General features: G+C 39.9%; 5 protein-coding genes across 6 annotated transcripts; all 5 read right to left on the reverse strand.

Moving 5' to 3' along the window:
- Positions 1-855: 855 nt before the first annotated feature.
- LOC139936684 (GS homeobox 1-like) lies at positions 856-3,842 on the reverse strand. Its single transcript, XM_071931550.1, has 2 exons — positions 3,395-3,842; positions 856-1,226 (listed from the first exon to the last, which is right to left on the reverse strand). Exons 1-2 carry the CDS (start codon positions 3,840-3,842, stop codon positions 856-858), a joined length of 819 nt encoding a protein of 272 aa, XP_071787651.1.
- A 16,347-nt stretch (positions 3,843-20,189) lies between these two features.
- Positions 20,190-66,653, reverse strand: LOC139935773 (uncharacterized). The gene is made up of 23 exons (XM_071930351.1): positions 66,580-66,653; positions 64,015-64,250; positions 62,886-63,010; positions 61,927-62,062; positions 60,594-60,853; positions 59,540-59,692; positions 57,195-59,130; positions 50,028-55,016; positions 48,973-49,394; positions 47,898-48,014; positions 46,843-47,030; positions 42,144-42,272; positions 40,583-40,793; positions 39,635-39,811; positions 37,654-37,833; positions 36,551-36,704; positions 33,012-33,133; positions 31,464-31,580; positions 30,656-30,843; positions 30,014-30,241; positions 28,933-29,005; positions 27,256-27,441; positions 20,190-26,268 (listed from the first exon to the last, which is right to left on the reverse strand). Exons 2-23 carry the CDS (start codon positions 64,235-64,237, stop codon positions 24,475-24,477), a joined length of 12,108 nt encoding a protein of 4,035 aa, XP_071786452.1. The 5' UTR covers positions 64,238-64,250; positions 66,580-66,653; the 3' UTR covers positions 20,190-24,474.
- A 1,918-nt stretch (positions 66,654-68,571) lies between these two features.
- On the reverse strand, positions 68,572-78,192 carry LOC139936153 (FAD-dependent oxidoreductase domain-containing protein 1-like). 2 transcript variants are annotated; one of them, XM_071930898.1, is made up of 9 exons: positions 77,759-78,192; positions 74,346-74,456; positions 73,534-73,655; positions 73,221-73,315; positions 72,568-72,752; positions 71,497-71,559; positions 70,794-71,099; positions 69,934-70,032; positions 68,572-69,495 (listed from the first exon to the last, which is right to left on the reverse strand). In XM_071930898.1, exons 1-9 carry the CDS (start codon positions 78,092-78,094, stop codon positions 69,238-69,240), a joined length of 1,575 nt encoding a protein of 524 aa, XP_071786999.1. In that variant the 5' UTR covers positions 78,095-78,192; the 3' UTR covers positions 68,572-69,237. The 2 variants fall into 2 exon arrangements, with proteins under 2 accessions (XP_071786999.1, XP_071787000.1); XM_071930899.1 differs by lacking the exon at positions 71,497-71,559.
- Positions 78,193-81,811: 3,619 nt separating this feature from the next.
- LOC139936195 (eukaryotic translation initiation factor 5B-like) lies at positions 81,812-106,502 on the reverse strand. Its single transcript, XM_071930960.1, has 24 exons — positions 106,364-106,502; positions 103,769-103,873; positions 102,813-102,921; positions 102,174-102,205; positions 101,634-101,778; positions 100,729-100,981; positions 99,883-100,125; positions 98,557-98,688; positions 98,035-98,204; positions 97,264-97,462; positions 96,805-97,011; positions 95,953-96,188; positions 94,487-94,594; positions 94,127-94,237; positions 93,323-93,532; positions 92,526-92,657; positions 90,728-90,910; positions 89,579-89,740; positions 88,243-88,374; positions 87,330-87,461; positions 86,538-86,614; positions 85,168-85,471; positions 84,032-84,193; positions 81,812-83,581 (listed from the first exon to the last, which is right to left on the reverse strand). Exons 1-24 carry the CDS (start codon positions 106,411-106,413, stop codon positions 83,474-83,476), a joined length of 3,702 nt encoding a protein of 1,233 aa, XP_071787061.1. The 5' UTR covers positions 106,414-106,502; the 3' UTR covers positions 81,812-83,473.
- Positions 106,503-107,235: 733 nt separating this feature from the next.
- On the reverse strand, positions 107,236-121,530 carry LOC139936033 (transmembrane protein 144-like). The gene is made up of 10 exons (XM_071930743.1): positions 121,342-121,530; positions 119,828-120,031; positions 118,921-119,043; positions 118,125-118,224; positions 117,309-117,389; positions 116,117-116,222; positions 111,491-111,582; positions 110,690-110,787; positions 109,626-109,843; positions 107,236-108,653 (listed from the first exon to the last, which is right to left on the reverse strand). The coding sequence occupies exons 1-10, from the start codon at positions 121,439-121,441 to the stop codon at positions 108,519-108,521; spliced, it is 1,257 nt and encodes a 418-aa protein (XP_071786844.1). The 5' UTR covers positions 121,442-121,530; the 3' UTR covers positions 107,236-108,518.
- Between the last annotated feature and the right edge of the window lie 366 nt (positions 121,531-121,896).

The following is a 121,896-nucleotide window of genomic DNA, read 5'->3' on the forward strand; positions in this document are numbered from 1 at the left end:
TCGTCAAGAAAGGTCTTATGCCAATAACTATTTTGAGTAATTACCACTGCCTTTAACTCTTAAGGCAATAAAGAACTGCCTTGGGTAGACGTTCAGATGCTTTCACTCGTATGAGGGAAACAAATTATTTTCGAAGTAATATGGTTTTCTAAAAAGATAACAGTTTGTATGTCCTTAATTATTGAATCGGAGAAGCGTTACTACGTAACACGTCTCAGATTTTGTGTTTTTTTAAAGGGAATATTCTTCATATGTGTACTACTAATCGCTATGGAATTTCATTCTCAAATTAAGGTTTTTTTTTTCTAACTTCTAAAACAATCGAACGGTTAAAACAAAAACCAAGGAATACTTTGCCTTTAATCAGAATAATTTATAAACTTAAAAGTCACAGCAACAAAGGCTTTATATCCTTCACTTTATGGTGGATTGTATGATGATTGTGACGGGTGTTTCGGGTAAATTACTAGTGACAACTGTAAAAGCAGTTAATAACCATCATTAAATAAGTTTATAACCGTATAAATACATTCATATTAAATACACAGATTTCATCTGTAGTCCGCCCGTGGCGTACAACAACGTGTGTAAACTGTCATTGCTATTACGTCCAAATAGTATATTTCATATAACAAAAATATTATTAAGCTTATAAAATGAGTAGGCATCGCTAATTATCCCATGGGACAATCGGAGATACTTATTTATAAATAAGTTATCCAAATATTGTTCATGGAAGGTAGAAAATCGTCATTTGGGGCTATAACGTTCATGAGTTTCTTCAGAAGTCTCATTTATTTCAAACAGTTTGACATCAAAAAATTTGATTTCACAAAACCAACCCCCAAAACGCTTTCAGTCGCGGTCCTGTCTTTTGTCCTCGGGTTCACTCTGCGCATGCGTGGAACTTCCCGGCGACGAGGAGTGACTTCTACTGCTGGCGCTGCTCCCATTGGTCCGCGATGACGTCATCCTCTGGCACTTGCAGTCACGTGACTGGACCTTGGTCTCCTTCTTGTACTTGACTCGGCGGTTCTGGAACCAGATTTTCACCTGTTTCTCAGACAGGTTGAGATAGGTGGCGATCTCGATTCTGCGCAGGCGCGAGAGGTACATGTTGGAGGCGAACTCTCGTTCAAGCTCGAGAAGTTGCGTGCTCGTGAAGGCTGTTCGGATCCTCTTGCTGCTAGAGAGGTGATCTTGGTCTAATCCCGAATGCTCCAAAGCTGTGCAATGAAAAAAAGATATACACAAAGGGAGTCATAATTAGGGATGTTTTTATTGTTGAGGTTTTTTTTCTTATTTCACGCAATGGTGGGTGAGAATCGACCAACTGGGCCTCAAAGCATGTAAAATAATGTAATAGCAGGAAAAAAGGAGGGGAAAAAACCTAAACAAAAGAAAATTAAGACAAGACTATGGAAAAACCTTTTCCAGCTTGTTTTTGTGGGTTTTTTTTCACACAAACAAGGCCTATAAAGACATGTCAATTTTCTGTATTCGTAGAAATTTGATTATCTCCAATCGAGCTAACTCTGATTTGGCTTATACTTTACATTGTTTTAGAGAGCTATATCTGATCTGGGAAAAACTACGTCGTTATGACAAATCAAAATCGATTCAAAATGTACAAAGGTTTGAGCACCCCAAATCTTAGAAGCACAATGTGGGCCTACTACCTACAAACCACGCCCCTGAAATGCTACCCCCCCCCCCCCCGTTTTTGTCGTTGTCCATTTAATTAAGTGTTACGACGAAACAATTAACACAATTTTAAGCGATTCATTACGTTAAGAAGTAACAACATAGACTTGAGCAGCACACTATACAAAACCGAAAACTATTCCAAACATAAGCAGAAGTGGTGAACTTCCTTTGTCTAACCCCCCAAAACATATAGTAAACATAAAACTGTCTATCTGTGTGTGGACATGCATTTATGTATTCCAACATCAATTTTTAGTTAAACTCATTTCATTTATTTTAAATTAAAATGATGGGAATATTGGCTTTAATAGAAAAGAGAAACTTATTCTTTCTTAAAACGCAATTTTTGAATTTTTCTTTTGCAAATGGACGTGCGTAACCATGAAGCTAGCCGAACTGCTCCAGCGAAACGTGGGGGGCCTACCCTCATTTGTTTTAAGCGCCAAAAGCTAATTAAGAACTCACTTTAATATCGTCTAATTAGATATTTTGCAATGAGTATAGATTTGTTTCTTATCAGAATTCATAAAAATCACTACATTTTAATCTCATTGTGGAAAATTCGATTTGTTTGTGTTGTGGGTTTTTCTTGACTGGCGCGGTATCTGAAAGCTTTTCTACAAGTTGGGTTTCCTGTCAGTTTTCAAAAGGGTCGCTTAGAATTGTTTCCCTTTATTTTTATAAAGCCTCCCACAACACAAATAATAACCATCATAAAAGGCAATATATTTTTTCTTCATTATTTGTAAAGTTGATTGCTGTAATTATTTATTTACTAATACAATGTTGTACAAAACATCAGCATAATTTCAATGTGTCAGAGATTTTATGGTATTTAATGTTATATTATCATTATTTGTATTACTTTATAAAACTAACTGTAGACTAGAGGCGTGAATAAAAAATCACTGAAAAGGAACAAATACTCGTAAAACAAAATGTTTATTTTTTTGTTACGATTTGATGTTTTAAATTCTATTTTATTATCAGAAAACGATGATTATTTGAAGTTATGAACCAGTTTTTCAAACGAACACCAGTGCACCAACCATAACGGCACGTTCTGTGAAGAAGGGCAACTCTGATTAATTTTTTATCATTTTCAGAAAGTCACTTCCGGTAAAGGTCAGTGATTTGACCTCTCACAAAAGCTCTTCGTCAAGTTTAGAATTGATTCAGATTTGACTCAAAGAAACAAGATTACTAATGAACTAAGTTGAGATAATTCAGTCAAATTGTTCAAAAGTATTTATTGATTTTGTTCTAATGAAAATAAAAATTAAATTAAGTGAAGGAGATGAATCTTGGTGTTTTTTTAATAATAATGAGAGAGTGGTTTTTTGTTCAACAGTTAGTTAAAATGTTGCTAAATATTCTTTAGAGTCGCCATTTCAAATGAACTACAAATTTAAAAAACTTTGACAGTGACACTTTTTGTGCTTTGAGAAAGACTCTTAAGTCGTGAGTCTTTAGTTGATGTAACCTCCTAAAAGCATTGTTGCTGTCCTGGAGAGGGTGGGTTGCAAAATCCATTTGTGCTCTGTGCTCATGCTAGGGTCGAAACGTCAGTTTCATTAACTATGTTTTGCATTTATACCAAATAGGTTTGTTTTGGTTGGTGAGCAGTTTGTAACAACAGATTTTATTTTTTATTTTAAGTACATAAATGCAATGGTTTTGAACTTACCCATTGGAAGGTACTGAAGTCTCCTCGGGTCTATTGTAGGTCTGTACGAGGAGTGCGAAGTCGGCGGTGTGTGCTGGCTCAGACCATGGGGAGGGGGAAGCCCCAGCGAAGCCGGGTGAAGGTGATGGTCCCGGTACGAGTCTAGGTACGGTCTGGCGGGTAACACTCGGTGTCCACTGGTGGAGTGTGGCGGGAGGTTCAACGGGGACTTGAAGACCGTCACACCTGAAGTTGGAGGCATCCCCGGCAGTCTACCGCAGGTTGCCTGTGCTTGGTCCCGGACGCAGATAGGGCAGGTGGGGACGGTGTCGGTGTGGGTCTGGTAGCATCGGAGGGCTTTCGGTTCCCCGTTACGATGATGCATGGACGGAGGGGTACGGGGGTGGTCCCTCTCGCTCGAAGGTGGTTGATTTAAAATCAATGAATCGACATAGAAAGAGCGAGACATTGTCAAAGAAAAAAAGACTCCTTTTTCTTGTTTATAAAAAAGTTTTATAAATCAGTGTTACAGCACTCAAAAGTAGTTTTCTTGTTGTTATAGGCATATACGGTGACAGAGCCAGTTGTGCGCCTAAGCATGGAATGTTTGCTTGTAGGAGGGAAGAAACCCGTGCCGTGATGTGTAGTAAGAAGGCCGATAGATGTCGTGTCAGCCGACCTGCGGCGCCCTTTTATACAATCCCACCGCCCCTGTGTGGGTCCTGAGCTAGGCTACCCGGGCCTCGGTTCCACGGGTGTATCGGATAGGCTATTGGCGGTTCTGACATTGAACTGGCGACCGATCTGGTCCGATACAGCCAACAACTCGCATGCGATAATCGTTATTATGACTCTCGTCATTACTATGCAAACATCACGGGCGGTAAGGGTGGACTTCACTGTACAGTCCCCCCCCCCCCCTCTCTCTTCTTTGCCTTTGCACTGGGTCCCTGTTTTTTTTCATGGATACCCCAAACCGCATTGTTCGTAGTAGCCTCGCATGTAATGTCATGCTCTGGGCTTAGCCCCCATTGATCACGGCTTCTCGCGCGTGCACGGCACGCGAGCCGGCTTTCTGGAGCGGAAAACTACAAACACACACACGTAGTACCAACTTCTACAAGACTTGAAGGGTGCCCCTATGAGGACACGTTTGGGGGTAACCCTCTTGCCCTGGCCGGAGCGATGGCCACCACACACGGTCCAATCATTGGCTCCATTCGTGGAAAAACAAAAACACCCATAATACTGGTTTGAATAAGATTGTTGATTTTCTCAAATCACCTCTAGGGAGCTTATTGATTTGAATGTAATGAAACACACGGAAACCGAGTTTGATTACTTTTTGAAAGTATTTACGTATACGAGTATAAAATGAGCAGAGCGACTTGGTTTTTGTATCTTCAAAAAAAAAAACAATTTAAGTACAACTCTTTGGAACACTACAACTTAATGGTTATAAGTGTTTGACTTTAAGGGAGGGGTAAATGTCCGTCAACAATCAATAGTAATGCCGTGATTTCTTTATCTTAAAACTCATGTTACGTAATGTATTCTCTGAGTAAATTTTTAAATTTTTTGCTAAATTTACATCATAAAAAATAATGCACCAAAATATAGTTAATAACCGGATTTTTCGACCCAAACAGAGTCTTTCTTGAGAATGCCTAAAACAAAAAAGAACAAAGGTCTTTTTAAACCACCTTCTTATATGAGATGTACATCTCTTCATAACCAACAATTTTCCCAATTTGTAACAATAATGAGAACAATTCATTCTGATTTCAACTCAATAACACTAATTGATAAATCTGGTAATGAGACGACTAATATAGACCTCCAACCACCAGCGCGGGTCAATAATAATACCATACGTGTTTTCAATCCACACGAAACCCTCCCAGTTCCCGTTTGATGGGTGGACTCAACCGTGAACTGCCCACTACTGATACGCAAGCAAATACGGCCACTCGGAGGCCTCCGGGCAATAATAATTTCACTTGAGTGCGTGGTATAGACCCAAAGACCAGTTCTCCCCCCTTGTATACACAATCGACTCGGGAAAAGGGGGGGGGGGCTATCTGAAGAGTGAGTAAATACCGAACAAAGAGGACTGTATTTGGTCTCGTTCAGAAGCCACGGCTATGTGTGATAGGCCTAGGCCAACCCCTCGTGTATGAATCTTCTACTATAAGCCGGTTTTTGGAGAGACTTGCGAGTAGATACCGGACCGCGGTCCGATCAGGTCCGGGGGTGACACTCGGCTTTGGGCGCACCACCAGCGAGAGCCACCGGTGTACGGCAATCAGTGCACGGGGCGAGACGGACCCTATCCGGGTGCCGACAGCCAACGGCTCCAGGGCGAGCCAAAGTCTTGTATCCTCCGAGAGTCTTTGGATACGAAAACTTGGTTACTTTGGCTTGTTTAAATCTTTGCCAATCACAAACCACTTTCGGTGTAATTATAAGAAGTCACACCAGGCAGAAGAGTGCGTTCACCCAATAGTAAAGTCGTTTTTATATGGAGCCCAAGAGATGCCCAAGGCGGGAGAATGGAGGCTTTTGCCGGTGCACAAGGAATCTTTCATTGGGAGAGAACAGCACCACCAGTGGGGCCCGGTGTTATATAGGGATATACACGGCTGGACATGTCAGTTTGTATCTGGTTATCTCATGTCAGTAACGCTAATGAGCCATGGAATATGGAAACCAATAAAATGCCGACAATTATTGTTAAATGAAGCTTCAAAAAGCCCAAGCCAACCAACAAACCACTTGCTGGTCGTTTTATGATGAGACCATTTTCTCTAACCCATAGATTTGTGGGTCCTTTCTCTATGCTCTAACCAACTCATTTTTATTGGATCGAATTTCTATGAATTAAATAATTAAAAAAGTTAGTAGGCTTATTAAGTGTCATGGTCAAAATGCCCGAAGGACTTTAAAAAGCAAACGACTGAAAAAAAGTTCAATTGCCTGTTTTTACCATTTTCAATTTTAGTTTGGTTTTGAAATACCAACCGTATTGCAGAACTAACTATGCAGAACCACCTGACTCAATTAGAGATTATCATTACATGGTGTTACCGCAAACCAAACTATATCGTATTTCCACCATGCAAAGTTTCAAATCCTACTTAAGTTATAATAATAAATTTAACTAATTTAAAAAAAAATTAAAAACAGGAACACCACTAATTTTATACTTAAAAAGTGGAATAGTAAATATCTCATTATACCGTTCGACGTTTTCCCCACTCATATTTCTAGCGACGATTTCACCACGAGGCCTTACTCAATCTTTATGAATTCACACAATCCTATCAGAACCCCTCAACAATCGGCACCGAACACGACAAAACCGGCATGTTTGCCTTGTACGACTGTTGTGTGTACTGATTTACGGAGCCAGACGTCCTTGTCAAGTGATAAGCCACTCAACTCATTAAAGTCCACACAGTGTCAATCAATAGCCGTCAACTCAGGACAATGCAAACTACAAACGGCCGATAATGGTCAGAGACACGATAAGTGGTGTGGACAATTTGGCAATACTCATGACGTCATCAAAACCGGGAAGATCGTCTACTATTATACTCTCATATTTTCCATAACTCGTCCCCAAGTCAACTCGTCCCCAAGTCAACTCATCCCCTAATCAACTCGTACCAGGGTGAACTCGTACCCAAGTCAACTCGTCCCCAGTCAACTCGTACATAGGTGAATTCGTATCCCATTCGATAAAATTATCACAAAATGTAATTTGCTTTTGAAGTGGTGTGGACAAGGGAAATGCGAATTCACTATTATACCTTCATACTTCCATATTCTCATAATAAAGTTTCTTCAACACAATTATGACAAAGTTAATGTGGTAAGTTTCTCTTTCTGGTTTTTGGGGTGATTTTTTCTGCATGAAATGGATCAAAGCTTTTGAAGTGATGTGGACAATAATGGTAACGCCCATGGGCATGACGTCACCAAAACCCGGAAGAAGTCACCATTATACCTTCATATTTCAATATTTTCATAATAAAGTTTCTTCAACAAACTGATTACAAATGTAATTTGCCTTTTGATTTATTTTGATTTCTGGTGTTGGGGTGATTCATTCTGTATGAAATGGACCAAAGCTTTCGATGTATACAATGCCTAAAATACACAAAGCGCCTACGTATTAAGGCAATTATACACTACAAATGCGTGTACTACAAACAAGTGATTACTTTGTGAAAAATCAAACTAATTGTAAATGTTGACCAAACTTCATCCAATCAGTCACTCTTTCCCAATCCAAACAATCATGAGTTTGACAATTTCTTTTAGATGCTTACAAAGGTACCTCACTAATCAATCCTATTATTTATTATTTCAAAGCGAACATTTTGTCAACTTCCAGAGGTCTATGTTACTCTTTAAAGAGATAATTTCCCCAAATCCAAACTTTAAGTTAATGCATTATTCAGGAGTGTGAAATTAAATCTTTACTAATTTTGCAATTAGTTTCTACAATTGAATTTTAATTAAATTCAACTGATTTGTAAAACCCATTCTAGATGAATCTAATACCAAGGTCCGATCATGGTCATTGACGCCAACATGAAGACAATAACCTCGACTCAACTTTCCTGTTGAGTGCGCTCACAATCTCCACTCTCACAGAAAGAAAGAAAAATGGGTTTTGTTTGAAGATAAACAAAATAACAATAAGCAAATGCCCGAATCTTTTGATAATAATTCACTTGAATGACAATAACTGGTAAATGATACTCTTTCATTTTGTTATCTGTTCGTCATTCTCCACCACTCATTACACGGCGTATCTGCTCATGCATTAGGGACCTTTTAAGTTATGGTGCACACCCCCATTGTTTGGGTGCCCCGGTGTTTATGTTTCATGCTTTGTTGGCTGGACTTGAGACTGGTCAACCACGTCAACAAGTAAATAATGCTGTCAATAGAGGCAGAAAGGAGAACCTCTTATGCTTGGTTAGGCTGCTCGGTGCGTGGATGGTTTGGACTGGTTCGGGGGAGTTGAGATGAGATGCTTGGGTAACTGTGTGGAACTAAATACGCCACGTGTAAATGACCACAACAGGTGATGACGGAGTGGAACGATGCGCACTTTGATAGCGGCCGGCAAACAATCTGTCTGGTATCATAACCCGTAAGAGCGGTTCGTACGCTATAAACGCAACAAGGACCAGACTATATTTTTTTTTCAGTCCAGCCTCCAATAAAAAAAAAGAAAAAAGAAAGTAGGGACCTACAGCACAACTGACAACTCCTGAAGACGAGCAGAGTATACTGTTTGAAACGTCGAGACCAAACCGGCTCTTTTCAGAGCCAACACTCCATCAACAGATATTTTTTACATGGTTGTACCCGCAAGTTTACTATTTTTGTTTATTGTTTATTCTTAAACCTCCCAATATCGAAAGTTCTGTGGTATACATTTATGCAACAAGAGTGTTTTTTCTTTCATTTTTCTCTTGCAACAATGACCAATTGAGTCAATATTTTCCCAGATTTTGTTATTTTGTGCATATGTTGGGATACAACAAGTGAGAAGACTGGTCTTTGACAAATACCAAACGTGCTCAGTGCCCTTTGAACTCAAATGTTTCAATTAGTCCAATAGCAGTTTGAAAACGACGGTGATGGAAATTAGGGGGGATAAGAACAGTGGCTATTTAATAGGTATACTACGATGAACATCACATCACACCCACGTTACAGTATGCATGATTAGGCCTTAATTGCCATTTTCTCGAACATCATCACTCTTGATTAACTTTTAACAACAAATGAAATAAGGCAACCTTTTGTTCCACTCTTATATACAAACCTATTATTCCAACCAGGGCGTTGTTGAAACCACTATCAAAACAAAAACACTTTTTAATTACAAAAAACAAGTAGGTCCAATTAAGTCAGCGTGCCAAAAGTAGGTCATTAAAGATAGCAGTTCAACTTGCTCAAAACACAATACCGGTATATAATTACTAAAGATATTGTTAATGAAAGAGGCCGGTGATGGCTTTTTTTACCAGTCATATTCAGCACTTAAACAAAGTACTAAAAAATATTGATTTAGTTCAATGGGTTGCGCTCATATATTTTTTTGTTTTGTTTTATTCATTTGGAAAGGGGTCCGTTTGCACGGTTGATAGGAAACGTGACCGGGTCGCTGTCCATGGGACATACCGTGAAGAACCTCGATTTGCCCCCGCCTGACTGGTCCCGAATAGCGGGCATCACTTCGGGGGTTCTGTATATGGAGTTTTTGCTTTTGCAGTTATTATTGTACAAACTAAAAGAAATCAGCAGGGTGCGACGTGGGATGACGGGCAAGACAAAAATAGACGATCAACAAAACTAGTTGTATACTTTCCGGGAAAGTCACTTCGATTTGTTCAATGGTTATTTCTGTCCCTAAGAAATGGTTATTTCTGTCCCTATAAGAAATAACTGTTTAGGCCCTATTTGTGGAACAATAATGAATGTCTATAGTTTATTGTAAATATGGAGTGGTTATAGTCGAGTTTCAAGTGACAATAGTATTTTTAGTATGTCACCCTGTTAAATTGAATTTAAACCTCTGCCTATGCACACATTTCCCATAAAATCATAACCAAAACATAAGACAATTTTTTACTCTCCAAAAAGAAGATATTACATTGCTCGCACAAGTTTAAAACGCGTCACAAATATCAAAAAGTTACATTAATAATGCACAACGAACGCCAGGAGCCGACTTCGTATGGGCAATGCAAGTGTTTTTGTTTTAAGCCCAACTATCTTTTTATGAGGGGTGGACACATTAAACACACCTGGACAATACTATTTTACAAGGCTACACTAATGCAAACTGTTTTAACTTCAGTGGAGTCCACAGAAAGTTTTCCTTCAGAAGAAAAACCAAACAGGCCCTGCGCTGTGCTGGTAAATCCACCTTATCAGTTGACATAGACGGCATACGGCCACTCTCTTACTCTTTCTCTGTCTCAACTTGGGCCGTCTCCGACTTTGCGGCTAAGGCTAGATCACTAGGCTACAGCAGCACCCTTAGCAACGGCTGAAGCCGTAGCCATTATTTCGGACACGTCGCGATAGCCATTCATAGGCTACACGCGGCTTCAACTTTACTTTTTAGCCGGGGACAAAGGGATAACAAAAACGCTACCTTAAACGACTCAATTTGTCATTGGCATTCTGCCATTTATGATCTCGCCCCCACCCCCACCCCAACACCATAAACCCACTCCCACCCCACTCTTCCCATGAAAATAAGAAGCTTTCGGTGAGCATCTGTGACATTGAAGATGACAAGACAAGATACAGAGGAATGACGTATAACAACTTATGAAGCCAATAAATGATTCCTCAATAAATGAAACAAAAAACAACCACACAAACAAACCAACAAAACCAAACCTTTTTGTTTTGGTTCTCGAATCTCAGCTCTTACACCAGGTTTTGTGGTTATATTATGAATCACATTCGAGGCGCCTTGAGTGATGTACGTCGTATAATGTATTTTTAAGTATACACAGATTGGCCTAAAGAGTTCTTCGTTTCAATCATGGAAAGTAAAAATGAACTTGGATTCAATGGGGCTGCACCGAATGTAAAAGTCGATTTGAACCGCCCCATCACCAATATACTTGTTCCTTTTTCAACAAAACTATAAATCTGTGTGTTCGTTGATATACGCCTCTCTTAATATTTATGCATGAGGTACGTCACAATGCTTACTCAAAACGAGGCGATGGGCGCAGCCACGGCAAGTGATGGGGAATGTGCGCCCATAGCCTCATTTTGGGTAAAAACTATGACGTCATGCATAAGTATTGAGAGGCATATAGAAAGTGAATGTAACTTGGACACTAATTGTTTCTGGCGTTCTGTCCAGTTCGTCACTCAGCTGTTATATCCACTTTCGTACATAAACAGGTGCTATGGTATCATGGGCAATGCAAAACACCAACAGGTCAATTTAGAGAGATAAAATACACCATAAGAAGACACAAAACAAAACTGCTGTTTTGGACGACGAGTAAGGCAACTCAGTACAACCTGCTGCCGCCTATCCAACCATAAATCAGAAACTGCGAGAATACCAGCGGGGCTCAAGCCATTGAATGGTTGATGAAGTACCGGGTGCGCAAGGAGCGAATGACCCGGTGAGGTCACCCTCGCGTGCCCGCTGCAGTCGTTCACTGTAGCTCGGTAGTCAATGAGATGGACACGTTGCGGTCGGTGTTAAACACGTGGGGGACGGGCTCTCTTGTAGACATTGGCACGTACTTACGAGACTGGTCGTGTGAAGAGGATTTGGGTCTGTAGGAGATTTTTTTTTTTTTTTAGAGGTGGGCAAACTTTTTGAGGTGGGCAAACCTTTACTTGTATGAATGAATCTAATATTGCATGTGATAAGAATGCTCGCTGCAGCATATTACTGTATTACTGTACACAGTGTATTACTTATAAATTATTATTAATTATCAACATTTACCTATCTTAATTTACTATGTATTAGGGAGGAACGATCCTCCATGGTATTACTGAGTAATTTGAATGCAATGACAAACTTTGCTTTGAACTGTGAAATGTCAGGACATAAATGAAATAAACATTTGATGATGATGATAACATTAAACGTTCAAAGAGATTGTTTGTTTTGGGGGTGTTTTTTTGCAAAACATGACGTATAAAAATGCAGCTATCTATAGAGATGAGATTCCTCCCAGGCAAACATAAGATTCTTTCTCATGGTTTTACCCTAAATCAAAGTGCGTTTAAACGGAAGTGGATAAAGGGGGTAGAACATTTGATAGATGGAAATAATTTGCCGGGGATAAAGAGTATGTTAGCACTGTATACTTCCCCCGAGCTCTGTGGACAAAAAATCACATGGCATGTTACTCGGGTTGGATTTGAACCCACGACCTTTCTTGCAATTCTAGAGCAGTGTCTTACAAATGTTCTTTATTATTTCTATAAATATGAGTTATAAAAAAGGCAGCTACAGGGGAGTAAGAATCTTATTGTTGTCTTGGTAAATCAAAGTGCGTTTAAACGGAAGTGGATAAACGGGTCAAAAGTAATTAAAAACATTTTGATATTATCTAACCTGACAGTTAAAGTGCATTCGTGTACTTTTAACCGTAAATATATCATTATCTTTACGATCAAAGATGCAAAACAGTGCATTTGATTCGGCAAAAATGCATCAGGATATGCACAGGCGATGAGCTAATCATACTCATAACCGGTTATTCGTGTGTCATTCAAAATAATGAATTCTTAATGGTGGGGTGGTTGCAGTCGAAGACACACGGAGCGATCGGAGCGTAAACCCCGGCTAAGACAGCCAGCCAACGCCCGGTTAACAATCTCGTCTTCGGTGGTGGGTAAAAATGCTATTTTCAAAAAAATTGCAAAATAATAACTACACAATGTGGAGAAAGAGAAGAAAAAGAAGTTGACTGAATTATATAAGGGAGGTGGCAGTATATATAATTGTCTTTTGCTGGAACCATCCCTGGGGCAGTTTGCACTTTAGATGGATTAAGTGTTACCTTTTTGAGTAGACGGGTGATTTCTGATGAGCGGGCCCTGGGCCCGGGCGCGAGCGGCTCGCGAGCCCCCACTTGATTTACCGTATCATGTCCGCATGACCACCCGGCTTGTAGACGCGAGTGCCCCCCTTTGTTGCTTGGATTTGTACTCGCGTGTCCGGTAAATCAATGCCTGTCAATCCCCACTGTCGCCTTGGTCATAGGTTGTCATATTTTAGTCTTATTTTTATTTTATTTTTTTTATCTCAAGACATAGTTCATCCGTGTTTAAAACGTTAACTTTTACTAAAAGCACAAACTCCCCTCTGCACTTTGCAAAACTACTATTATTCTTTTTAATTTTTTTATGAGTTAGTTAAAATCTGTAGGGCCTAATGGGTTTTCTTCATGTAAAAAAGGAAAAGGGAAGTTATGAGTTCGTTCTTGAGCGGATACAAAAACATACACACAAAATTGCGATCGATTTAGATACGGTTGGTGTGGCCGTACAATACTGTCTGCGGCCCCGGCGTAAGCGCGCTTCAGCACTGACGTCACAAACTTCCAACCAATCACTTTAGCAGTTTCATGCAGTGGTCGCTATTGGACCGTTTCCATTTTAAACAATGCGGTTAACCCCCCAAAAAAGAGAGTCCATGTTTATTCAATACCGTGTGCCAGAAAACGGGGCTATAAAAAGGTTCATATACACGCAATTAATTTGGCGTATTGCTCATCGAAAATTGCCCAGTTTTGTCTTTAGGTTCATAGAAATCGTAAACAGTCGTGCTTAAAACAAAGCCGAGATGTGACATTTAATGTGTGGTTAAAACTCGCCAAAGCAAGGCGTTGAAATTTACGGCTCAACTCTTGACAGATAAATAGCAGACTTTATTATTCGCACTCGTTTAATCATTTTCACTGCTCTTGATTAACATCTTATAACAAGTTCTTAACAATAAAAAAAACCAAATCAATTTTTTTGCACAGGCTGTACAACGCTCTCGTTTAGGTAGCCCCTATAAATTTGCAGTTTACAACACGCGTAAAGTTGCAGATAATATTACACCAAGGCATGCCTTGTGCATAGACAGATGGCATTTAGATATTATTTGAAGGAATCAACGCAATCGTAACATGCCGATAACGAAATTGCCATGATTCTTGTTTATTTACTGAACACATTATTTTATGTTACGAACAAGTTGGGGCGATAAACGCTCCGTACTCGGGAGAAAACCAAAAATGAAATCTGGTAAAATAGTTGAGCCATCTGATGCATTAGTCGCCGGCATATTGTTTTTTTATTAATCTATTAATGGCTGCCGTTTTGTCGATCACAATCAGCGATCGCTACTTAAAACTGTTCTTCTTTGTTTAAGTTCTCGTTAAAGGCACTGGACACTATTGATAATTACTCAAAATTATTGTAATCATAAAAAGTTACTTGGTAACAAGCAATGGAGAGCTGTTGATAGTATAACACACTTTGGGAAACGGCTCCCTCTGGATATCGTAGTTTTAAAGAAAGAAGTAATTTCTCACTAAAATAGTTGAATTGAATTCGAAACCTCAGCTGAGGTCTCGAATTCAAGCATCTGAAAGCACACAACTTGTGCTACAAGGGTGTTTGTTCTTCCATTATTCTATCGCAACTTCGACGACCAATTGAGCTGAAATTTTCACAGATTTTGTTATTTTATGCATGGTTGAGAAACACAAAGTGTGAGAAGACTGGTCTTTGACAATTACCAAAGGTGTCCGGTGCCTTTAAACAAATACCCAGCAAAATCTTGTCCTTGGGTTTTACCAATGGAGACCATCCCCTTCTGACGTATTGCAGATTTCAGAAATATATTCTTCTAGACAGGAGACCTGACATGTCAGGGCAAGGAGGCTACGTTCACTACGAGCTCGTAGCCTTGCATCCACCGTGAATTACAAGACAGGCCCTACCGTGGACATTCCCGCGACACGTGCCGTGTGGAGTACCGCGCCCCGGTGCTCTGGTGTTGGGTTATTTTCGGCACGTAGGCTAAATCCGAAGAAACGAGATGACAACAGAAAAAAGACTGGTTGAGAAACAGTGAAGAATTTCGATATAACTCGATTTAGAGTTGACTTACAAAATTGGGATAAGGTTAGGGTTGTTTTTCTGTGATTATTTTCTTGCAACTTCGATGACCAATTGAGTCAAAATTTTCACAGATTTTTTATTCCGCGGAGTAGATTTTCTGATTTCGGGAGAACTCTCAGTCTCAGTTCTGCAAAGAAATGTCCTCCTTTTTTAACTATACTATAATTTATACCTGGGTGGGATATAGAAAATCGGTCTGGACTACTATACTTTAAGTGGATGTATTCAACTTCATATTGGTCTCTACGTTTCGACTAGCGTGCTCTAGTCATTGTCTATTTAATACCGGTATTGACTTTGCTGTTTGGCAGAGCATGGCAGAGTACACCACCACCAGGCCAACATGACTCTGATCGCTGGGTGATTGATCAAAACACACCCATCGCTTAGTCCAGCATTCTGCTAAACCCATCGTGTGAAAATTAACACTTTCCATGCCTTGATGATTTTAACTTGACCAAGTTTCCAAGGAACTTACACAGCATGTGTTTTCGCTTTAGAGTATAGGGGAGGGAAAAAAGTTCACATTAAAATAGGGTCAGGTTCTTTTTTGACCCAGAAGCCAAATCGAGACAGTTAATGTATCTCCCAGGCGTCGCGTGTGATCTTCGCACGCTTTGATGATTAGTAACCTCTCCTTTAGGAATTGGGTTATTTGTGTTTTACGGAAAGGGTAACAAACACAGTTGTGTTGAGTACCTTGAGTTTAACACTTGGAGTGTGGTAGGGTAGGGGTTTCCCCGGTGTTATTAATTTGCCCAATGTAACATTACATCACCAACTTGTTGACAAAAGAGCAACAGAGTGCAGACTTTATGTAGGCACAAAGTATGGCATACTCTCTTAATGTAAAAGAGTGAAAAACACCACTCTTTATTCGAGCTGTCCTCCATAAAGCTCTTCAAAAAGAGTGGTGGTTATTTCACTCTTTTAGAGAGGTTTCACTGCAGGACAGAGTGAAAAATCACGCAAAAAGATGCAAAGTTCAATCTACAAGAGTGGAAGACCACTCGAAATTAATTACATTAAGCGAGTAATACCAACACATAAAACACAGACATCATGTTCGGTCCTTGGAAAGACAAAATAGCAACATTTATCGTGTCTAAAAGGGCTAACTTATACTTGCGCAATAGGCTTTTAATGACTTTCCATGCCATATTAATTTTCACATCAACATTTTCCTGAGTTTTCCATTGGCAAAAACAAAACCGAAATCCTACAGCAGGGGGAAATCATCATTCCTGAAAATCAATTTGCCTTTAAATGTCCTTGTATTTTTGATCGTGGGTTCCCTACCATTTTGACAACGATCCCTATGATCAATGGAGAATTACAAACTTATAATTGATCATTGCCACACGTGAGAAATGTTCAATGCAGAAACGTTTCTCAGACTGATTGGTTTTTAGTTCCTCTTTTTAAAACCATATTCCTTTCAAGGACATTGTCTCAAAATGTTATACATTAAAGACCCTGGACACTATTGGTAATTGTCAAAGACCAGTCTTCTCACTTGGTGTATATTAACATATGCATAAAATAACAAACCTGTGAAAATTTGAGCTCAATTGGTCGTCAAAGTTGAGAGATAATAATGAAAGAGAAAACGAAGTTGTGTGCTTTCAGATTGTCTTGATTTCGAGACCTCAAAATCTAACTCTGAGGTCTCGAAATCGAATTCGTGGAAAATAACTTCTTTCTAGAAAACTGCGTGACTTCAGAGTGAGCAGTTTCTCACAAAGATAAGGTTTTATGTTAATAATTATTTTGAGTAAATATCAATAGTGTCCACTGCCTTTAACAACAGCTGCTAAGTACGTTTTTATGGTTAATAATTTGTTTAGTTACCAAAGGTATACCTTCCCTTTAAAGCCATAGGACACTTTCGGTAAACACTATTGTCCAAGGCCCACACTTCGTGTATCACAACTTCTATATCAAATAACAAACCTGTGAAAATTTGGGCTTAATCGGTCATCGGAGTCGGGAGAAAATAACGGGAAAACCCACCCTTGTATCCGCGCGTTTCGCCGTGTCATGACATGTGTTTAAAATAAATCCGTAATTCTCGTTAACGAGAATTGATATTGTTTTACTGTTTTCTCAAAAAGTAAAGCATTTCATGGAATAATATTTCAAGAGAAGTATTTCACCACTACCTTCTGTAAACCCTGTAAGTTATTTGTAAATCTGTGAATTTTTTTTTTTTTTCTGTACCGAAAGGGTCCAATGGCTTTAAAGGGTGTTGTACATCGTTTAGTATTGACTCTGGAAATGAATGGCAATAAAAACGTACGTGGTGGTAAGTACAATAGCTTTGGATAGTGTAATGAACTTTGAGAACCATTTCACTTACTATGGATCAAAATCACCTTTCCCTCCAACAAAACTCAATATAAGAAGCGTCATCGCGGCAACGCTTCTCAAATCTTTCTGCGTGGACAACAATATTGACCCTGGTTCCGTGTCCCGCGGGGGCTTGACCTAGGTTCAGGTCCAGGCTAACCCTGTGATTTTTGTTAATGGGATTTTAACAAAGTTTAAAGGTTATTCGAGTCATGTTTACCAATTTCAGGTAATAGTTAACCTACCAAGGTTTTAAAAAAGGGTGTTTTATACTGTTTAACTTTCGCATAATATCCATGGGCCTAATTAGGCCTACATAATTATAAAGAAGAAGCAGAAATTTGCTTGACAAATTTCTTTGCTAAGCAAAAACTGAGTGGGGCACCAGCCACAACAATCCAAACTAAAAGTAATTTGGGCTGACAACCTGTTTCTGCTAAGCGATACAATTTTCTGCTTAGCAAGGTTTTGTGCGTAAAGGCTTTATGAAATTTTGCCCAGATCGTTTCGAGTTGAGTCTCCACAGTTATATAGCCAATATAGCTGGGCTGACTATATAGCCTAACTGGGCGTTCGAGGTCATTAAGTTTGAACTGCTGTTGCAAAAATCAGCTTGCTTAGCAAGACACCGCCATGTTTTCGCTCCTTTCCCTCATGACATGTTATTGAGACCACATAAGTTCCCTTTTATCGCCTTTTTAGTGATTTTAGTTCAAAGGACGTGTAGTGCTTGATCAGAGCGAATAATCCCATAAGCGCATATACAAACCGTTTTCATGTTGGTGTGGCCATAAAAAATCTGTTCTGCTTTTTGGTTCGGTTACACAGAAGCTGTTCTCGCATGGCTGCACTTCTCTGTATAAATAACATATGTTAGAACTACGCTTATAAATACAGATCAAAGTGTGAACAAGTCAATGCTACTTTACTTTAGAAGCGGCTAAGCGTTCAGGCTTAGAAATATAAATGGTTTGTTTGCTCAGAGATCAGGATTATGGTGCAACTATGGTTCGTCGTAAAAAGATACCTCGAATTAGATTCAATTGTGTTTATTTATTTTCAGACGCATTTCAAAAAAGTGTTATTTGAAACACAACTGTTTGTTAAAGCAGTGGAGCAGTGTCCAGGCTAAGACAGGCTTAAAAGGGATTGCCTTTGAATAAACACTTAATAAACCCAATACAAAAACTGGATATGATAAAAATATAGGCACGTGAATATAGAACGATTGCGACAGATGTAATAAAACAGATGGACGAACAGACGGTTTAGAAACAAACGGTTAAGGAACGACTATAGGCCTACCCCCCCCCCCCCCCCCAAAAAAAAGGGGGTAAAACGGGGGGAAAACACAACTACAAACAAATTAGAGGAGATAACATAAAGAGGGGAAACTATGTTACGAAATAATCTTCTTTTTTTTTTTTTTTACATACATAAGGTTTAAAACTTGACCACTGGAAGTTATATGACCTAACATCTTGAAGATGTTACCGGTCGATTGAAATAAATGTGTTGTAATTTAAGCACAAGTACTAATGTACAATAGTTCGAGCACTACGAGTGTCGTCGTATGACGGGAGGGGACATGTGGTATGTGGCGGGAGGGGGCGGGCAGGTGTTTGTTTGATTATATTTTTTTTTTGGGGGGGGGTTTCGGCACTGAGTTTTAAGAAGACCATTACATAATTATCTGAACTTTGAAAAATTACACTTGTGAAGATATCAGAGAAAATATTTGATTGTGAAAGTGCACCTTATAACATAAAAAATATTTGCCCTCAAAATTCCCCCAATTGAACCACCACACTGTTCCTGACACCTGTTACTGTCATAATGACTGTGGATAACATTAAAATACTGAGTGCAGGGCCTAAATCGGTACCGACTTCTTGCTCCCGATCTGCTCTGACAAAAGCCACTTAATGCCCATGTCCTTGGTTCCTGTAAAACCGCAGTTGGTTAAAAAAAATCCTGAATGGACAGAAACAAGCCCAGATTTTGTTAGGGGTTTAAGATTTATTCAGGGTCGTCCCTTGTACTTTTTTATAATGTAGGAAACGACTGTATTGTTTCTTTCTATTCAGAATCAAACAGATTTAGTTTAACGTGATGGGCTGCAAACCCTTTTTTGTTCCTGGAGCAATGGTGATACATAGTCACTACAAAAAAACTATTTGTTTAAAGTACGGGATTTGTCATTTAACATTAATTGTTTCAATTTAAATGCTCACTAATTGTAAGATTCCTTTTATGTATGAAATGACTGCATTGTTTCTTTTCCAGACTCGAACAGATTTAGTTTAAACGCGATGGCTGCAAACCCTTCCGTTCGTGGAACAATGGTGATAAATATTCAACACAAAAACTATTTGTTTATATGGTTCAAAAGAACATGAGTTGTCATTAATTGTTTCAATTTAAAAGTTCACTAATTGTAAGATTCCTTTTATGTAGGAAACGAATGTATTGTTCCTTTCTACTCGGACTCAAACAGGTTTAGTTTAAAGGCGAGGGATGTAAACCCTTTCCTGTAACAATGGTGATACAATGTTTAAAGCAAAAATTATTTGTCATTAACGGTTCGAAAGTACTGGATTTGTCATTAGAAATAAATTGTTTTGATTTAAAAGCTCACTAATTGTAATATAAATTTTATGTAGGAAATGATTGTATTGTTATTTCTACTAGGACGCAAACAGATTAAGTTTAAAAACCCTTTCGTTCCTTGAACAATGATGATAAGTATTCAACATAAAAACTGGTTTATTCGGTGCAAAAGTACAGGATTTATCATTAAAAAAATATTTGTTTCAATTTCAAAGTTCACTGTTGTAAGATTCATTTTCTCTCAGACTCAAAAAGACTCAACGCGATGGCTGCTTTAATACCATTCGTTCCTGCAACAATGGTGATAAATACTCAACACCAAAAACTATTGATTGATATCGGTTCAAAAGTACAGGATTTGTCATTAAAAATTGTTTCAATTTAACTGTCCACTATTATTAGACTCTTATTAGTTCCAATTTATCAGACAAAGATATGACAGAAATACAGCAAGTCGAAGAAACATTTGAAGAACCAAGATATACGTATGCAATATTTCGATTGCTACAATATTTAAAGAGGGCTGCTATTAATTTGCACAAAATCCCCAACAAAACATTAACCACTTAAACAACCACATCATTTAATTTAACTTGTTATGGTTAATTTTTGAAGAAAAAAAGGATATGAATATTTTTTTACTCTTTCATCGATCAGGCCCAGGATCAGAATGACAAATTGTTTTGCTAAACAAAAACAGTGTGCTTGTAACATGTTTTTTGTTGAGCAATACTTCTCTGTGCTTAGCAAATATTTGTGCTTACAGACTTTATAAAATTGGGCCATGGCCATAGCTACTTTGTCGACGCCGTGTTACACATGTTTTGACAAATAAGTGATTTTTTTCCCCTTTTAAATCTTTGGACAATACAATAATTATAATAGGCAGAGGCCGTCCAGGGAAAGACAAAAGAAAAAAAAGAAAAAAACTAATATCAAAAAAGATGTGCCCTCCCATTTCCAAAGTCCTGATAGTTTTCGAAAGTTAAGCTTTCAAAGGGAGTAACATGTGCAGGGTAAAGTTTTAAAGACAAAGGCATATAGCAACGTATGGGGTTGATTATGGTGCTCTCCAAAGGGGGGAAGTAATATTGTCCCTTTTTTATTATTTCCTCCAATTTCCGCTCATCCATGAATGATCATAATCGGCTAAAGGTATGAGACCCGATACCAAAGCATGCGAGTAACAGATGTTGTAACTTTTATTGACAATAACTCTCTATTCAGTTTAGAGATTTTAATGTTCTTAATCGGAGGAGCTTTAATTTACGGAGTGGGTCCCCCGATCGGATATTATTACGACGAAATCTACATTAAATGCGTCAGGAATTATTTGGTGGGGCGCAATCTTGTTTGGTAGGGGCACCCCCGGGACCCGTCGAGCACGCCTAGCTCATCGCGGAGGGGCTTGTGTCGCAGGCTCAACAAAACTTGCCATTTTTCGATATGGTGAGTGGTGGTCAGTAAAACTGATAAGATAATGGACGGCATTGGAGTTGGTTTTGAGATTATTGCTATTGGATGGCATAGGCCTACTGTCTATGAATCATTATCAAGTGTACAAGTTGGTAATTTGGGGCAAAATACTTCTTTTATAAATCTTTCTCCATCAATGTAAAGTGCCGTGACTGTACAGGCATAATGCACATTAGACAGTTATGCTAACTCTCTGATGAATCATGAGAATGTACAGTATTGGTAATGTTGGCCTTTCTGCGACAAAGACCGTTTGAGTTCAATTTTTCACAGATTGGTTATTTTATGCATAGGTTTGGAAAAACACCAAGTGAGAATACTGGTCGTTGACAAGGTGTACAGTGCCTTTAAAAGTCATGTACATCAGTCACAGGCGTAAGTGGATACTAAGGGGGACCTACTCACAGATTAGCACATCACATCCCGCAATTGGCCGCTGCAGTCCAATAATTCAATTTAGCCTAAGTTTAATGAAAAAACTTGGCATGGCCGTACGGTGGTTGATTTAAAACGATTGGTTCGAAACGCCGTGTATAATAGCGGCACCCGACACCGTACATGTACATTATAGCTTTAATATTAATAACAGACGGTATCTTATTTTTAACATGGGACCAATGAGTTATGCCCATTACGTCTGATCAGACATGTGGGGGTTTGATTGCACTTGACAGTGACTGTGTGAAAACGGTGGAAGGTGAGTGAAAATGCTCACTCGGGTGTATAGGGGATATCAAATGAATAAGTTATCGTCGAAAAGTAAAGGATACTACACTCTAACTGACTGCTCCAAAGATCAGGCATGCAACTATACTTCACCAAAAAAAGAGGAAATTAAACAATTTCAATGATTTTGTACAGTATTTTAAATTTTTGAATGGTAAAACTGAGATTAAAAAAAGAGGAAATCAGCTGATCCGAGGAAAAGTTGAATGCCTGAAAGATGCAACCAGTCCCACCCCAGAGGCATGCATGCTTCGCTTTTGAAAGATCAAGGACATAAAGGCATTTTCTCCTTGGTAAAGGGCATCCTATATGAGAGAATAGTAAACTTCTAACGGTGCATATCAAGGGCACCGAGGCAATTACCAGGGGGCATGAAGCAATCGCCTCGGTGAAGTAGCAGGCCACCACCCCTTTCCAAGGGAATCAATTTGAAACCCTTTTTTTTTTTTTTTTTAGACGGGTGGGTCCGTCTTTTCAGTGAATTTATGTATTTCATTACGGAATGGTGATTTGAAGGTGGATGGGTCTAATTATGCAAGCATTTCTAACGAAGACCTAAATACAAAACTTTAAAAAACTACTTACAAAGTAATTTTATTTTATTTTATATATTACAGGTGACAATGAGTTTTATGTGATGTTATGTGCTGTTTAGTTAATGTAGCTTTAATATCAAACTGCAGAATTCAATTATGAGTATTGGAGCTTTGCAAAGGGCAAAACAGCAAAAGCGCAAGGCACCAAGGCAATTGCTGTGGTTGTCGTGGGTTGTTTCAACGCCTGGTGTTACAGTGCCAATCGTTTATGGAGGATACGGGACCCTCGTGATTTTGTTACCAGAAATTTAACAAAACAAAACAAAAACAACAACAAACCAAGCAAATGCAAAGGACTACATGTATATGGACTGGTTAGGATCATTTTGTAATAATAAAGCACATTGCTTTGTCACAACTCCTGCATTCAAACATGAATGCCATTAATAACACACTTTAAAACCATTGGCATGAGTCAAATGATGCAGCTATACAAAATATAACACTCACGTTGGTTCACATTGAAAAGAGTTCCTTTTTAGTAATAGGCATATATATTCCCAAGCAGATTTGTAAACATTAGTAACACTGAAACAGTTGCATATTTACACTTAACATTTAAACCCTGACTGGTATTACACAACTGCTGGTCAATTGACATTGAATTGAAAATCCATGAAATATTTCAACCACAAAAGCATTGTTGAAAGTCAATTAACAAGTGAATGCTGGTTAGAATGATGACATTACACAATAAGCCTCATTTATCATTTCATAAAAATGTGTTCATATAGTCTAAAGTTTCAAGAGAAGACAAACATAATAGTCTTTTCCAAAAAGCTCTTGAGCCCGCGTCATAAGCTCAGATTTGGCTTTGGTTTTAGGCTTTTTATACACGCGTTGTTTACAGAGCTTCAGATGGGCGCAAGGAGCAGTAGCACAGGCCTTAGCCTAAGCCCAGGTTTAAAACGGGCCTAGTAAATGGTTTCACAAAATCAAATGTCGCCCTTACGGGTATCACTTGAAGACAAATCATTGCAAAGCAGTAATGCTTACTTAATGAGTACAAAGGTTGTAAGCGCTCCAACCGAAGGTGGCATAATGTATGCAGCCCATACTCATTGAACAAAAGGTAACTTATGAATAATTCAGTTGCCTCAAAATCTGGTATGATTTCAAAATACTTTTCTTAAAGATGAATGGAAGTTTAAAAAGCTGGAACATTGTTTCTAGGTGACTGGTTTTATTGGGCATTAAAGGCACTGGACGCTATTGGTAATTACTTAAAATAATTACAAGCCTAAAAACTTGAGCTGTTGATAGTATAAAATATTGTGAGAAACGGCTTTCTCTGAAGTAACATAGTTTTTGAGAAAGAGGTAATTTCTTACTCAAAAAAGACTTCAGGCCTTTTTTAGGCATCTGAAAGCACACAAATTTGTGCAACTGGGTTGTTATTTCTTTCATTATTCTCTTGCAACTTTGATGACCAATGAGTCAAAATTTTCATAGGTTTGTTTTTTTATGCTAATGTTGGGATACACCGAGTGAGAAGACTGGTCTTTGACAATTACCAAACGTATCCAGTGCCTTTAAGAGTACTTGCAAAATAAATAAACCTGAATCATTGCCATCACCAGTGTTGAACAATCTCTGTGACATATTTCCAGATGTCAACTCTCTTCCAAATCAAAGCCGTCCCATTTACTTCTTGCAGCCACCTTTGGTTGCTGTTCTTTGACTGGCAGATCTGGTCAGTCTTCTCGTTGGTTCACCAGACTCATCCCCAAGGAGGCTGCTCTGCTCCAGGATGGATAAATCCACTCTGGATCGTTCCCTTCTCTTCCGCCCTGATTGGGCAGACTCGAGAGGGTGCTCCCCAGAAGCGTTAACCCCTCCTGGAGTTTGCTCAGAATCTTCCGAACATTTTTGGGATTCTCGACTCGATTCCAACTCCCTTTTCCTCCCACTATTTGCACTTCTCTTCTCAAGTGTCTTCTCTTTTGCAGTAACTTCTCTTGTTTCTTTGCAAGAAGTATTTCCACTGCTGCTAACTTCCTTCTCGCTTAATTTGACACAATCACCTCCTTCACTAACATTTTCTGTATCCTCGACAGATTTCTGGTCAGGCTTTTTAGAGGAAGTTAACTCATTTTCCATGACGCCAGTATCAGTTGGATCGAGAGAGGCTTTTTTCAAGCAACCTCCTTTTCCATCAACAATGTTCTCCTTCTCAGCAGTCGTCACTTTGGAAGACTTGGGAGAATCTTGGTCATTACTTGGACTGTAAGTTCTTTTTCTTCCACACCTTCCCCTACGAGAAATGCCTCTTTGATTTCTTCCGCTTGCTGATTCCACTTTCTTTTCTTTGCTACTACTTTGAGGATTTTCATCAACTGCAGGAACTTCAAGAGCACTTGGTTTTTTTAGTTTCTCCACCTCCATTTTGGGTTTAGTTCTGTTGGTATCCAAAACTTTTGCGTCTAGTAACCCTTCCTCTGCTGGTGGTGAAGATTGACTTGGGGTGTCATAAGAGAAGTCTTGGCTTGGTTCAGAATGGGTATTTTGGGTCCACTCCCAGTCAATCTCTCCCAGGCTCTTATAGGACATTCCTAGGACTTCCAAAACCTGTTGCTGACTTGCGGTCATGTCTTCCGGGGATCTTTCAGAACATGGCCTTCCTGGTGCTTCGATGGCAGAGCTGTCAAGTCCTGTCCATTGTGGCTTTGTGGCATTCTCATCAAAATCAATGCGTCTTACTTCTTCGCATTGAACGTCTTCCGCTTGCCAACTTTGAGGTCTCGGAAAGAGCTTTGCTCCTTGACCCCTGAATGCACTGTTGGCCCTTGACCTGCAACTTGAACCCTGTTGTGGGACTGACGTCCTGGCTGATGGGGCTCTGAAGTTACTCATGACCCTGTAAGCCGGTGGGGTAGGGAGGGGAGACAGAGGAGGTGGGGAAGGCACTCTTGATAAGAGATCTACTTTTCTGGATGTATTGAGTCGACTTTTCTCCAGTGAATCCGTGTGAGACGTCTGACCATACGGAGATGGGAAAGGGTGTGTCGAGGGTCTACCTCTCATAGGGGTGGTGTTGATTGAATGGAGGGGTGTAGAAGCTGCATGAGGTCTTGGTAGGCTTCCCCGGTGAGCCCCGGTCCCCACAGGGAACTGATTAGCACTGGGGAAACCTGGAGTGGTGTTTTGAGCATGAGACGCACCACCATCCATACCAAAGGAATTACCTCTGACTGGAGTTCTATGGGGTGTTATCATACACCTGTTGGGTCCATTATCAGCCAAGGGTGTGACTCGATGGACTGCCCAGGGTGCGTTTCCTTGGGCTGAACAGGGCGTGGCTCCTTGGGCTGAACAAGGCATGGCTGATGGGAGTTTGATATGGCCTGATCTCGGAGTCTGAGGTGTTGGGACTCTGGACTGGATGGCAATTCTATCCTGTACCGATTGTTCCATGCTTTGTGCGAAAGCCTTGGGATTCTGTAAAGGATCGAACAAAAATTAATCAACTTTTTATGTGGTCGACAATACACGCATCGTCTGGAAGTTTCTCACAGGTTGCACACATTCAAAAAAGTGAAATTTTGTCCATAAAAATCTGGAGGACATCATTTGTTTTAAATCTGGACAAATCCCATCGCTGGCATTTCCAACACAGAATTACATTGATCAACTTAAAAAACAGCTCATTTCTGCTTAGCAGAAAGGAGAAAACACTGCTTGACAAATTTCTTTGCTAAGCAAAAATTGAGTCACGCACCAGCCACAACAATGTAAATTTAATGTAACTTGGGCTGGTAACCTGTTACTGTGCTGTGCTTAACAAGTGTTTTTGCTCACAGGCCTTTGGCCAGGTCACATAATTTGTGACTGGTATCCTGCTCATTTCTGCTTTTAGCAGAAAACTTAAGCAGCTCTCTGAAATTTGGCCCAGAGTTCGAGTCCAGTGCTCCAAACCACTTTGCCAAGACACCACTTACTGAGTGAGTTACACAACAAGCTTAACCCTAAGAGTAACTATATGAAAAGTAAACTTGCGGGTACAACCATGTGTTGGCTCTGAAAAGAGCCCTAACCCTAACTCTAACCCAACACTCCCTCAAAAGAGATTTTACACATGGTTGTACCCGCAAGTTTATTATTCATATTTAAATTTATAGTTACTCTTATTCTCCACACCATGCAAAGCTTTAAACACCATTTAAGCTTTACCTTGATGTTCTTATAGCCAATCTTAAATGAGTCCAAGGCCCAATTTCATAAAGTTGTTAAGCAGAAATTACTGCTGGACAAATTTAATGAGAATTGAGTCATACACAAGCCACTTGTGTAACCTGCTTTTGCTAAGCAATACTATTCTGTGCTTAGCAAATTTTGGTGCATACAGGCTTTATGAAACTGGGCTCAGTGCTCCAAAACTGCTCAGCCAAGACACCACTTCCTGAGTGAGTGACACAACAAGCTTACCTTGATGGTCTTTTGTAGATCCTGCATTGCCAATTTAAGATGATTGGCTTTAGGGAGTGTGGTAACCGCCACAGCATCATTTGCATGGAGGCAAGGGATGCTAGATGAACCACTATTGGGTCTCCACTGTAGATTGCTTACAGCCAGGAAATATCCTGGCTTGATTATATTATCAACACAATGTGCCTGCAATATTAAACAAAAAAAAAACATTTCTATCAACAACTTTTAAAGACAAAGTTAAGGATTAGCAGTTCTTGAAATCAAAACTAAAGTGTTTCAATCTAAAAGCACACTAGTTATAATGTTAAAGGCACTGGGCACTATTGGGAATTTTTTCAAAATAATGTTTAGCTTAAAGACCTATTTGGTAATGAGCAAAGGAGAGATGTTGATAGTATAAAACAGTGTGAGAAACGGCTCCCTCTGAAGTAACGTAGTTTTCGAGAAAGAAGCAATTTTCCACGAATGTGATTTTGAGACCTCAGAATTAGATTTTGTGGTCTCGAAATCAAGCATCTGAAAGCACACAACTTCGTGTGACAAGCGAGTTTTTCCACCATTATTATCTCGCAACTTCGACGACCAATTGAGTTCAAATTTTCACAGGTTTGTGATTTTATGCATATAATAAGATACACCAAGTGAGAAGACTGGTCTTTGACAATTACCAAGGGTGTCCAGTGTCTTTTAAGACAAATTTGGTATTGGTAGTTATCAAATAACCAAACTGTTTTAATCTAAAAGCTCACTAGTTATAATGTTGAAGGCACTGGGCACTATTGGGATTTTTTTCAAAATAATGTTTAGCAGAAAGACTTATTTTTGGTAACGAGCAAAGGAGAGATGTTGCTAGTATAAAACAGTGCGAGAATGACTTCCTCTGAAGTACTATAGTTTTTGAGAAAAAGAAGGCAATTTCTCACTCAAATAATAAAAGACTTCAGGCCCAAAGTTTTATTACACACCTGAAAGCACACCAATTTGTGCAATAAAGGTGTTTTTTCTTTCATTATTCTCTTGAAACTTCGATGATCAACTGCGTCAAAGTTTTCACAGGTTTGTTATTTTATGCATGTTGAGATACACCAAGTGAGAAGACTGGTCTTTGACAATTACCAAAGGTGTCCGGTGCCTTTAAAGGGTGTATGTACTTTTTGTAGGACAAAAAACACAATGTCCATAGACTTACATTAAACTTACACAGTTTGAAGATAATGATAGTAGAAAGCTTCACTGAAAATATTACTTGCTGAGGTGCTGTAGTTTTTGAGCACTGAGTAAAACAATGTCATGAAAATAATTTTCGTCTCGGTGATCATGAGACGAAAATTATTTTAGCATGTAAAAACGTATTTTCATGACATTGTTTCACTCATTTCTCAAAAACTACAGCATCTCAGCAAGTAATATTTTCAGGGAAGCTTTCTACTATCATTATCTTCAAATTGTGTAAGTTTAATGTAAATCTGTGGGCATGATGTTTTGTGTTACAAAAAGTACCCACATCCTTTAAAGACAAAGTTTAGAATTAGCAGTTATTGAAATGAAAAATCAAATTTGTTAAATCTGAAAGGTCACTAGTTATAATGTTAACACATGTTTCATGTAGGCATGCCTCTGTTGCCCCTGGTCAATGCCTTGGTGGTCCCTTGAAATGTTCCAATGACACCTTACCTGTAATCCACCCCAAAACCTGAGGGCAATGAAGTTAGCCTGAGCATCACAGAGATATACTGTCTGACTTGTGCTGAAATCAAAACAGGTAAAAAAAAAAGACTGATTCAAAATTGTATCATGTCATAAGTTCAGGGTTTGAATTTGGGTAGAAATTCCAGAAGACCGCAGGGCTTGTAAGTAGCTCAAAATGTTAACTGGACCAGTTAAGAAATGTTTGCGCAAGACCAGAATCTAAATAAGACCTTCCCGAATACTGACAACATGCATTTCACTGATTTCATATAAAGGCACTGGACAATATTGGTAATTTTCGAGGACCAGTATTCTCACTTGGTGTATCTCAACATATGCAGAAAATAACAAACCTGTGAAAATTTGAACTCAATTTGTCACCATAGTTGCGAGGTAATAATGGAAGAAAAAACACCATTGTCACACGAAGTTGTGTGCTTTCAGTCAAATTCTTGGAAACTACTTCTTTCTCGAAAGCTACGTTACTTCAGAGGGAGCCATTTCTCACAATGATTTATACTATCGACAGCTCTCCATTGCTCGTTACCAAGTAAGGTTTGAGGCTAACAATTATTTTGAGTAATTACCAATAGTGTCCACTGCCTTTAAGCAGTAAGACATGTAAGAAAAGATAAGTCTCTTTTGGTGTTAAGTATACTTTGATACTCAACAGAATTGAAAGGTATTTATCAGACACAAAGTCAACAATTAAACAAAGACCAGTAGACTTTTCCGGTCATACGTTTACTGGCCCAACACTGGTCCATTGTAAAATTTGAGCCCTGTACTTTACAAGTTACTAGCATAAAGAGTTAATTGATATGCAAATAATCATTTAATGTTCTTAAAGGGAAGGTATATGTTTGATAATCCCTCGCTATATTAACGGCATAAAAACTTACTTGGTCAGAAGTACAGAAGCTTTCGATAGAATAAAGCATTTAAAATTTGTTGTGTTCCTTTTCCTCGGGGGGTGGTGGTTCTTTAAAAAACAGATTTTGGCTAAAAACAAAGAAATCTCATCCCTGCAACCAACAATTTATGTTGCCTACTTTGAGCACCATACCTTTTGCCAGTACTGTTCCCTGCACCCTGGATGAGCACAACGACACCAACAACATCTACTTCACCATAGGCTGGATTGAACCCAGGCCGTAGGGTATCAGGCAATCTCAAGGATTCTCTCTGGAGGTAGGGGGCTTCATCAACTGGGTGACTGGTAGCGAGTGCAATTGCCTGGTAGCGGGTACCACGAGTTGAGGCAAGTTGAACATTATTAGATCCAACACTGAACCTAACAATTTAAGAAGGAAATGTTGTATAGAGTTAAGCTTGGTTCATACTTCCTGCGAAAGCGATACGAATTCTGATGTCACAAATTCGCAACAAATAATTCACAACAGTTGGAATGTGTTCAACGCCTGTGAAACATTCAGAATTCATTTCACATACACAGGAAGTACGAACCTGGCTTAAGGCAATTTATTTAATTGACATGAATGTTATAAATACTTATGTGCACACCTCAATGAATACTGTTAGTTTTAAAAAACAAAGTTTAATAAGTCATTTGCAAGCTATATTTGAGTTTCTCAACCATTTATGACAATTTAGTTATTTCAAAAGACACAACTGAGACAAGATCTTAAAGAGTTTCAACAACAGCTCAACAATTTTTTTCTTCACACAAACAATAAACTTTGTTTACCTTCCAGACGACGTACTGACGTTGAATATCTTGAAGCGTTTTCCCTCGGTGAGTAGCTGTGTGACATCATCAGAGGGCCTCCAGATGGTCAGCTGGTGGGTACCGCACTCCTCAGCTGAACGTCTTCGTAGAGCATCTACCACTCTGAGTCTTAGGAGGGGTGTTACGCTCCTCTCCACATGGCTCTCCTAAGTAGTAAATGCAGGGTACACATTTGGTATATTGACCCAATTCACCTGACGTCATCATCAGAATAATCTTGGGTGCGCCATTTTGGTGGTCAATGTCAACGTGTGTTATTCAGTGAAGTGCGCTTTTTCGGCGACACAACGTTTACACGTAAACCTATTGACCACCAACATGGTGATCGTGGCATCAGTCGCTGCGTGTGACGCGCGTGCAAGGGGTCAATACTCAACAAATAGGAGCTTTCTGGGACGATTGGTGGCAGCAGACTTTCCGGTTAAAGCCATTGTTCTCTGAATAAAGCATATGTTCAGAACTTCGTAACAATGGAAATTTACCCAGTAACTTTGCTGCCACCTAGCGTTGGAAAATCTCCCATTGGTGACCATGGAAACTTACTTGTTAAAATCAAGTTACGTGTACAACGATTTTGCACTGAATACCAGTACTGGTCAATACATTGTAAATGCTAAAATAATTTTGGTGGCATTGTTTTACTCATTTCTCAAAAACAACAGCAAATCAGCAAGTAATAAGGGAAGCTTTCTACTATCATTATCTTCAAACCGTGTAGGTTTGACCCCAAAAAAAACAAACTCTTTTAAGATATAAAATGCTTTACCTGTTTTTGTTCCTCCATGGCTCGTTTGAATTCCCCCTGGAGATCCGACTGTTTCTTCTCATGTAGGGACCTTTGATAATCATGCATTACATTCACCTGTCTCTCAGATAGCAATGCCTAAGGGTCAAGCAAACAATAGAATTGAGTTGCATGGAGTTCTAGTACAAATCTGCCTTTGTTTTTCTTTCTTCCTTTCTCGTGCAGCCTTCATGATTGAAGATAGTTGCACTGCCAGACACACCACGGCGAACCCCTTCTCTTAGCGATATGTGTGTACTGGGGTCTTTTACAACATAGTTGTAAAACACACGGATAACACACGGGACCTACAGCATTATGTCCCATCCAAAGGATGAAGCAATGGTTTTAAAAGTGTTTTGCTCAAGGAAACAAGTGTCACGACCAGGACTCGAAGCCACACTCTGTTGATCAGACAAAACAAACCTTCAATCAGTGCTCTTAACGGCTCGGCCACGACACTTCCACAATCTTATAGCTGCAACAGCATGCAAGGCCCAATTTCATAAAGCCTGTAAGCACAACAATTTGCTTAGCATGAAATTTCTTCCTTGGTAAAAACAGAATCACCAACCAAATTTTCACTTGCTGCGTATTGCTTGATACTGGTATCCAGCTGTTGTTTGCTAAATCCTGAAAATCACATGGAAATTTGGTTGGTAATCCTGTTTTTACCAAGGAAGAAATTTCATGCTTCATGAAATTGGGCCCAGGTCTGAAAAACACCTGGAAATTCAGCTGATATGTCCTGCCCAGTTTTCAATGTATACGTGAATAGTCAAGATGATAGTGAAAGCATGTACAGCAAGGTATTTGTGGAGTGGGGTGGCCGTGAGGTCTAGGTCACCGGACCAAAGCTCTGGTGGTGTCAGCAGAGTGTCGGTCGAATCCCGGTCATGACACTTGTGCATATAAGCCACTGGACACCTTTGGTAATTGTCAAAGACCAGTCTTCTCACTAGGTGTATCTCAACATTTGCATAAAAATAACAAATCCGTGAAAATTCGGACTATAAAACTGGTCATCAGAGTTGCAGGAGAATAACGAAAGAAAAAAAAACGCCTTTTAGAGCTTGCTGTAGTCATCGTCAGGAGACTGAAGAGTTTGAGGGATATTACTATAACAGGCACTGGACACTATTGGTAATAACTCAAAATAATTAGTAGCTCAAAACTTTACTTGGTAACGAGTAATGGGGAGAGGATGATAGTATAAGACATTGTAAAAAAAAACAGCTCCCTCTAAATTGACGTAGTTTTCGAGAAAGAAGTACCGTAGTTTGCCTCGAATTTGATTTTGAGACCTCAGATTTAGAATTTGAGGTCTCGAAATCAAGCATCTGAAAGCAAACAACTTCGTGTGACCATGGTGCGACAAGGGTATTTTTTTCTTTTATTAATATCTCGCATTTTCGACGACTGATTGAGCTCACAGGTTTGTTATTTTATGCTTATGTTGAGATACACCAAGTGAGAAGACTGGTCTTTGACAATTACCAATTGTGTCCAGTGTCTTTAAGAGGTTCTTACCTCCACAGCTCCTGGATCCAGGGCGTTATTGAGAGCCTCATAGACCTCCTGGCCACTATAGAGTTTCTCTACCTCTGATCTCGTCAGCTTCCTGCTGGACATCAACCTACGATTGGATTTCACTTATTTCAAAAGAAATAATAACAAAAAAAGATATTAGAACATGAAATGGTAATCGTGGATAACGATAACATAAACTACTAGTAACCATATGAGAATAACTGAGTTTAAGGGGTAAACCACATAAGGCTAATGAGGGGCTTTCTAGATATTTAATAATAAATTGGTGACTTTTCTGAGGGCAAACAAATTTGGAAGTAATTTTAAAATTAAAATAAGTTCTTAAATAAAAGTTTACAGTAGGCCTACAATATGTGTAAATAGCCTAGGCCTAACTGAGAACCAAAAAAATGTATTACAAAAAGAAAAATGTGAAATTTAATATTGCACACACTTCTAACTAAAAAGTCAACATTGCACACACTTCTGATTTAAGAAAAAGTATAATATGTAAAAACACATCTCAAGTAACCATGATTAATCAAAACAATTATATATGTCAGCATAATGGAAATAAACAATGCATTGCATCAAATCACAAAATGAACAAATAAAGATCAGATAATGCAATGGAAAAGAAGTAAATTGAAATAGTTTGTTAAGGAATAGAAAAAGAAGAATGAAATATTCAATATAAATATTTGAAGAATAATAAACAGGGCTGTGTTTTAGACACATTTCAGATTCGTGTCACACAACGATACTGTCTGCCATTTTGATTTTCAAATCATGATTCAAATGGTTACTTTCCAGGACACTAGGTGGCAGCAGATATACCAGGTTCTCAAATATGCACATGTTAAGAAAGACAACAACAATAGATATGAAGGCCATGTCACAAAACAGACACCTCGGCTACAGCTACGGCTAGATCAGCGCGTCCGTCAGTGTTGAAGAATAGGCAGACGCGCTGATCTAGCCGAAGCTGTAGCCGAGGTCGCCGTTTCGGATACAGCCTTACTTGACAATTGGTCTGTCTGCTGCCACCTAGTGTTCCAAAGTGTGGCACACGTTACTGGCATGCTTTTTTCGAGCAGACAATTATTCTAAACAACATTGCACTTGAGATAAACACACATAAATCGATTGATATCATTTGCAAGGAGTTATAATATGGGTACACAATAATCCACCATTGTAAAACCAATACACAATAAATGGACAATGGACAATAAATGTAATCAGAATCAACAAGCAAAAAGCAAATAATGACATTGACATGTCATAATTGCATCGGGAATAAATAATGGCATTCTGGTTTCATCCTTACACCAATGTGTGATAAGCACTGTATGAACAGTGCCTTCAGAGACCTGCAGAACAAAATTCTGAGTGAGGTTACTTGTCAATGTCAGGTTTGAATCCTGACATTATACAAATATGTTAGTTCCACACAGAGAATAAATTAACCAATCAATATATAAGTGGAACATTCAATGCAAGTGAACACATTCAAAGATCAATAGAGTTTACAAGTAAATTGAGCATAGAATGAAGAAAAGTGAAAGATGATTCAAATTCATGGCCCTGCCTTGTAGAGCAGGTGTTGAGAAAGAACAGTTCAAATCTCAACATTGTACATTTTTGTAAAACACAGAGAACAATTATACAAATCAAGCATTCAATATGCAGATAAAAACAGTCAAAGATCAATGTACACATTCAGTAAATTGAGCATAGAATGACAAGAAAAAAATTGTATTTGAACCCAAGACCATGCGTTCTAGAACAAGTGCTTAGAGCATGGTTCAAATCCCAACCATTGCACATGTTTGTAACACACAGAGTACAAATCAATCAAGCAAGCAATCAATGTATGTGGAGCAATCAATATGCAGATAAACACAGTCAAAGATCAATGGGTTTTGCAAGTATAAATTATGAATCTATAGAATGAAAAGAGAAGGATTGGATTTGAACACAATACCCTGCAATCTAGAGCAGGAGTTGAGGTCAGTTGGAACCCCAAAATTGTACATTTTTGTTCAACACAGAGAACAAATTAACCAATCAATGTATGTGGAACATTGAATATGCAGAGCAAAACAGTCAACAAAGATCATTAGAGTTTACAAGTAAATTGAGCATAGAATGAAGAAAAGTGAAAGATTGTCTTTGAACCCAAGACCCTGCAAGAACAGGTGCTTAGAGCATGGTTCAAATCCCAACCATTGCACATGTTTGTAACACACAGAGTACAAATCAATCAATCAAGCAATCAATGTGATATGGATCAATCAATATGCAGATAAAAACAGTCAAAGATCAATAGGGTTTACTTGTAAGTAAATTGAGCATAGAATAAAGAAAAGTGAAATATATAGGATTCAAACCCATGGCCCTGCAATCCAGAGCATTTGTTGGGGTCAATTTGAATCCTAACATTGTGTATGTTTGTAACACAGAGTACAAATCAACAAATCAATACGTAGAACAATCAATATGCAGATAAAAATAGTCAAAGATCACAAGTAAATTGAGCATAGAAGGAAAAGAGAAAATGCATGGTTATCAAATAACACAGTCAAAGATCATATGGGTATACAAGTAAATTGAGCATAGAATGAAAAGAGAAAATGCATGATTATTAAATAACACAGTCAAAGATCATATGGGTATACAAGTAAATTGAGCATAGAATGAAAAGAGAAAATGCATGATTATTAAATAACACAGTCAAAGATCATATGGGTATACAAGTAAATTGAGCATAGAATGAAAAGAGAAAATGCATGGTTATCAAACAACACAGTCAAAGATCATATGGGTATACAAGTAAATTGAGCATAGAATGAAAAAAGAGGGAGAGTGGTAAATGGTTATCAAATAGCACAATAAACATTATCTATGCAAACAACAACAAATGAATATAATCAATGAAAAGAATAATGCATTGCAACAGAAGGAAACACAGGAGTTGTTCTAAATGTAATCAGTTCAAATACAATTCAACTCACAAATATTTCAAAATTTTCTTGACTACCAAATTAACTTCATAGGTCAACATAGGATTAACATGAAATTTGCAACACTGAGTCCTTAAACATGGAAATAAAAAGTTGAAAGGTTTATGTTAACATGAAAAACAAACAAAAAGTGCCAGGGCAAATGGGTAAAGTTTTACACATAAAACTGCCAGGCACAAAAGCAATCATGGCAACTAAATGAGCAAATGTGTTTTATAACTGGCAGGCATCCAATTAACCCATGGCATGGCACCAACAGCAATTGCCACGGTGCCCATTGCTTTTGCTGTGGTGCAAAGTTCCAATAAATTTTTATTTTCCTCATAAAAGTGCTCTAGAAAAATTACTGTGCTCCTTCAAGAGCAAACTTCAAGGCCAGAACTTGTACTAGGCAAAATTCTGCTATAGCAACATACTTTATACCACTGGGATGCTAATTGAAATTTTGCTCAGATCTTGAGTATGATACTGTTTAAAATAATTTATCACTGATGAACTTGACCTTTGACCTACCTGTTTTCTTCTCATTCTCTTGGTAGTCGTTCTGTATCTTGGAGTAGAGTCTCTCCATTTGTCTCTGTTTTTCCTGAGCAAACCGAGCCGCTTCTTTATCCTCAGCCCGTCTCCCTCTGAAAACACAACCTCCTTCAGTCTGCTTCTCCATGTACTGAGGAAACAATCACAATCAGATGTCAAATAAATATTTCAAAGACAGCAGCATTGAAACCCCGTCGGAACCCAGCCACTGACTTGTTTAAAAATCCCATTTACACCCCATACACCTTTTGAGAGATTCAACAGTAATTGGTAAAATTCCCCCATGTCTTGCATGGAGGCTTACCAATTGTTTGTGCATCTATGGATTTGGGCTGTGAGCTATTATTACATGTTAAAACAGTTTGATGGACATGTACAAAGTTCAAACCAAAATGCCTTAGGATGGAGTTAACACTCCTGGATCGATTTCACATTAATTAGTCCTTACTTCCTTGAACTTAGTCCTATGAATCTATGGAGTTAATTAAAACTTAAGGCTAGTCCTAAGTTAGGATGAGTAACTCCTCCTAAATCGAGATAAGACCAGTCAACACTCTATGTGAAATCCACCTCTGGAGGTTAATCTGTTGGAAATGAAAGCAGCCACAAGCAGATTGTACCAAAATGCTGCAATTGGTCGCAGGATTTGACCTTTATCCACACGACTGAAACTATAAAAGAGTACGCATTTCCCACGATTTCCATGCTAGTTCAGTATCTACATTTCTAAACAAAACAAAATTCATATTTATTTATTTTGCAAAATGAGAATGGCATGACGATGAATAATGTTATTTCCATATGAAACATACCTGCATAGGATAGCTTCTGACCACCACTACATCCACACAGCCCACCATACCCCCATCAGGGTATAATGATATTTCCATATGAAACATACCTGCATAGGATAGCTCCTGACCACCACTACATCCACACAGCCCACCATACCCCCATCAGGGTATAATGATATTTCCATAGGAAACATACCTGCATAGGATAGCTTCTGACCACCACTACATCCACACAGCCCACCATACCCCCATCAGGGTATAATGATATTTCCATAGGAAACATACCTGCATAGGATAGCTTCTGACCACCACTACATCCACACAGCCCACCATACCCCCATCAGGGTATAATGACGTCAATGATATCGGGAATGGTTGAGGGTAGCGCTGGAATCCAAGTAGAGCATCGTATCGAGCTCGACGAGTGGAGTTGGCTGATATCCTGAGCATCAGGTTTCCTGGCACCTGTTATGTTATAATAAAGAATAACAACAATTAATTATATTTATATGAAAATGAACAACACTGTAAAATAATTAGATAACATTATCCTCTTGTGAGTTTTTATAAAAAATAATATTAATGAACACTTGTAAAGCGCCCAGCCCTGATACTTCGGCTTTTAAGGGGCACGGCAGTTTTGCCTTGACTTTTTGTAAAAATTTGGGGCACCAAGGCAATTTTCAAAAATTTGGAAGGGCATCACGGCAATCATAAAAAGTTGCGATGGGCACGACGGCAGTTTGAAAAAAAAACTCTGAGTTGCCTGTAAAAAATAGTTCTTCAAATTTTTCCATTTTCTAACTGTTACCCAATGAAAAAAGAAAGCATTCATCTAACTCAACCAAATAAAGAACAACTACTTACAATACACAATAAATAATTTTTGTTCATACGTAATCCTACTACTGGTCACGCACGTTGTGTAGTTTATCGTAGAGACCCCAAAATTCCCACGTAACTGCTCCATTTTGACACGATGTTGACAGAATAAATGCATGCGGTGCGCTACGACTATGCTATACATGATGGTACATCACATGTACCAAGCATGGGGGAAACCACTATCCCAGCATGCACAGCACGTCGAGTCTTTGTCTCAAGGCGCTTAGCGTTGGTTTGCGTAATTTTACCACTAGAGGGCGTTTAATCTCACGCTATCTCTTTGTTCGGAAACGCCCTCTAGCGTTCGATGTTGCGAGTATTTTTTTGTCGCACGCAAAGAACAACAACTAACCGGCCTGAAATCTGCTGCTGTGCCTTACGAGCGTGAAATTGGGGCCTATTTCGCTGCGTGAAATTTACACAGACATCGGGACTTTTTAGCTTATTTTCGAACTTTGACAACGTTGAATATAATTTGTTTTTGGGAGGAAGGGCACGGCGGCAATGATGAGAAAAGGGCACGGCAATCATTGCCGTGAAAAATTGGGTTTTTGAAGGGCATTGCGGCAATCGGTAGGGGCAACGACGGCAATTGCCGTCGTTGCCGTCGTGAAGTATCAGGGCTGAGCGCCAGTATCTGTCAAGCATGATGCTCATGGCGCATTTAACAAAAACAAAACAAAAGGTTTAAACAGACAAACGATTCTGGAAGAAATGAGTTTTGAGACATTGCATGATGAGGTATCAACGTATATTTGGTTTGTTGGATTACAGGTATGTTCTTTTGAGAACTTGTTTCTTTTTCTACTGCACCTAACCCTAACCCTAACCCTAACCCTAACCTATTGACCACCAACATGGTGAACGTGGCATCAGTCGCGGGGTGTGACGCGCGTGCAAGGGGTCATTACTGTAAAATGAGATAACAATATCCTCGTGTGGGATTTGAGGCATTGTTTGTGAGGTTTCAATGCAGGCCTTGAATTTCGCTTTTGAAGAGGCACAGTGACTTTCTTCTGGTAAGGGCAACTTCTATGAGGACAACATAAATTTGTATTGAAACTTTGCAAAGGGGGCACAAGAAACACATTGTTTGTGTTGTATACAACTCTCTCAATATTTATGCATGAGTATGTCACAACTCTAACCCAAAACGAGGCCAAAGGCGCAGCCACTGCAAGTGGTGGCGGACGTGCGCCTATGGCCTCATTTGGGGTAAGAATTTTGACGTCATGAGTATTAAGAGAGGCGTGTTTGTATACAGTTCTTTGTCAATGACATTTTAGTTTCAATTTGAGTTTCACTTATAAGGCATCCTTGGTTTCATTACCAGAAATACATTAACAACGAATTGTCCAATTTGACATCTTATATGACTAACCTCTAATGGTGAACAAGCATCCTGTGATCCAACAAGCTCTGCTCCGTAGATACACAGCTTCAACCCTTCAAAGATCTTGCCTGCATTCACAAGACCCGCTAACGGCTTATCAATTAGTGTCTTGATTGCATACCATCCATCGGTCAACAGGAGGACTGGGGTAGATGAGACTGCCATCTTAGAAACAAATAACAATAAACAAGTTTTTATATAGTGCATTCCACAATAACCGTCTCAGTGCCCTGGTCGTGAGTAAACAACCTGGGCAACCGTAGCGCTCAGAAGGCTTTTCTAAACACAATTTCAACCTCTACCCTTGCAGGTACCCATTTATACCCCTGGGTGGAGAGAAGAAATTATAGTAACCCACACTCCTATGACTTAAAGGAACATTACAGAATTGGTTTTGCTAGCAAAAAAATTGCTGGAAGTGTAAGCACTTTATGTAATCCACCGTATACATAAACTGACAAACCTGTAGAAGTTTGAGATCGATCAGGCATCTGGGTCACAAGAGAATAGTAAAAAACCGATTACAAATTTTGCATTGCATCGTACCAAAACAAAAATGAATAAAACGCTCACTGAGCGATAAACTCCAAACGCGAAATAAGATTATTTATTTCTCATCAAATATGAAATTTCAGACAGAAATATTTCATGGGATGTTTTCTACTATCATCATCTAGACCATGTAAGTTTTGTGTAAATCTGTGATCTTCACAATTTTGATTTCTTACCAATTCTGTAACATTCCTTTAACCACAAGAACTTGAATTGATGCTGTTAGTCGCTCGGCCATGACACCCTCACATAATGATAAAGAATGAAAGAGCAGTGATATTCAAGTAATAGTAATGTTAGTTTAACTAAACCAGCAAAACATTTTCAAATCCAGTCTAGAATTTGAAGGCAATTTTGTTCACCATTCCTTTTCTTCCCACTTACCTTTTCATTCTCTTTTCCTGTGGTACCCTGGTGTGACTTTGCAATTTCACCAGTGCCTGGCCGGTGGATACCAGCCACACACAGGACCAACCTTCTAGATGGGGTGTCGTCTCGCTCAAGGATCTTCTTGAGGGCGGAGCGTTGGGCGTGGTCGATCTCTCTATCATAACGGTACTTCAGCTGAAGGAGGACTTGGTGTGGTGTCAGAAACCTGTAATCAGAAAAAAATAATATCATCAACAATTTTTAATATAACAGGGTTTTGGGAGGTGTTTTTTTTTTACAAGTAACAAGGTTTGGAATTAAACAAATTGAAAGACCTATTTTTCAAACCAGGCAAATTCTTAAAAACACTGGACACTATTGGTAATTGAAGTTGGTCGTCGAAGTTGCGAGATAATTTTGAAAAATTCAGATGCCCGAGGAAGGCTTCAGGCCTGAAGTCTTTCTCAGATTCAAATCTTTTGTAATTACCAAACGTGTCCAGTGCTTCTGAGGCTATGGCGCCAATTTCGCTAGCAGATTTCTTCTTAGAGGGTGTTGGCAAAGAATAATGCAACAAAAAACACCCTTGTCACACGAAGTTGTGTGCTTTCAGATGCCTTGATTTCGGGACTTCAAAATCTAATTCTGAGGCCTCTGAATCAAATTCATGGAAAATTACTTCATTCTCGAAAACTACGTTACTTCAGAGGGAGCCGGTTCTCACAATGTTTTATACTACCAACAGCTCTCCATTGCTTGTTATCAAGTAAGTTGTTATGCTAACAATCATTTTGAGTAATTACCAATAGTGTACACTGCCTTTAAACAATTTGGAAAACCTATTTTTCAAACCAGGCAAATTCTTAAAAAATATCAGTTGGAAAAGTTTTGAATACTCTGATACACCCTTTTTCTTTATAGTAACAGTTCATAAAAATCCTACTCTGCAATCTAAATAAAATATAAGATTGCTGTTTTCTTCTGTAGAGTTGTGGACAAAATAGATGCACACATTAAATTGGGTGACTGAAGCCACATATACAAGCATGCACTGTTGGTAAAAGAATTTAACTGTACTCAATACCCTCAAGTGTGACAAGCAAAACTAGAATTGTTTTAAATAACGCAGGCTTGATACTTCATGGAGGCAATGAAGGTAATTGTCTCCATGCCCCCTGATCATTGACTTGGTGCCCTTGAAATGCCACGGTAGAAATTCACAATTTCCTCATGGAGTTGCCCTTTACCAAGAAGAAAAAACGCCGGTGCCCTTGCCCTTTCAAAAACGAAGCATACAGGCCAGGGCCCAATTTCATAGAGCTGCTAAGCACAAAAATTTGCTTAGCATGAAATTTCTTCCTTGATAAAAACATGATTACCAAGCAAATTTCAACGTGATTTTCAGGATAAGCAAACAACAGCTGAATACCAGTAACAAGGAATATGCAACAAAATGAAATTTGGTTGGTAATCCTGTTTTAACCAAGGAAGAAATTTCATGCTTAGCCAATTTTTGTGCTTAGCAGCTCTATGAATTTGAGCGCTGATAACGGTGAGTAGTGAAAGTAAACATTACCTCTGTGTCAAGTAATAAGGATAGGCCTTTTCCATAGCAGCTAGTTTCCAGACTATCCAGCGGTAGTGATTATTCACCCAGTCTGATGTCAGGAACTTGGGGTCTACACCGGGGGCATCAAGCAAGGCACTGGAACAGAGATATCATAAGGAGAATAAGTGATATTAATAAATACCTTGGAAGGTTTCAAGTCCCTGATTGGTCAAAACCAGGTCACGTGGGAGTGTACTAACGTGCGGTATAAAGACCATCTTTGGAATAATAGCGATTAAGTGGCCCCTAAATCAGTATACATTGTGTAAAACTTGCGCGTTGCACTGTATTGCATGCCTATTTATATACATGTTATTTTCATTGCAACTTCGCGCACTTGCGCACTTGCGCATACGCACTGAAAATGTATCAACTTTGAGGTAACAGGTGCACGCGTATAAACTCATTTGTCCATATATGGTCTTGTTTACAGCGACATGCTACATGGACGCTGAGCTTATGCGTGCGTTTTAATGCACAAAGAACAGCTATCAGCCAATCAAATGTCTCCTTTTAGTCAGGTTGCTTAGGTCCAAATTTTGACGAGATCGTGACCGACTGGCCCAAAGCACCAAACTTGGTAGATATATTCTTTAGGTTCTAGAGAAGATATTTAGAAGGGGTGACACCTGAAAAAAATCTTGGGAGGGTACCTAATTTGCATAAATCACAATTTGTGCACAATTTGCATGTAAAATCTTTTTAAAAAAATTATGTGGCGATTTTGTTTTTCAGTTGATTGCTGTATTCAGCCCTTTATTAATTAGGCCTATTGATAGGGTTCGAATTATGTATTTTTTACTTTAAAGTCAAAGTAGACTGATGCTTATAACTAATTATCACTAATTAAGACTAATTACAACGTAATTGTTAGTGATTTGATTTAATGTACAATTTTCAATATTCGTTTTATTATTTGCACCTACAATTTGGAGGTGGGCTTCAATTAGCCAATTCAATTTTTTTTTATCCCTCCCGGCGTATTCACTTTGATATTTTAGTTAATAAAGATCAGTTTTAAAAGCATCAGACAAGACATATTTGATTGGGAATCCCTCCTTTTTATACCCGGAATTTTGAGCATAACTGCCTGGAAAATTCTGTTCCGGCAAGCCTTAAGACACTAGTTGCCATGCTGCTGAATGGACCTAATGTAAAGCACCAAGATATCACCGAGTCACAGGTTTGTCTTTCCGTAACTCAGATGGTCAGCTTCAATGCAAAAAACAAAGCTTCTGTGGCAAAAAAAAGCAGGCATTCCAAAGAAAAGGAGCCACCTCTTCCTCTCTACAATGGGTTATGTATCCAAACACTCACAAGATGCAACATATAATGAACATCCTGTATAGACTGGGCATCAGTGTTAGCTACGACCGTGCCATTAACAATAACTTTTCTGCCCTGCAAATCTAACATAAGGTCGATGGTAAACTTGAAATTGCAAGAGCTACAGAAGTCTCCTGGATACACAGATCTATTTTTCTCTTAATAAAGAAGGACAAGCTTGAGAAAGAAGATTACATTGCCTGGTCTGCCTTCCATGCTTTAACTCAGATGCCTCTTTCAGATCCTGCTGCTCTTGACGCCCTCTTTCCCCTTTTCTACGAAAAGGCTACAACCATTGACATGATCAAGCATAATGCTTGATGGGATAGATATCCAAAGGCAGATAACAACATATCTCAATCCATCACCGCTAATTGCTGTGGACCAACCACTGTCTGCCCATGCCAATTTTGTTCAGTGGCGTTTGCCCGAGACATTGTATTGGGGAAAAGCACGTTTTAGTAACGTTGGTCTCCAAATTGAGATGACTCTATAGATGGAACACAATTGGAGACTTTCTTGAAGGATCTGGTTGGACCGCTGCCTTATGTGAAGCTGGTGTGGGCTCCTCAGGTACAGCAGACTCCTTCCTCTAAGCTGCTCACCTCACTAGAACCAGGCATAGTCACAGTTACAGCCCTAACAGTTGCAAATCTGCAGAGAGAGATGCTTGGCAATTGAAGGTGGAGTCTGACAGTGGGATTTCTTTGAAACGTGGAAGCAGAAGATGATAACGGCAAGCCCTACATTTCAGTACTGGGATATCATCTTGAAATATGAAACACTTGTGCTGATTTTGATCCGTGCTCATGGTATCCGAGATTTTGATCTCTTTGTGGTGGCTTTGGAGGCATTGGTGTCTTGGTTCTTTGTTCTGGATCACACCTACGCTGGCTGGATCCCCATTCACATCCGAGACATGAAGGCTCTACAACAAAATATCAAAGAAGAGGTCATACAAATGTGGGTTCTTCAAAAGACTCAACACACGTCCTCTTGCATGCCTCTTGACCATGGTCATGAACAAAACAACGTTGGTAAAGGGTCTGGTGGCGTGGTAGAACTTACCGAAAACCCAGTTGCCTCCAGAATATGGATGGTTTCAGGTCCACAACAAGCAAGACTGCTGAAGGAATTTGAGGACCAGTTCTTGGACGGAGAACACGTCGACATTTACAAGCAGCATGAACAGGGATGACTATGCAGGAGGTTTTCAGGAAGAGCCTCACTGAAGCAATCTCAGAAATGGGTAACTCTTTCATTGAAATTCTTCAGAACTGCTTGCTTTGGACACTTGAAATTGTGCTAATAAAAGATGTTGTTTCCAAAGTCCGCACAATTGAAGCCCTTGGCATTTCCTAGTACCAGAAGCATGTTAAGGATGTGATTTTAGACCGAAGCACCAGCATTCATAAGCCCATCAAAAGAAATTCTGTGGCCATTTGGAAGCGTGTGAAATCAAAGCCAAACACAAGTGCTAAGCAGCATCGTTCAAGTAAAAACAATGATTGCAATCTTTTCAGCCAGCTCTACTTTGCAATTAAGTCAGTACCGTGATGGAGACTCAACAGAATTCTTCGCCCATGAATCATCCTAGGCCATCTTCTCTCTCGGTGTATGGAGCGCTCCTCCTGCCGACGAAAAAACCTGATCTGGTAGAAATTCTGACAACAGATCAGCCAGACCCTCCGTCATACTACCATGCCAAGGTTTTTGACGACGCTGCTATCGTCCACGCATTTCCTGCAAATCAAACTAGTACATTCAATGAATCTGGTGAAAAGTTATTTCTCCTTTGGATCCAACAATTGAGGGATAGCAACCGAGTAGACATAGTGTGGAATACATACAAGAGAGGTATGTTTGAAGCAATCTATGTGGAAGAAGAGAGGAAAAGGTGTAGGAAGAAGGTTGCAGGGAACACTAAACTACCAACAAACTTCCTAAACTTTCTGCAGGATCCCACCAAGAGCTATTTCAACTACTAACTGAGAAGGTATCGAACATGAAGTTTCCTGCTGGAAAGGCGAGCATCTGGACAACAAGCTTGAAGTCTGAACAGCGTGCTTCACTACCCGAGGGATATGGTTGAACAAAGGTTGCATCTGACTGGAAACCTGTGTGGTCACTCATTCCAGAGGCAGCCAGTGTCTGCAGATGGCTGTTGGAGTGCGGATGCCAAACACTGCTGCAGTGCTTCAGAAACTGCAGATGCCGCAAAGTGCAGGCTTTCTTGCACAGCGCTTTACAACTGCAGCAGAAGCTGCCAAAATCTTTGAAGATATTGTCAGTTTAAACCAATTTTCCCCACATGGGACTGTTTTAATAGTTAAGACGGTAGTAACAACAAAATATAACTGTTTTGCATATTTCGAACCAGGATACTTAAATTATTATTGTAGTGGCCATCTTGGATTTCTGACAACACATAATTACCTAGGCACATCATCAGTTCATTAATGTTTTTTAAGTGCAGGATATGTAAACAAAACCACCAAAGTAAATATTTCAAAATGACCTTTGCTTAAATGATAAAAATGTACCGAAATTAGTGCTTAAATATAGGATTTTGCAGCAATTTTGAAATTATGCAAATTAGGTACCTTCCAAAAATATTTTTTGGTGTCACCCCTTCTAAAATTGATTTCTGGGGCCTATAGAAGGTACCTGTCAAATTTGGTGCTTTGGGCCAGTTGGTCACGATTCCATCCCTAAGCTACCTGACTATTTGACCCCAGTGAAGGTGCTGAACAGACCATTATTTAAAAGAGTCACTGGTCTCAACGATCAGTAATGTGATTAACGCACGAAAGAGATGGACCATCAAAAGCTCAAATATGACCCCTGAACATGTCTGGAAGTATCGCCAAGAGAAGAAGTCACAAAATTTGGACAAATTCAGCCGTGTAATTCGTTAAAAAGGTATTCCCTTGTGGTTTATATGATAAAAAGGTATTCGGTCTGTTAACAGCGCCAGCCACCAACACGGTCATTACCACGCAGTGAAGACCGGGTCCTCGCACTGTTATTCCATAATTAATGGCATAGGAATAGTTAACTTGGGGTCTACATCGGGGCTATCAAGCAAGGCACTGGTACAGAGATAATAAGGAGAATAAGTGATATTAATGGCATGGGACAAATAAAGCACCTTTATAAAATTGGGCCAAATAACAACAGCTTAACAACCTTGACAAAGAACATGTTTTCCCAGAAAGCAATTTTTCAATTTAATTGGTCAAACCGTTGATTTGAGTCGACAGCCAAGATCCTTGTAGTGACCGACCGTGTTTGTGAACATCTCACTTTAAAAAAGTGAAGTAAAGGTGAGAATTCTTACTTGAGAAATTCTTTCTTTCCTGCAGTGCCAGCTTCATCAGGTACAAGACTTCCACCATCTCCAAGAGTGAGTCCCTCATCGCTATTCAGGATGTCAGGGGTAAAGTGCTCCTTCAAGATGAACTTGAAGTCTTCAGCTGTGGACGATGTGACAGTCAGGGTGCTTGGCAGAACGCCACAAGAAAGTAACTGCAGGATAATAATAATAAATACATACATCACAGGCCTAGAATTTCATCTTTGAACATGTTGGAAGGGCAAGGCCAGTTTCAATTTGCAAAGGCACTTCCATTGGAAAATCTTAAAGTCAATGGGAAACTTTTGAAGGGCACTTAGGCCAAGACCAGGGGGAACTGATTCTAGGCGTCCTGCATGTAATTCCAGGCCTGACATCAGGCATGATGTTTAGTCCTTAGAGAAAAGTAGGACAATTTCATTTATAGTACAAGGGCTGACCTTACACATGCACATCTAGTGCAGGGTTTAATATACATTACAGGCTATTTTATCACAATTATCCTTAGACAAAAGTAGGACAATTTCATTTAGTAGTACAAGGGCTGACCTTACATGTGCACATCTAGTGTAGGGTTTAATATACGTTACAGGCTATTTTATCACAATTATTCAGACTTTTTCAAGGAAAAAAAATCGTAAATCAAACTTAAGAAGGAAGAATATCATGCCTGACACATACAATACAAGATCACAGCGGTTTGTGATAATACAATCTGAACAAGGGTAAATACAAATCAATTTGGAAATATATACAGATAGGAAACAATCAATGTGGGAAAAGGTATGTTTTCAAGATTTTTTGTATGTCAAAACTATTTTCTTCATTTCAATTATAGTATGTGAGAAAGACAATCTTTATTATGGGTCTAGCCGTCGATTTCACCAAACTGTTCCTAGATTTGGACTAATCTTAGGACAAATTCTTAGTTCCGTAACCTAAGACGTTAAGATGCATTGAACCCATCCTAAGTTGGAAAAGTTACTCGCCCTAACTCGAGATTAATCCTAGCATTTCGTGAAATCTGCTGCAGTACTCACCTCAGTTTCAGGGTACAGTTCCGGTGCCTGGCCATGGACCAGTTCATACAAAGGTAGTCTTGGTCCTTGCTGTTTCTTGGAGATGAGCTCACCTGGTATTGGCTTGATTACTTGTTTCTACGAAAAGGAATCAATATTCGATCAAATTAAAACTGTTTTTTGTGCCGCCACACCATTTAGGAACTTCAACCTGGAGATAATCTATGTTATGTAACACCCAATCTAGAGTTTACTGCAAGGGATACATATTAAACACATTTTATTTTTTTTTTTATTTTTAGCAAATTTTGATGTTACATGACTGTTTTCGCAGCGAATGTCTGTTCAGATTTATTCAGTGCAAATTTGTGACGTCAAAATTCAAATTCGGAAGTATGAACCAGGCTTTAAGAAGGATCCTAGTAAGTCACTCAATGGGAGTAAGAGCAGGGCTCAAAATTAACACTGGACCACAGTACACAGGCCATTGATTTCAGCATCAGGCCAGTAAACTCATGACTGGACAAGCCCAGTTGACTATGAGTCTCATACATTTTTTTTTAGTATACTTATACATAAGACAAATGAGATGGATCTTCTGTTACGGTCTTAGCGCTTGTTCAACTCATTTTGATTAAAGCCATCATACACTTTCGGTACAGAAAAAAAAAAAAATTCACAGATTTACAAATAATTTACAGGGTGTACAGAAGGTAATGGTGAAAGACTTCTCTTGAAATATTATTCCATGAAATGCTTTACTTTTTGAGAAAACATTAAAACAATATCAATTCTCGATAGCGAGAATTACAGATTTATTTTAAACACATGTCATGACAGGGCGAAACTAGCGGAAACAAGAGTGGGTTTTCTTGTTATTTTCTCCCGACTCCGTTGACCGATTGAGCCTAAATTTTCAGAGGTTTGTTATTTTATACACAAGTTGTGACACACGAAGTGTGGGACTTGGACAATACTGTTTACCGAAAGTGTATAATGGCTTTAAGTCTTGTAAAAAAAATTCTGGTCTGGTAAAATTATTTAGCTACATGTCTTTGTGAACTTTCTTAAGGGATTAGCTTTGACTTCACTGTACCTTTTTGCTGTGTATCCTGCTAGCTTGGTTCCTCCTGGCCTCCTCCCACTCCTTAATCGGTAATCCCACATCCTGCTCAATGGGTGATAAGACAGCGTTCCTCCTCCCTGAGTCCCCCTTCATGTCAACCTCAACCTTAGCCCTCTTCGGAGTCGGACCATCTGAGTTAGCATCACCGCTACCGGCATCATACCCTCGCTTGTTTGTAACCACTTCCCTGTTGCTGAGGTTACTGCTGAAGGACTGTTCTCGCATACTGTGTTGTAGGGAAGCCAAGGGGACCGTCTGAGGGACTACTTGAGAGCTGTTTGATGGCCCTGTGGACTTTGGTGTGAGCTGATGAGAGTTAAGATGTGATCGGGGCAAGGGATGGGTTGCACTTGTTGAGGGTTTAGATGGAAGTCCTCCCTTCTGAAGTATGCCTGCAAAATTAAGAACGATTTTTTTTTGTGTGTCCATGAAGAAATTGTGCATCTCCAAAGACGACCTGTACAAGACAACATTCATAACCTCCATTGTTCCTTTTCTTTAGAAATTCCTGTGTAACAATACAATGAAATTCCTTTTTGGTATCATTTTTCCCCATTAATACTTCAGACATATTTCCCATGTAGGTTGGTCAGTTTAACACCAAAAAAACATGAAACTTTTTCGCATCCTTTCGTTGTCTGGGAGGCTGATCTTTTTTGATGACAGTTTTTTTACTTTTGCCCTTCCCTGGACGGCCTGTGCTTGTTTTATTGTTTGTCCGAAGAATTAAAATAAATAAATAAATAAATAAATTTCAACAGGTCATCATCTGTCAAAAATGATTTTGAAATAAACATATATATTTTGGAAAAAATCAAATGTGATCAAAGTTCCTAAACATCTTGACAAAATGTTTTATTCTTTAATTAGTCAGTGTTTCTCTAAAGAGATTTTTCTGTAAAAAGAATCATGTGACAAAACTCTTATTTTTGTTCACATGGATACACACTCTGTACACTTCGAAAATATTGACTGCCAGAATGAAATATAGAAGCAAATAAAACAAGCAAATTGGCAAAGTTTACCTTTAAGGGTCTTGTCTTTTGCTGCATTCTTCAACAATCTTGATGTTGTATTTGCTCCACAGTGTGGGACCACAGCATCATTGCAGTCTCCTCCAGGGTGTCGATCATTCATCCGCAGTCCCTCTGCATTCTTTCTTGAGAAAGAGGGTCTGGATTTAGTCTGAGCTTCAGTGGGATCAACAGTTGATGAGTCATACTCGGGAACCAGCGCAACAGAGGTTGTTCCTTCACCATGACTGGAACGCTGACGTGAAACTCCTCCAGACTGCATTCCACTTACAGACACATCATCTCCAAGGAAGGCTTTGACTTGCTGTAAAGAAGTCCTAGACACGGACACTGAAGACCCTCTGGCAGTTTGGAAACCAAGAGGTATGGATGGTCTAGAGGCTTGATCAGAAGTGCTTTGATTCTTACCACTGGACGTGTTATGATGGAAGACTTGATTGGTGTTCCTATCGTCATCTTGGAAAAGACTTTGTGCTTTCCTTAAGGCAGCATCTGAGACTAAAACTTTGTTACCGTTGGCCGTTGAGAAACCTACGCATGGCTGTGTGGTTCTAGGAGCAGTCACAGTGTCGTTACTATTGGCAAGGAATCTTTGAGCAGTTGCTAAAGCATCAGCTCTCACAGACACTTTGCTACCACTGGCTGTTGAGAAACCTAGGCATGGCTGTGTGGTTCTAGGAGTTGGCACAGTGTCGTTACCATCATCAAGGAATCTTTGAGCAGTTGCTAAAGCATCAGCTCTCACAGACACTTTGCTACCACTGGCTGTGGAAAAACCTAAGCATGGCTCTATAGCTTTTGGGTGTGATAAAGTTCCGTCAGCATCTGCAAGGAATCTTTGAACATTAGCTAAAGATTCAGCCGATATTGTGACCTTGTCTCCACTTGCTGTTTGGAAACCATCAAAGAGTTTACGAGATTGGTTTGAAGTTTGTACAAGACCTGTGAGTGAACTCTCCCCTTTCTTTGATGCAGTAGCTTTTGATGGACTGGTTCTTTGATCTGTGTTAGGTTCACCATCAATATTTGCTAGGAATCGTTGAGCCTTTGTTAGAGAATCAGCTGATATGGTGACCTTCTTTCCACTTGCTGTTTGGAATCCAACAGAGGTTGGTGGAACATGTTGTGAAGAGTGTGACTGACCCGAGTGTATATCTTCCTTATTATGTGAAGAAATCCCACTTGTTTTTTGAGCTATGTGCGAATCACCACCCTCTACCACCACTCTTCGGGTGTGTGTCAAGGATTCAGCAGATTTTCTGACCTTGTTTGTACCAGTAGTCTGGAAACCGACGTGTGGTGCTGGAGTTTTGTTAAAAGTGTTTACAGCTCCTTCTGGTACATCATTTTCCTCGTGAGAAGTAAACGTCTTTGAGGATCTGGTTTGTGACTTGGTCTTAGCATCATCCGTGTCTGCAAGAAGTCGCTGCATTTCAGCTCCGTCATCTCTCAGGAATTTGTGAGCTCTTGATAAAGCCTCTGCTGACACTGTTACTTTATTTCCACTGGCCGTCTGAAAACCACTACAAGCTCTTGGGGTTGAGCTTGCAATCTCCAAGGAGCCACCACACCTCTTATCATCTATCAGTACAGACCCTTGAGAATTTGTTTTTCTATCACAGCTGGCACTTTGTTTTCGAGATTCATCACTAGCTGTAGAAGCAATCTTTGAAAGTTTCTCCTCTTTCCTGAAGCCCACATCATCTCCTTCTAACACATGTCTCGCTCGTTTCAGCGATTCTTCTGAGACGCTGACCTTACTCCCACTAGCTGTTTGAAATCCGACAGGAAATTTTGACAAAACGTTAATCATACCAAGACCCTCTGGAGCTCTTGAGTGGATTATTTCTTCTTCAGAAAATAAGTTCTTTGCTTTCTTTAGAGCCTCCTTAGATATCTCTACACGTCTCCCTCCTGCAGTCTGAAATCCAGAGAAATTTGAGCCGTTATGGAATGATTCCTTTTGATCTTGTGTTTGATCAGCAGGGTTGGTGTTAGCTTTTTGGCTTGCTTTCATTACACAAGAGTCTTCATACTTAGAGTCGGCATCAAGAAATGCTTTTGCCTTCCGCAAGGCGTCTTGTGCTATCTCTACCTTATTACCCCCGGCAGTTTTAAATCCTATGAATGTAGGTTTTTCTGTATTCAGAGAGGATGGAGTATTACTCCATGGAATTTCCATCTCACCAACTGATGAAGAAATGTTACTCTTGGGCAAGATCTTATTGATTTCTCTTTTGGAGTCTTCCTGCTGGCTGAAGGATATAGGAATAGTTACTTGGACTTCTGTTACATCTCCGGTAGAGAGTAGTTGGGATTGAACAAACGCTTGGTTTAAGGAATGATAAGTCTGGCTTGATAAGCCTTGCACCGCTGAAAGTAGCTCATGAAATGGCTCTTTGTCATCAGACACCTGATTGGCTGGTTGTTTAGAACTTTCCTGATTTTGAACATTTTGATTGGCCATCACTGCAGTCTCCAAGAGGGGACGAGCTGGGCCCATCCCTGGGATGAATTTTCCAACAGACAAATCCTCATATTGTGAAAAGCTGTCCTCCTCTGCCTGCATGAAGGCATATGCAGACTCCATTTCTTCAGCAGCCTCTATCTCCCGTTGAGCTTGACTTGCAGTAAGAAACTCCTCCTCAAATTCTATATCTGGAGTTCTTACCATTTCAACTGATGCAAAACCTTTTGAAGTGAACTCCATTTCCTGGGTTTCTGGTATACTTTCTAAGTTTAAGGATGGCACTGTTTTATCTTTTGTGGTCTCATATATTGTGGGCAGACAGTGTGACTGCTTGAGTAAAGTTTTTGATTTAGAAGGAGTCTTCATTTTGGCTGGAGCTTTGAATGGTCTAAATCCCTTGGGGAGGTTCCTGTAGTTGGTCTGAGGCTTTGAATCCCCCTGCCCACATCTACTCTGTTTGTGAGGTATTGGAAGCTCATTTGGTAAAGTGAGTGTTTCAGGACAACTCGTTTTGGAAGAAGCAGGCATGTCTCCTGAATCTTCAAACATGGCTCTTGCCTTCTTCAAGTCAACATCTGATATCTCAATGGATTTTCCTGAGGCTGAGGCAAATCCAGCGGTGGTTGGGATTTCATTTCCGTCCTTCTCAAAAAGTTGTTTAGCTCTTTGCAAAGCAGTTTCAGAAACACAGATTGGTTTTCCACTCGCAGAAGCAAATCCAACTTTAGAGGGTACCAGAGGGTCTCCAGCAAGAGCCGATGAGTTTAGCTCGGCAATTTCTAAATGTACGTCATGCTCTCTGATCACACTATTTTGAGTGATAGGTAACTCTTTGTCATTCTCTTTCTTCAGCAATGTAGATTTCATCATTCCACTTTCTGATTGAGAAATGTTGTTTCCTCTTCTTGAGGCCAACTGCGCCGATGACTCTTGCTCATCATCCAGGAAAAGTCTGGCTTTCTGTAATGCTGATTCTGATATCTGAATAGCTTTACCGCTTGCTGAACTAAATCCAAGTATTTTAGGCTCTGCTCCTTTGCTCGCAGAGATGGATGGCATCGATGAGTTGGGATCTTTTGGGTCTTCCTCAGCAAAGAGTGTTTTGGCTTTGTTAAGAGCCGACTCTGAGATCTTTATAGCTTTATCGCTTGCTGAACTAAATCCAAGTGTCTTAGGCACTGCTCCTTTGCTGGTGGATGCAGAATCTGATGATGAGATCTGATCTTTTGGGTCTTCCTCAGCAAAAAGTGTCTTGGCTTTGTTAAGAGCCGACTCTGAGATCTTTATAGCTTTACCACTAGCTGAGCTAAATCCAAGTGTCTTAGGCATTGCTCCTCTGCTGGTGGAGGCGGTATCTGAAGATGAGATGGGATCTCTTGGGTCTTCCTCAGCAAATAATGTCTTGGCTTTGTTAAGAGCTGACTCTGAGATCTTTATAGCTTTACCACTAGCTGAGCTAAATCCAAGTGTCTTAGGCATTGCTCCTCTGCTGGTGGAGGCGGAATCTGAAGATGAGATGGGATCTTTTGGGTCTTCCTCAGCAAATAATGTCTTGGCTTTGTTAAGAGCTGACTCTGAGATCTGTATAGATTTGCTGCTGGCTGATGTAAATCCACCATCCACTGGTTTTTTGCTACTTCCAACATCATTATCCGACTCGGATTTTTTTTTCTGATTGTTTGGGTTTAGTTTGAGAGAATTTGTTGTGACTCCGATAGCTGATCTTTGTTTCTCACTGTCCTCATCGAATAAAGCTCTAGCTTTGTGAAGAGCAGATTCTGAGATATGAATTGCATTGCCGCTGGCTGAAGAGAAGCCAACAGTAGCAGGGATGGTCAGATTCTGAGTTTGAGAAACATCAGTCTCAAGATTCCTTCGATGAACGGATCCATCCCATTCATCAGCAGCTAATTTGTTCGTCATTGAAGAAAAGTGCATATCGTCCTCCCCTGTTTGCCTTTGTATATCTTTTGATAGTGCAACATTGTTTGTTAGTTGTCGATGATCAGAGTCTCCTGTAGAAGTTGCTCCTTTGAGAATAAAACCACTTTCATCTGAGATTGACCCTCCATTAGATGTTTGAACGACAGATGTGCAAAGTTTGGTGCAAGGAGCCTTTTCGTTTTCAGAAATCTCTTCAGTCTTTGTTAGCACTCCCTTTCCATCGCTGCATCTAAAGCTTGACCCCTGGTGTTCATTCTCCAATGTGGTCTTCAATCTTTTTGGAGCAGGTAAAGCATGGGTATCTGTCCTTCTCCTGACCCTGCTGTAGCTTGAGTTGTGAGGACCCCTTCGACTCAGGGGTGTGGTTTGGCTCGTTGTGTTGGACGACCCAGACTGACCGTTAACATTGGATCCATCTGTTGCCTGATGCTTTGTCTGGCCATGCTGAATCGGTTTATCCTTGTATTGCACGTGTTTGTCGTGTAGCACTGTCACCTTGGTGGGATACATGAAACTTGGGGCTTGAGCTCTCTTGGAGTTGATGAAGTTGTTAAATGTCACAAAACCTGGAGTAGAAAAAAAGAAGAAAATTTTAATTAACTTTAATCATTTCAATGATAGGTAGTGTAAGAAGATATTCCTGAGGTTTTATTACAGGCCTGTATGCTTCGTTTTTGAGAGGGCAAGGGCACCAAGGCATTTTCTTCTTGGTAAAGGGCACCCTATGAGGAAATTGCAAATTTGTACTGGAGCATTTCAAGGGTACCAAGGCAATGACCAGGGGACACGGAGGCAATCGCCTTCGTTGCCTCCGTGAAGTATCAGGCCTGGGTTTATCCAGCTTACTTTATAAATTTGTACTTAAAAATCAACCGCACAGGCTTTGCTCTTAAGTTTTTCAGTATTAGTCAGCAGGAACAGTTAGCTTGTCAATTCACTAGTCTGCCAGCTTTTCATGTTAAACAGGAATACTATTCCACTTGAAAGAGAATTTTGAGAAGTCTGGTATTTTTAACCGGCATTTGTCCAGCGACCACTGTTAAAGGGAAGGTACACAAGACCAGTGTTCTCACTTGGTGTATCTCAACATATGCATAAAATAATATGCATAAAATAACAAACCTGTGAAAAGTTGAGCTCAATTGGTCATCGAAGTTGGGAGAAAATGATGAAAGAAAAAACACCCTTGTTGGGCAAATTTGTGTGCTTTCAGATAGGAATAAAATACTTCTAGCTAGAAGTCTTTTATTATTTTAGTGAGAAATTACCTCTACTTCAAAATCTATGCTACTTCAGAGGGAGCCGTTTCTCACAATGTTGTATAATATCAACAGCTCTCCAATGCTCGTTACAAAGTCAGTTTTTAAGTTAATATTTGTTTTGAGTAATTACCAAACGTGTACATGTACCTTCCCTTTAAGGGACAACGCTGCTACAATCTCAAATTGTGCTGCTGTGAACTTTGGTTTGTATAAATGAATATCATATGAAGAATATGTTTGAGGTCAGTTTTTTTATATCATTACATTTAAATAAACACTGGACCGCAGAGTGGTCTTTTGTTTTTCAATTCAATAATAATAGGCTACCTCTTTGTGAAAAATCTGGTCTCTTTCCATTCTGTTGAATATCTAAGTACGCTTTACACATAAGACAAATGAGATCTACATGTATCTCATAGAGCTTTATACATTGACTAGAACACTAACTTACTATGCGTTTTGAAGCCACCCTGGGCGCAGACATGTTTGATGTGTTGCATGACTACAGAACGATTTTAATTCACATTAGTGCGTTTTTTGTACATTTGGCATGTGCGCTTACATACGCGACTGCCTATTCGCGTCTGTCCGCACTACAAAAACCGTAAGTTCGACTTGAATGACGTACTTAAAAAAGTATTTTTTAAACATGACTCACATAGCGCTCGCAATTTGTACGCTCATCAGCAGATTGTGCGTTCACATTTGCTGCATTTTTTGGTTCGATGACACATAGAAAAGAACAAACGCACTATCGTGCAAATAGCCGTACAATTGCCGTACAAAATTTCAAGATTTTGTATTGGTTTGTACATAGGGAACATGGATGCGCCCACACGGCATCAAAACTTTAGTGCGTGTATAACAGGGTGTTAGCGCTCTAGTCAATATATATAGCTCTATGATGTATCTAGATCTTCTCTTAGAGCTAGTTCAACTCATTTTGATTCTGGTCTTGTAAACTAAACTTTGAGCTACAAGCCCTGCAGTCTTGTGGTTTTTACCTCAAAATTTGAGCCCTGTAATACACACCAATGGTGAGCACCAATTTTGCACGGAGATTATAGTTTGAATAATCATACAAATACAGTTGGTTCTTTGCAAAGAGATTGTGTCTCGTTTTACGTTAACGTCTTGGAACGATAAGGAGATTGCTGCTTGGTAAAAAGGGAAATGCTGAACAAAACTTGTGATTTCAAGTTTGCTGTGCCTTACAAAAAAATTGGAGGGAAAGAGGATATCAGCACAAAATTTTCTAGTACGGTTGTTATCTTAATGCTCCTTAGTATAAAAAAAAAATGTAAAAAAATGCAGTATTAGTTGATTTATATTTCAGTCAATGGTTACATTAGCGACAAATGCAAAACTAGACAGGTGGTAACTCAAAATTAGCCCCAAGGTTTTTCTGAGATTTTCCGAAGGTTAAAGAGCCCAAGTTCAATGTCGAGTTACCGCTTGTTTAATTTTGCATTTTTCCCATACCTGAGTTTCTCTGAGCAGGGGTACTGCTGTATGAGCGGGAATTGTTTCTGTGTGTTGGTTCCACCGTTGCCTTCTCGTTGTCAGCGATTGGCCCAGGCTCTGAGATCTCCTGCTTATCTTCATCAGACTTGACCAGTACAGCCTCCGACATCCACTGCATTGCTTTGCGACCACCAGTTTGACCTGGGTTACATGAGCCAGCAGGGTAGAAGAACCTCCTTGTGGTTGTTGCTCTGGGCTGCATCTTAAAAAGCTGGCTTTGCAAGTCCTTTTCTTTGATGTTTGAACAATTCTCAGAGTCCTTATCTTTGAAACTTAAATCATTCTCATTTGGTTTTGGTTTGAGATCCTGGACGGATGCTTGTTTATCAAGAGTTAAGATTGGCACAGGTGGTTGAGGTATGTTTTCAATTGAGGAACTTTTCATGGATCCTGATGGTAGTATGCAAGTATCGGGCTTGGCGTTACAAGAGACGGAGTTACCTTGGCTCATCTGAATCTGTTCTGGTGGGTTAAATGGAGGAGAAGCTTTCCTCAGCTGGTTGTTGGTCTCAGAGACTTGGTCCGTCATACTGCACAATGCGTTAACAAATTCGGGCGAGATTTGTGAGAAGATATCTGGACTGTCTATATTGGGAGCAGTGTCTAGTTTTCTTGTTTGCTTCAGAGGCGTGAGGTTAGTAACGTCAATAGAGATGGTTGCTGGCTTACATGCATCAGTGAGTTGATGATCTTTAATCGAAGTTGGAATTACATTTGGCTGAGCTGAAATATTTGGCAAATTGTTGATACTAGCTGAATGACTCAATACTTCAGGGGATGCATTTAAATTTTCAGTCAGTATTAGGTCACCTCTTAACACAATGACACTGTCATCTGCTGTCATTCTTGCATCCTCTTCTGACACTACATGGAAGAAGTTTCCCTCAGTATCAAAGTTTGTGCTTTTGCATGATGCCTGACTAACTTGGGTCTCAGACATATTCTCAATAACTTCCTTCAAGGAGCCATCTTCTTCCTGAATCCTTACAACAGTTTTTCGACTGCGAGTTGTTCTCATTTCTTTCTCACTCATCTCCTGAGAGGATTCTCTAACGGCACTCTCTAAAGGCAAGTCTGGACAGCGAAAACTTTCCAGTTGCCTAGCTTCTTGGATTTCGTCTGCTGAGTCTCGGTGCTCACTCAAACAGGCTTGATGTATTCTTTCCTCAATCTCCTTCATTTGCTTCTGCTTCTTCAAATTTGCAATCCTACTTCTTGTCTGCGGAGGTGTAAGAAAAAAGAAGGCAAGAGTGTCATCTAGGCGGCTCTTCTCGACACCTGAGAGCCCCGAGACATTGGGTGAAGAGCTGTCCAATAGGTCAGCAGTAGATTGCTGACTACAAGTCTGTACCGTCTGTACACTGTGGCTGCTTTGCTTTGGTTTGTCAAATGGTTGGCCTGATGTTACCCTTGTTTGATTCTCAAGAAGGTTGTCTGTGTTATGTTGCTGGGTTGGAATCGCAGATGAGCATATCTTGACTGTCTCTGCATCATCACCATCATCTTCCGCAGTGGCTTGGATTAAGATTTCACATGTTTTCTTGATGTCTTGTTTCCCGTCCTCTGTCCTGCTTTGTATATCCGTTGAAATGCTTTCCTGCTCTTCTAGTCCTGACACGCAATTAGAGTGACTTGGACCCTTCTCCTCCTCGCCACCACATCCTGTTCTCCCTCCTTGAGCGTCGCCGTCCACCTTCTTGACTTTCCCTGCCTCTTCACCATCCACATGATCACTTTCTAGTGTATCTCCAAGAATGTCCTCATCAGCTGATGACATGTGAAGGCTCTGAAGGTGTACAGTGCTTGCCTGGCTGTCGTTGTCAATCCTTCCTCTGGACGGAGTGTGACAGTTTGGGGTCTCGATACAACTTGTGAAGAGGGCCTTTGCAACAACCTAAAAAACATTAAATCAAACAAAATTTATTATGGTTTTCATCAGTAATTATAACCGACTTTTTTGGACACACAAAGAGGGATTTTGAAAACCCGTTTTTGTACGTACCACCGATATCAGACATTCCATTGAGTAGCATGAACAAGCATGCACTCACCCAGCAATGCTTCATTTTCCCAATGAAGGAAGAAGTGTACAAGAATTTTGCAAAAAGACACTTTCAACTTTACAGTTTCCCTATAATTTCACGCTTTCCCTAAAAAGAGAATTTATGAATGGGAATAAAAGAGTAGTGACTCTGTCTCAATTGGTCGTTAGAATCTTTTTATATCGGCCGATTAAGCCATCGTCGCAAATCTTTTATTCCCTTTACAATTTATCCATAACAATGATTCTGAATTATTCTTACCGTGGATTCCTCATTCCAGTCGTTGGGAAAGAGTGACTTCTTAGTCGATGTTGTGTCTGTTGCTCCTTGTGGAGTAGCTAGCGAGCTTGTCCAAGACAGATTTGAATCATTAAGATCTGCCCCTAGACTAACGGACATCCGAACAGGAGTACTCTAAAAAATATAAAGAAACAAACAATACTTAAAGGCAATGGACACGTTTGGAAATTGTCAAAGAACACTATTCTCACTTGGTGTATCCCAACAAATGCATACAACAAATCTTTGAAAATTTTAGCTCAATTGGTCAGCGAAGTTGCAAGACGATATTGAAAAATAAAAAATAAAACCTTATGGCAAAAATTTGTTTGTTTTCAGATCCCTGAGAAAGGCTTCAGGCCTGAAGTCTTCCTCAGATTCAAATATTTGGGTGATAAATATTAAATCTGAGGGAGTCGTTCTTTTGTACAATGTTTTATACTTTATGTAATCAGCAGCCCTCCGTTGCTTGTTACCAAGTTAGTTTTTATGCTATACAATTTTAGTAATTACCAAACATGTCCAGTGCCTTTAAGGCTATTGCGTCAGGTGTGCTAGCAGAGTTCTCCTTAAAGGGTGTTGCCAAAACCAAATTGCAATTGGGAAAAAATTCACAAAGTTACACACAAAAGACAGGTAACTTTTTAGCGCGCTGTGACTGAACAGTTTAGTGCATTTCACTCATGTGCTGGTTGTGAGTCACCAAAGTGTGGGTTTGATTTTGTGAAAACCTTGCATCAATTGGGGACCTTTTAGATGCTAGCTGGCAGCAGATTACCTAGTTAATCCATTATTTCATTGTAGATGCTCAGTTAAGTGCGCATGCTAAGAAAAACGTAAAAAACTGCTGCCACCAAGTGTTCAAAATGTTTGCATTGCACAACAGAGGCTCAGCAACTTGAAGCCATAAGGTTCACCCTGGTAATTCATGTAATTCATTTCAGATAAAATGTCAAACACATCAATTGCGTAAATGCTGTTTTTAATGCACAAAACCCCCCAAAATGTTACAACAGTACTTTGAAGTTCAACTCACCAAACAAGGTCCTGGAGTTGTAAAACTGAAGTCGTCTAGTTTCATCAAGCTTGAAGGCGTTTTAAAAAGTTGCTTCATGAAGGTGGGTGTGGTCTGCTTATGGGTTGAATTCCAACACGGACTGGGATCTTGAAGAGCGCTCTGTTCAACTGAAAATGGACTGTCTCCTAACAGTGACGGTGTCTGTCTCAGTGTGTTGCCCTCTGCAACTGGCAAGTTTGGGGTGATAGGTACTAGACTTGGAGTTTCTGGACTGATACCTGTGTAGATAAAACATATTTTGTTATTCTAAATTCAAGTTTTTGGCCATGACATGAATCACTACTCACTGTGAATGAAGATGTATGTAATACAATTTAGCTTCATGAGGCCTAGTCCTCGAGTTTTTGAAAACAACAGTGAAAGTCACAGAGCAATGTTTTCAGGAAAGTTGCATAAATTTGTTGTCGTGCTAAAATAATTTTTGTCTTCTCATTGAGAGAAAAACTATTTTTGTGAAATTGTTTTACTCATTTCTCAATGACTGTGTAACATTACGTAAATCTGTGATCTTCACGATTTTTGTTTCTTACCAATTCTGTAACGTTCCTTTAAATGAAGAGTTTCCTCAGAGTTTCATATGAAAAAGAGGTAAATCTAGTGCATGTATATAACAGGGTGAGGTTCATTCCATGTACAGCCAGGAGCTTCCTTTGATCGTGACGACCCAGCCCCTATAATTTCATTATGATGTGAATTGAATTGTGTGCCTCATTTTTGAAAGGGCAAAGGCACCAGGGCATTTTCTCCTTTGGTAAAGGGCACCCTAAGAGGAAATTGTAAATTTCTACTGGAGCATTTCAAGGGCACCAAGCCAATGACATGGGCCCAATTTCATAACCTTGTAAGCATAAAAACCTGCTAATCACAGAAAAGTGTTGCTTAACAGAAACAGGTTACCAGCCAAAAGTACATTAAAGGAACACGTTGGGAGTCAAATTGTTGACTCCCATAAATGGCCGACCGTGTTAGTTCGCAAAGCAAAAGGAAAACCATGCAATTTTGAGGCAAATTTGTGTGGATCATTGTATTCTACTTTTAAAACATCTTTCCAGCCATTATTATGCATTTTATAACAAATGGTTACAAATGCTTTTTATAGACCAACTCGTCCGATCCAAGGCAACGTGTTCCTTTAAGTTTAGACTGTTGTGACTGATGCCCCACTCAATTTTTGCTTAGCAATGATATTTTTCAAGCAGTATTTTCTGCTTTAAACCGCTTATAAAATTGAGCTCAGAGGGCATGGAGGCAATCGCCTTTGTTGCCTCCGTGAAGTAACAGGCCTGCTTACCATTTCTAATGGGATGGTTGGATGTCCTAGTGAAGTATTGCCTCCCATCACACTGTCTCTGTACTCCATGATGTCGTTCATCGGGTGTGAACAGCGATGGAGGGGAATAGAAGGGGTGAGGCGTCCCAAGATCAACCTTGAATATCGGAATTAAAACTTTGAAAATTACACCACAGCTCCAAACTCTTTCACTCGTAAAAGTTTACTATTTAATTTGATTATGTCTATTTCCAGAAGAGTTGTGGAGTATCTTTGAAATTGAGTCCGAAAACACTGGTGACCAAGACCCAATTTCAAGCCTGTTAAAGACACTGGACACTATTGGTAATTGTCAAAGACCAGTCTTCTCACTTGGTGTATCTCAACATATGCATAAAATAACAAACCTGTGAAAATTTGAGCTCAATTGGTTGTCGAAGTTGCAAGATAATAATGAAAGAAAGTTACCTTGTTACACAAAGTCGTGTGCTTTCGGATGCTTGATTTTGAGACCTCAAATTCTAGATCTGAGGTCTCGAAATCAAATTTGTGGAAAATTACTTCTTTCTTGAAAACTACGTTACTTCAGAGGGAGCCGTTTCTCACAATGTTTTATACTATCAACAGCTCTCCATTACTTGTAACCAAGTAAGTTTTCATGCTAATTATTATTTTGAGTAATTACCAATAGTGTCCACTGCCTTTACAAACATTGCTTAGCACAACCAAAATTACATTAAGTTTGCAGTTTGTTTTCCGCTCAACTGTTGCTTAGCAAAGAAGTTTGTCGAGCAGCATTTTCTGCTTGACATTTTATACGACATTGGGCACAGTTAGTTTTTAAGTTAGACCCCCCTTGGCATGGAGTTTGGCAAGGCCAAAGAATTCAACAATGGCCCTTTCCAATCCTCGTCTTAGATTAGGTTTTATGTTGGAAACACTGTGAAAAATGTTAGCTGCCCAAAAAGTGTAAAAATTACCTCATCACTGGCTTTACGATGCCTGGAGGGCGTTTCACCAATATCAGAGAAATGTTTGAGGGATGCAACTCCTTCAAGACTTTCTACTTGGGGCTCCTTACATTCCAGGTCCTTGCCAGAGTCTCCTGAAAGTGAAAGTATGAAAGTTGTAAGAAATTATTTGCTCAGGGATTCATAGACCAGTCACACTATGTACATGTACATGTGTAAAGCCCGGTTCATACTCCCTGCAAGTGCAAAAATGCAAAGCAAATTTTGACGCTACAAACAGTTGAGATGTGCTCAACTCCTGCGCAACTGTGCGTGATGAAGATAAACAAGCAACACCCTATACATGAAACATCCCTTTATGAAACAATCCACACAGCTAACAGCCTGCAACATGCAAGTCCAGCTTCCTTCTGGAGATAGTCTCAGCAAACCGGTTGAAATATCAAGTTGTTAAAGACACTGGACACTATTGGTAATTGTCACATTTGGTGTATCTCAACATGCATAAAATAACAAACCTGTGAAAATTTGAGCTCAATCGGCCGTCGAAGTTGCAAGATATTAATGAAAGAAAAAAAAACTTGTCGCAACATGGTCACACGAAGTTGTGTACTTTCAGATGCTTGATTTCGAGACCTCAGATTCTAAATCTGAGGTCTCAAAATCAAATTCATGGAAAATTACTTCTTTCTCAAAAACTAGGTCACTTCAGAGTGAGCTGTTTCTCACAATGTTTTAAATACTGTCAACCTCTCCCCATTACTCGTTACCAAGTAAGATTTTATGCTAATAATTATTTTGAGTAACTACTAATAGTGTCCACTGCCTTAAAACCACCTTAGCCCAATTTCATAGAGCTGCTTTTAAGCACAAGAAGCACAACAAAGGTACGCTTACAAGAACAAGCTTACCAAACAAAATTACCATCTCACATGTGCAGTGTTCTATCTGTGACTGGTGTCCTGCTTACTTATTGCTAAGCATGGTTTTTTAAGCAGTGTTGTCTGCCTCAGCAGCTCTATGAAATTTGGCCTACTTCTTTTCAGAACATCAACAACACATAGAGAGTTATTTCACAATGTGCAAAACCTTACTCAACAGTCGACCATGTTTTTAGAATGTGACTTGGACCACTTACCACCATTACTTGCAGCTTTCTCAAACCAGTTGGGGTCCACCGGTCCCAAGTCATCTCTGTCGACTCCGTTAAGGAGTGAGGAGAAACCAGTGGATGAGGATTCACATCGTGAGCCACCTTTCCCTTTGAAGAGGAGGGGACGCTTGGTGCGTCCACTCAGTTGGCGTATGTTGGTGCTGCTGAGTTGCGAATGAAAGCTCCCTTTCACAGAGACAGACTTCATGTTGACATATCACCTGAGGATTGATAGAAAGATCTAGAACTTCAGCTGATTGTCCAGGAGGGTCCAAAATATATGACACGCTTGGCTCGGATTGTTTGCTTCCCATTAACTTTACTCAAAAATTGTTGAATTGAATTCCAGAGGATTTTAAAGCTGGAGTACACATAGCCCTGTTAGGACGTCAGTCAGTGCCACTGCACTGAAGTCCTGGGTATAAAGGTTCTTTACAATGCGAACACAAATTTTACTACAATTTTCTTTATTTTTTACCTGATTTGAGAAGATGAAATTCCTTTCAAATATTCATAGTGTCCCTCACTTTATTTTCAACGAGTTCACAGCTAATAAATATATCCATGGTAGAAACTATTTCCAAAAATATGTCAAAGTTCTGCACTGGCGATGTGATCATCATGTACCATGTATTGATAGTGTGAGCCCAAGTGCGCATGGCTTTGAGTGCAGTGCCGTAATTTGCATTATTTTGCCGTTATTTGCCGACAACTGGGTAGGTGCCGTCCGCGTCAACTCGCCTTCAACTCCTCCAATATACATTTAAAATCCAGGAGGCTTATAACTGTAAAGTATAACAGCTCAAATAGAATTTTATAAGTTTCAGGTTGAATTTCGGTTACAAAACTCTAGGCTTTTTTTCTTGTGAAAAAAAAATATATTTCTAAGCAGCAAAGCTGTCTGCCGCCATCTTGCTTTTTCACATGGCTTCTTGGAATTGTACATATGGGCGGACAACAGAGGGCGCTTTCCTGCATGCGTATATTTTTTCCCAGGACAGATGAGGCCACTTAGCATGCGCTGATAATATGGTAAGTGACCACATCTGTCCTGGGAAAAAATATGCTTCCTAGTCCTACACATGGAATAGTCTTAGCACTAGACATCAATGCTCGGTACCGCATAGTACCGGTATACTATGTTCTGCGCTTTGTGTAAATTGCTCGCTGACTAATCCATCTGCTTAGTGTTTGGTTGATGCAAGTTGACGGCGATTTAGCTGCAAATAGTAGACCGACAGTGATCAAATTCAACAATTTTAAATAAAGCCTTCTTGGAGTTCTGACTACAAGGAATATGTGAGTAAAAGTTCAGATTCCTGAGTTAGGTAGAAATATTTTCGTTAAATGTTGTAAATTTGTTCGCAATGTTACGGAATCTTTATACCCTGGACTCCCTCGCGTTGCATGCAACCGAGGAGTCCAACCTGGGCTAGAGTACACAGTGCTTGTAACAAAGTGGGTGTACATACAGGATTTAAGAAATTAATGTAATTGTTAATGATGTCAGTAACGGAGATCAGTCATTCACTCATCAACTTCATCCATTATTACCGGTATTATTAAATAATAATTATTATTTATTCCCCTCAACAATTACAAGAACACCGACTTGTCTTGGCACACTGTCACAAGTTGTTTCACTGACGACTTGTCAAGGTGTTGAGTTGTCTGACCGGCTAAGTTGTATGGCCCATCAAGTCGTGAATGTCAGACTGTCGACAGACGAGACGAGTATAGTTGTCTGACATCAGAAAATGTGTCCCTCGCTCTTTTCTTTAATTGTGAGGAGGGTCATCATTCGTACACTCAATTTTACAAAAATGGAATATCTCATTTGAGTAAATTTTTATTTCAACGAATGATAAAGTTGTGGCAGGATTTCGGAAACTTTTGCAAGATGGAAAATTTCCTTATCCTGCCACCACTTTTTCACAAATTTTTACCCCAAAAAGTGAATTTTATTTAACAAGGACACAGGAGTATCTCTGTACTTTGTTAATAAATAAAACTAGATACTATTCCTAATTTAATTAAAATTGATTTAACAATTTAAGACGTTAAGTGACAAAATGATGGCAGGATACAGAAACTTTTCCCACCCAAGTCATAATAACAAAAATTAGCACAGGCCCAGCCAGTGCCACTCCTTTTTCACTAACTTGTTTTTACCAAAAAATGTTAGTTTTATTTTAAGGGGTATCTTATTTATTCTATTTAAGTAAAATAGATACTATTTCTAATTAATGACTCGACGAATAAACTATAAAAGTGGTGGTAGGATACGCATTTGACAACATGCGCATGCAAACTCATGCTTCACAGGTCTGCTGCACCACCGACCGACTGCTGACTCAGCCTCAGCAGTGAATCTTCAACAAGTTGTCAACAACAGCTAGCTGAACTGAACTTAATTAACTAAGAATAAAATTAGCCGTTTTTAATTTGGCATTACCAAGAGTGCAAGACCAACCTTCCCTTTTCAGTGTACGCTATAATGACTGCCTCGTTGTTAAGATAAATTTATACGCAATGAACATTTCTACTTACATCTTGAAAATGTTTTGTCGACAAACTTGTCTACCTCATTTCTGCGCAGACGTTCTCCTCGTCGCCATTTTCTTTGCAAATTCGCACGCCGCGCCAAACGCAATGCATTATGGTAGATACTAAACTTGTACAAGTCTGTTTTGTTCACAAGTTTAAAACTTTTTTGGTGGATTTGGGGACAAGTCGTTAAATGTTTGTCGCTGTGATAGCGTAGCTCTCTCGCCAGTACTATAGGGAGAATGCTGTCACCTCCGCCATTATTCTGCTCCCAATTGCAAGAGCAGTATTGAATCGCGTGAGAACCATTACTGCGAAAAATATTTAACGACTTGTCCACAAGTCCAAGTTATAGAAAGGCTTATTTTTATCGTCTGCAAAAAAGTGCCTCAAAGACAGAATGGATACAATGATTTCATTGGATAAACATGCAGTGACGTCAGCTTTCCATAATATGTGTTTTGATTGGTCCGAGGTGATGCGGGTGGTTAGCTGACGCACATCACCTTGGACCAATCAAAACAAAGACATGGACAGCTTATTTGTCTCAAGATGGTTGTCTGTACGCAATGTTATAACACTACTATTCACACTCACAAACTGTTTACTAGCATGTAATGTATAATTGGTTTGCGGTAACACCATGTGTGTATCTACTTGCCAGGTAGAGTTTGTTCTCAGAAAACTGTCTTGCTTAATTCTACTACCGCGGAGTAGATTGTTCGGGTGTTCGGGAGACTTCTCAGTTCTTAACAGAACTGTCCTGCTATTACCCAGGCGAATGGTATAGAAATAGGCTGGGACTACTACTTATTATAGGATCGTAATTACCTGTACTACCGCGGAGTCAGTTCTTGGGTTGGTCTCAACGTTTCGACTAGCTTGCTCTTGTCATCGTGTAATGTTTATGTATTAAAATGTAGGTGAACTGTTGTGACTATGGACAGGGGATTAACTAGGCTTCGAAGTGTGAAGTGTGACGTCAGATGTTCAAGCTAAGTCCCCTCCCCTAATAAAACCTCGGTGGGGGAGTTCTTCCTGATTTGACTTCATGAATCAAACGAGGCCACATCGCACATCACGAGAAGGAGACGGGGTCTGGGGGGGTCACATGGTTCCTATGGGAAAATTGTCCACGTGGTTATGGCCGCACATTAGATACGATTAGGCCTAGCCATGGCGGCCCTACACTTTCGTTTTATACTACAGCACATCCAGAGGAAGAGTCATGGCTAGATTAGCCCGCAATGTGTGGGCTGGGGCAGGGGCAACTTGTGTTCATCCTATCTACTAAATTTGTTTCTTTGCGCGTGCCAAAGTGATTATTTCATGATGTTTCATGACTTCAATGCCACTCTTATGTGTACACACTTACATTCTTTACCCATTGACCTTTTCGCAAATACCCATTATGCAAGAAGCGCTAATTGTTGAATGGGGTGCTGCAGGTCTTGCGATCAAACATGCACCTCAACCACTGATATCTATATACTGACCTCAACCACGCCTAAACACGCGCGTACCAAGTGCTTGCGACAAGGGCCCAATTTCATAGAGCTGCTAAGCACAAAAATTTGCTTAGCATGAAATTTTTGCCTTAATGATAAAAACAGGATTACCAACCAAATTTACACGTCATTTTCAGGATAAGCAGAAAACAGCTGAATACCAGTAACAAGCAATATGCAATAAATGCAAATTTGGTTGGTAATCCTGTTTTTATCAAGGATTAAATTTCATGCTAAGCAAATTGTTGTGCTTAGCAGCTTAGCAGCTCCATGAAATTGGGCCCAGGTATAATATGCACTCTGCTGCCAGAGCGTTCCAAAGTCCCCAATTGCGATATGCTACACCAAGAATTAAAACACTTTTAAAATGCTAACCCGTCAGCAAAGCATTTGATTTGAATGTTCTTTATGAAGAAACAAAATTGCCCAAGAAGATCACGTTTTAAAACTAAATGATTATTAATTAATTGGTTTATTGCCAAAATCACATGCAGCCAAAAATGCTAAATATTATTACATGACATTTATAACAATATCAATAAAGCACACAATCAAGTTGTGTTATTCAAATTCAGTTCAATCGGAGACCACAAAATACAGAAATGGATATGCACAATCGAAAAGACAAACAGTCTGTAAGAGTAGATTATGAAAAATTATCAGTAATTGTTATTTAAAATAAAATCAGGGTCCGGGCACTGTACACTATGAAACGTATTTGATGTGGTTCTGGATTAAAGATCTAGTGTATAAAAATCCCTCCTTCCTATAAACTTCAATATTCGGTATAGTTGCTCGTCTTGGTTTACTTGAACTCAGCGACTAACTCAAGAAACGTCAAGGCCAAGAATGATATTCTAAAAGTCCTTCTCCAAAATCGTGCAGAAAATGGGTCAAAATGAGCAAGACGTGTTACAGAGTCAGCATTTCCGAGTAACACTGACCCAAAAAATCGGGGTTGGTGGCCATCTTTGACTCAGATTGGGTCAGCATGAACCGAAAGTGGGTCGTTGCCAAATAATTCCTACACAATGACACACGAGTCAAATCTGACCTGAGAATGCGTAGCGTGTATATTATGGACTCTAAACTGTTTTCTTTTTTTCTGGAAATTATTCTTGCCAATGACTGCAGCTTTGAGTTAATTCTAATCTTAACAGAAGGTAAACTCACTTTCCATAGAGCTCTCTTGCACGTAGCGGTCAAACCCTAGTCTAGAAAGGTCAATTGTACGATAACCCCCAAAGAGAATCAACTCGGAGAGCCCTCTAGCGGCAGCTGAGGAATGCATTATACCGTGGCCGCTAAAGGCCGTTGCCATGTAGAGATTGGTGAAGGCTGGATGGCCGCCGATGATAGCGTTGCTGTCTACGGAGTTCATCTCGTAACCAGAACGGACAGCATTCGTAATCTGTGGTAAAAAAAATCAAGAGGCGTGTAAAACAATGTAAAACCAATACCATAACAAATAGCACCACGAGCAAGGACAGAATAACAGGAGTCACTTTTTCCTAGGAGAAGCTGTCGCAAGAGACAAAGTATCCCTAAAACACGGACCAGGCAAATCTGTCGTGCGTATAGAATGCTCGGGGAGATATGGTTTCGGATTTCATGTCTGAATCTTGACAATGGCATACTAGACATACATGTACTAGCCCACTGTAAAAATGCTACTGTCTGATTACATGTGTACCCGACGCAAAGCATCAATAACCCTGCCCCAAAAATGTGCATCCCTCCAGCTAGGCCACGCCCATGTTTCTCTCAGGTATATGGTCTCACAGATAACGGTTAAAGAAGACTCGATTTATAACACTGACAATGACAATAGTGGTGATCAAAATCCTACCTTCACTTCTTTAAATGACGGTACACGATGAGCTAGCTCAGGCAAGATGGTGTTATAGAAGAAATCATAATCAACCTCGTTGCTCCATGTTGGAATCGTCTAAAATACAAATAACCATGGGTTATAATATCAAGCCTTATTTTGAACCAAATCATTCAACATAACTTGACTATTTATCCTTCAGGAGTGAGAGTCAGTGTAGACAAAACAGTCTGAAAAGGGATCCAGATCTCAGGAGGTACATTGAAATAATTGCATTCCACCCTTAGGTCACTATAGAGTTATATACCGCAAGGGTCTTTTGGAAACAGTACCCTCAGCACTAGAGAAGTAGATTAAATAGCCCACAGCATTTAACTTGGAGAAAAACACCACATCTTCGTTCTTAAAGGGATCAAGATCTTCCTAACTTTATATCCACTTTTTTTGGTACTGGAGTTAGATATTACAAAGAGCTTTTGTGAACGGTATCCTCGGCACTTTAGAGAAGTAGATTCAAGAGCCCAACGCCTTCAATTGGAGAATTCAAAAAGTTTGAAATTTCTCATAATTGTTGTTTGCTTAGTTAATATTTGATCATCAGTTTAAAGTGTTCCCCTCGGCTTGGGGCAGGGGCAAAAAGATCATTTCAGAATGTCCTAAGAGCGCTTACATTCTTTGAGTGCCGAAAAATGGCTCAAACACCCTCATTGAAACCAACATTTTAGACATTTCTCCCGTTATACATTGTGAATTGAGTTACCTCAACCATACAACATTTAACCCTAAGGAGAACCCCTCGTCAACAGCAACATCAATTTTAATTCAGAACTAGAGTGCCATTTCAGTCAAACATCTTCTTCCTAATTCCTGCAACCTACCCCTTTCTTTGGGCCACGACAGACTTTGTAGTGACCAGGCTTCGAGTCCGGCCTGAAGTAGGTCCCGTGAGTGTCGATGACGAAGGGTACCGTGTCCATAGGGGCAGGGCCGCCCGGGGCATGGATGCTGAAGTGATGTCGAACTGCAGCTTCGGTAAATATTGGTGGGTGTAAGAGACTACCTACTGGACCCTCCCCTACCCCGAGCAGCCTCGCCAAGCCCTTGGTAGCTAGTCCGGCAGTCAGCACGACGGCCGAGCTCTGTATCTCAACGGTATCACCCTTGGGGCGGTCTGCAAGCTGAACCTGCAAATTAAAAGAGTCAAGACAGTATAGGCCTATGCTATGCCAATATCGACACCCACCTGAATCAAAACAAGGGCCAAATTTCGATGAGCTGCTTACTCAGAAAATATTGCAGTAAAACCCCGGGGTACTCTTAAAACGGGCAACCGGAATTACCTCCATGGGATAGGGATATAGTGTGGAAGTGCGCCGTAGTAACCGTGGGGTAAAACAAGACACAGCCCCCCCCGGAAGGTATTCCACAGGGATAAGAGATTCAGTGTCAGTGTGAAAAGGGCTTTTGACGTTGGTGCACGGGGTCGCTGTCTGTCATTTATGAAGAAATATCAAACAAGAGATGGCAGTGACGTGATCTGTCGCAGAATGTGATGAAGCGTTGGTCCGTTGTGTCCCTCACCGTCCAAGACTCCTGGAAGATGGTGCTATTGCTGGCTGACAAAGCTGGCCCTGCTATTTCTTCCTGCTAAGAATAAAACTTCACATTTAAAAACTTACTTCCTCTTTACCAGGGCACACTGGTAAAGCTCGGAAAACATGGAAAAATCCTGCCTGACAAATAGGAAGACTGCAAAATATAAGTTTTGAGCAACTTAAAACTAACAAATCTTGCAGATTAAAGATAAACCATCGTTAGAAAAATTATTTTATGACCTGGAATGGGGCTTCAACCAACTTGAAGGAAAGCAAGTTCAATTTGAGCCGCCATTTATACTGAGTGGGTACAAACTTTGGAGTGCAAAACATGCATAACGATGTGTGCGCTTTATACTAAACCATGCGATGCTGTAAAAACTTTGGTAACTGACTTAGTCACTGGACACTAATGGTTATTACTCAAAATAATTGTTAGCAAAAAATTTACTTGGTAATGAGCAATGGAGAGCTGTTTATGGTATAAAACATTGTGAGAAACGGCTCCCTCTGAAGGGTGAAGTAACGTAGTTTTTGTTATGAAGGGGAATTTTCTCACTAAAATGGTCAAAGACTTCAGGCCTGGAGCCTTTTGAGGTATCTGAGAGCACACAAATTTGTGCAACTTCGATGACCGATTGAGTTCAAGTTTTCACAGATGCATATTGTAGGGATACACCAAGTGGGAACACTCTTTGAAAATATTACCAAATATGTCCAGTGCCTTTCCTATACGCTGTAAATACAAAATTGAAAAGGAAGGAGGAAGAAGAAGAAAAGCCACCACTGGTGTTGTTCTAACACCTCCCTTCACACCAGGCATCAGTTGACTCTGCACAGAACACCTGACGTCACACCTCGAGGCTCGTGAGAATCCCCGTCCATAATAACCGTTCACCTACATTCACATGCAGACAGCCGAAAGAGCAGCTGCCAAACGTCACCCCGGACCAATCAAAACACATATCCAATGGAATAATGAAATCACTGGTTCTGAAAAGCAAGTACCTGTCTGTATCTTTAAGGATAAAGACAGGGTACCGGACTAACTCTGTACCTGAACCGACTGGACGCGTCTATCAGCAGTTACACTATCATAATCAATGTCAGATTCGCCATTGATACCCTGGACGCCAAAGCCGGTCACTTGGCCATTGATGAAGCTACAGCCTTGGGTCTTGGCTTTGCGTTGGAGGGCCTGCATAAAACTCCACAAATTTATCCAACCCTCATTTTTCGAACCTTTTTTGGGGGCAAAGAAGAAGTTAAGATTTGTGTTAAGTATGGTTGTTTTCCATCATCATCATAAATAAACAGGGGGGAAAGGAGAAAAAATGGTAAACAGTCAATTAGAATATCGGCACTGAAAATAAGAATATGTGAGCAAGGCCTACATTTTAAACACTCGTACATTGAAATGACTGGTGAAAAAGAACTTCAAGAATGGTCTAAATAATTTCAAAGCAGTTAACAAAGTACTGGGTAACACCAGTCCGGCTATAACAAAGCCTGGTTCATACTTCCGGCGAATGCTAATGTCATACGAATTTGGACGTCACAAAACTAATTCACAACAAAATAATTGACATCAGTAGAGCTGCACTCCTGCGAAACATTCGCTGCGACAAACAACCATGTGAATTCAACATTCAATTCACACTCGAAAGAAGTATGATTTGAGCTTAAAGTCTGTGAATAGTATTAACTCACCAAAAGATCCCAGAATGATATCATCTGTTTTGATCCATGGGAACTTCGACTTGATCATGGCCGGTGTAAGCAGATCAATTTGAGCTCCTAGCTCCCTGCAGGAGAAAACGTTTTTTTTTATTACCATGATTGCTTCGTAAAAGTTGGGGAGGTAGTGCTTTGTTCTCTCCAAGGCAGATGGATGATACTCAAGCCTACATCCGTATGGAATGTAACCCTGTTTCAGCCCAGGAGTAGGTGGTTGGCCTTCAGGTCTTGCGTGTCTGGACACTTGCACAAACAATTATTTTAATCTATACCAGCTTGTTCATACCTTTGTAGTTTGTTGGCATTGACCATCTTCTCGGCGGAAGTTGGGTCAGAGGTCACAAAGAGGTAGCCTTGCTCTCGCCACCCAGGATCTGGTGTATCTTCGCCTTCAACTTGTAGATGTTCCTGTTTACAGGGAACCATAGATATAACAGAGTGATACACTATTACACTCTACAATCGTCCGGGTCATAATTGACCTGGATCTAGGTTCACTGGTGTCTGACAATAGGGCTATAAATATTGGGTCAATTAACTGGGTCAGTATGTCAATATATATAGCTCTATGTGTCTGACCCATTAATGGGTCAGTTAACTGGGTCAGTATGTCCCGGAATCTGTTTCAAATTTGCCACAAAACGGGCCAAAATGTTGCAAAATCCGAGTTAAAATAACCACTTACCGGGTCAGCCTGACCCAGAAATGGATCAGGACTTCTTGAACGCTAGATGGCAGCAGACTTACCAGGTAAATCCACTGGCTATGTGGTGTGTGCTTACATAGGCCCTTTTCGGCTTCAGGTCCGTCCAGATTCGGCGGGTACAGGCTAGCTTGGCCCCGCGGTTGTTTTGACAATTTGCGCGTGCTTTTCGTATACGCACTCAGGCCTTCAGACTATAGAGAACGGAGCCTGAACCGAATCCGAGGCCGTTGATTCTACAAGGGCCTCAGAAATACGCAAAGAATGGCAATTTACCTGGCAAGGCAAGTCTGTTGCTAACTATTGTTCCAAAGTCTTTCATCATTGTCTTTAAAAATATTTGATATTATCGGTGTTGAAGCTGGACTGAACAATAATCTGTCGACATTATGTACCTGAGCGTTTTTGACGAATTGTGAAGTGAACAATGACATCAGAATATTCTCTGGAATTGTAAACTGCTGACGAATCCCTCCAAACGAGTGCATTGAAGCCGTTTCTGCAAACTTCAGTACAAAAAAAGGCAAAAATAAATAGTCAACAACATACACAAATACGTTGCGACGCCCTGCCTGTAGACCGAAAGCACATAAGTTTATAGTTAATTTATCATTAATTCTTAGCAAAACAGGTAAAACCCTATAAAGGTAGTGGACACTATTGGTAATTACTCAAAATAATTATTAGCATAAAACCTTACGTGGTAACGAGTAATGGGGAGCTGTTGATAGTATCAAAGATTGTGAGGAACAGTTCCCTCTAAAGTAACGTAGTTTTCGAGATAGAAGTATTTTTCCTCGAATTTGATTTCGAGACCTCAGAAATAGATTTTGAGGTCTCGAAATCAAGCATCTGAAAGCACACAACTTCGTGTGACATGGGTGTTTTATCTTTTATTGTTATCTCACAACTTTGAGCAAATTTAGCTCAAATTTTCACAATTTTATGCATAGTATTGAGATACACTAAGGGAGAAGGCTGGTCTTTGATAATTACCAATAGTGTCCAGTGTCTTTAAGTTCTGTCCTCAGACAGGCCCGATTAACATGACCTATGACCCGATAGGCAGTATATGACTCTTAACTCGGAATCTCCAGTTAGAAAACACTTTACATAGGCTTGTGCACAACAACACTGCGGTTTTACAGTGTAAACACAATTATCATTACAAAGCAAATTAAATTAATATGTGTTAATTTCTTTTGTGTCAAACTGTCTCCACAACATCTGGAAAAATTTTTTTTTTTTTTTTTCCTTTGTGTCAAACTGTCTCTTCAACATCTGGAAAGGCTATTACTAATTACCTTAAAGGCAAGCACAATTTATGGGACTTAGGGCATTGCATGATGAGGTATCAATATAAATTTCTGGCTTGCGGTAACACCATGTGTGTTTCTACTTGCCATGTATAGTTTGTTCTTTAGAGAACTGTCTTGCTTTATATTCTACTACCGCGGAGTAGATTTTTCGTGTTTTTCTACACAATTTTTAGTTATTTCATCCCCTAAAATGGCGAGACATTGGGTATAGAATTAAAATAATAATAATAACTCTTTACACAGCGCATTTCACAATAACCGTATCAATGCGCTTTACAGTGCCCTGGTCATAGGGCCAATAACATCCCTTTTAATGTTTCTCAGTATACATACAACCTGGGCAACCTCCAAAGGCTTTTTCATTCACAATATCAACCTCTACCCTCGCAGGTACCCATTTGTACACCTGGGTGAAGAGAAGCATTTATAGTAAAGTATCACACATGTGTCACGACCAGGATTCGAACCCTCACTCTGGTGACTTGGCACCAGAACTTGAATTTGATGCTGTTAACCACTCGGGCATACTACTGAACTACAATAATTAGTTTGCGCAAATACGGCAGACAGAAAAGGATTTGAGGGTGCGGGAAAACCGCATGTATGCATGAACAGACCTCGTATATACTGCCTTTGACCGTGTGCAACCATATGGTGCAGCACAGGTCATCGTAACCATGGAGGTAGAAATTGTATAACAAATCACTGTCAGCAATATTGCAAATCATCAATGGGACCAATGAGCCAAAGCTATTGAACAAAAGAATAATATCTGCAATGTGAGACAAATTTCCCAAAGCCTGCAATACAGATAATAAGCTTGTTATATTTGCTGTATATAATTTATTTTAGAGTTCATGAGAAAGTACACGCAGAGGGCATGCTACAGAGTTTTGAAGACACGTAGACATATAAAAACTGTTTTTAATTCATTGCCAAACTACGTTTCAATTTCGCGAATCTAAACCCGAATTCCTATTGGAGGCGCAATGGTATAAAAGACAAACCAAATACCATATGAATCTGCTTGAAAGACAGTTTTTGGTAGCAGGGTTTTGGTGGTGGAAAAATCCCAAAAGCATGCATTTGTATTATCAAATCATTGTTTTGCCATGACATGAATCCCTACTCACTGTGATAAAAACACCCATTATAAAAACACCCTTGTTGCACAACAGTTCTGTGCGTCTTCAGATGCATAATAAAAGTATTTTATCATTTGAGTGAGAAATTACTGCAGTGGGAGCTGTTTCTCACAATGTTTCATACTACCAACATCTCTCCATTGCTCGTTACCAAGTAAGTTTGTATGCTAACAATTATTTTGAGTATTAATAACCAATATTCTCCAGTTCCTTTAGAGGATGTGTAGAGGTCACCATAATTATTGAGATAATGGTATGAGCTTCTGGCTACTTTCTCATGAGCAGTACCGTAGCTGAGACCATAAAGAAAGGACCCCTTTCTCTATGCTGAGACCTTGACACGTAGAACCTTGAGGTCATACCTAAGAATGTGTGGTGGCTTCACTTCACTGTCATAGTTTGCTGTTTGCCTGAGGCCTTGGGTTAAGGTTGCTCAATAGCAGGCAAAACAAGTTGTCTGATCGCTTATGAAAAGTATTCCGAGGTGATGTGAAAAGAAGGTGCAGAAAGGCTGTATGCCACTATGGGTCTTTCTAGCTTGCAACTTCGGTTCAATATAGGCCTACTTAGACACAAATATCGGACATAAAAAAAAATTAATGTTCCATATCAAAAAATCTTAAATCCTAAACAATTTGCTGGCAGCCACCGGTTTCCAGAGTGTTGTGCTCATTGAGCTTAATTCTGGTTGGGAAATTTTTTAATTGCCCCAAAAAATTATGGGGAACAAGTTACACGTCCTACAAAATAACAGCTAAAGTGAATCAATATTAAATGGTAGTTCCAACTGGTGGCTGAGTCTACAGGCGGGCCCTACCCGATTGGTGTAACAAATTATTGTGTAACTCTTTGGGCGAGTTCGGGGGAAAATGTTGTAAAATTAGACTAAGTGTCAGTGAGCCTTGAATCATTGAGCTATACAAAGCAAATTGAAGAAAAGTATCCTATACCAACCACTTTTTCATTCGTTATGAAATAAAATAGTATCTATAATTTATACTCAAAAAGAGATTTTGGGGGGCAAAAATACATGAAAAGGGGTGGCAGGATGCGGACAGTTCTGTCCGTATCCTGCCACCACCTTTTCACATATTTTTACGAAAAAGGAATAGTCTCTTTTAGGTAAATTAAATCACATTTCATTTCATAGCGATTGAGAAAACGTGGTGGCAGAATACGGACACTTTTCCCATTATAAGACCATGGAGGAAGAATAAGACTAAACTCACATTCTGGGAGAAAAAAACCTACTTGAAATGGGCGTTGTCGACAAACATTTCTCAGTCTTGCTTTAAAAAAAACTTACAATACAAAGTGTGAAATAAGACTCTATGGCAAACTCACCGTGGTATCTCCTTCAACAAGAACGATCCTCAGTGGAGGTTGTCCGGGAAGCCGTCTTTCCGCGTCCAACCTCCCCAGGAAATAAGCCACATTGGCCCCGATGATTCCGCTCCCAACTACCACAATGTCTGCCTCTGTCGGTACCTGTTGTTTCGGGTAGCTTTGCCCTTCATTCCCCGGTGCTGACGATGTCATCCATAAGGGTCTCTCCGTATGGACCGGTCTAGATCCACCATCCGTACACCACAACCATCCATACCCAACTCTACGTTTTGTGAGATTGTAAGAACTTGACAGAATTCTACGGATGTTCCGGGAAACTACTTGTGAGGCCATCAGCAATTCATGCAATTAGACTACCGTTTTTCTGGGTGTGAGTATTCAAAATGGGTGAAGAAAAATAAATGCACGTGCGCCTGCAAATGAACAAGGAACGAAACTACTACGAGGTCATGCTACCTTGCTCAGCTAGCCGGAAAACCATAATTATACGGTTACGTCATGCCACGTGTGCGCACGCGCAGCAAGCGAAAGTATGTCGGTTCTAGCCATTGATCTCCATTATACTGACTGGATAGGACATTGCGCTATGTTGCGTGCATAAACACGCGGCCGAACAATGGCGGCGCAATTCCTTCAAACGGGTAAATTAATGTGCACTTGGTCGGGTTTGAGTCTGTCAGTTGAAGTTGTAAATTAAGAATAGAAAAGAGGGGAAAACATGACGATCGATAGTTTGATGAGTTTGAAAAAGTTTCTGATTGAAATGCGAATAAAGCAAACTAATAATACTTTACAGTATAATGGAGATTAGCCTTGCTCAAGGCAGTCGCATTCGCTCCGAAAAGACGCAGCTGTAAACCCACCCGCCGTATACCCTGTGCATGGTGTGTGCGATCACACCGAATGACCCACCCGTATACACACTGTCACATCGCACGAATACTGTTCACACAAGTCATCGCACTCGTACACCACTAACCGCATGCGGAGGCCGTCAGGCCGACAGCCTTGTCGGGTCTGTATCTTCCCGTTTTAATATGTTGTATTGAAAAAATTCCAATAGTGGACGAAATTGGGGGGGCTCTAGGATATGCTAGTATGCAGCTCATGAATATGTATATCGTTCGTCAGACCTATCAGACAACACAGAATGTGAGGCAAATGAATTATTCATTTTGACGTCCAATCACGCACTTATCACGACCTTTGGACCCTATCATGCGTCCGTGGTGGTGGTGTGTGAGGTAAACATGTCTCGTCTTTCGCGGGCATTATGGTAAATGAGCTGACCGTGGGAACTCTTCGCTTATTATAGTAATGAGGTCAGTGGCTTGAACACAGATCCTACAAGGCTGTCGGCCTGACGGCCTCCGCATGGGATGCGGATAGTGTACGGGGGCATCGTGTCGTGTGATGTTACGCACAGTGAATACGGGTGGGTTTTTATACAGCGGCGGTCTTTTTTCGGAGTGAATAATTCGACTGCCTTGAGCAAGGCTAAATGGAGATCAATGGTTCTAGCACTGCTGGGTCGACTGGACACTTTTGCTTATAATTGTCAAAGACAAGCATTCACGCTCGCGTATATCCCAACATATGCGTAAAATAACAAACCTGTGCAATTTTAAATTCCGTTGGTCATCAAAGATGCAAGACAATAATGAAAAAAGAAACACCCTTGTTGGAGGAATGTTGTGTGCTCATGCCTAATAAAAGGCCTCAGGTCTGAAAAAAAGATGTCCTGCCGCAATGCTGTCCTGCCTGACTGGACTACGCCCTAAAACCTAAATACCTCTTCCTTGCTATTTGCATAAAACACTGCATCTCTATCAAAACCTAAACCCATTAGAATAAACTTACGCAAGTAACACAGCCTTGCTAACTAGAACTCATTAAACTTCGACTGAAAGAAGCTATGGCCCCTATTGTACTTCACATTCCAAATGTCTATTATGTGTTTCAGCTGAACGAACAAAACCAAAACTATGTTGCTAAACAGTATTCCAAATTACTTCTGGTACTGATGGAATTCAAGCTATTTACAGTAAATTACAATTAACACGAATACATCATGACATCACAATTCATTATCGAACAAGCTAATAGGAATGGAAGCCTGTGAGGAAAGTGGTAAATTAAATTATGCGAATTGACATGGATAAATATGGTGGTAATAAGATTATGTGATTGTATATAAACATAGAGGAAGGGCTCTGTCCTTCCTCTATGATATAAAGAAGTAAATTAATTTGGTACCTTCTTGGCAACTCACTGGAAGTGGGAACCTCATTGACCCGGAGTTTTCTCCAGTCAAAGAGTGCATTTATAATTATAATAATTGTAAATGGTCTGGTACCTTCTTTGCGAATTGGCCGCAAAGTGTATTTATAATTGGAACTGGTATACTTCTTTATGAGTGGATATCACTGGATGGAATTAAATAAAGGAAAATCCCTTATTAATAATTGGCGTTTTACCACTGAATTCAGAGTACGGAAGAAATTAACTCTTGGCAGAGTTCACTACAACAACAAATCCTTGTGTCTGTGTATATTTATCAGGGGGTAATGACATTACAATACATTATCAAAAACAAACCTGTAAATACATTTTAAAGGCAGTGGACATTATTGGTAATTACTCAAAATAATTATTAGCATAAAACCTTACTTGGTAACAAGTAATGGGAAGAGGTTGATAGTAAAAAAAAACATTGTGAGAAACGGCTCCCTCTGAAGTGACGTAGTTTTCGAGAAAGAAGTGAATTTCCACGAATTTGATTTCGAGACCTCAGATTTAGAATTTGAGGTCTCGAAATCGAGCATCTGAAAGCACACAACTTCGTGTGACTAGTGTTTTTTCTTTCATTATCTCGCAACTTCGACGACAGATTGAGCTCAAATTTTCTCAGGCTTGTTATTTTATGCATATGTTGAGATACACCAAGTGAGAAGACTGATCTATGACAATTACCAATTGTGTCCACTGTCTTTAAAAACAGCTATTAAAAAACTGTATGCTTCTTTTTTTTAAAGGGCTGGGGCACCAATGCATTTTGTCCTTTGTAAAGGGCATCCTATGAGGAAATAAATTTAGTACATTTCTACTAAGAGCATTTCAAGGGCACCAAGGCAAAAACCAGAGGGGCAATGAAGGCAATCGCCTTCGTTGCCTCCGTGAAGCATCAGGCCTGAGCTAAAAATACTCAAACTATTGACACACATAACTAAATATTATTACAAACACATCAACATAATAACATTCTCCCTTGAGAAACATGTTTTTTATTCATACCCAAGGCAATCATTAGTAATCATTTTTAGTAAATTTATTTTTTACAAAATATAAATATTTGATAGTGGATATTGTGTGTATTGTATTTGATATGAAACGGGCAACACCAAGACAGAATTATTAATCAACTAAACGCAATATTCAATATGAATTTTCACTGTCTCTGACTAAACCTCCAGAGAAATATGTCTGTCTGGGTTGAGGAAATAAGGCCGTGTCCGAAACGACGACTTCGGCTACAGCTACGTCTAGATCAGCGCGTCTACCAGTGTTGAAGAATAGTCAGACGCGCGCGATCTAGCCGTAGCTGTAGCCGAAGTCGCCATTTCGGACACGGCCTAACTCTTGGCAAACTAATCTGATGCTTCAATTTGATTGGCGCAATCAAAATAAGCTCCATATATTAAGCATGCATGAAATACTTCTGAATTAGCCGGCAAAGCATTCAAATGGAAACATCATACCAACGAACTTTTTGTAGAGAAGACAATGAAGAAGTTTCAGTTTTAGACGTGGGAAAAAAACAAATAAGGAAAACCCTTTCAGCTAGGGCCCAATTTCATAGAGCTGCTTAAGCACACAAAAAAGTAGCTAAGCACAACAAAGTTAAGCTTACCAGAATAAGGTTACCAGCCAAACCACCATGTCACATGTACAATTTGTCACTGGTACCCTGCTCATGCTCTATTTTTTGTTTAAGCAGCTCTATGAAATTTGGACCAGGTATAGGGACTTGACCACCCCCCCCCCCCCCCCCCCCCGCCCCCACACTATCCCCAAAATTTAAATTAAGTAGGGTTTGAAACTTTGCATGGTAGGAGTATAATCAGGGGAGGATGTGTAAATCTCTTTTGAGAAGTGTTGGTTCTAAGAAGAACCGTTGGTTGACAACTCAACGTTTCGATCAGTATGCTCTGATCATCTTCGCGAGAATGCTGGACTCTGTTGCTGGATGCTGCTTGAACACTGCCCAGGAGCAGCATCTAGCAACATAGTCCAGCAGAGCATACTGATCGAAACGTTGAGTTGTCAAAAACCTTCTTCAAAGAGATTTGCACATGGTGCTACTGCAAACCTCACCTGAAATCAAAAATAAAATATCTTTATCTTTAAGTGACTCACATTTGACATTCTGAATGAGTTCCCCTCCCCCCCCCCCTTGACAGAAAACCATAAAAGCCTACATGGAAAAGTTGTACCCTCAATCATTCAGAACAAACGTCACCTAAAGAAGTTCTTAGCAAGGAACTATGATGCAAACCAAAGTGCTAATTTAGACAAAGTAAACCCAAAAGCACCGGAGATTCAAGAAAACCCTTAACAGTAAATATTGCAACATGTCCAGAGCCTTTAAGAAAGAGGCCAGGAATTAAGTTGGATTTGACAAGTTGCCAGGAATTGTTCATGTCTAAAGACCCTGGACACCTTTGGTAATTGTCAAAGAACACTATTCTCACTTGGTGTATACCCAAATATGCAAAAAATTAACAAATCTGTGAAATTTTGAACTCAATTGGTCGTCGAAGTTGCAAGAGAATAGTACAAGAAAAAATTACCCTTGTTGCCTTCTTTCTTCAGAAGGTAATATCACATTTGGTACATTTTCAATTTTACCAAAATAGTTCATTTGTTTCTCTGATTGTTTCCAAACACGTCTCAACCAATCTAGAAGTGCAGAATGTAGTCTAGTAACTGCAGGAGTCCTGGCATTGTTTATACAGAATGCAATCTGTTGAATATTTCACAATCTTTAAAGCTAGGAGCAATTCAATTTCATTAGCATTCACCCGTCAAATAAGACCGTTCAATTTCAAGACTAATTCAATTTCGAAAAAGCCAGCAGCAAGAGCTGGTAAACCATTCAAATTAACCAAGATAGGTAGTAGAAATCCAACAATAAAAGACCTCTCTTCTTTTTATCTAAACACCCTAGGATACTCCAATTTGCGGAGGTTTTTACCTCACGGTTACCCCGGCGCACTTTCACACTGTCCCCGCCCTTTCACCGTCGCACTTTCACCGCTGACCCAACTCCCCCGGGGTATGCCCATTTGCCAGGGTAGATCAGGGGTTAAGTGATTGCAGTGTGAAAGGGCCAGCCCTTGATCCCCGGGGTTCCTCCCTGGGAATAAAGTAGTGTGAAAAGGCCTTTATTTGTGCTCGCTGGAAAACTCAACAGGTCCAATTTGAACATTCCTCTTTGAGTCACAAAGCTGAAAAAACTGTTCCAGCTGAAAGTTGGGGTCAAATTGTCTTCCTTTTTATGGCATGAAATCACATTTCTCCAAGTTCTGGAATTTGTCCAGTTCCATCCAGAACAACGGTAGGTAGTTTCCATACTGTGGGTGACGCTTCCCTGGTTCCAAACACCTCTAATACTCTTGACATTAATCCACGGCTCTCCCTCTTTATTGACGCTCATAAAATCTCCAGCATCCTCTTAAGTTCTATCATTGTTTGCCAGTCACTTTTTTGGAGGTCATCGCGGAAGTATTTCTTGACAGCGTTGATGGATTCCCGAGATATCTGCAGATAGCAACAAAGACCGCAAAAAACACATTATATATACATACATACAACAGAGCATTTATAAAGCGCCTTTTCGTACAAGATCAAAGCGCAATGAAGTGAGCAAACCAACGGAACTATACTACAACATATTACATTTGAAACTGATAAGTTTTTAGAGATTTCTTTAAAACTGGCAAAGAGTTTCAATTTCTAATGGATTCTGGAAGGTGGTTCCACATTTGGGGAGCAACATAGGTGAAAGTACCGTTGTGAGCAGATGAGAGTGTGCCGATGGTTGAGTGTTCAGAAAGGCGTGTGGTGTCGAAAGTTGATTGCAAGCTTGAGCGTGGCGGTTAGTAGAGAGCAAGGTAAGATAATAAAAAGCCTGGTGCTATTTCTAGGAGACACTACACTCTCTGACAGCAACTGTATTTAATCTTAAAAACAAAGTCTTGTGTGACTTACTCTGCTGATGAGGATGTCTTGGCTGTCAAAGTGTCTGCCGTACATCTTAGGTGCATCCCCGCCGGTATTCTCAATCTTAATACAGACCTCCTGGCCTTTACGAGCCGTCTCTACGTTCTTGTGGTTGACCTCGATACTTGAGACAGCACCTAGTACAATACACTGTGCAATAGAAGGAAAATATAAAAAGAGTGAAATTAACATACGGTATTTGGCAGCACAGGCTGTATAAACCCTTTGCATATGACGCCACTCTCTAAAAGCACCACCCTTGGGCCAAAAGGAAGCAAATCATTGGACGATAGCTATTCTTTGAGTGTAAAAACATGCGCGCAACCTCACTGATAGTGTTTCGCAATATGCATGGGATCTATTAATTTCCACAGACACCTTACACAATGCGAACACACCTCTGAGCCATACGCTTCTGCCATTTTAGGAGTTGAATCTTTCAGCATGTTTGTGCAAGATTTTGACTCCCAAAATGGTGGACAGCATGGGCGCGTGTGAGAACACTGTGCATTGTACAATGGGAGCTGAGAGGATTTAAGGGATGAAACAAATGGCCAAGTGACCAGGGTAAATAATGTTGAAGTGCCACAAGCGTCACTGAATGACAGATTTGAGCGCTTTATACAAAGCCACCGTTATTATTATTCATACTCGGCTCAAAAGGACTGTGGTCCAGTGGTTAGGCTTGCAACCACAAGATTCGGGGTTCGAATCCTACCAAGCAAACCACTGATTTCACAATGACTAGAAAATGAATTGCCATCTAGATACTGATTCACAACGTCTTGATTTGTGCACTTCTTAATGATAGAAGTTAAACAAATTTTTGTATGAGAGAGATTGGCTGTTGCCAGCATGGCATTTATACCCCTTATGGGTGTTTGCCGAGTTCCCTTGATAGGATGACAGGAGAGCATCTAGACAGGAACTATGTTTCTTTCAGACAATCCTTCGGGCTCCAGCTGTTTCTTTCTTTCTGTTCCTCTTTATTTAAATTGCTCATTGCTGTATCTTTTAATGTTTTTACCTTATAAATGTGCATTGTACTTTTTATCTACCCAAGAAATGAAATAAATATAAATATAAGAATATAAGCAAACAAACAAACAAACAAACTAACAGACCTCCTTGGACGGAACACAGATCGGCGTCCCAACTTTAACGATCCCAGCCTCCACCATGACCCCAACGACGATGGGGTTCCGGGCGTTGAAGATAAACTGTGGCATCACCTTGAGCTTGCACGGGAAGATTGCAATGTTTTTATGCTCCTCCCTCTGTTTCTGCTTGATCTCTTCTCTGTACGCCATGAACCGATCGAAGAGATGGTAGATGATGTCTGCCTGGAAGATCTTGATGCCCTCCCGGTCGGCCATGTCTTGGGCGTCACGTTCAATCTTCACATCGAAAGCCAGGATGACGGCATATCTGTGGAGATCGTGAACATAGTAGAGAAGTTTCAAAAAGGGTTACGAATACATTAGGCCTGGGCGAATTATTCGAATATCCGGTTAATGGCGAATAGGTTTTCCTATCCGTAACCGCGAATGCCTTTTTTTTCTTAACCGGATATCCGCATAGGGCGCGAATAGCTATTTATAAACCGGATAGTTCTGTAATTACAACCAAGTAACCGGATATTCTTTAATATCCGAATATCCGCGGACGTCGGGCGACAACTGACATGAATGTTTTGTCTGAATCCTAATGAAACTTCTATTAAGACAGCATAAAACAGCATAAATTAAGTATTTAACTATGCTCACCTCCGTGAAGAGTCAAAACAATGACATTTCTGACGTAATTTGTTCAAAGATTACAAAAGTTTTCCTTCACGTAGAGTCATCCACGATCAAAAGAAAAAGCAAATCGCCATCTTTAAATTAGATCCGGTCATTTTTATGAATGAACCGAGTGACACTGTCTAAAACTAATATCAATCCGCCCAGAAGATCTCATTCACAAACGAACAGCGCCCTCTAGCGACAAAAAAAAATATTTTTCTAAATATTTTTTTATTTTTATTTTTTTTATAGCGCCCTCTAGCGGCGAAAAAAACTATTCAAATATCCGGTTAATTTCGGATAGTTGGCCAGCGGTATCCGAATAACAAAATTTCACTATTCGCCCAGCACTAGAATACATACACAGGTACAGATATGTCAACACTTTTGCCCACAGCAGCATTTGATGGAAAGCAATTTCAGAAACATTTCACTTTGAAGTAATCTTGTTATGTAAAAAAGATATCAGTTTTTTTATGCACATAAAGTTTAATCTGTGAAGCCTTACTGCAAGAACGTGTATTCCTTATAGGATTCCTAATAGGGATTATTTTCCTGCGTGGACATATTCACTCCGGATTTTCAGCGATATATCTCAAAAATGCAACCAGTTTTATTGTATGCATCTATATAGGATTAAAGCAATTGAACCAAAGGTAAACCTTGGCCTTTAAAGACAAATCTTAAACAAACCCAAAAGCAATACTCACTGGCCGTCTCGTTCCAGCATAACGGATGCTTTCACAACATCCTTCTTGTGCACAGGACCAATAGAGATGCCAGCATACTGGGAGTAGAAATCAAAAGATCAACTAATTACTAACAAATCTACAAAGTACTTTTCTGGTCTTGACTGTGCAGGTCTTGCATGTATTCAAACTTGCAGGACCAAGTTGCTCTCTACCAATTCAGTTTCTTTAAAATTGCAACCCCTTAAAGGGAAGGTACACGTTTGGTAGTTACTAAAAATAAATATTAACTTAAAAACTGACTTGGTAACGAGCATTGGAGAGCTGTTGATAGTATAAAACATTGTGGGAACTGACTCCCTCTGAAGTAGTGTAGTTTTTGAGAAAAAGGTAACTTCTCACTAAAATAATAAAAGACTTCTGGCTAGAAGTCTTTTATTCTTATCTGAAAGCACACAAATTCGTCCAACAAGGGTGTTTTTTTCTCTCATCATTTTCTCGCAACTTTGATGATTGATTGAGCCCAAATTTTCACAGGCTTGTTTTTTTATGGTTATGATGGGATACACTAAGTGAGGAGACTGGTCTTTGACATTTACCAAATGTTGTACCTTCCCTTTAAGATGATCACCTGGCTGCCACTTCCTATGTATCTTAATTTTGGTGTGATCCCTGGCTAAACGGCAGTTAACGGTTATGTGGCTCTTGACAGGCACCACCTGAGCAAAGATATTGACAAAATAGGGAGACCACCAACATTTGGCTGGATAGCTCAGTTGTCTTTGTTAAACCCAAATATAAAGTTATACTTACCGGAATCTCAGATGTCTTGAGGAATTCTAGCAGCGCTTCAAGAGATCCTAGTGTGGAAGCTTGGACGTAGACCCCAAGGTCCGCTAACTTGATGGATTTAAGGGCGTCTTTTAATAGTTGAGATACCTCATCCTATTAAAAAAAAAAATTAATTAATTGTTTGTTAACCCTCCTATTGTTTGACCAATCATTATCATACTCATATTCACCTTAATAGTTTTCTGCATAAATACTTCTTAAAATACCTGGGCACTTTTACATAAAGCCTGTTAGCACAAAAAACTTGCTAAGCACAGAAAAGTATTGCTTAACGGAAACAGGTTACCAGCCAAAATTACATGAAGTTAGCATTTTTTTGACTGGTGCCCCGCTCAATTTTTACTTATTAAAGGATTCTGTCCAGCAGTATTTTCTGCTTTATGAACTTCAGCCCTGTTGCCAGAATTTGCGTTTTCAAAGTTAAGGAACTCCCTCTATGCAGCGCTCCACTACACTTTATGGTTTAATCACTCTCGAAAATAATTGCAATCAAAAACTTGTTGTTAAAAGCCTACAGCAGCTTTCAATGTAAAGCATTTTGAGAATCATTTCACCTCGATGTAATGTGCTTATGTGAAAAGATATCAGTTTTTAATGAAACAAAATGTGAATCTGAGAAACGAGCATATTGTGTATTCCAATTACGGATTATTTTTCCTGCGTAGACTTAACCACTCCAGATTTTCAGCGATATCTCAAGAAAGTGACCACCTTTTGGAAGTAAGAGTTTCACAGGTTATTTTTTATTGTATTTGTATACATAGAATTACAACAATTGAAAGGTTACAAAAACCAAAGATATACTGCCTTTCTGGCAATCTGTCAAAGACCACGAAAGTTATTCTGAATGAAGAAAGATTGTTCAATTGCTCACCTTGAGAAAGTCAACTTCATCGGGGTGTTGAGCTACAAGTAACGGCATTCCTGCTAGAGCTTTCTCAAGATCCTTAGCCAGGATCTTGACTCCCTGAGCACCAGTGATCTCTTTGAACTTCTCATATTGATTCTTGAGGACAGAGTAAAACGGAAACAATGATTGGTTTGATTTGATTTGAAATGGTTTCATGAAAACAAACACCTTCGCAGCCAAAGGCCGAGTTGCAGTCAAAATTATGTACAAAAAGATAAAATATACAAATTTCAAAGAGTTAAAAATTACAAGAAAACAATCAAATATTAAAAACAAGACTACAAAAATGATGAAGAAAACAAAGACAAAAAAACTGTAGTGGTCCAAGAAGTTCCAGACCGAAACCACCTCCAAATTGGGGCTACCAAAATATACATAATTGATAGCACCATCAGACCAATCCACTAACCTACGCCCCATTGCGTATTGACCAATCACAACGCAACGAAGGTCCGACAAATAAGGTCCGACATGCGTACGCATATGCTTGGCGCGCACGGCAGAGTTGTGCAGAAAGGCATTGGAGAGGCCCACGTGTTCTTGCTCACACGTGCGTCGTGGGCGGAGCCTACTGGATCGGTCTATTGACAAGCAGAAGAAGCATCTCGTGGTCAAGCAGCCTAGTTCACCGTACCAAAGCTCTGGTGTTGTCAGCAGCAAAGTTTGGTTTTGAATCCTGGTCAAGACACTTGTGCCATTGAGCAAGGCACTTAATCATAATTGCCTTGTTAAAAGTTGGGTAGGTAGCTAATTCTGCTCTACCAGCCAGGCTCCTAGTGGATGATACCCATGCCATATCCTTACGGACTATGAAGGGGATAACCCTGTTTCAGCCCCAGGAGTAGGCGGCTCCTAGTGGATGATACCCATGCCTACATCCTTACAGACTGTGAAGGGGATAACCCTGCTTCAGCCCCAGGAGTAGGCGGCTCCTAGTGGATGATACCCTTGCCTACATCCTTACAGACTGTGAAGGGGATAACCCTGCTTCAGCCCCAGGAGTAGGCGGCTCCTAGTGGATGATACCCATGCCAACATCCTTACAGACTGTGAAGGGGTAGCCCTGCTTCAGCCCCAGGAGTAGGTGGCTCCTAGTGGATGATACCCATGCCTACATCCTGACGGACTGTGTAGGGGATAACCCTGCTTCAGCCCCATGATTTGGTGGCAAAATACTCCAGGCGATAGTTGATTTTGGTTGACAGCCCAGTAAGTGTAGCCCTCACCTTGAAGTGGCCGTCCATGGTCTTGTAATGTTAGGCGATCTCTTTTACAAAATTATAAACAAATTCAAAATTACCTTTACTCTGAGTTCCTTCAATGGTTGTGGCATCAGTAAACCTCTAACTGGTGTGATTATGGGTCCTTCCTGGCCAGCTAAGATAATCGTATCTCCTTCTCTTAATCGTCCATTCACCAAAACGACGTCTACTGTCGTGCCAAGACCAGGAAGAGATTTCACCTTTGGTAGAAACAAATGATTCCTTTAAAGTCAGAAATAGCCCTAAAAACCTTCTATTGGTTTTTATCTTTGTCAAACTAAAAAACATCAATAATAATGCATCAATAGTGTAAAAAACAGTTGTCAACTGAAATTCTGGTAATCAGTAAGCGTCCAAATTAAGACTTACTACCAACAGTCAAGAACTGGGAAAGAAACGTCATTAAATAGAAGAGAAAATTGAAGAAAACGAATTCATGTGTGTTTCATTACCTTATTTCAGAATTTTATAGAAGATAAAAGTATGCCAAATACTCATCACATGATGACAGATATTATGAGCTGGCAGTCATGGAGTTTTTTTTTGGGGGGGGGCCTTCATAGTTAAACCACATGGTGTCTTCTTTTGTGGTGTAAGTAGGAGTTGAAACATTGCATGATTGCAGTATAATCAGTTTAGGTTTAGGGTAACACCATGTGTACATCTCTGTGAGTAGTGTTGGTTCAACTGATGGTTGACAACTCAATGTTCTGATCAGTATGCTCCGATATGCTCCTGAAGTCAATTAGTGCCTACTGATCTAACTGTTGACTCGTCAACCAACGGTTCTTTCAGAACCAATACTACCTGTAAGCACAAAAATGCTAAGGTCACTTGGTCATGAAGTTCAAAAGTTTCCTATAGACTTAATGGACCCTTCCCATGAAATATGCTAATTACATTCACGCATGCGTACAGACCCTGCTGGTTGGCAAACAACATAGAGTTGTGCACTAAGCAGACGCGCAATCGCGTCTGCGTCACGCACCCATTAGCCGTGTACAAAACAGCGCGATGTTCCCTCATTTTGCCAACCAAATCGTTAGTGCGCACGCGCTATGTGCAATTTACATATTTCATGGGAAGGGTCTATTACTTTTCCCAATGGAAGTTCCTTTGCAAAACTGACCTTGCCCTCTAAAAGATGACCATCCAGGCCCAACTTCAGACAATGCTGTTTCACTCACCTCTAGCGTAGTACACTGTAGTTCATCGGAGAAAGCTAGCCTCTTAGCTAGTCTGGTCTGACTATATTCAATAAGTAGAGCTATCAGGTTCCCCATCCCGTCCCCAGAGTGGGCAGACGTTGGCACCAAGGAAACGTACGATTTAGGATCGGGATTCTCAAAGAATAGAGCGGCGTTCAAACCCTGATGAAAATAACAATTTCAAATGAGTGGAAATTAACGATAATCTGTACAGAAATGCTTCAATGTTTATTATCAGAAACAAATTCTTCATTCTGCCCTTACGATCACCATTTCCTGCTTACGTACAAGCGCCAAATCTCTGCGCTAGTTGTGTAAGCTAAGAATGCCTATTTACGCTAACCTGTGAAATAAAACTTGATGTTAGCATGGAATTCCCTGCTTCCATAAGTGCCAAATCATTGCTTATGGTCAGTGGCGTAACTAGACATTTTCATTTGGTGGGGCAAGTGGGGGCAAAGATTAAATTTGGGGGGGCCAAAGAAGTGCAAGATTATTGTTAAATATGTTAACTGATATATAGTTGATACACACCAATGCAGTTCTAAAACAGTCTATAGTCAGCATGTAACAAAAGATTGAGAAAACAACAAAATCTTAGAGAACATGTCATTTTGTATAAGATAAAACTTTTTGACTGTATAAAAGGATTAAATTACCAACTGTGGTCAACAAGTACCAATTTAGAGTTGTACACGGTATTCTCAACTAGGCTTTGTGGGTGTGTAAATACCCAAAACATAATATTAGGCCAAGTAAAAATAGAAAAATAGAAATGTTTAGCGCCCCGCCCACTTCCTTTTTACAGGACACCTCTTTTTTTTTCTTAAGTTTTTTTATGCACATTTTTTTTTTATTTTTATTTTTGAAAAAGGGTTATTTTAAATGATCTCAGCAAAAAAAAAAAAAAATCTGAATGTCTTGTCTAAATGCCTTGACCAAACTGTTTCATTAATGTTTTGTGTGTTTCAGCAGCAGAAAAAAACCAGTTGATATTTGACATTCATGGCGACCATCTTGAAATAAAAAATAAAAAGCCCCTCCTCCTTCCTTATTTTTGAGAAACCCAGACACTAAACATGTTTCTTTTTTTACTCGGCCTTATTGTAACAAGTGTAAGCCAAAAATACAGGATCGAAATTGTGGGTGTTTAATAATCACAATTTAGTTACGAAACGGATATTTAAAATAATAGGCCTACCTCTCAATTGCACCGCTTGCTTCAAAGGAGAAGAAATGGTCTAAGCAACCTTTTTCACTGGCCATTTTTGTGCTGTAATAAATTTCTCTGTAGTGCATCTGACCATGGAGGTAGAAATTTCTACCTCCATGATCTGACTTTGTGTTTACGGAGCTATTGGTGTGCGTTCAGACCAACGCATATTTAACAGAACTTTGTCACATCCTGCACTCTCTGTAACCGCAAAACCACAACAAACATTTACCGCCAATACGATCGCATTTTTCATGTTATAGTCCACATAGGGCCTACTGATAATGAATAAAAGTTTTCCTTTTTACGGCAGCATTTTATGCAGCCTTAAACGATTTATATATAAGGCCTATAAGAATATACTTATCTCTGATTTCATATGGGGGGGGGGGCCAAGAGGGGGGGCAAGGGTTCTGAGCGAGGGGGCGCCGGCCCCCCCTGCCCCCCCTCTGGTTACGCCACTGCTTATGGTAGCAGAGCCGTAGAATCGGAACTGATCTTAGGAGGTACTTTGAATTAAAATATATACAAATATACATATAGTATTTAGTCAATCTTTTTTACCTGTTCAGCAAATGCTGTGACTGTTGCCTTCACCCTCTCCTCAAACTCGTCTCTGGTGTGGCGCTTCTGCTTTTTGATGGTACCGGTGATGTCCGTGTGTGGACTGGTCTTCCATTCATACAAAACATCAATCTTTGCCGAAAAAGGGTAACAATTAGAAGTTGAACAAACTGAATATTAAAGGCAGTGTGTATTTTTTGGAATTAATCCACGAGATAATGACTATAAAAACTTAATTGGTAAACTGGAGAACTGTTGATATTATAAAACATTGTTAGAAACAACCATTTTGAAGTAATGGAGTAATTTTTAAAATAATTTTGGGGGTTGAACAAACAATTGACTAGAGTGGGATTCAAACCAACGACCTCAGGATTAACAGAAAATTTTAATCTGAGAAAAAGCTTTAGGCATGAAAGTATACAAATTTTGGGGCAAGCTTTTGCGTAGTTACATTTTTTTTTACACACATTAATTGCTGTCCTATATTTAGAAATGTTAAAATAAATTGTCAATTATATTCAACAAAGGTGTATACAAAAAATGCAGGAATATTAATTATATGAGACACAATGAACTAGCTCTAATCCTGCCAATACGTTACGACTTTTGACGCCGCAAGAATGAAGTTGTGCTCGACTCCTGCAGACATTCCAGTAAAAACAGTGCTGTGAGGCCAACATTTTTATCACATTCACAGGAAGTATGAACCGGGCTTAAGGGGGATAAATAAAATACAGGAATGATAAGTATATGAGACACAATGAACTAGCTTTATGAGTAAATTTTGAGTTTACCTTATTCAGTGCTACAATGAACGGTGTTTTGCGTGACCTGAGGAGGTTGAGTGACTCAATGGTCTGTGGTTCTAATCCATGCATAATGTCCACCACTAGGATGGCGATATCACATAGGGAGGAGCCACGAGAGCGTAGATTACTGAAGGACTCGTGGCCTGGGGTGTCGATGATCAACAGGCCAGGAATCTTAAGCTCTTCTTTGGCGAACTGGAAGCAGAAACAAATATTTTTGAGTTTTTATTCTGAGCGCATGTTTTTTTTGGGGGGTAACCCTAACATGGGCCATTTGTGCTCGTGTCTGCCACTGTTCATTTGTCTAGGTAATTACTTTCATTGTCAGCAGCTAGTGCATGGAGTCTTCTTGGTTACACCTTTCCTCTCGGGAACATTTTTCTGACCTGGAGTAGCATCTTCCACAAAATATACAAATAATGTTTGGCTCAAGGCACACGCTTGCTAAGGAACCCATAACCTTACAAGCTTTGCTTCTATATGGTTCCCTTCACAGTTTCAAGAACTTCAATGCTTGTTCTTTATTTAATAAAGTTTTATCATACAACTTTGTAGCTCGAGGAAAGACTCTGCTTGGCTCAAAACGTCAGGCCATCACCTTTTTTTTTTGCATTTACACCATAGGTCCTTTTGGTTGGTAAGTTGTTTGCAACAGCTAATTCTATTTTCTCAACTATGTAACTCTTAACCTCAAACTTAAATTGTCTTTTTGATACTGTGGAAATAAACTGATTGATTGATTGACTGATTGATCGATTGATTGATTGATTGAATCATTTTGAAACTCACCAGTCTACACATTTTGGTTTGTTCCTTGATAGCGTCAGGGGGGACCATGGTAGCACCAATCTGTTGAGTTATACCACCTGCTTCTCCATCTTGGACGTGAGAGTGTCGGATCTTCAAAATGAAAAAAAAAAAAAAAAACGATGATTAAAGGTAACAGCATTTTATAATCTTACATTTTACAGTTGGCAGCCAAACCAAATCAGTGAGAAGTAAGGGAATCCCTGGGGTGGATTTCACAAAGAGTAAAGACTAGTCTTATCTGGATTTATAGTTTCTTCTTATGATAATACTGGTCGGAGTTCCAGGCTTATTAGTAAAGACAGCAGGGTTCTGCAACCCACCTGGCGCTAAAAACCATACCTTGTCCAGAATCTTTGTTTTTCCGGTGTCCACGTGACCAAGAACGACAACTACAGGTGACCTGAGTTTGTCTATTGACTTCTTAGCTTCAGCGTCTTCTCTTCGTTTCTGAAAGAGAAGAAAACAAAAAACAAATACAATACAAAATATGACATTATCAAATATAATTGGCATACCAAAAGTATGGAGCCACATCGCTAAGACCTGTCCGAGGAAACTAAGTTGCTAAGCACAGAGAAATCTTGCTTAGCAAGAGCTTGGTTGACAGAGACAAATCTATATTTGGTTTGCGGTAACACCATGTGTGTATCTACTTGCCAGGTAGAGTTTGTTCTTAGAGAACTGTCTTTCTTTTATCTACTACCGCAGAGTAGATTTATCGGGTGTTAATAATAATAACAATACCAAAACTTATATAGCGCCCTAATCATGTAAACATGCTCTAGGGCACTGAACATGGAAACATAGACAAACTAAAAAATAAGAAAACACAGAATTATAACAACGGGAGTAAAAATTCTTTAAAACATTCAACCAGGTCGGGAGACTTCTCAGTTCTCAGCTCTAAAAAGAACTGTCCTGCTTTTTAACTATTACCCGGGCGGATGGTGTAGAAAATAGGCTGGGACTACTACTTTAGTGTATAGGATCGTAATTAACTGCACTACTGCGGAGTTTGTTCTTAAATTGGTCGCAACGTTTCGACTAGCTTACTGTAAACATCGTCATCATCAGGAAACCAAATATATATTGATACCTCACCATGCAATGCCTCAAAATCCTATATAGAGACAAAGCTGTCGCCTTTTATTTTCTGTTCAAAAGCGCAAAGGCCATTTCAAAATCTTTGCGTCTGTTTGCTTGAAGAAAGCACTTTGAAATTCACGGATGTAGCCCTAACTGAAGGAGTGGTTAGGCGATATCTCATGAAAAACAAAGATATTGACAAAATAGGGACACCGCCAATATAGGGCTAGATAGCTCAGTTGGTAGAGCGCAGCACATTAATCCGGAGGTCGTTGGTTCGAATCCCACTCTAGTCAATTCTTTGTTCAACCCCAAAAATCATTTCAAAAAATTTACCCAGTCAGTTTCCCTTGTGGTTTATATTGATATCTGAAACAAAAAGTCGCATCCCCTTATGGTGATCCTCTGGCTGCCGCTTCCCAGGTTGTATCGTAATTTGGGTGTGATCCCTGGCTACACGGTAGTTAACAGTTGTATGGCTTCTGACTGGCACCCCCGAACAAAGATATTGACAAAATAGGGACACTGCCAATATAGGGCTAGATAGCTCAGTTGGTAGAGCGCCGGCACGTTAATCCGGAGGTCGTTGGTTCGAATCCCACTCTAGTCAATTCTTTGTTCAACCCCAAAAATCATTTCAAAAAATTTACCCAGTCAGTTTCCCTTGTGGTTTATATTGAAAAAAAATAAACCAACAAAAAATGATCTCTTGTACTGACCTGAATCCTGAGTTTGACTTTCTCTCTAATTTTCTCTGCTGGCGTTCGTTCCTCATCGGACTCGGACTCGGACTCGGACTCCGACTCACTGTCCTCCTCCTCCTCCTCGCTACTACTCGCCTCTTCACTATCTTCATCTTCATCATCCTCATCATCGTCGACATTTTCTTGAGGCTTGGGTTTCTCAGAGACCGTAGATGCCGGCGGACTCTCAGCGGATGGTTTCTCTTCTTTGCCTTTATAAAGGAAAACCAATGAGGAAGGTAATTCCATGCTATATCACCTAAAATTCTGAAAAGTTTGGCAGGAATTTGTTGCTTTTGAGGCACCATTAATTCTAAGGGATCAATGCTTTTGAGGCATTATTGCTTTTCGAGCACACTTGCTTTTGAGCCATCACTGCTTTTGAGGCATTATATGCCTCTCTTAATATTTATGCATGAGTACGTCACAATTTTAACCCAAAATGAGGTGGACGCAGACGTGCGCCTATAGCCTCATTTTGGGTACGAATTATGACGTCATGCATGAATATTAAGAGAGGCGCATTGCTTTTAAAGTACCCCATACTTTTGAGGCATCATTACCAGGTATCTTAAAATCATCAAGATGTCTAAGTTTCTTACGCAAGTCACCAGACACACAAGGCCCTGAAGGCCAATTCAAGGTGTGGGCTACAATCAACTATTTTTCCCGGGGCCGTTGCCACCTACTCCTGGGGCTGAATTAGGGTCACCCCCATTACAGTCCATACAGATGTAGGCTTGGGTATCTTCCATCAGAAGCCTGGCTGGTAGATCAAAAAGCACTGCCTCCCCAACTTTGTAAAGCAATCACAGTTAGGTGCCTTACTTGGTTCCTCCTCGTCCTCTGTTCCTCCAGCATCCCAAGAGTCAGTTACTTCCTCCCAGCTCTCTTGAATCTCTTCCTCCTTCGGTGTCTCTGCCTCCACCTCAACAGTGGCTGCTGCCGAGGCTCCCTCCTGTGTCTCGCTGCTTAGCTCCTCAGATTTCTCCTCGGAATCTACCCGTTGCAATTCGACGCCTTCCGCTTTCTTTCCTGAAACCCAGAATAAATTTAAAGTAATAACATTGAATTTGTCTGACCGACCATCCCATAAGGTGGTCCGTACAGTAGTACTCATCTGGCTCATTTTCATGGCCCTGCTTACCGCCGAATTCCGCACTTCAATCACCATTCTCCACTGCCTGTACAAGCACTGAATTTCTGAGCTAGCTGTGTCGGCGAAGAATGCCTTGTAACATGGAGTATGCACGCCCACAAGAGCCCTGAAGGATCCCAAAAGCTTACCGTTTGTCGGATCTTTCTTTTTCCTCTCCCGGACTCCATACTTGACTTTGCCTTTGTTGGATTCAGACAGTGCCTCCTTGCTTGGTACCTCAATACCTAGTTGTTTCATCGAGGCTAACATAGCCTCTGCTCTGGCTTTAGCCTCCTTCTGACTCTTGTTGAGGTACTTGCCCTCCTTCTTCAGTCTTTCAATCCGTTCCTGAACAAGTACATCAATTGATCATTCAATTCAATTTTTTAAAATACACCGGAATTAAAATATTCATCCAGACAGAAAATGGAACTTGGAAAGGAAAGGAAGGGGATGGGATAAGGACAGAAGGAAGGGTGGGGTGGGGGGGAGGTGAGAAGACAATACATGGGAACAAGGGAGTGGCCATAGGTGACATGTATTGGGAAGTACGAAGCAAGCCATCTAATAAAATTGTTGTTAATTATTTCTCTAAGGGTGCTTGCTTTCCAGTATGCAAGGCCATGTCCGGATTGGCGGCTACAGCTAGGGCAACGGCTAGATTTCCTTGTCATTATGCGTTGTGGTATAGGACGGTCTAAGCAACACGCTTAGCAACAGCTGTAGCCATAGCTTTAGCCACCAATTATGTTGTGGCCTTAGTATCTAAGTTTTTACATTGCTGTGACTGGTGCCCCACTAAATAATCTGCTTAGCAAAGAAATTTGTCAAGCAGAATTTTCTGTTAAAAAACAAGCTTTATGAAATTTGGCCCTGATATGTCTGAAGTTTGCAAGCCTTGATCCTCCAGAGTAACCAACCTTCTTCTTCTGTTTCTCTCGATCTTTCTTTTCTTTCTCCAGTTTGAGTTTCTCAAGACGTTTTTCTTCGGCCAGTAGAGCAGCTTTCTCTTTAGCCTCCTCCTCAGCCTTCAGTCTTTCTTCTTCTTCCTTCATCTTCTTTAAGGCTTCTTGCATTGCACGCACACGAGCTAATCGGACAGGAGAAGGAAAGCAAAATTATTTTTGGGGTTTAACCTTGCAACAAATTGTGTGTTAGCAGTGTATAATCAGCGCTTTCCCTGAGTTCTGTAAAAAAAAGCATATTACTCGGGTTGGATTCGAACCCCTGACCTTTGCATCTAGAGCAGTGTCTCACAAAAAATAAATAAACAAAAACAAAAAGTTTTTATTGCAATTCATTTTAAGAGTGATTACCAAGCGTATATCTTCCCCTTCTGTAATGATCTATTCTAAAATATTTAGTAGCTTTGATGATTTTATTTTTAAATTTAAGCCAGCCTGGTATTCATTAAAAACAACCCACAAAAACTAAATCCCTACCATTGACAGGTTTCTTCTTTTTGTCTTTCTCCTCCTCTTCATCTTTGCCTTTCTTCTTTTTCTTCCTCTTTTTCTTCTTGTCTCCCTCATCCTCCTCCTCCTCCCCATCTTCAGCAGCATCTTTTTCATCAACTAGAGAAGAAAGGAAGAAAAAAGAAAACAAGAAATTAAAAAGTTGCAGCAGAGGTCGCCCTAAGCTGCGTTGGGTATTAAAAAGACAAAGTTTGTGCGGTGCACTCATGTGATGAGCCAGGGGAGTCTACCCAAAGCAGCTATGAGAAAAAGTTGTGGAAGAGGTCACCAGAAGCTGCGTTGGATAGACAATGTAACAAAGTGGAGTGGTAGAAGTGTGCGAGAGCTGAGAAGAGCGGCGACTGAAAGAGAACAGGTGATATGGCGGCGACTCCAGGAATGCTCCCCTATTACAACTTGAGGATGAGGCGGCATAGACTTGTTGATCCTAAAGTTAGCTAGCAAGTTGTGTGGCGGCCGCGCCGATAAGTAAAGAGCACCGGATTCAAGCTCTGGTATTTCTGATCAGCAGAACATGGGTTCGAGTCTAGGTCATGACACTTGTGTCCTGATGTACAACACTTAAACATAATACATGTACACCTGCATGCTTGAAATGGGATGTAAAGCTGTCTGGTTGTGTGTGTTGTGTAAAAGAACCCAGTGCACTTATCGGTGTTTCTGGTCTGATTGGCAGCATAATGCGCCACAGCACCTACTAAGCCATTACATAGTGTTATACAGGAATAGCTCCACATACATGTAACTTGCAGAAAATAATACTACGCACTAATACTGAAACGCCCCCTAGAGGTGTGATGATACAAGCACTAAATAAGAACCCATTATTACCTCAATACTAAATTCAATAATGTATGCACATATAATAATAATAATGAACATTTCTAATGCACCATGTCTGTCAATGATGACACTCCTGGCGCAAAAAAACGAGAACTCTGCTAGTACACAATGACACAAGACAACTAAAAGTTTGGAGGCTTCCAAAATAGATATGTTTTGAGGTGAGTTTGAATTTGGAACAAGTATCTGCTTTTCTGAGTTGAAGTGGGGTGCTATTCCAAAGATATGGTCCGGCATGTGAAAAACAGCGATCACCCCAGGAGTGCAGGCAACGTGGAACGTTCAGGAGCAGGTTGTTTGAGGAGCGGAGCTTTCTTGGAGGTTTGTACACAAGGATTAAGTCATTGATGTAGTCAGGTGACGTGTCATTCAGTGAGTGGAAGATCATAAGGAGAACCAGATATTTCCACAAACAAATGATGGGTTATTTATGTAAGAAAACAACTTTACCTTCTCCTGGAGCTGTGACCTTAGATGACCCCTCGACCTCTGTGACCTCGACATCCTCCTCCTTTCCTTTCTTTTTCTTTCGTCTACTCTTTTTCTGTTCGCCGGAGTCTTCGACATCGTCTGCCTCTATGACCTTAGATGACCCCTCGACCTCTATGACATCGACATCCTCCTTTCCTTTCTTTTTCTTTCTTTTACTCTTTTTCTGTTCACCTGCGTCTTCGACATCATCTGCATCTTTGACTTCACGAACACACCAAGAGAAAAGGAAAACGAATGTGAAATTAAAATCATAATGTGACATGGAAGTGTCAAGAGACTTAAAACTTACCCCCCTTTAAATAGATAATTACTTCACTGGTGTGTTGCGTTTAAGAGAGACAAATGGATATTAAATGGAGCATCAGATTCAAGTTCTGGAGGTTAAGTCATTGGATTGTAGGTTCAAATCCTGGTCATGACAGTTGTGTCCTTGAATTTTATTGTACTAGCATTTTCCACCCATGAGTATAAATGGGTACCTGAAAGAGTAGAGGATACAACTGTATTTGAAAAGCCTCAGAAAGCCATGCCAGCCCGAAGCAAAAAAATCCATACATTTGTTACTAGGGTGGTGCAGTAGGCAATCCATCAATAATGAAACTTAGAATATAGGGCCCAATTTCATGGCTCTGCTTACCGTAAGCAAAGACTGCGCTTACGTCCAGTGTATTTTACGGGTTAGCAGGAAATTTTGGCTTGTACACGTGCATACTCCACGTTACTATGCATTCTTGGCTTAAACGGCTAGCACAGAAATTCGAGCAGAGCCATGAAATTGGGCCAAGATGGATTTTGAACCTTTACCTTCAGCTGCATCTGCTGTTGATGTTACGTCTTGCTCATCGTCTGCCGTCGCAGCCTCCTTACTCCCACCATCCTTGGGCTTCTCCTTCATTCGACGATTTCTGGCTTCGGCTTTTTGTAGTTCTTTCTTCTTCTTGTCTCGTTCCTTCTTCTCGGCTCGCTTCTGGGCGGCTGTCTTCATGACCGGGCCCGACCCGTCTAAATCATCACCGTCATCTTCGTAGTCAATGGAAGCAGATCTTTCTGTGGCTTGCTGTTTCATGCAAAGATCAAAGTAATTTTGTTAAGCAAAAAAATTATAAGATAGTGTTGGCTGTTGGAGGTGAGGGCAACCCCTTTCACACTTGGATGGCTCTACCCCTGATCCACCCTGGCTAATGGGCGGAATAATAATAAAAATAATTTGGGAGGCTAATCATCCTTACTAACAGCTAACAGCTGAACGTGGCTACAGTGCATTCAAGAAGCAGGCATGCAAGGGCACTTTTGGCAGCCAGCCACATCAACCAATTATGACCACTGCGCACAGCCAGAGATCAAAAGTGTTTAATTTTTCCCGAGGGAGGAAAACCGGATGGTCTGGAAAACTCTTGTGGCACTTTAGAGAACCAACGCACAACTCATTTCACATATGGCCCTGGCCGGGTGTCGAACCAGGGTCACCTTGGTGAGAGGCGAGCGCTTTACGTACAAGCCAACCGTGTCCCCAAATACCCTGGGAATAGCCACCCCTGCTCTGGTGTAGGGGTAAGCGGTAAAACCCTGGGGTATTCTTGAAATGTGCAGCTGGAGCCTTGTGAAATAGGGACCAAGGCGGGGACAATGTAATAGGGCTTATCATGAATTATTCAGCGTTTTCTTCACTGTCGATTGAAACCATTGGCACTGTTTACAAAGTCTTTTACCTCATCTTCTAGTGTGTCTTCTTTCTCGTTGCTTTCCTCCGGAGCTGCGGCGGCATTCTGTGCCGTTTTGTTTCCTTGAGTTGCTTTATCAGGTTTCTTCTCCATGCTAAGTGCTTCAATCTCCTGAGCAATATCATCCATGTCCCTGTAAGACAGACAGGTTTTTAATCTTTTTAGTCGTGGGGGATTCTTATTTATTGTTTTTCCTTGCATTTTAAACCACCCCATTGGTTCAGCCTTTTCGCCATGATGTGGCCATAAGCCAATCGGGAGCGTTTAATTTTTCCAGCTGCTAGACAACCGCACCCTCTAGTATTTTCCATTTTGTTTTTGTAACTGAGGACGCACTTTCTGTTGGCATTACGTGATTGGCCATGGTTATTGTCCCAACATAGTACTGTTATTGTCATCACTACTCTTCTTCTTTCGAGTCCATCATCTTCTCAAACTCAATTCACTGCTCTTATCCTAATAGATGATATTATCAAAGGTGCATGGTGACAACATCCCCTTTTTCAAAAACTAAACCTAAGCTCTTACCAATCATCCTTTTTCCTCCTTCCCTTCTTTCCCTGAAAACGAAAAATCAAGTAAAAATGTATCAATAAAAAAAAAGTTATAAAAAAAAAAAAAAAAATTACATGTTCATTGCTGAAAGTGAAAGATAGACACATGATCACTTTGTATAGTGGTAATACATAGGTTAGTTTATGGCAAAGTCTGGTTGGGATAAAATACGAAAGATATTTTGTTGAACTAAAAAATGACGCGAGGTGTTTTTATTCAAAAACACAAGACCACACAGGACCTGTGCAATCGTTACTTTACTGCCAGATGCAGTCCATTGTTAAATTTGAGACCAGCCATAATGGTGTTCTCCATCGTCTTTGATAACGCTAATGGCATCAATTCTCTTTGCCATCTTCAGAAGAACAAAACTCAGATTTAAAAAAGTGTTTGATACTTAATAAAATCATTATTATAAACCCAAAGGAAACTTACTGGGTAATTTTTTAATGATTTGGTGGTTGAACAAAGACAAATAGAGTGGGTCTCGAACCAATGACCTCCGGCATGTTGCTCCAGAGGTCGTTAATTCATGTTCAACTCTAGTCAATTTTGCTCAACCCCAAAATCAGATACTTAATAATAATACTTTTAGTAACAAGGAGCACTGACCTTTTTGCCTTTAGCCGCACTGACTTCCTCTTCAGGTTCCTTCACACCTTCTGGTTCATCATTCTCACCGTCCATGACTGCTAACTCATCAAACAGTTCATCCACATTCCTGTTTAAATTAATCACCAATAAAAGTAATAATAGTAAGGGAGCGTCTCAAAAGTCGGGCACGTTCCTAGCGCAAAAGAACGTTCCTGCGGGCATATGCCCGCAGGATCGCAACATCATGACATTAGGAACGTTCTAACATGAGATTGGACGCGGTCACGCATTTGGAACGATCCAAAAGATCGCTCTGGCGGTCCAAAGGACCGGTCCAAGTAAAGCGGCGGGGATACTCTTGCGATCCAAAAAGAACGTTCCTACCGTTCCGACTTTTGAGACGCTCCCTAATAATAATAAGTTTTATATCACGCTTTACTCACCCAAAGGGTGTCTCAAAGCTGTGAAGAGGGTCACCCTGTTTCAGCCCCAGAGATTAGGTGACAGCAGTAGGACCATAATCTACTACACCATATAACGTACCCCTGGTGGCAGTTGATTGGGGTCGTTGCTATTTTTGGATTTCATGCACTGCATGGTGAGGTATCAATGTATGTAATTTGAGAAATTGTCTAGCTATTATTACATTCCACCCGAGTAATATGCCTGTGATTTTTTTTTCACAGAACTCAGGCAAGTACTGAGTATACAGTGCTAACACACATTGGTGTAAGGGGAAGAAAGTACTGAGTATACAGGGCTAACACACATCGGTGTGTATATGGGTAAAAACCAAAAATAATATTACATTCTACTTGGTAGATTTTTTTTTCTTTTCAGAATTCAGGAGACCTCTTTACAAAGTATACATGTAGATTTAAGAAATTGGAGACTTCTCAGCTCCGAAAAGAACTGTCCTGCTTTCTAATTGTCTGGACAACTGTGTTGCACGGCAAAATCATCTAGATACTTACTTCTTCTTCTTCTTCCCTTTCTTTCCGCCTGCTTTGGTGGCAGTGTCCCCTTCGTTGATCTCCTTCAGAGCCTTAGCGATGGGGTCCAAATCAGCCTCACCATCTCTGTATAGGATTCACAATATTGAAAAGTTATAAAGGGCACTTCTACTGGAAAATATTAGAGTCTATAAGAAATTTTTGAAGGGGCACCAAGGCCAAGACAAGGGGCAACTGATGCCATGGCCTCCACGTAATTACAGGCCTGATATTTTTTATGATTATATGTTGTGACCAGTCTTCCTTTTACAGACCATCCCTTGACATGCAAAATAAATTTTCAAAACGAATTTCGAGATGTAACTTCAATTCAAGTTATAAAACTGATTTGGATTTCGGGTTTGAACAAAAATAATTGGCTCCAGCAGAATTTAAACCTTTTCTTCGACCTCCGGTTTAACATGCCTGTGTTCTACCAACTGAACCATCTACATGTAGTCCATAAAAATAGAACCCGGAGAACGCTGAGTGTCTCATTGTGCGTGCGACTTTGTTGTGAGACCATTTTTATGGACGTGCATACGCCATTTTTTTACGCGTGTATGGCAAATTATTTTGCCAGATAGTAGACGTCACATTGACCAATGAAAACACGTAGAACAGTCTATGTGCGCTGACATCTTACCATTTTGCCATACATGCGTGTCACGTATGCTCATTTTGCCATACACGCGTGTCACGCGATGATAATTTTGCCATACAGTATGCAGTATTGGTACGCCGCGTCCACAGACGACACAGAGAGCGTCGGCCGAGCTCAGCATTCTCCGGGTTCTATTTTATGATGTAGTCCTAAAGTTGGCAGTTTCCATATTTTGTAAATTGTTAGTTATTTTTTTATATATTTTTGATTTGTTTAGTTATTTATATAAAAAGGTCCGGTTTGGATCAAAAGCTTAGGCCATCTACCCTACTCATTATGTATATATTTTTTGGGGGAGGGGGGTGCCAGTTAAAATCCATGGATGCATCCGATAAGTACTGCGGTATTGCCAGGGATCTCATCCAACTTGACAATACAACCTGGGAAGCGGCAGGAAAGGGACCACCATAAATATAAAGGGATGCAACTTTTCTTTTTTAAAGGGTGGCTGCAGTGTTTTTTTTTTTATTCATTTTAATGATTAAACATGACTTTTTAAACCTGAAATATTTTTTTTAAATTTTTTATTAATTGCGCAAGTATTTTTAAAATGGTTTTCAAGAGATTAGGGGAACCCACCCCGCCCCTAAAAGGGAGCCTTCATTTGCATAAATGTGACGTCGTGTCGGTTACCCGAGCCGCCGGACCCCCCTGGCTGTGTGCATATAAAGACGTGTGCACTGTGTGGCCTGGTACCTAGGCGCGTGTAATTAGGGACCAGACTCTTTTTGCCAACGATTTGTTTGAATTCCCGACGTGACGTCGATGGTAGGGGGCGGTAACAATCCACAAAAGGGGGGGGCATGACTTATTCGCTAATTACGCAAGTCAGGTATGTCGGGAATAAACAAAACGCATTTTATTTTATGTTCAATACATATATCAGAAATAAACGAGACAGCAAAATTAAAATGTTTTATTTGAATTCACTGCAGCATCCCTTTAAAGTATCATAAGAATCTACAGGGAAAATGGCTGCACCAATTTTAAATTATTGGATATTTTGTTTAAATACCAGCACGGTAAAATCAGTGTGCGATCATCCTGAAAGACACATCTCTTTCATGTTTTGGTGTAGTTGTGGATAGCAAGTACAAGATTAAACAAATGCCATACGAATTTTGACGTCACAAATTCGCAACGAATACTTTGCAACAGTTAAACTGTGGGGAGGGAGTCCAAGCAATCGCATTTGGAGATATTCTGATGAGACCACTCCCTCCATCCTAGAAGTTGGACTCCGATAGGAGTACATTTGTTTGTTTGTTTATTGGCTTGTTTGTTTGTTTGCTGTTTTGTTTGTTTATAAATCTTCCTGTCAAGGGAACTCGGCAAACTCCCACCAAAAACCAGGGAATATTGAAACACCAAGCTGGTTCATCCATTACATTATTACAAACATCCATACAAACATCAATCGGTTTCTATGATTAGAATTGCTGCACAAGGAAGTCAAGAAGCTGTGATTCATTCAGTAACTTGAGGACAACAGAGGTTAGCTTGGTAAGATTTGAACCTACAAGTTACAACCTTGCGATTGCAAGTAGATGTTAAGTAATTATCAAAAATATTTGTTAATATTCATTGACTTATTTGAACAACAAAGTAAGGCAGGAAATACAACAAAAGAGACACAAGACAAGGAAAAATGTTTTTAAAAATACATTTTCATCAAATGATCATGGTGGTGAAGCATCATATTCTCTGAATTACATAAGAAAGAATGTAAGAAAAGTGAGAAGTGAGATCTGACCACGACATTGACCAAACAAATGGGGGTCTTTGAGTTTGACATAACTGTGATGCAATTTCTTGCAACCCATAAATAAATGTATGGCGCGCGCGCGCCCGAAAGTAGAAGTAAAAAGTAACGTAATAAGACAGCAGGAAATTCTGTTAACAATCACACTTACGAATCAACGTCGACATTCCTGGCTCCTTTGCCCTTCTTGGACTTCCCCATTGCTCCTTCGTTGACAAGATGAAATATGTATTGTCTAAAAACAGTTATATTTCTCTGCTCCGTTTGTTCCGTATGCTCCCTGTGTGATGTGTTTCGCGCATTGCAAAATCACACATGTCTACGGAGAGGTCAACTTAAAAGGTCAAATATGACAATCTTGTTCCCTGGAAAGTTTCATCACATCGTACCCAATTTTTTGGCATGCCTTTCGACCCCGTCAAAACTACTTTATAAGAGCGCGGTCATTATTAATTTTCAAAGCTCGCATGGTCTGAAAAGAAATGCAAAAAAGGTTAATTGTGTGTGTGAATTTTAGGTGCCAAACAAAAGTTGACTGCCTGAGGAATGTTACGGAGTGAACAGCATGAGTAGAACATTTCTTAAGCTGCCAAAAATTGTTGTAGATTTTTACTTTTTTCCTTTCATTAAAAAAAGTATTGGTCTGGCCGCTTCAACAGCAGCCAGCCACAAATTCGATCATATACCACACAGTTGACCAGTGCATTGTGAATATTTGAGTCTGTCCCATCCATCTATCTTTAGAAAACTGACATGAAGGAGGTTGATCCGAATAAATGTGTACACAGTTTGCTGTATCTGGGTGGGGGGGGGGGGGGCCACGACAAGAAGACAATATTGTTCAAAAAAATATTATGACAGTAATAACATTTCACACATTCATTTTTTTTTATATCTTTATGACCCGATGATTTATTTGAACAATTTCTCATTGACAAATATATATAGATTTAAAATTTGAAAGACTATGTAGGAAAAATTCAATATAAAACTTTTATATTAAAAATACAATTTATAGCTCAAAATTAAAACATGAGGCAGTTTGGCACATCCTTATTCGAGTATTGTTGTTGTTGAGTATATAATTCTCTTCATCACTTTTACTTAATAATTACCATATACCTTCTTAAATTTATAATACTGTTTAACAATAATAGAAACATTTGCACCAATAAAAAACATATTAAATCTGAAACCAGAAATGATACTGATATAAGCCCTACACACAGCTGTCATTACCAGTTCTTTTTTTTTTATTACTTAAGAGTTCCCATGAACACCGCCTCCTTCCAAACTTTAAAGGCACTGGACACTAATTACTCAAAATATTTGTTAGCATAAAAACCTACTTGGTAATAGGCAGTGGGAAGCTGTTGGTAGTATAAAAACATTGTGACAAACGGTTCCCTTTGAAGTAACTTAGTTTTTGAGAAAGAGGTAATTTCTCACTCAAATAATTAAAAGACTTCAGGACTGAAGTCTTTTTCAGGCATCTGAAAGCACACAAATTTGTGCAAGGTGTTTTTTCTTTTTTATTGCAACTTCGATGATTACTCCAGTCCAAATTTTCACAGATTTGTTATTTAATATATGTTGGGATACACCAAGTAATACTGGTCTTTGACAATTACCAACAGTGTCCGATGCCTTTAAACCCCATTAACCCAATTATCCTCCAATTATTAACCCTCAATCCCACACCTTTTTCCATGCACCCAGACTCATACGTCACCTCAGGTTATAGACGACATCAACGCCATCGGCCTACAACACGATCAAGCTGTTCGTGCTGCCCAGAATAGCCCTGGATGGCACAATCAAATTTCTAGCTTTGCAAAAACCTGTGTTCACACCGTCTGGAGCCGAGTCGGCCCCAGTAGTGTCATCACCTCAGTGGTAAGCACACCTAATACACCCATGGAACATGATCGGACCACCACCATTATCCGGAAAGTTTTCAATCCCCTAAAGTACTTTTTATTGTTGGTTAACAAACCGCGCTGGTTAGCATGGACAGTCGGATGTTAGCAATACAGCCAATCGGGTTGACGAATGCTCATCCTTTTAAAAATCGTGTGAGGGCGCTCTCAATCGCTTCCGGGTTATATACGTTTATACCCCAAACAGGAGCCGTAACGGCGCAACAAAAGTGACAAACGATAATTAACTGTGCAGGATAGTGATTGAAAAAAAACTATTGAGAGCGCCCTCATGCGCTCAAAAATATGGCGCACTAGAGGACCGGCTTTCTTCGCGAGTCTCTACATTTATACAGGGAATCACACAATTATAAAAGGCAGTAGTTGTTACTTTGAAAACGCTGTGAAGACTGCACCGGTAATAGTGATGGCAAAAGCGAGGAATAGCACCAGAAGATTTCTCACGCCTTGTATTTCACGGAAGTAAATAACACCCCAAAGTGAAGCAATGATGCCTGGACCCTGGAACAGGACACACAACAAAATGGAGAAATTAATACCTTACATAAATTGATTTGATTTGGTTATTGGGATACATTTCATCGCAGCCAATTGCGAAATCTATTAAAATTATTATGAAAAACAGATCATTATAACAAAACAGCAAATACAAAATCGAATACAAGAAAGCAAATCAATATGTATATGAAGTATCGACAACATGCTTAAACAAAAAGATTGAAAAGACGATGGGATACGTTTTCAACAGATGCTGTTAATGTCTTATGCAAGGGCAAAGACAATGAAGTGTAGTTTTCTCTTCATCGTTCATGTCCTTTTCATACCCTCAATCTTGTTTCAGAACCCCTTTCTGTAGTTTTGGGAACCAAATCCTGCCTTATTGTTTAGCCTAATACAAAAACACCCTGTGCCAACTGAACCTTCGCAGATGGCTCATGGGCAATGGTCTCACCACTTTTATCCATTTCCTACGTTCACTGATTTTCCAAGATCTTTCTAACAAATAAGTTGAACCACAATTTAGTTTCCCACAATGACCAAAACAACTGTTTCACTCATTGGCCAGTGATTAGCCAATGACCAATTCAACCGAAACCGTTATTGGTTCAGCCGCCTAAACACACCCCAGGGGTAAAGCGATCTAAAGGTAAAAGGGCTGGCTGATATTCCAGGGAATAGCCCTTTTGTTTCAACGTTAAACAGAATGAAACAAAACACAACAGGGCCCAATTTCATGGCTCTTCTTACCGTACAATGTAAGCGAAGAATGGGTGTTTAAGGAAGCGAGGAATTCCACACTTGTGCACGTGTGTATTCCACGTTACTAGATATTTTAATCTTAGACAGCTAGTGCAGAAATTCTGCGCTTGCACGTATAAAGCGGAGAATGGAGATCGTAAGCGCAGAAGTCGACGGTAAGTGGAGCCATAAAAATTAGGCTCATAAATGTAACAGCAATGGTTTCAAGCTTACCGTGGTTATAATTGGAAAACTGACGCTCTCTGAAAGGTTGAAGTTAGCGAGAAACCAACCGGACTGCGCAACGCCCCACATCACCCCTGAGACGATACTAGGAATAACTAGCCCTACACCAATCTGGGGACGGTTACGCTTGAAGATGCAGTAAAGCAAGAAATACACGTTGGATGTCAGGATGATGCCACAGAAATGAGAGAAGACGTAGTCCAAACCTAACAAACAGAAAAAAAAATAATACACACATCTTTAAAGGCACTGGACGCGTTTGGTAATTGTCAAAGACCAGCGTTCTGACTTAGAGGATCCAAACTTATGCATCAAATAACAAACCTTTGAAAATTTTGACTCAATTGGGCATCAAAATTGCAAGAGAAAAATGAGGCAAAAAAGCAATGAAAGGATTCAGGCCTGAAATGTTTTAATATTTTAGTGAGAAATACGGGAGCCGTTTCTCACAATTTTTTATACTATCAACAGCTCTCCATTGCTTGATACAAAATACATTTTCATGCTAATAATTAATTTTGAGTAATTACCAATAGTGTCAGTTGCCTGGGAAGGCATACGATAATAAAAGGCAATCAAAAATTTGTACAGCAGTATTTGATAGTACAAAGTAAGAGAACTAGTCCCCCGATTTCACTTGGTATGTCAAAATATCAGTTTTAATCTCCAAAGTTTGAATCTGAGAAGCATTACTGTCAGGGATTATTTTCCTGCGTGGACATTATTTGTTCTGGGACTTGACAGACATGGCGCACAAGAAATGTTCAATATTATTATTATTAGAAATAATTTTTGCATCAGGAATAAAGAATTAATTTGTTTTTACCCAAACACTGATGTGTATGAAGCACTGTATACTCAGTACTTTCCCGCAATGCAAGGGTCGTGGGTTTGAATCCAACCCGAGTGATTTGCCTGTGGATTCTTATTAACAGCACTTGGGAAAGTACTGAGTATACATCGCTTAGTAAACATTGGTGTAAGGGTACAAATAAATGATACTATTATCATTATTAATAATTTGACGAGGGAAACACAGAATAAATACGTACCGTTTTGGCTGGCGTTGGCTACATTATCCTGGATCCAAATACATGGTACAAAGTTAAACCCATAAAAACTTCCAGCAACTATTGCTAAAGATATACCACTGCAAAAAAAGACGCACACAAAATGTACAAATTAATATAACATTACCAGAGATATCAAAGAGTTAACAAATACTCAAACCTCTAAGTCTCAAACTTATGGTTCTCAAACATTACGGTTTAGAACTTCTTGATCCCCAAACTTGTGGTGTCCCACTCATAGGTCTCAAACCTCTAGGTCTCAAACCTCTTAGTCTCAAACCTTGGCTACATTATCCTGGATCCAAATACACGCTACAAAGTCCCAAACCTCTTGGTCTCAAACATTTAGGTCTCAAACCTCTTGGTCCCAAACCTCTGGTTCTAAAATTTCTAGATCTTAAACCTCTAGATCTCAAACCACTTGGTCTCAGACCTCTAGATTTCAAACATTTTGGTCTAAAACCTCTAGGTCTAACATTTTTAGGTATCAAACCTTTAGATTGGTATCAAACCTTTAGACCTCAAACCTGAAGTTCTCAAACCTTTAGGTCTCAAATCTCTAAATCTAAAACCTCTTGGACTTAAATCTCTTGGTACCAAACCTCCAGGTCTCATACATTTAGTCCTCAACCCTCAAGAGCTCAAACACCTAGGTCTCAAACCTCTAGATCTCAAACCTCTAGATCTCAAACCTCTAGGTCTCAAACCTCTTGGTCTCAACCTCTGAATCTCTTTGTCCCAACCTTAACCCTATCTAGAGATGAAAGGCTCCCCACAACTTACACTATTCTTTTCTGAGTAGGTGAAAGACGATCAACCCAGGAGGCATCTTCCGATGGTATCACTTTTATATCTGGTTCACTATTGGTGCTCCCCTGCCGCCAAAAGTAAACAAAATTAGCGACGGTTACACAATGTACATGTTTTACAATTATATTGACAAGGAAATAGAATAAGCTGTTGTAAACTGTTAAAGCAACCAAAAGAACCAACGGTGTAAATGCAAAAAATAGTTAGTGGTCTGGCGTTACGACCCAGTTGGGTTATGAAGATGAATGTATTGTGATATTACCTATCATTTAGAATGTATTAAAGTAACTCTTTTAGGGAAGAAGTAATATTTTAGTGTCAAACAAATGAAACATGCTTTTCCCCAGAATTTAGTTGTACATTTATTTAACACAATTTGTGCATTTGTTTTTACACAAATAATATCTTCTGTCAATGAAATATAAGTCCAGGAGGTCATGTGTTGCCCTTGTCTGGGCCTTGATGCCCTTTCAAAAGATTCCACTAGACGTAAAGATTTACCAATGTAAGTGCCCTTTGCAAAATGAAAATGGCTTTGCCCTCTAAAAAAAAAATTCAGGCTTAAAATAGGCTGGGGAAAAAAACAAATTGCAGAACCTTTTCTTACAAGGTGCATTTATAGGGTTGGTTTTCATCGGCCAAGTCCTATGCATTGGGGGCTGCCATTGCTGAAGTCACTCATTAATCCATTTGTGAGTTAGATTTGAATAAAGTCTGGTACAACGACTTGCTTGATCACAAGTTACCACTTATTAAATTAAATTCCTCAGACTATAGGGACAGTTGCTACATGTATGTAACAGATTTGGGGCACGCTTTTTATAAAGTAACGTAAGAGATGGTGAACACCCATACACAATTCTGAACATGAATGTGTATGGAGCAATAGTACCAGGGTTTGCTCATCTAGAGGTTGCTATGCAAAGGCCTGCCCCAATAGTCTGAGGAGCTCAAATTTAAGCATTTGGTTGTGACTAAGCAAGTCAGTGTACCAGACTTTAATCAAATTATAGCTCGCAAATATGCATGCATGGATGACAATATCCATGATGGAGGAAGCAATTTGGGGGGAAAGTCTCTGGTGTACAGACTTAGACATCAGAACCATGGCAACACAAGACAAAAGCCTCTGTAATCAAGCTCAACTTCCTGGTACAATTAACCCTGTATCCTTTGTTACCAAGAACCTTCATTGATTCTATACTAAGGATAAAGGCTGGTATGTGTAGTGTAGTAATATTAATATTATAAGACCTGGTTTTAATTACATGTATATGGACTGATATGCAGTGTATAGGGTAAACACTATTAACTTCAAAACTCATTCAGCAGGTAGTTGACAATATCAAAAGAACGCCCAATAAAATTAAGTACTTTCAAAATTAGATAACGAAAAAAGAAGATTAGTTATATTTGGTTTGTGGTAACACCATGTGTGTATCTACTTGCCAGGTAGATTTTGTTCTTTAGAGAACTGTCTTGCTTTAAACTCGCGGAATAGATTTTCCGAATTCGGAAGATTTCTCGGCTCTGAAAAGACCTGTCCTGCTTTTTAACTACTACCTAGGCGGAAGGTTACAAATCGACTCGGACTACTACTCTTGGAAAAAGAAGATGCCACACATCTATACTAACAATGGTTAAGCTTCAGAACATCTTGATACGTGCTTTACTTATCTACATGTACTTAATGACTGCATGCTGTAATGCTAGTGATGAGGTATGCATGGCGTCTATTGGAGTAGGAGTAGGAACATGCCCTACTACTTGGATCCAATGGAAGGATAAATGCTTCAAAGCTACTCAGAAGAAACTCACATGGTCTCAAGCTCATGATGAGTGTTCCAAGATTGGAGGGGTTATGGCCACACCTAGTTCTACTGAAGATACTCAGCAACTACTCAGTGTCACTCATAATGAGCAATTTTGGATTGATTGCAATGATCTTGCACAGGAAGGTGAGCCAAAGCTTTCATTTAATATATGGAAATTTGCATCGGGATAAAGACACTTTTCTTTTCTTTTACCTATATAAATACACCGATGTATGTACACAGATACAGAGTCCTAACTATTAAGGCCCGTTTCTGGGGCGAAAATTTTTCAAAGCTTCATAACTCAAATCTTACCTGCAACAAGCCACTAATTTCAACAGATTCACATTCCATGGCAACATACATTTTTCTGCGGTGGATTTTGGCCGTCATATATTTTTCACAAATCCGTAATTTTTGTGAAATAATGCAGGTGAGCTCCCAACGTTAAAAAATTCTTGTTTTGATCGTTTTCTCACAGTGTTGTCTGCCACCTTGCGTACACGTATACATTCGCGTGCTAGACGCAAGATGCAAGACGCATGAACTCTTGGTCACCGTATCTTGAATGCACAGCGTTAAAACGCAAATGCAACGCAAGATTTGCGCGTCTTGCGTCTGGCGTACACACAGCAAACTGTGAGAATTCAAACAAAAATGGGAATTTCTTAACGTTGGGAGCTGCATTATTTCATGAAAATGACGGATTTGTGAAGAATATATGACGACCAAAACCCACAGCAGAAAAATGTATGCTTCATGTAATGTGAATCTGTTGAAATTAGTGGGTTTTTTGCAGGTAAGATTTGAGTTATGAAGTTGTGAAAATTTTCCGCCCCAGAAATGGACCCTGATATCCGGGACGTCACTGTAGTACAACAAAAGTGTAAGGTCGCCAGGGCTAGTATGCACTGTACTAAACCCAAGCTCTGTGAAAAAAATCACAGGCATATAACTCAGGCTGAATTCAAACCCAAGACCTTTGCAACTCTAGAGCATGGTGTCTTTACTAGCTTGACCACCGAAGATTGCCCCAGTTGAGGCAGTTTGAATTCTATATTTTCAGTCTTTATTTTTTGGCACACATTATGGAATTTGAGGAGAATGGGATTTCGATCAGATTGAAAGCTAGCTTTTTTAGTGTTAAAGCAACATAGATGGACTGCACAGCGTCAACGACTGCCATATTTGATGATAAACAATGTAAATTTGCATGCCTGTACGCTCTGCGAACAAATCTCAGCAAATGGGCACAACTCTCGACCAGCCAATGATAGCCTTTCACGTTTCACCAAAGATGGTGGTCAATGACACCATGCGCAATCCGTCTATTGTCAGCCAAACTGGTATGTCTCTTTCTATCTTATTAAAGGGATATGGGTGTGCAAGGAGGGAGAAACTGCCATCTACTACAGAGATTGGGCCAACGATGAGCCTAATAATTATGATTATGGTGCTGTTGAAGACTGTGCCGCGTATGCAGCAGGCCGGTATGGCTGGAATGACGTACAGTGTTCTGGATTTCAGATTGCAGTCTGCAAGCAACCCGTACGATCACTTCATTTCTTGCATGTCTAAAGGTTTTGTCACACGAGGCAACCTTCAATCAGTTTATTTTCACCGTATTAAAATCACTTTCCGCAGAGAAATGTAGTGCGACTTCTTAATCTGAAATGTTTTGAATGTCAAGAAGTTTTTATTTGACATTGAGGTTACTCTGTACAAAGTTTTATTGCTTACTAATTTAGACGAGTGAATGATTGAAACTGATGTTGTACTTTTAAGGGTTTTAATACCTTTTGTAGTTCAATTTTTTTCGTCGTGACATGAATCCCTACTCACTGTGAGTAACGATGGAGGTACTATAATTTACTTGTAGAAATTTCAGCTTTGAACGATAGTTGCCAAGTTTATGAAAAAAAGTGAAAAACACAGAGCAATGTTTACATGAGTCGCGTCAATGTGTTGTACATGTACATGCCAAGCCTGAAATTTCGTCTTTGGAAGGGCATGGCCATTTTCATTTTGAGAAGGGCACTTTCATTGAAAAATCTCAAAATGGAAAACTGTTGAAGGGGCACCTCAGCAAGTAAATGTAATAATTATGTCAAGGGAAGTTTTCTACCATCCTTCAACCAATTAAGATTAATGTAAATATGTAAACACTGTTTGTGTTTTGTGTGGTACAAAAAGTACCCACACCCTTTTAAGTCAAATTTGGCCCTTCAGGTTTGTACCTCCTTAGTCAGAAGGGATGTCCTCTCATCATTCTCCTTCGAACCACCATCGAGAACGGTGGTCTTTATGAAAACTAGACATAAGATCCTACAAAGAGCAAGATGGAAATAGCGTTTGCAAGATGGAAGTTAAGGAGGAGTTGAAAATGTGCATGGTGGAAGTATAACTTAGAGAGGTTTATTCATTTCGGTTTTTACTCATACCATTGTCTGTTAGCACTGTATGCTCAGTTTACCCGAGTTCTGTGAAAAAAATCATAGGCATATTACTCGGGTGGGATTCGAACCAACGACCTTTGCAATTCTAGAGCATAGCTTACCAAGAGATATCTGTGTATTTGGGTAAAGACCAAAATGAATATTCTTTATCCCCGATGCAAATTTAACATCTTTTAAGAGAGGTTTGCGTTAACACCATGTGAATAGCTCTTCAGATTAGTGTTGGCTCTGAAAAGAACCGGTGGTTAGCAACTGGAAATTGCGTGTGCAAGGTGCAATGAATACTGCAAAACAAAAGAAGCAAAATGGCGGGTTGGGAACAGACTCACTTGTTCATCAAGGAGAGGAGTACGACTGGTGGCATCTTTAGGGGGTTCTTTAGACGAAGCATCTCCACTGGTAACCTCTGACTTCACAAAGAGAAACAATACAACGCTGGGTGCACAAAGCCCAGAGATTTATTGTAAGGTTTCAAATTGATGAAAAAGTTGCACATACTTCTCAAGACAAAAGGCAATTTAAGAGATGTAACATTTCCATCAGGGATAAGGAAATTTAATTCTTCAGTATTCTTGTGTTTTTAAATGACTAAAAGTACTTCACTAAGATAAAAAAAAATTAAAAATGACGTCCAATGATGACTTTGAGTCCAGTAAATAACTTTTCATTTTAGCATATACATAAAATAACAAACCTGTGAAAATTTGAACTCAATTGGTCGAAGAAGTTGAAAAACACCCTTGTCGCACAAGTTGTGTGTTTTCAGATGTTTGAAATCGAGACCTCATCTGAGGTCGCGAATTCATTTCAAATATTTTAGTGAGAAATTACTTCTTTCTCTAAACCTACATTACTTCAGAGGGAGCCGTTTCTCACAATATTTTTTTTTACTATCAACAGCTCTCCATTGCTCGTTACCAAGTAAGGTTTTATGCTGACAATTATTTTGAGTAATACCAAGTGTCCAGGGGTGGATTTCACAAAGGTAGTCCTAACTTAGGACTAGTCCTAGGCAATGCTAAGAGATAGGACCAGTCCTAAGTTAGGATGGGTTACTGGTCCTAACTTAGGACCAGTCCTATCTCTTATTATTGCCTAGGACTAGTCCTAAGTTAGGACTACCTTTGTGAAATCCACCCCAGTGCCTTTAACACCAGAAGACAAAACTAATGAGATATTCTCTACGTGTTTGTTCAAATGAAAATTAAACTATGTAGAAAGTTCTTTCTCGTTACATTCTTTCTTTCCTCCCCCCCCCCATGGTTACCCGGCACACTTCCCTGCCACGAGGTTCCACCTGCACGTTCAAGAATACCCCAGGGTTCTACCTCTTACCCCTACTCCAGAGCAGGGGTTGCTATTCCCAGGTATGCCCATTTGCCGGGGTAGATCAGGGGTACAGCTATCCAAGTGTGAAAGGGCCGACCATTATTACCAAAGCTTTCCCTCAAGAAATAGAGTAGTGTGAAAGGGCTTATACAAATAATTGCAGCATTTTCTCTGTAGTCGACTTGAGCTTACCTTACTAATGCCAGTGACACTCCAATGTAGTTAAAGACAGGATTGCTAAGTTCATCTTTGTTGATACCAAAAAGTCCAAAACTGAAGGGAAAAAAAAAGTAGCCACCAGAACAATATCAAATCAAAACAGTTTTACAGTTGGGCCGAATGCCCTTGAAGTTAGAGCTGACAGTATCAGTGAATGTGTTTAAAAGAATGTCTATTCAAAACCAAAGACTTAACATTAGAGATGGGGAGCAGTTTACAGTTGTACTTTTCGTTGCCCAAGTCATCCAGGGGCAGATTTCACAAAGATAGTCCAAACTGAGGACTAGTCCTAGGAGTTATCAAAAATTTCAGGCTAGTCCTAAGTGAGGACGAGTAACTCAATCTAAGCCAAGATAAGACTAACTCTTTGTGAAATCCATCCCAGGAACCACCTTCTGTCAGTGACTCTTGCATGCATAGATACTGGCTCTAAAAAAAATATCTTCAGCAAAAACTCTCTCTTCATACAGTTCTAAAAAGAATTTCCCCCCGTGGTCTAATAATGGGTATCAACTTGGGAAATCTGGGTTTCTGTGACAATTTTACTGCTGAACAGAGTACTATAGAAAAAGCCCTGTCCCTCACCATACCATGTAACAATTTGCAAGCCCAAAATTTTGAGGCATTGCATGTAGAGGTATCAATATATATTTGGTTTGCGGTAACACCATCTGTGTGTCTACCTGGCAAGTAGATAGACACATGGTGTTACCGCAAACCAAATTATATACAAAAAAATATCAACGGCTCTCTTTAGATAAAGTGAATGGAATTTCCCCTAATACTTACTGTCCGCTTGCCCATCCAGTTAGAAGATTGAGAGAGCCCCATATAAGAATGCCAAGGCTGAGTCCGATAGTCTTGATGATTGGGACCACTGTCACATTCCCTGATACAAACGATTAAAGGCAACATGAAATTTCACAATAACTGTCTCAAACACGCTTTACATTAGTGCCCTGGGGTCGATTTCACAAAGGTAGTCCTAACTTAGGACTAGTCCTAAGCAATGCTAAGAGATAGGACTGGTCCTAAGTTAGGACCAGTAACTCATCCTAACTTAGGACTGGTCCTATCTCTTAGCATTGCCTAGGACTAGTCCTAAGTTAGGACTACCTTTGTGAAATGCACCCCTGGTCATTGGGCCAATAACATCCCTTTAATCTTTCTCATCTTCCTGGGGAGTATACAACCTGGCGGCCATAGCGCCCCAAAGGCTTTTTCATACACAATATCAACCTCTTCCCTCGCAGGTACCCATTTATACCCCTTGGTGAAGAGAAGCAATTATAGTAAAGTATCTTGCCCAAGGACACAAGTGTCATGACCTGGACCCAAAGCCACACTCCGGTGACGTAATACCACCAGAACTTCAATTTGATGCTCTTAAACACTCTGCCATGACACCCTACTAAAACAAGCCTCTAACACAACTAATGTGCCAAGACCCAAAATATTGACACATTCCTTTCAAATTCTAGAATGAGGACACTAGCCATGGGCGACTAGTTTCGTAACTATTTGCGGTGCGACTAGTTGGGTAGCAAATTTCACTAGTCGCCCAAGCCTCCTAGAGGGTACGTACCTGTGGCCCACAAGAAGCCTCCGAGCATAGCGAGTGGATGAAACTGAGGGCAACCCCTGACGATGTTTACAATGAGTCCAACATGCCAGATAGCTACGCAGTCCACCCACTGGTAAAACATCCCTTGGTTAAACAAACAAACAAAAACAAAAGTATAAGAACTGCAAAGGTTGTGGGTTTCTTGAATTCCACCTGAGTAATATGCCCGTGATTTTGTTCACAGAACTCGGGTAAGTACTGAATATACAGTGCTAACACACATCAGTGTTTATGGGTAAACACCAAAATTTTTCAAAACACAAATGACATCATTATTTTTACATCAAGTAAAGCCTGGTTCATACTTCCTGCGAATCGCAACAGATAATTTGCATTGACTTGCGCTGAACTCCTGTGAAACATTCGCTGCGCAAACAGCCCTATGACGTCAAAAGTCAATATTCGCATTTGCATTCACAGGATGAACTGTCTTCTTAACGACTCAATCAGGTTGCTCTGATCGTCTCCAAAGACAATCAGAGCACAATGATCAAAACGTTGAGTCATTAACCACAGGTTCTTTTCAGAACAAACACTACTCAAAAAGAGATTTCCATATGGTGTTACCGCAAATCTCTCTACAAATGCGATACAGAAAGACAACCAGGGCCCAATTTCATGGCTCTGCTTACCGTAAGCACAGAATTGGCGCTTACGGAAGCAGGGAATTCTGTGCTTACGGCAAGCGTATTTCACAGGTTAGCGGCGAATTTTGGCTTCTGCGCGTGCGTACTCCATGTTACTAGACATTCTACGCTTACAAGGCTAGCGCAGAAACTCGGTGCTTGCACCTGAGCGTGGAATCGTGATCGTAAGCGCAGAATTCGACAGTAAGCAGAGCCATGAAATTGGGCTCAGCTGTTCTTACCATCTCCAGTGTCAGCCTTCTTTACAGGTACAAGATTGGAGCCAAAGAAGACGATAGCAACGGCTGCTCCGATGAACCCCACAACAACATTACTAGAACTATTACTGGCGGCAGTTGAATCTGTTAAGTTGTACCATTGAGTTCCATTGTCTTCCAGTATAATACTGTCTTTAAGGTCCGGTCTAACATCATGTGATTCCAGATCTACAGAAGAAAACATAGCAAAGGCTTGTAATTGTGTGATTAGATTTGTGTCATTCAAAAACAATTTTCTCGGGCAAGATTACCAGAAGGATCTTCACGACACTCAATGCCTTTAAGGCGGCAATGAGGGGGGAAGGAACCTTCTAGCTCGCAGGCACACTAATTTTTAAACCACACCAAACTACATATTAATATTATAGATACTGCACATTATTGTCTGCCTGCGCACATACACTGTATTTGGTGCGCACAAACAGTGCATTATCTTCATACCATGAAATCTGCACTTTACTTGGAAGAAGATGTCAATTTGCAGGGTTTTTTTTTAATGTGAGGGCAGGTGTGAACTAGGTAGGAGTGCGAACCAAATTTCAAATGTGATGCAAAACAAAATGGATTGTTGAAATCATTATGATCCATATTTTAGGCCATTGGATTGTCCAGTGCTCCATTACTAAATTTGAAAAATATTATAGGGTCTCAAATAGACTCAAAAGGTTGTGGGTTCGAATCCCCCAGCTAACCGCTGATAGGTGTGTAACCAATGACACCTAAACAACTAACACTTAACTTAGGCAATTAAAATTAAGATAAAACTGTAATTGATTGTGATGCAAGGCAATTTGCTGATATATATTATAAATAATCATCATAGAGCAAGGATACTCCTAGAACTATGCGGTCTTGTTACGCTACGGGAGACGATAGCGGAACAAAACTGCGTAGTTCTAGGAGTAGAGCAAGGAGTCAAGGACTGCCACTGCCAGAAACAACTTTACAGTTTGATTTGAGTTTGAGTTTGGAACATGTGTTTGTACAAAGTACTTGTTTGTTTGTTTGTTTAGATGATCTTCCCATCAAGGGAACTCGGCAAACTCCCACAAGGGGATATAAACACCAAGCTGGCAACAACTAATCTCTCTCACAAACATTGGTTTAACGTCTATGATTATGAGTTGCACAAATCAAGAAATTGTGATTCACTAACTGGACGACAATAATTACTCTTGTCATTGTGAAATCAGCGGTTAGCTGGGGGATTCGAACACACAACCTTGTGATTGCAAGTCCTGCAGTCTAACCACTTGACCACGTGAGTAGCTGTTTCTTCATTCATTGCATTATCAAGTGATTTTGATTTACACAACATGATTTATGTTATGGGTTCCTAAAAACAGTACATGGGCTGTTGTAGGGTTCTCATTTTTACTAACTACCCCCCCCCCCCCCCCCAACACACACACACACACCCTCCCTCTATCTATCTATTACTTCAAACGTTAACTTTTAAAAGTTTTGTGTTTACTCACCTGCTGCAGATGCGCAACCAACAGATGGAATAACGACGAATACAAGAGCAAGAAAAACGCTGATATTTATCAGAACACTACGACAGTTACCCGGTGCCATGTTGGCACTACATTGACACGATATTACAGATTGGGAAAAAAAGATTAAAGCCCGCACTCTCTGTGTGCAAATATTTTCGTGTTGATCGATCGGGCAGCATGCAACAATCAGCTGATTTTATTATCATCCAAAGTTTCCATCCACGTTTACGTGATACAGCGCCCCCAACGTTTACATCAGATCGGGGGAATTTTTTTTTTTCGTGACAGAGCGCAAGATGCAGAACTCGGGCTATAGAATAATGTGAAATTCCACTGCGATAAAAGCTTACTTGGTAATGAGTAATTGAGAGCTTTTGATAGTATAACACATTTTGAGAAACGATTTCCTCTGAAGTAACGTAGTTTTCGAGAAAGAAGTCATTTCTCACTTGATTTCGAGACCTCAGAAGATTTGAGGTCCGAAATCAAGCATCTGAAAGCACAAAACTTCGTATGACAAGGGTGTCTTTTCTT

Source organism: Asterias amurensis, chromosome 4 (assembly GCF_032118995.1).
Source record: "Asterias amurensis chromosome 4, ASM3211899v1".
Lineage (NCBI taxonomy): Eukaryota > Metazoa > Echinodermata > Asteroidea > Forcipulatida > Asteriidae > Asterias > Asterias amurensis.

Coding starts and splice junctions, on each gene's coding strand:
- LOC139936195 (XM_071930960.1), bottom strand. CDS start 106,413: ATGGGGAAGTCCAAGAAGGGCAAAGGAGCCAGGAATGTCGACGTTGAT. Junction 102,206..102,812: donor GTGCGGCTAAAGGCAAAAAG/GTCAGTGCTCCT, acceptor TTTCGTTTTCAG/GGAAAGAAGGGAAGGAGGAA. Junction 89,741..90,727: donor TACAGTGTACTACGCTAGAG/GTGAGTGAAACA, acceptor TTTCTACCAAAG/GTGAAATCTCTTCCTGGTCT.
- LOC139935773 (XM_071930351.1), bottom strand. CDS start 64,237: ATGAAGTCTGTCTCTGTGAAAGGGAGCTTTCATTCGCAACTCAGCAGC. Junction 40,794..42,143: donor CCTTATTACTTGACACAGAG/GTAATGTTTACT, acceptor TTCTGATTACAG/GTTTCTGACACCACACCAAG. Junction 27,442..28,932: donor GGTTTTGGGGTGGATTACAG/GTAAGGTGTCAT, acceptor TTAATATTGCAG/GCACATTGTGTTGATAATAT.
- LOC139936153 (XM_071930898.1), bottom strand. CDS start 78,094: ATGGCCTCACAAGTAGTTTCCCGGAACATCCGTAGAATTCTGTCAAGT. Junction 73,316..73,533: donor AATGCCAACAAACTACAAAG/GTATGAACAAGC, acceptor TTTCTCCTGCAG/GGAGCTAGGAGCTCAAATTG. Junction 71,100..71,496: donor TCTTCCAGGAGTCTTGGACG/GTGAGGGACACA, acceptor TTTAATTTGCAG/GTTCAGCTTGCAGACCGCCC.
- LOC139936033 (XM_071930743.1), bottom strand. CDS start 121,441: ATGGCACCGGGTAACTGTCGTAGTGTTCTGATAAATATCAGCGTTTTT. Junction 119,044..119,827: donor GAAGGCTGACACTGGAGATG/GTAAGAACAGCT, acceptor TGTTTAACCAAG/GGATGTTTTACCAGTGGGTG. Junction 111,583..116,116: donor CTCCTCTCCTTGATGAACAA/GTGAGTCTGTTC, acceptor TTTTGGCGGCAG/GGGAGCACCAATAGTGAACC.
- LOC139936684 (XM_071931550.1), bottom strand. CDS start 3,842: ATGTCTCGCTCTTTCTATGTCGATTCATTGATTTTAAATCAACCACCT. Junction 1,227..3,394: donor ACTTCAGTACCTTCCAATGG/GTAAGTTCAAAA, acceptor TTCATTGCACAG/CTTTGGAGCATTCGGGATTA.